General features: G+C 37.9%; 4 protein-coding genes across 4 annotated transcripts; 1 reads left to right on the forward strand and 3 right to left on the reverse strand.

The window, feature by feature from the left end:
- Positions 1-11452: 11452 nt before the first annotated feature.
- LOC306875192 (ribosomal RNA processing protein 36 homolog) lies at positions 11453-14588 on the reverse strand. Its single transcript, XM_079425649.1, has 7 exons — positions 13797-14588; positions 13544-13679; positions 12745-12811; positions 12529-12633; positions 12369-12443; positions 12115-12232; positions 11453-11887 (listed from the first exon to the last, which is right to left on the reverse strand). Exons 2-7 carry the CDS (start codon positions 13666-13668, stop codon positions 11709-11711), a joined length of 669 nt encoding a protein of 222 aa, XP_079281775.1. The 5' UTR covers positions 13669-13679; positions 13797-14588; the 3' UTR covers positions 11453-11708.
- A 635-nt stretch (positions 14589-15223) lies between these two features.
- On the reverse strand, positions 15224-21518 carry LOC306875258 (amine sulfotransferase-like; the record flags this gene model as incomplete). Its single annotated transcript, XM_079425736.1, has 5 exons — positions 15224-15345; positions 15669-15852; positions 15946-16040; positions 17897-18023; positions 21480-21518. 5 exons carry the CDS (start codon positions 21516-21518, stop codon positions 15224-15226), a joined length of 567 nt encoding a protein of 188 aa, XP_079281862.1.
- Positions 21519-28988: 7470 nt separating this feature from the next.
- Positions 28989-46709, reverse strand: LOC306875259 (uncharacterized protein; the record flags this gene model as incomplete). Its single annotated transcript, XM_079425737.1, has 12 exons — positions 28989-30424; positions 31948-32128; positions 32415-32509; positions 33131-33257; positions 33329-33531; positions 33697-33946; positions 39819-39916; positions 40320-40500; positions 40613-40707; positions 45923-46049; positions 46130-46332; positions 46544-46709. 12 exons carry the CDS (start codon positions 46707-46709, stop codon positions 30297-30299), a joined length of 1854 nt encoding a protein of 617 aa, XP_079281863.1. The 3' UTR covers positions 28989-30296.
- Positions 46710-52776: 6067 nt separating this feature from the next.
- On the forward strand, positions 52777-70918 carry LOC306874539 (beta-1,3-N-acetylglucosaminyltransferase manic fringe-like). The gene is made up of 8 exons (XM_079424666.1): positions 52777-53367; positions 60177-60222; positions 60303-60405; positions 60754-60907; positions 65932-66017; positions 66187-66352; positions 67560-67645; positions 68781-70918. The coding sequence occupies exons 1-8, from the start codon at positions 53035-53037 to the stop codon at positions 68875-68877; spliced, it is 1071 nt and encodes a 356-aa protein (XP_079280792.1). The 5' UTR covers positions 52777-53034; the 3' UTR covers positions 68878-70918.
- Positions 70919-144179: the final 73261 nt, after the last annotated feature.

Raw genomic sequence — 144179 nt, forward strand, 5'->3', positions numbered from 1 at the left:
GGGCTGCATGAGAATACAGCCCTCACGCCACGATGATAATAGCCCAATTTCTGAAGCAAAATTGTGTGAGTTGTTATTTTGGACAGAGGGTGGTATTAAACTCGCTGCTATTTGCCAAGAAAATGGAGGCCATTGCTGCACCAAGGGATTATGTGTCAGTCAGTCCTAATGTGGGTAAAAATGAAAAAAATGGACTGTAAAGACATGGGGCAGCTGCCGGCAGTGCTCTAGCTCAGCTAACTACTAACCCGCAGCTGATAAATGCATCCGGAGGGAGCCATGAAAGTCAAATCAGAAATAGAGGACAGCATTAAAAAATATATATATATATTCTCTTTGGGTATTCTGGATATGCACATATTAGTGTGATTCTGTGTGGATATAAGACGTCTCAAGGCAGTGGAGTTCAGGATGAGAAAAGCTATCGGAATGTAGATAGATCGCTTGTAGGAGTGTGTGATATTGACAAATCTCAATATTTTTGGAGATTTTTTTCCAACAACAATAATTATTAAGAGATATGTTGGTTAGTGTGTTTTTATGCTGGTACCTTGGCTGGATTAGGCCTGTCATGGATAAATATTCCACTAAAACACTCATTCACTCATTCAAATCAGTACAGCCAATTCATTTAGAAACAAAGCAAATAGATGTCTTTATGAATGGATTATTGAACAACCGACTCATTAAAAAACAGATTAATTCAGGAATGAAACAATGCTGTGTGTTGCTCTGAGACATTCAAATGTTCTGCTCTGCCTTTGTTTGGAACTATTTTCGTTGGCAAAACAAAAAAAAACAGACGGTATTATTTAAAAAAAAATTTAAACACTCAATATTTTCTTGTTTTTTTAACTGTTGTATAAAATTTATATCACATTCACTCACACACACACACACACTAATATTCAGAAAAACGCCACACTTGTGTGATATTACTTAACTATATCATATGATATCCTACAAATATAAAAAACAAAAGCCCATAAAGGGATATTTTTTTGCTTTCATAACTTGAATTATGGGTACGTTTTAACGGCATTCTAAAAAGATTCATCATGCAGTGAATGCTTTTGAACTCTCAAGACATGTTTGTTTTTATAGTCATACACACTCGATCATGTCAGCTTGTAGTTAAAACAAAAATTACAATATATTTGTTGATGATAAATATTGCATACTCCTAGTCAGCTAGGTAGATAGATTAAAAAAATGCTCTGAAATTACTTTACTTTTCAATGACATCACCAAGCCCCCATATTTTTAGCCCCTCCCCTTGTCATAAACACATTTCATAATTTGATTAATTCCCAATTGATATGTTTGAATCTCATCTGTGTGCACGGCTGATGAGAATTCACTCATAATCAGCGATGGAAACAGAAAAGCTTTAACACACTCCCCCCATTATGATTCAGAGCCGTTGGCACCTGTTGACAGAACCAGTGGGTGGCAATTAAGCTGCATTTGGAAGAACATGGCATTTCAACACATTGCGGCTGCAGTCACATACTGGAACAGCTTCAGCGGCATTTAATTGGACACATCATTATCTGTCGACACAGCATTTGGATTCTTGAATTATACAATTGTGTAATTTTGTTCCCACCACTGAACCTATAGGGGGTCTCAGTCCTCTTGTTTCTACTTCAATTAGTCTAACAATGCATTCAGCTGGCCCACCCCATTGCCCAGACCGCCACACAAGACCAAAACAAAATGTGTCATCCAGACACTCAGCTTGTTTACTCAAGGATGCCGTTAATCTGTTACTCTGCTTAATTTACCATGGCAATTTGGTAATTACATTCATTTTTAATTCATTTTTGGTAACTAACAATTTTCATCTCTTAAAGTTTCTTATTATCTCTTCTTAGCTGAGATTGTTTACTTCTTTGGGAATAACGTGGTGCACCCAAGTGGGTGAATAGTAGGCATACATAACTGAAATAAACATTTCCAATATTTCAAAATAAATTTTGAACAATTCTGCTGTTATACTGGTGTTGATAATGTGAGATTTAAGGAGTCAACAATTCATAGTAGCCTACAATTCATAGTAAGAGAAAGTCCGAATCATTTTAGCGAATCGACTCTTTTGAACAAACCAGCAATTCTGTGAGGGATAATTAGGCCTACACATTTGCATCATGTCGTAATGCTCAAAACGTTAATATACTTCACCCTATTTCGGTTGAAAGAGTCGGTTGGTTGTTTACTCGAGAACCGCTCGCATCGATTTAGTTCGATTCGCATCCTCAGAACTCAAAGGAACGATTAATTAATGAAGCCGACAATGTTATTGTATAGTATATTAACCAGACACAAAAGGATAAAGCACTTCATCAAACTAATATATTTAATTTTAATTAAAGTTTTAACCTTGTTTAATCGCTTGCGACGTCAAGACAGCAGCTCCGCCCACTAAACATCATATTTGGATAAGGATTTTGTTAAAGTAGGCCTATCGAATATTATATCCTTCAATCCTCCAAATTACACAATGAAAATTATAAAAAGCTTACCTTCTGGAGAACCATCATGGAAATCGTGAAAATACAAAGGAATGTGTTTTTGTTTAAGCTCTTCAGCTTTAGTACAAAAGTGTCCTGATTGGCTGAGAAGTTTTCTGAGGTGTTTTGTGATTGGTTGGCGCCGCATCACGTCCCATTTTGCATGTTCAATGTGGTATGACAAATTGCTTGTCACTGCAATCTTGTTGCATCGGTGCTTTGTTATTATTTGAATAACGCTCAAGATCTTATTTTCTTTTATTTACAATTACACAATGCACCAAAATAATATTTGAACATGTTACACAGGCAACCTGGTTGAAATGAATTTCCGTCCCCTCATCTATCTCTGAAATAACATATAGCTAGTAAAAACATCTCTTACATATAGGCCTACACATCAGGAAAGTGATCAAACCATCAGAATTTATGACAAATTACATAAAATAGTTGGTATCTTAAAATGTGAGCTGATTAACCAATGATACTTCTCATAGAGAAACATCACCATCGCAACATTCAGATGCAGTTGTCATTGCTGCCTCACACCTGAGGGAGTTCCTATGGCAACATGAGCCTCAGGTGATACCGTTGCTGTTCTGATGCTCAAAAAAGAAATGCAAAAAGACTTTAAGAGTCAACAATGAATCATGCTCTATGAGTACAGTCATATTCAAGGCTGCTTCTGTACCTCTGACAGATGGTGTAATAATGAACCAGTTTTTGTCTGGTATACTGCCATGAAGGTTGTAAAAGCAACGTCTGTTTAAAATCAACTTTATGCCACATTTGTAACCTCTTTTACTTCTATAAAGTGATGTTTTTCTGGGTGGCACATATGGCTGACTTCAATTAAGATGGATTGCAGGTTAATGTAAGGATGTCATAATACCATTCGCCTTTGTTTTTCCATCATTTTTTGCTATATTATCACAGTTGTCAGTGATTGCATTGTTTTATGGGTTGAAAGGCAATTTATTGCACCATTATCAGTTATTATTTGATTAAAGTGTAATTAAGACACTTGAAGGCATATGTTCAGTTAATCAGTCTTTGGCTTTGTTCATTCTTTTTTTAAATTAATTTAGAATATAATTAAGCATCTTAATATTCCACACACATTCATCCCATTGTTAACAACTCCATATGGGGCATGTTTTATACAGGGTATGAAATTAATATATCAGTGTCAAGACACAAAGCGGTCTGCCTTTGAATATTAAACACTACGAAAAAATGAATTTCACACTTTTGATAGTGTATATTCAAAAGCCAAATAAATAATTACTTTCCACTAGGTATAAAAGTCTAGATAAAAATTCAATAAGAGTGATAGTTTCAGTTAAAACTGATTTGTTCAGTCCAGTGAGTGAAAGATGAATCAGTCACTCGTTTTTGCTTAAGAAAATGTGAGAAAGCCAGAGCCGCTGTGAAAAAAAAATAAAAAATGTCACAGACTTGTTTACATTGTCAGAAGTACTTCTCTTGAGGAGTCTTTCAAATTCCTTTGTCTTTCTGCATAGGATGTTTTGTACACATATCTGTCATATTAAACCCTGACACGTTGCTGCCTGATATGAAAAAAAAACAAAAAACAAAAACAAGGCCGAGGCATTGTGGGACAGCTTAGTTTGTTTTATGTAACCAAACACCATTATGTGCAGCTCATGAATTTACATGCTCCACACAGAATCTGTAAGATGTTTAGTTCAAAGATAGATAGATAGATAGATAGATAGATAGATAGATAGATAGATAGATAGATAGATAGATAGATAGATAGATAGATAGATAGATAGATAGATAGATAGATAGATAGTGACATGTGAATTGTGTGCTTCTAATTTTATAGCAACAGTTTGGACAGGACCCTTTTCTATTCTAACCTGACAATGCCTCTGTGTATAAGGCACGGTTCAAAAAGAAATGACTGATTCAGACAATGTGGAAGAACTTGACTGGTCTGCAGAAAGCAAAGTCCTAATCCCAGCTGAACACCTCTAGTGTGACCTTAAATGCAGACCTTGAGCCAAAAACTCATCAGCAAACACCAATGACTTGTACATATGGGTACAGACATTTTAGACTCTTCCAAAACTGTTGCAACAGAGATGGAAATAGAATTTTTAAATACATGAATTATGTTTCCATCTTTGTAGCCACAGTCCGAAAACCAGTCAGTATCTGGTGTGACCACCATTTTCCTCACGCAGTGCAACACATCTCCTTCGCATAGAGTTGATCAGGTTATCCACTCCACTTCAATGGCTGTGAGAAGTTGCTGGATATTGGCAGGAACTGGAACACGCTGTCGTATACGCCAATCCAGAGCATCCCAAACATGCTCAGTGGGTGACATGTACAGTGAGTATGCTGGCCATGCAAGAACTGGGATGTTTTCAGCTTCCAGGAATTGTGTACAGATCCTTGCAACATGGGACCGTGCATTATCATGCTGCAACATGAGGTGATGGTTGTGGATAAATGGCACAACAATGGGATCTCGTCACGGTATCTCTGTGCATTTAAAATGGCATGAACAAAATGCACCTGTGTTCATTGTCCATAACATACGCCTGCCCATACCATAACCCCACCGCCACCATGGGCCACTCGATCCACAATGTTGACATCAGCAAACCGCTCACCCACACAATGCCATACACACTGTCTGCCATCTGCCCTGTACAGTGAAAATGGGATTCATCCGTGAAGAGAACACCTCTCCAAAGTGCCAGACGCCATCAAATGTGAGTATTTGCCCACTCAAGTCGGTTATGACGACGAACTGCAGTCAGGTCGAGACCCCGATGAGGACGAGGAGCATGCAGATGAGCTTCCCTGAGATGGTTTCTGACAGTTTGTGCAGAAATTCTTTGGTTATGCAAACCGATTGTTGCAGCAGCTGTCTGGGTGGCTGGTCTCAGACGATCTTAGAGGTGAAGATGCTGGATATGGAAGTCCTGGGCTGGCGTGGTTAAATGTGGTCTGCGGTTGTGAGGCCGGTTGGATGTACTGCCAAATTCTTTGAAACGCCTTTGTAGACGCCTTATGGTAGAGAAATGAACATTCAATTCATGGGCAACAGCTCTGGTGGACATTTCTGCAGTCAGCATGCCAATTGCACGCTCCCTCAAAACTTGCAACATCTGTGGCACTGTGCTTTGTGATAAAACTGCACATTATAGAGCCTTTTATTGTGGCCAGCCTAAGGCACACCTGTGCAATAATCTTGCTCTCTGTCTTGATATGCCACACCTTTGAGGTGGATGGATTATCTCGGCAAAGGAGAAGTGCTCACTAACACAGATTTAGACAGATTTGTGAACAATATTTGAGAGAAATAGGCTTTTTGTGTACAGAGAAAAAGTGTTAGATCTTTGAGTTCAGCTCTTGAAAAATGGGGGCAAAAACAAAAGTGTTGCGTTTATAATTTTGGTCAGTGTAGATAGATAGATAGATAGATAGATAGATAGATAGATAGATAAGCCAGACTTTCTTTACTTTTTATGGATTTTTCATGATGGCCAAGGACTGTTGAGGTGACTGAATCAGCTTTGCGGTAAATATGTCTGTTTGAAGTAGCAGAGGAGCTATGTTTTATTCAAAGTAAAAGGAGAATTAAATCATACACTTTGAATGGAAAGAGTCCAGACAGAAAGAAAATGAATCATGGATCTGTCAAACGTACTGTAATTACATATCCCAATATTCACATAATATGCTGACACTGCTGTGAATTTTTCTGTGGTTTGATTGATGCAGGAAATTAATCTACATCAAATGCCAAAGAACACCAAGGCAACAGGTCTTTGTTTAAACCTTGTAACTATAAAATTAAATTTCACACAATTTCTTTATTCATTGTAATAGCCAGACAATGATATAAAACAATGACAATACAACACATTCGTTAATCTTTATAAGTTAATCTTTATATTTTCCACATTTAATGCAGAGACAATTATAAGTAATTTGTAGGTTGACTACACAAAATAAATAACAACAACAACAACAACAACAGCAACAACAACATTAATAATAATAATAATAATTCTTAAGCCTGTAATATACACTATGTGGTTTTTGCCCTGATTTTCGAGTCCTTATTACAGAACACAAGATCCAGGGGAGAGGATGGATCCAGATCCAACTCCTCCCACCTTACATATCCCTAAAAATACCCGTCTCTACCCCATGATCACTAAACCCACCAATCTCCACCCCCTAGATGTGGATCCAACATCATCTCCTGGATCTTGTGTTCTGCACTGAGAGGTTAGCCTACTGTGGTTTTCTGCCGTTGTAGTTTGGAGAAGTTGGAGCTAGTTGCCAAAGTCAAAGCCTGCAGATTAGAGATGATAGATTCCAAAATCACATTGTGTAAAATGGTCACAGAATTCAATTTTTTAGCTTCATATGATTCCATACAGTCGGAGGATATCAAACATGTTTGATATTTTCTGCTGATTTTAGAACACACGTTGTCATTTGTCACGCATCTCCTACATTTCTGCTCGAGTTTGTTGTGATCGGAATGACTTGAAAGTCTGGTAGTACATAATCCTCAGTCGTGTATTGTATGCTGTAAGCAGCCACTCATAACAAACTCAAAACATAGCAATGTCCTAGAAACCACCTGAAATACATCAGCTATCACCTAGAGACCATCCAGAATATGCTAAAAACCACATGGAAACACCCCAAGTACTAGCAAACACCCAGAACATTCGAGAAGCTGTACAAAATACCTCAGCAGCCACTCAGCAACAACCCAGAACTATCTACAACCACGTATAAACAACTCAAAGTGCCATAGCAACCACCTAAAAACACACAAAGTACCCTACCAACCCTGAAGATCCATAAAAACCCATACAAAATAGCCCTGCAACCATGCACTACATTCTAAGATTTTGCGAGGTTTTCCTGGCAAGAACAAGCTTCATTTTCTCCAAATCTAGTTTTAGCAAGTCTGTTTTATGCTGCTAGTGATGCAGAAATTACACAGACCTTCACCTTTAAATAAATTAGTTGTTTAGTTGTTCTTTGGCCCTTTTGGAAATCTAAACTCAAAGGAGAAATGTTAGGAAAGTCTGTTTCATGAACCTACAAGAGGTCTGCCTGAATAAGGAAATATTTGATGTATTTATATTTATGTCGTTTCTGTGCCCATATTGAATGCAACGTCTAAATATTTAATTTCTTTTGTCTTGTGTTTCGCACTCTAGGCTTAGTTGCTATGCAAATACAGACCTTTGTGAGTCCGCTGCCAATGGCATTGGGCTGATTAAACCAAATGCAATTTAACCTTCAAGTGTTTCAGCTTGAAATAACCATTTTACATTCAAGCAATATGGCTTTGCTTGGAACAATGTTAAAAGTTTGCCTGCTTTTGCGATGTCCTTTTGTCACACATCCAAGCTCAAATCCTCGATTATCAATGCAGTTAACGCTAACCTGACACAACATAAATCGCATCCGCACCATGTTGCATCCCTAAACGTGTCCATGATTCCCCTCCACCACCTCATTTGTAAAATCCAAATATCCATGGTCATAAACAAATCTTTAGCCTTGGAAAACAGACATGTGAGATTTGGGCAGCATCTCGAAAATCCACTTTCCCTCCGACGGTCATCAAATGGATAATCTGACGGGCGAGAGAAACTGCGGGGTGTGGTAATTCAATCCAGACGGCAGTTTGCTTCTCAGCACTCAGTCGGCTAATGTCATTACGGACAGGACTGTCGTAATGTGTCAGGGGACGAGGCGGAGGTGTCGCAGAGTCAGCGTCTGTAAGGCACACAGCTCCCTCCTCATTTAGCAGGAGATTTCCCAGCAGGCCACCCCTGAAATGGATTGTTGGCTCTTGGCAAGGCAAACCACTCTATCTTAGAAATCTTTCAGGGGAGAACTAAGAAAATGAGAAGACGCTCTCTTTTGATTGTTAAGGTGTTAAAATGATCGTCTACTTGATGAAGACGTTTGAAGTCAGAGTGATCCTACTTGTGAGTTGAGTGTGCACAAATTCCACTTTAAAGTCCTAATTACCAGTGTAAACTTTGGCCTTTATGAGTTTAAGTCATTAATTAAACACTTGTGGTGGAAAGAAATTTGGTATTGATCATTTGAATTCGTAATGCAAATCCTAAATTTGCATTACGAATTCAAATGATCAATACCAATTTCTTTCCACACAATCCCATTTCTACCCCTTAGCCCTTGCCCTTAGGGGTGTCTCGATTCTCTTTTGGTTGGAGGCATAGGGGTAGGGGAAGGGCCAGATAGCCCTTCAAACGAAGACCACACCTCAAGCGAAGGGGTATGAATTATCTCAGCGTAAACCGGCTACAGTAGCAACATGGCTGCTCGAGCGAACAAAAAGACACATAAATGTAAGCTTTATTGGCATTAATAAAGAATTTAATGAAAAGTAACCATTTGTTTTATGTTACATTCACTTGTGTGTTCATATTTACGGTCATGTTATTCAAAGAAATGTTTGCAAAAAATTGCTAAAGTTCACTAGCGTCATATCATTACAGACTGAATGATAGTGCCACAACATATTTTCATGTCTGATAAGGGCGATAACTACCGTAGAGGGGGGCTAGTCCCCCAATAATTAGAATTTGCTCAACTTTTTTCTCAAATATTTCCAATTCGAGAAAGAGAGGGAGAGAGAGCTTCTTTGTGTTTCTTTAACTGGCCTGTGGTCCCCACGAGGGGAAAAAAATATAAAAAATAGTAAATGATGTTTATCTGAAAGTGTAAGAATGCAAACAGGTTTTCTGTAAGGGGTACATATAGGGTTAGGGGATAGAAAATATTGTTTGGTCAGTATAAATGTAATAGAAGTCTATGGAAAGTCCCCACAATTCACAGAATGTATGAGTGTGTGTGTAAGCAGTGGATTAATATAGAACGGTAAGGTTCTAATGCACACCAGTATAGATGTGTTTATTGTAGGAGCTAGATGACGTATGATCACGTCACGTGTAACGGTATAGTAGTGGTGTCCCAATTCTTGGAATATGTTCACTCCTACCCCTTGACACTCTTTCAACGGACAAGGGGCAGGAGTAGGTGAAGGGGTATAATATAGAATTGGGATTGGGCCTTAGACTGGACAACTTAGTTTGTAGGCCTACATGTTTTATGAACCATTGGTGAAAAAAGTGAAAAAGCAAAGCTTGTCTGAAAATGCTTATGACCAAACTACATTTCCCATGAGCCAACATTTTCCTATGTTTTACTGTGAATAAATAAATATATATATATATATATATATATATATATTAATTTAAACAATTTTACTGTCATTACATGAGTTGCATCCATAGAATCAGTCATGTTTTGTCACTGAAGACACAACTCGAGTTTCGAGACACAACTCGAGTAAATTCGAGTTTCATAATTATGACCTTGTGGTGATGTTCATGTGCGTTTAACTGTTGATGTTAACATGTTGGTCACAGTATTAGTGATAGGGAAAAAGATTAGATTTAGGTGCACGTACGCCATTCTTATCAATCCATATTTCAAGGTTGAGGACCAAGATTGGTTTAGGACTGTTTCTTTGATAGGAATGTAATTCCTGGAATAACAAAAGTTGAAAGGAGCATGTCCTAAAAATCACGTATCAACACTTTCTTTGTTTTGATGGCCTTTGGTGAGGTTTGAGTCTGGTCCGTTTCATTTCCCAATCCCACTCCACTCATTCCACTGTTGTATCCATAAATATGAAGACATCAGCGAAGTGACAAGTTGGTAATAAAATGCAAATCTGCCCTCTGTGCCTATTGCAAAAGAGTCTCGGGTTGCCTTGGGTTACTTTCCTGTGCACGAAGGAGTAGCAATATCCTAACTCATGGATTAAGAATGATGGATCTCAGTTAAGGATTCTCTGATCCCTGCTTGTGTTTCAGCAATCACTCCTTTGGGTAGCCCAGTGGCCATAGAGCGTATGACAAATGCTACAATCTTCTGTTTAGCTGAAGCATCAGATTCTTTCTCATTAATACCAGAAATACGACTGCATCTTTAACAAGACAGATTTAGGATGAAAGGGAAGGGATTGTGTTCTTTAGATTCCGGAGACAAGATTTCTAAAAGCCTCCGGTGACCCAAAGAAAGGAATTAACTGCAGAGGAATGACTCCGACATAAAACCGAAGGTTAAGGAAGGCCACTAATCCACCGTTCTGTATTCAAGCAAGGATGGTTTCAAACACGAAAGTCTTAGCTGGAGTGTCCTGCTTTAAAATCGAGCCCTTCTTTAAATTTCCAGACTGCATTAAATCCACCCCCTTAAGGGACGTGATGGACTGTAGTTGCACATGGTCCAGCAGGTTAGGAAGATATATAGCCATGAAAGTCCCATCCATTACTCAACGATGCAAATTAAATGATTAAGTGAAGTCTTTACCCTTGTGCGGCTTGAACCAAGGGGTATTTGCTCCAGGATTGCAAGGCTTGCTACAAAGTGGGTTAATCCAGAAGAAACTGAAAATCAAAGGTTTAAACTATGACGCGGTTGAAAACTGTGATTTCTCGAACAGGGTACTTGCTGCTCGTGTCTTAATCAAAGCAATTTCAAGATATGCCCATCTTCGAAACCCTGTGGATTCACCACAAACAACCTCGGTCTAAACAGGCCGTGTTTAAATGGGTCATGGGATCTAGACGAAAGTGAAATATTTTTGGATATTGAGAGGGCAGATACGAATGCGAGCTGACTCATCCTGTTGACGGATGTCTGTATAAAGGGTTTATGTCTAGTGCCCTTGAGGTCAAAAAATTGGATTAACGTCATATGGTGGCAGTTCAGTTTCAGATTTTTCTGCATATAAACTTCTGCTGGTTTGGAACTGAAAATGCTGAGGCAAAAAATTAGGTGGCTTATGCAGATTCTTTAAAGAATCAGTAGCTCCATCTAGTGATAAAATAAGAATTTTATTTCAAGAAAATGTTCAAAACAATTAAACAACAAAAGATAATGGCTATTGAAGATAAACACAATGTCAAACCTGTTAGCAAAACACATCTTAATCCATATCTGTGCAAGTGTATCTGTCAAATAATATCTATTTGTGAAATCATACCAAGCCCGCTTTTAACAACATAGTCCAGCTGGATTTACTGTTTAGCAGACGTCCTTCTGCATTATGTCACAATCAGACAAATAATCAACTCAAGGTGCCACAGATGAGCCATGATTGCTCCATATTTGGCGTTTCTCATGCTGACTGGGCAACTTTTTGCGATCTTTGGTGGCATTACGCTTCCTCTTCTTACTCAAGAAGTTCTCCAGTTTCCCGCTCTTTTTCAGCTCGCTGTACTTCTCAGCTAATTCCAGCTTCTTCTTGTCAGCTGTAGAAGGGTTTTAAAGATGTAATAAACTAAACATTTGCATAATACGTATATATTATTTGATGTTTCTTTTCTAAATAACACAGTTATAAACACTGGTGCTCAAAAAACTGACTAGTATGACATTCACCAGCAAATGTTCTTCAAAATAACTTCTAAACGTACTTCAAATATATGTGAACAAGGTCAAAAGTAACGGAACCGGATAAGAACAAAAATAGATTTACATTTCTTTAAGTAGAAAGGTTTGTGTCCCTGGCCAGCCAGCTCTCTCTGTTTCTGCTTGAACTGAAGTTCCTTTTCTCTTTCCTGCTCTTGCCGCTGTCGGGCCCTCTGCTGGTTTTCCTGTTGTACACACACACACAGAGATCAGACATAAAGCACCTCATAAACAGTAATATTTAGGTTATCACAACTGTAATGATGTTTTATATAGCTTTCTTTGAGTTAAATTTAAATTGTCAGTATATTTTAAACGCACCATTCTCTTAAGCAAGGCTTTCAGTTCTTCCTTTTTAGAGTCTGATTTTGCTTTCTTGAGTTTCTTCCTCACTATCTGAAACAAACAGCAGTGGGCATAAAAATAATGCATATAATGAAAACAAACAAGAATCAGTAAGGCATTTTAGAATTTCACAGACTTTTGTTTCCTTTTCTCGGATGTCACTGATGAATTTGTACGTCTGACAGAAAATTTGCGGCTTGTATTCCCCTGAGAGGTCATCAAAGCGAGGGTCCCTTGAAATCTGAGAAAGTAATGTTTAAAAAGTGAAAAATCAGGTCTTCACAGTTTGTTGCGGAGAATACCGATGCGCAAATATGAGCAATCATTAATTAAATAAACTCCTGAAACACACCCTTTTCTTGACGGGAACCACTTTGCGGAGGAAAGGAACATGTTTCTTTGCAGAAATCTCTTGAGGTCTAAGAAACAGTTTTTAGACAAAACATACACATAATAACTTTAACTCACATAAATTATTATTGTTTAGTTCAATGCACTACTAAAAACTGTGATCAAAGGTGGTTAAAAATGTAAAAAGCCTAGCTGAGCAGGGCAGTGTTGTTATTGGTAACTAAAACTATTAAAAATAATTTTCATTAACTGAAATAAAACAAATCTGATAGAATATCAATATAATGAATATGAAAACTTCAAAAAATGGACATGCTGCTTTGACATCTAACTGAAATAATTTGAAGAAGTAAAATGATTAGTATTAATAGTAATACTAATAATTAGTAAATAGTAATAAATAGTAAAAACTAAAACTGAACTAAAGCTACACAAAAAATAACAAATGAAAAAAGCACATCAAAATGACTAAAATTTAAACTGAAAATAAAAATGTAAAAAAAACTTAAAACATTTTTTTTCATTAATTCAAGTGGAGCTGAAATTAAATAAAATATAAATATTACATTAAAAAAAGCCTTACAAAAATAAAATTACAACAAATAAATAAAAGTAATAATAAAAAGGACAAAGGCACATGACAAAATTACTAAAACTGTTTAAATATATTGGTTTACTTAACAGTAATTTAGTCATTTTAATTCAACATGTAAAATAAGTATATGAAAGCAAAATCAAAATATGAATAAATACTATAATAATAATTAATCTATAGAAATAGTACTAAACACTGCAGGTACCTGTGTTTACTTAATCGTTTCATGGGCACGTTTTTCTTCTGAGGCTTTGTGGCACTATAAGCGATTTTATTGTATGCTTTTGTTCCAACTTTATTCTGTAGCTTCATGATTTCCTCAAAGGACATGGTTGACAATTCTACACAAAAACAACGACATAAAAGTAAATATAAAACAGCCTCAGCAAACAAATATTCATAAATAATAACTGAAATGATAAAACGATTGCCAGGGTTACATAATGATCTGATCTTACCTTTTTTAAGGTTTCCCTCTGTGTGTGATGGGTCATTGCTGACTCCTTCATCTTCAGGGTTACTATCTGCTTCATCACTCCCTGACCCATCTTCATCATCCACACCATTGTCTTCATCCTCTTCAGGTTCAGCTTCCTCTGCAGATGCATCTTCATCCTCTGCTGGAGTTTACTCTAGGCTCCTTTTACGAAGTAAAGCAAAGTTTCTCTCCATATCTAAAACGTCCTCTTCATCATCTGAACTCTGATGTTCCAGTTTGGTCAGACTCTGCCGATTTAGGCATTATGTTTTGGTTTTTGTCCTTACTTTTATTTAGCTTGTTTATGAGCTGTAGAAATTAGGCATCATTACGTTATTAAAAGGACGAAATTTGAGAACATATAACATGAAATATACACGTTTCTTGTTAATAATTACTTATGATCAATTAAATTAATTCTGAATAACTTGCATTAAATGCATTAAAAATGGTCTGAATAAGGTTGTGTCATGTACACAAGTGTAATATTAAATTATAGATTTCTACATTACAATATGAATGCCCTATTATCATTCAATAAGCAATATATGAAACGCTAACTTTACATTTGTTTATTAGTATTTTGCTGTTTTTATCCAGACATCTGTTCTTAGGTAACATATAAAATTAGGAAAATCTTAACAAGACATGCTTATTGAAGATGTAACGTAGTTCCCCTTGACTGAAAGAACAATAACTATATCAGAATTAGCGAAGATTAATATTTGCGAAAAATGCGCTTCCCATTCGCACGTGGAAGTGGGAGAACAGCGCATGCGCGCCACAACACGCCTATCAAAATAAAAGTCTCATTATATTTATCATTTTTGTCAAAATAATTATGATTGAAAAACTTTGATATTAGTGTTTATTGCATTTAATACGATAGTTTCGTAAATTCATTATAGCCAAATAATAATAATAATAAAAAGGTAATAATATTAATAGTTTCTTGAAATTAAATGTGAATATTAAGATAGATTTAATTCTAATTTTAGTTTCCGTAATAACTTTCTAAATTAAAAATATATATATTTCTTAGACTTTCAAAACATAGAGGCAATTAATTTTGAGATTTAGATTGACCAACATTTAATGTAACTACCAGGATTTCATTTTTTTGTTTGTTTATTTAACATTTACAACTTAAATATAAAAATGATTATACTGATCAAATATAAAACTGGTTCAAAAATACAGACTGTAAATTCATATTGTTTCTACATTTTACATAATGTTCATTGTTCACAATAACCATTTAACCTCCATCAAGACTAGTCATCTGGTATCTGTTTTGATATGGTTGTGTAGCCAACACGTCCAATTACATAGTATGCCTTCATTTTATGATCATGATAGTGTTTTATCTTTTATTAGTTTGTAAAATTTATTTCACATCTTGAGTTTTCATCCCTGCAATTCTGAGATGTCCCAGACCATGTTAAGAGGTACGTCCTTCATTCTTTCCTGGTAGACGCGGTCAAAACATTCACTCTGAGCCACAGTTAAACAGTTCTTCCAGTCCCCAACTGTTCACAGCAGGTTGAAAACGTTAATATAACATTTTCCCACTGCCACTGATTTGTCACACATCATAATAAGTAATACACTTTTAAATAATGAACTATTTCAAAAGTCTTCTATGACTCCTAGAAGAAATGTTGCATTAATAATGACTGGATTGTCCACAGGCCTGAATGAGACAGGCAGGGAAAATTAACATAAATGAGTTTTATTATATTATCATGAAGGTGATCGGAAAAAAAAAAGGTCTTTGAATTTTACATCTTTATATTTTGACACTTTATTTGGCACTGCGAAAATAACTCTTGATTTTTCACTTTGGTCTGACCTTTGCGCAAAAAAAAAAATCCTTTTGGACGCTCTGTGATATTCTGAGGAAGGGATTCATAGTTGGCCAAGGGGTCTTTCTTCATGTGCTTGAATGTGGCTGTTTCCACCACTTTATCTATCGCCGCGTCTGACAGATTCTTTCCCACAAACTCACAGATTTTCACAACCACGGATCTTAGGTCCTGATAAAAGATTTGTACATTTCATGTAGGCTACAATAACTCAAAATAAGTTTGATGGAAAGGTCAAAAGGTCATGAGCCAAACCAGTCTCACCTTGATCATTTCTTCATAAGTAAGCATCAGGATGTTGTATTTGTCTTTATTTGTGATCCATCCTTTAACATGGTCAAACCAACAGCCACCAATCACTACAAACCAGACACAACATTAGTGTTTTTCAAATTTATGCAGATGTAACACACACACACAGACAGAGAGGGAGAGAGAGAGACACATATAATGAATAACTGTTATAATGAATATATAAGACATATAATGAATAACTAAGTGTTTGATATGCAGAAAATGCAGTATGTTGGTTTTGGCTCGCAAAGGTTTTGGCTCTTACTGCATCCTGTGAAAAACTATTTCCAACATCCAATCAAAGCTCTCAGTGGAATCCAGGTTTTTCATGTTCCTGGAAAAATGGAAATATGACACCATGATGTCTTTAGGGTTTCTCATGACATAGATGACCTGACAGCAAAGACAGATGTTAGAAAACCTTTTCATGACATCAAGCCAGTTTGTTAATTGATTGATAAACACATACACACTTTTCCTTTTTTTTCCATTTACTCCAGCATCAGCGGCTGGAGTAAATGGAAACAAAAGATGGATGTGTGTTGTAATCTTTCTCCATTGCTCGATACCAGGGCATCTAATCGGGCGTGATTTGGTTGGCTTTGTCTGGGAAATCTTCTACGTAATATTAAGGTCATGATCTGTTGGGTTTACACTGTACCTGAGACAGTGATCTAGAGTCGAACATAATATTTTAGGGGCTCAATTGGTATAACTTTAAACATTTACATGGTAATGCAAAGTTCACTGTTCCGCTACACTGGCAAAGTCAAAATATTTTAAAGAGGTCATTTTAAATAGACAACTCATGAACATGAGTTAAACATGAAAAGGTTCTTCACAGCTATGCTAATGTCAAGTCAAGTCAATTCTTCCACATGTACGGCACATACCTACAGAGAATTGAAATTGCGTTACTCTCAGACCCTTGGTGCATACAGTTAACATTTAAAACACTGACAGTAGACGTTCAAATACAGATACAGTTTAAACATATGTACATACAAGGGGTCTTTCTTCATGTGCTTGAACGTGGATGCCTCCACCACTTTATCAATCGCTGCATCTGACAGATTCTTTCCCACAAACTCACAGATTTTTACAATGGCAGATCTGAGATCCCAATTAAAGATTTATTCATTTCACTGGTGAGATTCGTATATATCCAAAGAGAAGTACAATAACTTAAAATAAGTTTGATGGAAAGGTCAAAGGGACATAAGCCCAACCAGTCTCACCTTGATCATTTCTTCATAAGTAAGCATCAGGATGTTGTATTTGTCTGTATTTGTGATCAATCCTTTAACATGGTCAAACCAACAGCCACCAATCACTACAAACCAGACACAGACAGCAAGGCCACAAAAATTGATCAAGAAGAAAAGGTAGTTAACTGCAAAGAATTTAAGATTCAAGGTGAGGAATTAGGTGTTAAAATAAAAATTAAACCATCAGGAACACTTTAGTTCCGTGCCACTATTTTTCCGACCTGCAAACTACTTGGAGTCTTCAGAAGGTTCTCAGAGACTTTGCTAAGGTAAAGAATCTTGAAACATGACCGCCATCCAAAAAGAACCACAAGCTGAAGTGTTGTGAAATACATTAAGACTAATTTTTTAAAAGATTAATAGACAGATTGAGGTTGAGAGTGACTGTTAAGGGACCAGGACCACTTCCTCTTGCACCACAGAAATTATTTTCCAAAATCTGGCAGTAAGTCCATCTACTACTTGCTCATTGTTAGCAGCTCACACCACAACTCCCTTACACCATGGTGTTGTCGGACTTAAACTTTAAATTCTCAATCATATTGTCCTTAATGTCAACTATCTGTCCATAAAACCTTTTTAAAAAATTAGTCTTCATGTATTTCTTCTGTTGTGCAAAAAATTATATAGGGCTATAATGTTTTGGCTCTTACTGCATCCAGTGAAGAATTTTTCCAGCATCTCATCAAAGCTCTCAGAAGAATCCAGGTTTTTAATAATGTTGTAAAAATGGAAATATGACACCATGAAGTCTTTAGGGTTTCTCGTGACATAGATGACCTGACATGGCGGTTACATCCGCAGGGCTGTTGGGTCGGTAATAAAAAATGCATTCTGATTATTTGCGGGTGCCGGGTGGATAAGACCAGTGTTGGGTGTAACGCGTTACTAAGTAACGCGTTACTGTAATTAAATTACTTATCCACTGAAAAAGTAAAGTAAGGGATTACTGTTCATTTTTAGGTAATTTAATTACAGTTACTTATAAAGTACTTGCGTTACATACAGTAAATAATTTCAACAGTTCTAAAAGCAATATTGAATTTGAAATCTAAATTTACCGTCTAAAGATATTGAATGCAACGGCTTTAACCCTCCGCGTGCGGGTGCGTTCACTTTCAGATTTTCCTGATTCACAGAGAAACCTTAAATACTCAAATCAGGGCCGGCACCAAGAGGGGGCATTCGCGGGCAGAGTTACGGTGCCCCCCACTTTCCATCCTCTCCCCTTCTTGCTGAACGTGATCGTTTCGAAAGCGAAAGTGAAACCGGTAAAACAGCGCACACAAGAAAGCAATTGCACGCTTTAGCGAGCGTCAGAAACTGCACGTCACAGATTGCACGATTCCCCCCCCCCCCCCACCCCACCACACACACACAAAACGTGATTTGTGCCCCCCCCCCCCCCAGAAATTCAAATGCCCCTCTGATGGAGGTGCCCTGGCGCCGGCTATGACTCAGATACATATAAGACTAAAATCAATAGAATCTAAAAATCTTGAAGTGTCTACTTGACACTTGAACGAATTCAAATTAAAAACTAATGTTTCTGATTATGCAATCCGTATGAAACTAGAGCAAGGTACAGTCTTTCCCGTGTCTGAGCTCATTATATGCAGTCACCTGCGCGCATATGCCCTCACCTAGATACGAAAAAAATGTAAAATATTAAGAAAAAAAAAAAATCATCTAATATTCATCATTTTTGAAAGAAGACCTGCTATGAGAAATTTACCTCATAAGAACAGCGCGATCTGACATTATTCAGCAGAGAAGATAATTTCTGTAATTTATTCTTTCCTACATTAGTTAACGTGTTATTTTGACATAAACCTGTACAGATTTTACTAGTTGGGCTTTTCCTGAACCTCTTGCCAAACTGAAATGTATTGTTTAACTTTTAAGCCTTTTTGTTATTCAGATATTTTGCAGAGTATTTCTATTTGTTAACCAAAGGTGGTTACATTTTTTTCATAATTTTTTTTAAGTATTACAGTTGTTTTAAAGCTAAAAGGCTAAACTATTCTATGTTTGACTCGAATTGAAAGAATATAGAGTTTAATTTATATTAAGGTTTATAGGGATTTTAAGATGTAGCCTAATTAGCGATTTGAATAATTAAGTTACTTATTGAGTAACTAAGTTACTTTTCAGATAGAGTAATTAGTAAAGTAATTTAAATACAATATTGATGAAGTAATTAGTAACTGTAATTAATTACTTTTTGAAAGTAACTTACCCAACACTGGATAAGACAAACCATTAATGATGCAAATATTAACCAAATTTTCTAAATACGCTAAAGAAATTGAATAAAGTGTAACTTAACATATTAAAGTAATTCAACAAAACATTATTTAGTCAAGAGCAGTGAGGGATTTCCTCTGTCTTTTGTTGTTTGATTCACATTAATGACAGGCCGCACAGCTTTATTAGGCTGCTGTCACAAGACCTATTTCACGGATCCAATGCTTATACACATGCGTTTTCTTTCGCAACTGTTTGCATTAACTTAAGACAAAACCATGCTTATGAGTGTACTCGCCAGGACGACCATTTTGACATAATTTTGTTTGTATTTGGCCACTTAAGCGCAACAAGATTTGCTTGCAAACTCAATTTAGTACTTGCAGAGCGCGCTTTGGATGTAACTGTGAGTGCACAGGAGTACCCAATGGCTTAAAAAGACATGAAAATAATAAATTTTTGTGACGATGCAACAATGACCGATTAGGCAATTGACAATTCTGTCAACTGCACCGAAACGCGAGCTAAAGTCTTGTATCGCAGCGAGCTGCTAGATGCGCCGATGTGAAGAGAAGGTCAAGACTCGGTACACCCTGTTTTCAATGACTGATTTGATCTGACGGTTTGTGTGGATTTATTTACTCATCGAACCTATACGCTATATTGAATAAATGTTTTGCAGTAATTTCCCTCATTTTAAAGCTGAAAGCTGCGGGAATGAGTAATGCGATATAGCCTGTGCAATCCCTCACCGAAATTCAGGATCTAATTAAACATAATTCTATTACACAGAGGATTGTGAAATAGATTTCCATGAATTTTCTGGGTTTTTCATGGCTGTATGAACCCTGAATGTGACAATCGGGTGCGGTTATCAAAATCAGACAAAAATATAGGTGCGGGTGTAGTGGTAGTACAAATAAGAAAGAGAAAAGAAAAAAAAGTTTTTTTTCCTCAATATATTTTAGTTATCATATAAAAAAAAAGAGATTAAATGTCATTAATGTGTGACCTATGTTGTGTATTAACTAAGTCTGATCTTTGTGGATAACGATTAATATTTCCTGCCAAGATTGGTATGGACAATCGATTACTTCTGTCTTTGGGATTCGTTCACCTGCTGGGGGAGGGGGCGCGCTGCTCAAACAATACAGACTCAGAAGATGAAGCAGCAGCTCCGTGTCCTGTGACTTTATTGATTGTAATATCTTCCCTCACCAGGCGGTGAGGGTGCTACATTTTGGAGGCCCCAGCGAGGATTGAATGCAGTGCGAGTTGGCTTCAAGTGACGACAGCCCGCTTCCAGTGCCATTCAGCCTACTACTCAGCCCAGGTGACCAGTGGAGTGAAGACGTTCTGTGTCCGTGTCGAGCCGGGAAAGAAAGTGCAAGCAATCTGAGGTTGATCTTCAATACCAGGAGTGCTGCAGGTTTCCAGCCAGCTAAGGACATTTCCTCTATCACTTTGCACACATCAAGAGACTGAGTAATTCATGGATCACATTGAGGATTTGAAGCTTGAGGTGATTGGAGCAGTATATGCTCTCTCACAAGAAAAATTTACTGAACTTTGTACATTCCTAGGGATCGAGTGTGAACATGCCAGTAGCAAAAGCCGGTCATTTCTTGTTTCTGTAATTGTGAGATATGTAGAATGAGAGGCATTGAGGGAATTGGAAGATGCCGGTATCTCTGAGCTTTTGTGTCTAAAACACTAAATCTGTGAAATTCAGAAGGTTAATGAAAACAGTGATTCAGAACAACACATAACACAGACCACTAAGAGAGTGAATGTAAATCCAGTAGTAGAAACTACAGAACAGGATAAACTACAAGAAGAAATTGATGCTTTACAGTTAACTTTGCAGAAGTTAATAGAGCAAAAACAGAGAGCAATTAATCACACACCATCACACGTAGGTACACAACAGAACCTAAGCACTATACACAGTCCTTCCCCTTTGCAAAGTCTAAATGTACTGCCAGATACAAGTTCCCAGTTGCAGTTAGTGACACACAGACCAGTCATGCCCCCCTGGAACAGAGAATTCAAGATATCAGGACAGATAGGTGAACCTGGACAAAGAGATAAGCTCACCTTCTCAAGTTTGGCGCATCAGATCGAACATGGATTGAGTAGGGGAGTTTCAGAGCTTGAAATAGTGGATGCAGTGATAAGAGCAATCGCACCTGGCATGCAACTGCGTAGTTACTTGGAGGGGAAACCAAATCTGACCCTGCCTGTGCTGAGACGAATATTGAGAGTGCATTACCAAGAAAGAGGTGCAACTGAATTGTACAAACAGCTTACTTCTGAGGCTCAAAGTAGTAAAGAGACCCCACAAAGTTTCCTCGTTCGGTGTCTTGACTTGCAGCGAAAGATTCTCTTTGCATCCCAGGAGGTGGAATCCAACTTGAAGTACGACCCAGTTTTAGTCCAGAGCATGTTTCTTCACACTGTCCTCACTGGCCTACAGAACGACAACATCAGAAGTGATCTGCAACCGTACTTGACTAAAATCGATGTGAGTGATGAACTTCTCTTTGATAAATTTAATATTGCTTGTGCCAATGAAACGGAGCGTCAAAACAAGAAGAAGCTTCAGGCTCAACAGCAACATCCCAAGCTGCATTCAGTACAGGTCAGTGAAGTCGCTGTTGAAAAGAAGGAAAAGATGTCTTGCCATAAAAGCACACAGAAACGTGAGCCTGACATTTTGAGTGAGTTAAAGGAAATGCGAACAGAAATGGCCTTACTGAAGGATCTTAGTGTAGAGGTTTCTCAAATTAAGGAGTCCATTAGACAACCACAGATACTGCCTACACAGTGCTCTACTCATGTGAGAGATCAGACCGTCATGTCACCACCCCAATCTGCATACCCACCTCAAAGTTATGTGCAGCCGTATGGCAGAAGAGGGGAAGCATTCCAGCGGCAACAATGGTTTCCGGCGCAGCGCTACCATCCACCATCAACGCGTGTGAGGAAATGTTTGGCATGTCAGCAAAGTGGGTTGGATGTGTACTGTACTCACTGTTATAAGTGTGGCAGTAGCAACCATTTTCTGGCTGGCTGTAGAGCACGAGGTCCAGCTATGTACAGGGAGCAGTCGTTAAACGAGACAGGGTCACGACTGCGGGACGAGGAGTGACCAGTTATGCCATGATGTCCCCACCCAGCTGCGCACAGTGTGGTATCACAGGTTCCGGCCGTAGACTACGACAATGTGCCGCCTGTAAACAAAAACTCTATTGTTCGAAAGCATGTCAAGCTAATCACTGGACAGTCCATAAGAAACAATGTAACCAGACAGCAAGACACAGAGAGAAATGGGAATCAGATAATTCTGCACGCGCTGCCTTTGTAGGAAAACAGTGTCTTGTGCCGTGTTACATCCATGGGCTCCTAGTCCATGCATTATGGGATACAGGATCTCAGGTTTGTATAGTGGATGAAATGTGGAAGAAGGAGCACTTACCGAATATCAGACTGAGAAATGTGGCTGATGTAATTGATGCGCCTGAAGGACTCCGTTTAGTGGCAGCAAACGGACAGGATATACCTTATACGGGGTGGATGGAAGTGAGTTTCGGTTTGGCATTAGAAGAAAAGGAAATGAAAGAACTTGTCATACCTGTGTTGGTGATGAAGGGCAGGCAGCTTTGTCATCCTATTATCGGATACAATGTGATTGAGCGAATGCTAAATGTCAATGAATCATCTCGGCCAGTCACCAGTGAATTTCTGAGAACAGTTCTCCCTAGTGAGGAACGAGAGAAGGTGCATGCTTTTATTGATCGAATTCATGCAGAAACCCCATGTGAATATCTGGTCAAAACGACAAAGGAAAATGTCCAAGTGCTGAAACACACATCGGTACAAATTGAATGCAGAGTGCAGTCTCGCCGACCAAAGGAAGATATATTGCTTATCTTTGAGCCTGATGTTAACCCACAATGGACAGAGGGGTTGGAGTTTTGTGAGACAATAGTGACCCTGCAGAAGCATACTTCTCCACACATAATTGTCAGTGTACAAAATCCCACAGATCATGACCTAATGTTAGTGGGCAAGACGGTCATAGGGACAGTACAACCAGTACAGTCTGTGTATCCAACAGCTGCTTTTGAGAATCATGGCTTACCTTCTCTGAGGATCAGTCAAATAAAAGCTGAAGCCAACCATACCTCTGATACTACATGGGTTCCGCCAGTCAACTTGAGCCATCTCAGTGAGCCTGAGAGACAAATTGTTCAACAAATGTTAAAAGAGGAAGCAGCTTCATTTTCCAAATCTGAGACTGACATCGGTTGCATTGAAAGGCTGCAACTAGCTATCTCACTGAAAGACACTACTCCTGTTGCACGCACTTACCAGTCAGTACCTAAACCCCTCTACCAAGAAATGAAAGATTATTTGCACGATCTCATTGCACAAGGATGGATACAAAAGTCAAACTCACCATACGCCTCACCTGTAGTATGTGTCAGGAAGAAGGATGGCACCTTACGCCTGTGTGTTGATTACAGAGAATTGAATCGGAAAACACATCCTGACAGACAACCCATCCCCCGTGTACAAGACATAATGGACAGTCTGGGAGGGAACTCCTGGTTTTCACTTCTTGACCAAGGAAAAGCGTATCATCAGGGCTTCATGACCAAGGAAAGTAGACCATTAACAGCCTTTGTAACACCATGGGGTTTGTACGAGTGGATCCGGGTACCTTTCGGCCTGATGAATGCTCCTTCAGCTTTTCAGCGCTGCATGGAAGAATGCCTGGGTGAGCTAAGGGATACTATCTGCGTTCCCTATCTAGATGACACATTAGTTTTCAGCAAAACCTTTGAAAGTCATGTAGAGGATGTGAGAAAAGTTTTGCAAAGATTAAGGCAGTATGGGATAAAGTTAAAGCCTAGTAGTCGTGACGTATTGTATTGACGTATTGTCAAGTATGGTGACCCATACTCGAAATTGGCGCTCTGCGTTTAACCCATCCAAGTGCACACACACAGCAGTGAGTAGTGAACAAATGCACACACACACACACACACACACACACCGTGAACACACACCCGGAGCAGTGGGCAGCCATGCTGCGGCGCCCGGGGAGCAATTGGGGGTTCGGTGCCTTGCTCAAGGGCACCTCAGTCGTGGTATTGAGGGTGGAGAGAGCGCTGTACATTCACTCCCCCCACCTACAATTCCTGCCGGCCGGGGACTCGAACCCGCAACCTTTCGATTACGAGTCCGACTCTCTAACCATTAGGCCACGACTGTAAATGTGAGATGTTTAAGTGTGAAGTGCGGTACCTTGGAAGGATTGTGTCTGAGGAAGGAAGTAAGATGGATCCAGCCGACACAGCTGCTGTGAGAGACCTGAAAGAGAAAAAACCTAGTACAGTCGGGCAACTGAGATCAGTCATGGGCCTGCTGAGCTACTATCGACAGTATATAAAAGATTTCTCAAAAATCGCAGGACCTTTGTACAACCTGCTGAAACAAACTGAGACTAACAAAGAGGAGTGCAAAGAAACAAGGAATCAAAAGTGGAAGGGAAAAAATAGGGGATTGCCCTCTCAAACGCCAATTGTGTGGACAGACAAGCACCAAGAGATACTGGAGGGTCTGATCGACTGTCTGGTTGAGCCTCCTGTTCTCGCATTTCCCGATTTCTTACAGCCATTCGTACTTCATACTGATGCATCCAATCAGGGACTTGGAGCTGTTTTGTATCAAAAACAAGACGGAAAGCTTAGAGTCATCGCTTATGGGTCCCGAACTTTGACAGCTGCAGAAAAGAAGTACCACTTCCACTCAGGCAAGCTGGAGTTCCTGGCCCTAAAGTGGGCTGTCACTGAAAAGTTCAAGGATTATTTGTATTATGCACCCACATTTACTGTGTATAGTGATAATAATCCGCTCACCTACGTCTTGACTAGTGCAAAGCTAAATGCAACAGGATATAGATGGGTGGCAGAACTTGCGGATTTCCATTTTAACATCAAATACAGGCCAGGCAAAGAAAATGTGGATGCAGACAGCCTATCTAGAATGCCCCTGGATATTGAGACAATAATGAAAGAATGCACAGAAGAATTACCATCTGATTGTGTCGAGGCAGCCATCCAATCGGTAGAAGCACCACATGCCAACCTCTCCTGGATTGCAATGATTTCTCTTGATGACACTTTGACATCCGAGCATGTATGTGAGCCAATGCCTGTGGATGAGATCAGACAAGCACAGCGCAATGATGACCACATTGGACCCGTTTTACAGTTTAAATTGTCCAACAACAAGCCAACGGGACATCTGCTTAAGACCTTGAGTGAACAAAGTAAATGCTTACTGCGCAGTTGGGACAAACTTATCCTGGGAAATGATGATATCCTCCGTAGAAAGACGAACACCCAGACACAGCTGGTATTACCTGCGAAGTACAAGCAACAAGTGCTAAAAGAATTGCATGACAACATGGGACACCAAGGCCTAGATCGGACAATGTCTTTGATCAGAGAAAGGTTCTATTGGCCAAAAATGCACCATGATGTTGATCATTACGTGACCAAAAGTTGTGCTTGCCTGAAACAAAAAAAACCATGTAAAGAGACCAGAGCACCACTTCAAAATATTGTCACTACTCATCTATTCGAACTGGTTTCCATTGACTTCTTACATTTGGACAAATGTAAGGGGGGGGTATGAATATATATTGATCATAGTTGATCACTTCACAAGATTCTCGCAAGCATATGCCACCACTTCTAAATCTGCCAAAACAGTTGTTGATCGGTTATTTAATGACTATGCTCTCAAATTTGGGTTTCCTCAAAGAATCCATCATGATCAGGGAGCAGAGTTTGAAAACCAACTGGTTGCTCAGTTGAACAAGAGCTGTGGTGTTGTGGGATCGAGGACCACCCCGTTTCACCCCCAAGGAAATGGTCAGGTTGAACGTTTCAACCGAACGTTACTCCAGATGTTGAAGACCTTGACCGAAAAGCAGAAAACCAACTGGAAAGAGCCACTAAGCAAACTTATCTTTGCGTACAACAGCACACGATGTGAAGTAACTGGATTTTCACCATTTTACTTGCTGTTTGGAAGGTCCCCAAGGTTACCTGTGGATCTGCTGTTTGGCTTGACCTCAGAGACAGAAACTGTGGACTACAAGGAGTACGTAAAGAGATGGAGACAAGAAATGCAAGAAGCCTTTGAAATTACCAGACAGACAGCGAAAAAGTCAGCAGAAAGGAATAAGAAGAATTATGATGGGAAGGTGAGGAGTTCCATATTGTGTCCTGGAGGTCGTGTACTAGTGCGAAATTTGACACCAAGAGGTGGGACTGGGAAACTTTGCAACCACTGGGAGGATGTTGTACACACAGTAGTGCGTCAAGTGGGAAAAGAAGGTCCGATTTACGAAGTGAAACCGGAACAAGGAAAGGGACGATCCCGCGTTCTTCACCGTAATCTCTTATTGCCGTGTGATTACCTACCGTTGGAGGTTGAACTCAGGAAGGAATCAAAAACAAAGAAAACGTTGAACGAACCAAGGCTAGAAGACCAAGATGAATTTAACCCAGAAGAAGGAGAGGATGAAGAGGATGATTACTACTACATACCTACGGTTCAGCATCAGCAACTTGTGGAAGAAAACAACGAGTTAGATAACTCATACCTACCTGATGTCCAGTCCAGCGAACCTAAAAAGGAAAGAAGAGAAGTTGATCAAGAGAAGACAAATGAATATGAAACAACAGTACAAATCGAAAATGAAGACTTAACTCGACAGGAAGTAGATGCGATGAATGCACAACAACCTGAAGTAGGACCTGATGATGTAACAGATGCTCATACAGCTCCAAACGAAAGGAACAGTGAAGGAGAACAGGGGTACCGATGGCCTAGAAGAGAAAGGAGACCACCAAAAACATTTACATATGACTACTTAGGTACTCCAGCATGCTATAGTGTAGGGCATCCAAACACAATATCATTTCACCCCACACCATATGAAATGCAGAACCTCACACCATGAACTTACCCCGTGTCATGGTATCAGCCAGTATATTTAAGTGCATACTGAAAAGACTCTTGAGATAGGGAAAAAAGGGGGTCACAGTTGTAAGAAAACAAAAAAACTATGCAATATCCAGTATGTTCCTTTATTGAAGCACTGTAAATACAGCTAACATGCAGGGCATACATAAATTAGAATTAGAATTTACATATTACACAGCTTCAACTTGAACAAGTAAGAAAAAAAATTAAAGAGTAATGTCGGGACGACATTTATTTTGACGGGGAGAGTGTAGTGGTAGTACAAATAAGAAAGAGAAAAGAAAAATTTTTTTTTTTTTCCTCAATATATTTTAGTTATCATATATAAAAAAAAAAGATTAAATGTCATTAATGTGTGACCTATGTTGTGTATTAACTAAGTCTGATCTTTGTGGATAACGATTAATATTTCCTGCCAAGATTGGTATGGACAATCGATTACTTCTGTCTTTGGGATTCGTTCACCTGCTGGGGGAGGGGGCGAGCTGCTCAAACAATACAGACTCAGAAGATGAAGCAGCAGCTTCGTGCCCTGTGTCTTTATTAATTGTAATATCTTCCCTCACCAGACGGTGAGGGTGCTACACGGGTGGATCATTTATTTGATGCGGCGGATTCGGGTGGCGTTTTAGCTCATCACTATTACACACATTTTAGTCTTACCTAGAATCAGCATACATAGATACATTTTAATGAGTGTGTGTGTGTGATACACACCTAGATCTAGTCTTACATAAGATACAGATTTACAATTCTTTCCGAAAATAGCCGAGCTCCTGCAGGTGCCGTGGGCGGAGCTAAAGTGACAAGCACTTGAGCACCTATTGAAAACAAAACACAGACATTTGATGCCGTTTCAGTTACCGTCTGCATTTCCGAATTCATGGTCGGGATCTATTATAGCTGGGATGTTATTATAGCATCTTTCAGTATCAAACGATGTGCAAATCCAGCGTGGAACTGGGCTTTGTTTGTAAAACGTTAATCAACAAATACACTTGCAAAACTCCGTTGCTGCCCCGGGAAAACAAAATGCATCCACTGTTTACGTAACGCTGGGTTCAAAAACACACTTCTTTAGAGACATTCTTCCCGAGCGAGTCCCGAGCAGTGCTTTCAAATGAAGTGCGTTAATGGGCGCGCTCTTGCTCGCTTCGGTCAAAGAGTGCGTTAATTCGGTGCGCTCTTCCGGGAGAAATGCCTCATGAAGAGCCATGATCCAAAAAAAAAAAAATATATATATATATATTTCGAAACTTGTAAGAATCCCGGAAGTGTGTATTTGGCACAGAAATACTCAGTTATATGTCCAAATCGTGTTGTGAAACTTTGGCCATGTTTAGCAAAATAATCCAACTCTTTAACGGTGTAAATAACTCAACATACATAAAACAGCATAGCCCCCCCCCCCCCCCCTTTAATCTGAGTGTGAAAAGTCACAGTTCATGTCATAAATTATTTTCAGATTTATTTTGGTGAAAAGATTTACAAAGAGAAAAGATTGCTCTTTGTAAATAAGCTGAATGAATGAATCACTCACAGGAAGTAAACGAATAAACTTGGGATGCTTATTCTTTTTTTTACACCACATGACAGTGGGGGAACTATGACGTCACTCTGTAGGCGGATCGGCTGTTAGCATGAAACTGGTTCCCTCGACAAAAACCCTATAGGATTTTCCCATAGGCTTTTGGATAATCGCAAAAAATAAGCTCTGTGTTCAATCATAGTTCATGAAACTTACACGTTTTGACCATCGAGATAATCTTTACAAAGTAATACAAATTTTATTAATTTTGAAGCCTAAATACAAGCGCCAGAACTAAAAAGCTAACATTAGGCTATAAACGAACTACAGCACCACGGTCGCTCTCCTTCAACCTCACCACCATAATGTTTCCGACCACTTTTAAACTTATTTTTTAGAAACATTTTCCATGATAATTATTTACTCTGGATGAACTTTAATCCAAAAGAGCACGAGACTGTAAAAGCGGGTTAGAATGAGTTCCTGTTCGGCGTGATGACGTTGAATGTCTCCGGCAGCGCCTGTAGTCCCATTTAGCAACTTGTTAGCAACAGTCTTTTTAAAGAAACGTAACAGCTTTAAAAAAATCACGAGTGGGGTAACTGGTGTGTTTTATGTCGTAGAATAAAACGTGAAAGTATATTGAGCCTGTGTAAACCACGGACCTTATTTAAGGGATTTAACCAAAATCCCATTCAAAAAACCCATTGACTCAAATTTGCCTACAAAGTGACATCATAGTTCCACCACTCTATTGAAGTGAATCTAAAAATAAAAAAATTAAAGAAAAAGACAAGGGCCAAATGAAAAAAAAACCCCTCATTAGAATATTTGAAGAGTTCCAATGCAAAAGCTTCAAAAAGCTATCTTGATCAAAAATTAGATGAATAGTATATGCTCATAAAGTAGCCTATATTTGACTTCAAATACGCTAAATCCCAGCTTTAAACCATTCAGAAATATCAGTACTTACATAGAAACCTATACATAGTAGCCAGAAAAAAAATGCAAATTTTAAAGACAAACGTCAGGCGTATTTAGAGGCTTTTGCATCTGAATTCTTCATTTGGACTTTTAAAATTCATTTTTCACACCACAAAGTTGATATGGTCATGTAACCAACACACCCATTCAAATTATGCCTTCCTTTTATGATCATGATTGTGTTTTATCTTTATTAGTTAGCAAAATGGATGCCACGTCTTGAGTTTTCATCCCTGCAATTCTGAGATGTCCCAGACCATGTTAAGAGGTACGTCCTTCATTCTTTCCTGGTAGACGCGGTCAAAACATTCACTCTGAGCCACAGTTAAACAGTTCTTCCAGTCCCCAACTGTTCCTGTAACACAGCAGGTTGAAAACATTAAAGGGATAGTTCTGTTATTAATTACCCTCATGTGGTTCAAAACCCATTACACCTTCATTCATTTTCAGAACACAAAGATATTCTTGATGAAATCTGAGAGCTTTCAGACCCTCCATAGACAGCAACACTCCACATTCAAGACCCAGAAAGGTAGTGAGGACATTGATAAAATAGTCCATGTGACATCAGCTATGAGAATACATAGCAAAAAATCCAGAGTGAAATTAACTCTCCTGGGAGTACACGTGAGACCACACTCGAGCGTAAAAGTATTAAAATAAGAGTGTTAAAATAACACTGAAGCAGAGTTAAAGTTAAAGAGGTAATTAAGAGATCCATTGAATGATGATTGACCATTACTGAAGACACATAACAATCATTTGACCTGAACCACCAAACTCATTTAGGCAAAAGCTTACAAAAGTCAGATTTACCTTGTTGATTATAGCAGTCCTGTGATTCAACAGTATCCACTAATGAAAAGGATTCCTTGAAAGTTGTTTTGATAATTAAAAAAAAAAAAAAAAAACTTGTCTTAGGCATACACAGACATCAAGAATCAGAATCTCAACAACGGTGACAAACATATTCAGAAAACAGATCAACTCTAAACATTAGAAAACAAACAAAAATAAAATAGTAAGAATATTACTAAGAAATATTACTAAGTAAGGAAATTACTAAGACAATTCAGCTAATAATTTATTCATGCCGCAATGCATCATGGGAGCCATGGATGAAATTGATTGTTGGCACCCAGAATGCACTGCACCATGATTTTTTTTAATTGTCACCGTTGTTGAGATTCACAGGTTGATTCTTGATGTTTTTTGTCTAAATAAAAGATTCTTTTCAAAGATTTTTGAACAAACCTGTTATAACTCGGTTACAGTAGCCAAGCAAAATCTAACTTTAAAAATGTAAGGGTCAAGAGCCCAACTAAAGCAAACACGGACCGCTAAAATTGTGATTTTCTTCTTAGGTAATTCTGCTCGTTAACATCAGGTGTCTTCAAAAATGGTCAATCATCACTCAATGAATCTCTTAATTACCTCATTAACTTAAACTCTGCTTCAGTGTTAATTTAACACTTTCACACTCTTCAGTGTGGTCACACATGTACTTCCAGGAGAGTTAATTTCACTGAATTTTTTGCTGTGTACTTTTTGTGTGCAAAGAAAACAAAAATAATGACTTTATTAAATGATTTCTTCTCTTCCAGGTCATTCTCCGCTGTCATTCATGAGAGTACCACGATTTGTGTTCTGAAGATGAACAAAGGTCTTACGGGTTTGGAACGAAAGAATGACAGAATTTTTATTTTTGGGTGAACCCTTTAATATAACATTTCCCCATTGCTATTGATATCAGACTTTTTACATTTAATAATTAACGTTTAAATAATGGTGAGAATACATGTACAATTTTTATTAACATAAAGGTGATACATTTATATATTTTTATCTTGATGCGTTATTTGACACTGCTTGTCTTACCTTTGCGCAAAAAAAGTCCTTTTGGATGCTCCGTGACAGACAGAGAAAGGGATTCGTAGTTGGCCAGGGGGTCTTTCTTCATGTGCTTGAACGTGGTTGCCTCCACCACTTTATCAATTGCTGCATCTGACAGATTCTTTCCCACAAACTCACAGATTTTCACAACCACGGATCTTAGGTCCTGATAAAGGAATTGTGCATCTCATTATATATATAAGACAGATGACACCAAACTGTAATACACATGATAATGACACACAAACATAATGACCAATAAGGAAAGACAGTGCAAGCTAAAAAAAACCCCCAGCTAACTAGTATATGCAGCCCATGTAATTATTAGAAAATAATGCACACCTGAGGTGTAATCACCACCATTCAACAGCCCCCCCCCCCACACACACACACACACAAGTGAAGTACAATAACTCCAAAGAAAGTTTGATGGAAAAGTCAAAGAGTCTCACCTTGATCATTTCTTCATAAGTAAGCATCAGGATGTTGTATTTGTCTTTATTTGTGATCCATCCTTTAACATGGTCAAACCAACAGCCACCAATCACTACAAACCAGACACACCATTAGTGTTTTTCAAACTTCACAACAGGTTCAAGACCCTTTATTTTTGTATTAAGTTAACCTACACTGAGAAGTATATATAAAAATTATAGCACATTTTACTAATTCCAAATCACATTAATCTTAACTATCATTCATTATATATCATTTATAAGATATATATATATATATATATATATATATATATATATATATATATAATGAGGGATGAAAATTAAAACACTTTATATTAAATGTGCATAGTAATTAAACCGGTTTTGTTTTACAGGTAAAATTGAGAGATTTAGATTATAGAAATTGGTCAGTGAGGCAACAGGGTCACAAGTTGAGAAGAAAAGGTATCAGCTGCAAAAGACTTGAAGGTGTTAAATCAAGAATTAAATAATCAGGAACACTTCAGTCCTGTGCCACTGTTTTTCAGAACTGCATACTACTTCAGAGTACTGCATAGTCTTCAGAAATACCTTCAGAAGGTTCTCACTGTCAACCATCTGTCCACAAAACTTAAAAAAAACAACAACAACAAAAAACCAGTCTTCATGTATTTCATCTGTTTTGCAAAGAATTGATATATAGACTTAGGCTATAATGTTTTGGCTCTTACTCCATCCGGTGAAGAATTTTTCCAGCGTCTCATCGAAGTTCTCGGAAGAATCCAGGTGCTTCATGTTGTTGGAAAAATGGAAATATGACACCATGACGTCTTTAGGGTTTCTCATGACATAGATGACCTGACAGCAAAGACAGACGTATAAACACCTGTTCATAACATCAAGCCATCATCTGATGAACGCATACACACTTTTCCTTTTCTTTGCAGCATTTTGGGCATCAGCGGCTGGAGTAAATGGGAGCAGAAGAGTCTTGGAGATGGACGTGTGTTGTAATCTTTCCCTGTTATCCGATATTCTATCCAGGGCATCTGCTCGTATGTGATTTGGTTGGCTTTGTCCGGGAAATCTTCTGCGTATATTAACGTCATGATCCGTTGGGTCCACACCGTACCTGAGAGAGCGGCGTAGAGTCAGTTATAAAATACACTGGGTTCGACTGAATAATGTTAAATATTTATGTTATTACCTTGAACATTCATGTGCTAATGATAAGTCAAAGTCAAAGTATGCAGAAAGTTTGACTACAGAGGAAATTTATCTTATACATACATCTTACCAGATTTGGGGAAGGTAACAACAAAAACATCATCATCCTTTGTTTCAAAATCCTCTAAACTGTCAATATATTCTGGAGTAAGATCGTGATTGTCTGCCAAAGTTATGACAGTTCCTTTGTAGGTGAACATTTTGTCACCAAGCATTTTGTATTCCTGCTGAGCCATGTTTGAGATCTTACCGAGGCAAACCAACAATACTAGTAAAGAGTGTAATTGTGGAGAAGACCTTGATATATCCAAGACCGGATTTCACTGGGAAAATAGCTTATCTTTGCTGTTACACAACAGTCAAAGCATGATTAAATTTGCACACTTCATGGCCAATCTTTGGACTTGTTGCTTTATCGTAAATCTGTGTTATCAGTCTGTGTTCATAAACGTAAAGGAGTGTCTATTTACACTTGCCAAAATGTAATAGTAAAGTTCATAAGGCCAACAAGATCACAAATATAAATGCAAAGACTGCTGTAATGCACAGATTTTCATTGCATTTGTTCCATATTTATACTTTCAGTAATATTCTAGATCAGTGGTTCTCAACCTTTTTGATGTAAAAGGTCCCTGTTGTCCAAAACAATATTTAGAGGCCTCCCATATACTGCAGGATAAGATATTTCTGCTGTAATTATTGCAAAGCTTCTTGTTTTAACATTTTATTTACAGAAACTGGTAGTGCTGGTTTATTGAATTAATAAGCTGTGATTCGCAGAAGTTTCAAGAACATGAGCAGCTTGTTGACTTAGTTTTAGGTTTGAAAAGATTTATCGCAATATTAAAATAAGAGATGAGGGCAGTTTAAGAAAGTTTATTCTCTAGGGCTTTGTCTTAGGTTACCCCCATCATAAAAACACTTGTTTGCAGTTTTGAATGTAGATAAGACTATGAAGCAGTTATAGAGATGATGCACACTGCCATACCTCCATTAAAACACAAACAAACAGGAGTTTTAAGGTTTGAAATGATCTGTCACTATTATGTTTATGGACTTGCGACTTGGACTTGACGGTGTTTGCTGACACCTACTGGTCATTTTGGGGAACTGGAGGATCTTAGAAATATCAGAAGGGTCTACAACCAGTTTTATTTAAATAATAATAAAAAAAATATTATTCAATTAATTATAAATTAAAGCCCTCAACTTACTGCATAGGGTTTTGTTTACTTATATGTATACACACACACACACACACACACACACACACACACACACACACACACAGATATATATATATATTTTGTTTTTTTTGTTTTTTTATGAAACTTACCTACATTCAAGTGTTGAAAAAAAAATATTTTTATACAAAATTTTAAACAAAAAGTGATTGTTTGTGTTTAAAAGTAGAGGCTCTGTTCTTTATGTAAGGAATAATTGATTTATTGAATTATTGTTAACAGACACCAAAAACCCAGGTTGTCTCCAGAAAACAGGAACATCTGGTCACCCTATAGCCTTACTTGGAGCCTGGGTTTTTTAATGGGGATCGTTAGGTTTGATAGACAAGCCAGAGTCGAGGAAGTATTTCACTTCAATTAATTGCTAAAGAATAGATCACCCAAAAATGAAAATTTGCTTAAATGTACTCACCCTCAGGCCACCCAAAACACAGATGCATTTGTTTCTTCATCGGAACATTTGGAAAATTTTACGGCTAAAATACAAGTTCATACTTTCTGAAAAGTCTTCTCATCTGAATCAGGAGAGAAATATATAGGCCTATACAGATCAAGTACCTTTTACATGTGAAAATAGTCCAAAATGGCTCTAGACAAATATGTTGGTGTATTTTAATGTGAGAGGACAAAAGGATAGACTTTTTCTCTGGAGGAGCGATATTATGGATCATGGACTAAAGAAACAAACTCATATACATCTTAGATAGTTTGAGGGTGAGTAAATGTTTAGCAAATTTTCATTTTGGGGGGGAACTATTTCTTTAACTTAATCCAGAGATCTTTAACCCTGCTCCCGGGGACACCCATTTTTATTCAATTATATGCTGTTTGATTGTGAAAAGCCACAGTTCATTTCAGAAGTTATTTAGTTCAATTTAATGAAAAAGACTTAGAAAGAGAAAAGGTTTTTCTTTGTTAATAAGGTGAATGAATGAAATACTCGCAGAAAGTACACAAACAGCAATAGTAACCAGGAGGCTTATTTTTACACCACATGACCATTAAAGAAACCCTACAAATGTGGTAAAGTTCAGTAGGCCATAAATATCCTCGTTACTCCCTGATTTTTATCTGTTTTGATATTGTTGTGTAACTAACAATGATGTTCCTTTTATGATCATGATAGTGTTTTCTCTTTAAATGGATGCCACGTCTTGAGTTTTCAGCCATGTAATTCTGAGATGTCCCAGACCATGTTAAATAATGAACTATTGAAGGTGATACGTTTATATAGTTATATCTTGATGCTTTATTTTCACTTTTGTCTGACCTTTGCACAAAAAGAGTCCTTTTGGACGGTCTGTGACATTCAGAGAAAGGGATTCATAGTTGGCCAAGGGGTCTTTCATCATGTGTTTGAATGTGGCTGTTTCCACCACTTTATCAATCGTCGTGTCTGACAAATTCCTTCCCATAAACTCACAGATTTTGACAACCACGGATCTGAGGTCCTTATAAAAGATTTGTGAATTTCATCAGTCAGTCATATATACCCAAACAGAAGTACAATAAGAAAGAAAGAGAAAAAAATAAAGCTTTATGGAAAGACCAGAGGTTCATGAGCCAAACCAGTCTCACCTTGATCATTTCTTCATAAGTAAGGATCAGGATGTTGTATTTGTCTTTATTTGTGATCCATCCTTTAACATGATCAAACCAACAGCCACCAATCACTACAAACCACCCAACATAATATTCAGAGCCCCACCCCCATTTACTCTAGACTAAGATATTTCTGCTGTAATTATTGGGAATGAGCAAATCATTGACTTAGATAGGTTTGAAATTATATGTTACTGAAATTATTATAAGTTTATGAACTTGCGACTTGAACTCGACAGTGTTTGCCATCATCTACTGGTCATTTTTGGGAATTGAAGCATCTAGAAATATCAGAAGGGTCTACAACCAGTTATAAAAAATATGGAACTACACCCTCCCCCTCCCCCAACACACTTTTAATAAAACAAATTAGTTCCCCACACTTTTTCTGGACAAGTGTGTTCATGTAGAGGTTTTCAGTGGCCAGTGTGATTAAATCTAGATTTAACTGCAAACAGACAAGATAGTCTATGCATGGCCTGACATTTTATTTTGAAAACTTTCTATTAAAATCATAATTTGTACAATGCCCTGTTGTAAGAAACTGTATTAAAACTGCATAACTGAATTGCAAGCTTGTGAATTAAAATCAAATTGAATTATGGATAGCTGTTTGTTTGGAGAGAAAATCATGTAAGAAAGACGCAGACCGAAAACAGCAAATCTTTCTAAAAGGACCAAAATTCCTACCACATTCATGAGATTCTTCTGTGATTTCTGTCATTAGGGTAATCAGAACAGAATAGTTGTCGACTGCAGCAGTGCGTAGAGTCCATCTCATTGGACAGAGGGATCTCAGATTCTGAGTGTTGGGTTTCATTTCATTTTTTAATGCTTCAAAATGCATGGGTTTCTTTATGGAGACTGTTTGATCAATTGAGTCACTTCTTGCAATGCATCTCTTTTCATTTTACATTTTTTTTTCCCAGTGTCTTGAAGGAATAAGTTTAAGCAATGTGCTAAACAATGCACATGTACAGCTGCGGTATTGCACTCTTTAAATTGAGCAGCAACACTTCTTAAGTGACCGGTGTTGTGCCAAAATCTGCACCCCTGCACCCCTGATTGCCTAATCCCAACCCCACCCCTAATCCTAACCCCTCCCCCACACCTACCAATATTAGGGGATGCATAATCTGGCAGGGTGCAGAATTCAGCACGACACCTGGACATGTTCGCTGTGCCATTGTATGCCTGTCCTCTGGACAATTCAGACGATATATTACAATGGGTCAAAACGTCTGTTTTTGGCTAATCAAAAATCTTCAAGAATTTTTCCTGAGTCGTCCACCCAGTGAAGCAAAGTTACAAGTTGTTCTTTGTTGGAAATATCTTTGGTTTCATCCGAGAGTAGCCTATTGCATAAAAAAAGCCATCACGAATGGGAGACAAAAACCGTTTGCAGTACATTGAGCCAAATTATAGGCCTATTCGTCATTTTGTTGATTATGTCATGAGACATATAATTCTTGTCATTAAGCCCAGTGTTTGATGTCTGAGCAGTCATCAGACCTTAGTAACATTAACTTGTGAAGGCTGACACCTTCCTGACCATAGCGATGCCTTGTCACATCAGAAACCTAAGAGTAGTTGTTTCATTAGAATCTCTTGACAGTATTTTTGCTTCGCTTTTATCTGGGAGTCTAGCTGTACTGCCACACTAGGTTGAAAAAAATCTGAAACTGAGCCAGATTCTCTTTGATTATTCCGTTTTCTAATTTAGTGCCAGTCCGCTGATTATGCAAAAGTGACTCTGCTTGCAGAAATGTTTTCCCCGTGTTTCACAAGTCAATCTGGGAAAGTCGTTGGACCGCTGTGGTTGAACTGACCTCTTTTTTTGTGATGAACTCGTTCCTTGTATTTGTACTTAGTAGTGCAGCAGGATTTATACGTTGATTCTATTTTGTAAGATCCCTGCAGCAGGTTTCAGCTGTGCTGGATGCAGGAACAGGAGTGATATAAAAGACAATTGATGGAGATCAATCGGGTTAGATGTTGCATCCAGTTGAACAGCATCATCAGAAGATGAAGCAGAGTTGTCATTTGTAGGACTGGTGTCCCTGGTCTGCTTGCTTATAAAGTAATCAGAAACTGGGCAATGTCTTTTCATATTGCAGTGCAATTATCATTTTATACCATGGTGAAAACTGAAATAGTGCTACAATGGCTTACAGACTCTAGTAATTCTCATAAAAATATTTGTATAAATATTAAGAAATATAGTTTGTTAAATACTGTATATAGTACTTTTATTTTTTTAATAATTAGAAATTGGTGGTTTTTAAATGATCACATGCTGAATGAACCACGTATTACTTAAAATGTTTGATATTTGCTAACACATTTCATAATATTAAAAATACTTTTAATTTGTTCGATGCAAGATACAGTATGTTATATGCTTCATTTGTGATATAGCCTAGGTTCACTTTTCATACGCCATTTTTGTACCAGAATTCAAAACTAGCAGCTTTTGCAATCCACGGGTCTATATATTTAACTTACTCTCTGGTCTCGGCAATTCACGTGTCCTGTATTTTCTGTCAGCTGGTTATAATCAGAGCTACAGAGGATCGCTCTTTTGAGTTGGTTCTTTTCAATCGATCACTTCCATTAATTACTCCTGAATCGGTTCGTGATTCCATCTGAACAGTTCGCTGGTGAACTGAATCATTTGGACCATGTTGCTTTTATAGGCATTTTCAAATAAGCACGTACCTTAGCTTAAACTAGCCAACTATTTATGGTAGTTACATATGAGTAGTCCAACATGATAGTAACATTCTTAATGTGTGTGGTTGAGTGTGTGATACACATCTAGATTTAGTCTTACATGGAACCTAAGTTTGAAACGCAGATTGTCAGGTTTGTCAAGCGTGGCTCTCCTCTTTCTTTTCGAGCCACTTTTCTTTTCCCACACATGGCTCACCTAATCCTTCCTCTGGAGAGCCTATCATGCAAAGTGACTGGGATTAGCAAACTTCACTGAGACGATCCGAGTTCAGATTGTGATCTATATTCTAGGCCTAATATAACAAATCCTACACCACCGAGAAGTAAATTTGTAGAGAAATTGGTTGAGAGTTTCAAGACAAGTATTTTACTTAATTGCTGTTTTCATTTTTGAGTGAACTTACTTGCATGCTCATGAACATTGAAATACTAACCTTTTCTGTCAGTGAAAAGATGAACCCTGGATGAAAAGGTTCAGTTTTAGCAATAAAAAGCAAACAAATATATATATATTTTTCACAATTTCCTTTATTATTGTAATAGTGTTTTATCTTTATTAGACTGTATAATGGATGGGATATCACAGCTTGAGTTTTCAGCCATACAAAGGTACAAAGTTAAGAGGTACGTCCTTCATTCTTTCATGGTAGACGCGGTCAAAACATTCACTCTGAGCCACAGTTAAAGAGCCCTTCCATTCACCAACTGTTCCTGTAACACAGCAGATTGAAAACATTAATATAACATTTTCCTATTACAGCTTATGTCTCACAATTATCACATTTAAAGGGATAGTTCACTCAAAAATGCAAATTCTGTCGTTATTTACTCACCCTCATGTTGTTCCAAACCCGTAAGAACTTTGTTCATCTTCTCAACACAAATTAAGATACCTTTGATGAAATCCTAGAGCTTTCTGGACCTAGGAACATAGCAGCTACATTGCTGTCTACGGAGGGTCAGAGAACTCTCAGATTTGATCAAAAATATTGTAATTTGTGTTCTGAAGATGAACAAAGGTCTTATGGGTTTGGAAGGAGATGAGGGGGGAGTAATTAATGACAATTCTCATTTTGGGGTGAACTAACCCTTTAATTTTTCAATTTGGTCTGACCTTTGCGCAAAAAGAGTCCTTTTGGATGGTCAGTCATATTCTGAGGAAGGAATTCATAGTTGGCCAAGGGGTCATTCTTCATGTGCTTGAATGTGGCTGTTTCCACCACTTTATCTATCGCTGCATCTGACAGATTCTTTCCCACAAACTCACAGATTTTCACAACCACGGATCTGAGGTCCTTATAAAAGATTTGTACATTTCATATAGATATTCATATATGGTATATCCAAAGAGAAATACAATAACTTTTGATGGAAAGGTCAAAGGGTCATAAACCAAACCAGTCTCACCTTGATCATTTCTTCATAAGTAAGGATCAGGATGTCGTATTTGTCTTTATTTGTGATCCATCCTTTAACATGGTCAAACCAACAGCCACCAATCACTACAAACCAGACACAACATTAGTGTTTTTTATACTTTGTTGCAGTTTTAAGGCCCTTTTTTCTTTTACCATAACCTACACTGATTGATATATCAGTGTCTATTTACACTAAGTGCAAATAGCCCACCTTGTTGGCAGAGGCAATTTACACTAACTCCACCCACCAATATGTAATTGGTCTATTCAACACTATAAAGATGACTGTCAAACATTAGCTTCGGCTGTATTAAAGTCATATAGGTAACTGTGTAGAGCTACAATTGTAATTAGTAAATATTGCAATGTAATTACATTATTTATTTATTTACTTTTATATTTTATTAAAGTTATACTTTGCTATTTTTTTTTTTTTTTTACTTCCATAAAATTTGGGGGAGGGGCGCAACAATACAATTCTGCTTTGGGGACCCATTTGGCCAGCAGTGGCCCTGTTTGAAACAGGCTTCTAGGGGCAGGGCTGAAGTTTTGCAAATCTAGAAAAAAGCCCTTCATCAATGAGAAGCAAAGAAAAGCCAGGCTGAGGTTTGCAAAAGGCCATAAGTGTTGGACTGTAGAGGACTGGAGTAAGGCCATCTTCTCTAATGAGACTAATTTTAAGCTTTGCATAACATCTGGTCATCTAATAGTTAGACGGAATCCTGGAGGTGCCTACAAGAACTGTGAAATTTGGTGGAGGATTGGTGATAATCTGGGGGTGCTTCAACAAGGCACATTCATTTTAGTAAAGGGTGCATGAATCAAAAAACGTACAATTGTTGTCCTTGAAGAAAAGACTATAGCGCTGGGTATCGATTCAGATGTCCCGATTCGATAGCTCTCGATTCTCAATTTTTTTTGCTTACATTCAGTTAATATGGTTTTAATACAAATGCTATTGATATTTCTTAAAAAAAGATAAATAAAAAAAAGATTTGTAAACATCGGTTTACAAATGGTGAATTAATAAAAAGAAATTAAAAGCCACAGGCCTGTATTTTAAACCAATTCTTTTTTTTTTAAAGGGTCCTATTTTTAAACAATAATAGGGCCTAATAAAACGTTCTTAATTTTTTCTGGTAATCAGATGAAGTTATAAAACATTTAATTTACCCTAATCAAATGAAAGCGAAACCATTTTATTTTTTGGCAAACAAAGTGCTGCACAACATAGGGTAAAATAAAAAAAAGAAAACAAATGTGATTATTCCTTTAAAAATAAAGATTTATTAATATTTATAAGTAGTAGTAGCACTTAAGACCACTAAATAGTAATATATTTCTGACAGTTTCTACACGTTAAAAAGCAAACTTATTTTGACGGGTTGCCGTGAAGAACTTGCAGCTGCTGTGTATGTGATATGATGGTAGTTTTCTCAAATTAAACGGTAAAATGTTATCTCTCAGAGGCAGAGCAGCTGGAGAGTATTCGTGTGTTCATATCGTCATATAGATAGACGGCAGAAGCTGAAAACCCTGCAAGCGTCGCCCACGCTTTAAATAAAACTGCGTTGCGCCATCCGCCATTGATTCATTCATTCATTGCAGAAATCATGGCGCCTTTACGTGTGATGTCAAATGCTTCCACATATTTATAGTATTACTATAGAATTTTAGCTGAGCATTGCAAATCACGCATATTGCTTTGTTCTTGGTTCTTGTCAACACCATATCCGCCATGATAAGCACTGAATGAATGACAGGCTTTCTGTTGTAACATCATGCAAGGTAAGTGGGTGACATCTAGTGGAAAAGACTAATGCTAAGATTCACATTAGTCAGATCCTGTTTTAAATGTTTGCTGAAATAAATACCGGAAAAGATTTATTCGTGGCTTTTGAGAATCGATATCGAAAGTTTGATCAGCCTGAATTTCAGATTTTCCTTTGATTTTCAGTCCTCAGTGCGTTGTTGATATTGGTTTCAGTTGGACAGTCACGCCATTTTGTTCTTAACGATTTACTCAATAGCTAGGTTTCCATCCAAATATTGAAATTAAACTTGTGCGCGAAACTGGAATATGGCATAAAACATTCGCAAATAAAGCGCAAATAAAGTTTGCATCCAATGGGTCAACGAGAACAAAATAGTCACTTCCTGGTAAACTGGCACTAATTATCACCAAGAAAACTAGTAGAAGCTACTGAAAATAATAATTTTCATATATGATACATTACTTGAGCCTTAGAGTGAGCAGACGAAACAATAAATGCTGTCATTGCTTTCGGGGGCGAGTGCCAGCTGTTTGGGAACGCAGACGTGTAAAACAGTAATTACACAGAAATACTTTGACGACAGACTTTGCTCAGGCATTTCAGAATGACCATAACAACATATAGATGCTGTGAACGAGATCGTTCCGCTGCTAGTCAAATTATCCTGTCTCATAGCGCAAAGTCACATGTCTTTTCCGATGTGCAGAGGAATTTATATGATGTTTTATTAACAAGGTTCGGGAGGAGCACGATCAGGTAATCAACTAATTTGGCGCAGGTGCAACTCGTTTGGCTAACTATCCTAATGAGCACAATACGTGTGTGTATATATATATGCAGCCTGCCTACCTCTGTCCATTGACAGTTTCCCGGCATCCCTCCTCCACCCCAACTCCTCACCCCTAATCTGTCTTTATCCCATATTAAGGATAGGGGGAGTTTTCTGGGTTCGGGCCATATTCCGGGCTCGGAGCCCTCCCCCAGGACAGCACACCAAAATATGCTTACTATTTGCTATCAGATTAGATGTAAGGGTGAACTCGTGAACCTGTATGTTTCCATCATAGTTTCCATCATTCCATCGCATTTTTCTTATCGGATAAAACGTTTATCCTACTCAAATGTGTGCATAAGTTTTTTTATATGCATTTTTAGAATTTATGCGCATAAAAATAGGTGGATGGAAACATGACTAATGTATGCAAGTAAAGATTTTCAACTTGAATATTAGGGCTGTCGATTTAACGCAATTAACGCCCCCACGGGAGTGCTGTTTTTGTCCCAAATGTGATATTTTATACAACGGTTTAATAAATGAGAACTTAATATTGTGTTATATTAAGACACTATACTGTTTATTTTTGTTCAGTTTTGCCAATGTGAATATTACCTTTAAAGCCATGGCAGAACTGTTTTGCATCTCCAAGTAAGTCCCTGTCCCACATTGCATCCTAAACCCTTGTGGGCTTCCTCCAAGTCCACGTGACATAATTGCACTTTGACTGTCAGGTAGAAGTCTGCCGCAGAGCTCGCCCCTTTGTGGGCTCAGCAGAAGTGCCCATTGAGGGCGCATGGTGGCCATAAAGGGGGTGCTTGCGAGCATCCTTCTGAAAGTTAAAATGACAAATGGGATACCCTACGGTCTCATGGACATGCACACCAGCGGCCATTGTAAGTCCACAAGACCGTAAGTGCACACGAAGTGTGTAATTTGGGCCACTTCATTTTTGAATGAATCGAATGAATGCATGACTCAATGTCTTATTCATAAAGATATTTATTGCCACCTACTGGCAGTTTTAGTTTCCTATTTAGAGTATTATATATTTAAAGGGGTCATATGATGAGATTTCAAGTTTTCCTTTCTCTTTGGAGTGTTACAAGCTGATTGCGCATAGATAAGATCCCTGAAGTTGCAAAGACTAAAGTCTCAAAACCAAAGAGATATTCAAAGTTAAGACTCTGAATGGCTCTCCCCTCCTAAAACGGCTCATACAAACACGCCCCCACGTCTACATCACGATGTGGAAATATTTGCGTAATGCCGCCCAAATGTTCATGCAAAGAAAGGCGGCGTGGTTTCAGTAACTGCAGTAGAGTTGATGCAGCCATGTCAGGGAGACACTATGCGAAAGCAAAAGCACTTTATTTGGTCTTCTGAAAGTAGATGCAATTAGAAATTATTAAGATTGCTTACAACAGAAGAGCAACGCAGTTTTTAACTGTCTACACCCCAAGGCGTAATCTTCGCTCATCTGATTCAGGCTTTTTAACCATTCCTGTAACTCGTTTACCCTCTATGGGTGACCGGGCCTTCTCTTCTGTGGCACCACAACTCTGGAATTCTCTCCCTACTGAAATTAGACAGGCTGAATCCCTTAGTGTTTTTAAATCTTCTCTTAAAACTTATTTTTTCTGGTTAGCATATATGTGATATGTTTCTCTGATTGTCAATCTCAATGTATTTTTTCTGTATGCCTTGGTAAAGCACTTTGAGATGTAACTTTTAAAGGTGCTATACAAAATAAAGTTTATTATGCACAACAGTTTCGTGAACCTAGGAAATGAGGTAATTCTGACTTTGCTATGACAATCTGGTGCTTCTGAATCAGTGACTGCAAGTATGTTTTGTTATTAGCTTAAGTATTTGCTATTGACTGTTCAAATGCAGAGTTTTGCACGTCGTGTGTGTGTGTGTGAGAGAGAGAGAGAGAGATCACATCACAGTGGAGTTAGCTGTCTTAACCGCGTCTTGTGTACAAACACGTACCAGCTTCATCACTGTGTCTGTCACGCGACTCTGTTCCCCTTTCGGGCTTGAACTGATGGTAAAACTAAGGACATTATTAACTGTCTTTACATGTATTTTGAAAGCTGAAGCTCGCGATTATGGAAAGGGGCGTTACATTTCCAACGAGTGCTTGTGGTGTTCGGCCAATCACAATGGACTGGGTCAGTTGGTCAATCAGAACAGACTGCACTTGTTGGAAAGAGGAGCTTTGTAGTAAACGACACGTTTGAGAGAGGCGGGGCATAGAGGACCTACAATAATGTACAGTATTTGAAAAATAATGTGTTTTTTGAACATTAAAGCAAGTCAACATATTCTGTTACACCAAATACACAAAATAATGATCTTTAAAAAAAAAGCAGCATATGACCCCTTTAAAAATTAAATTTATTTGTACATATTAATAACAAATGTAAAAACAAAAAAAATCTATATTAATAAAAAAGCTAATTAAAGAGATGTTTCACCCAAAAATTATGAAAAAACCCCCCACTAATTTTTGGAATATCGCTTTAATGTAATAATAGCTTTAAATTATATTGGGTGGGTAATTTGTCAATTGTGTGCGATTAATATGTGATTAAGCATATATATATATATATACACATACACGCACACTGTTTTAAACTTTTTTGTATTTATATTAAGCATCAAATTTCCACCAAAAAAAAAATATATATATATATATATATATATATATATATATATATAGTCTATTAGTTTTGGCTCTTACTCCATCCGGTGAAGAATTTTTCCAGCATCTCATCGAAGTTCTTGGAAGAATCCAGGTTTTTCATGTTGTTGGAAAAATGGAAATATGACACCATGATGTCTTTAGGGTTTCTCATGACATAGATGACCTGACAGCAAAGACAGACTTATTAAAAAAGTTTCATGACATCATGAGAGTTCATTAAACGATTGATAAATGCATACACACTTTTCCTTTTCTTTGCAGCATTTTGGGCATCAGCGGCTGGAGTAAATGGGAGCAGAAGAGTCTTGGAGATGGACGTGTGTTGTAATTTTTCTCCATTGCTCGATACTCTAGCCACGGCATCTGGTCATGGGTGATTTGGTTGGCTTTGTCTGGGAAATCTTCAGCATATATTAAGGTCATGATCCGTTGGGTCCATATCGTACCTGAGAGAGTGATGTTGAGTCAAAAATAAAATACTAGGGGCTAGATTGAATAATGTTAAACATTTTGTCATTACCTTAAACATTTATATGCTAATGCATACACACTTTTCCGCTAGTTCAAACAGTGGTAAAGTCAGAGTAAACTAAAAGTTTAACTACAGAGGTAATTTTAAATAGACATTTCATAAACATAGACTAACATCTCACTCACCAGATTTGGGGAAGGTAACAACAAAAACATCATCATCCTTTGTTTCAAAATCCTCTAAACTGTCAATATATTCTGGAGTAAGATCATGATTGTCTGCCAAAGTTATGACAGTTCCTTTGTAGGTGAACATTTTGTCACCAAGCATTTTGTATTCCTGCTGAGCCATGTTTGAGATCTTACCGACCCAAATGAAGTCAACACTGGTAAAGAGTGTAAATAGCTGAGAACACCTTGATTTATCCAAGACATGATGTCAGTGAGAAAAGAGCTGTTACACAACAGTCGGTTAAAATGTTATTTCCTTTTGCATAGTTCATTGCTAACCTTTGGATTTGTTACTTTAACCTAATTCTTAATTATCTGCCTTTGTAGATCAATGTAATAGTGATGGTCAGAAGGCCAACAATATCACAAATATAAATGTAAAGTTCAGTACCCTGCTTTTATCATTTAATTAGAAGCACCACAAATTAAATTGTGTCATGTTATAGGGACTACTGAACAGACATTTAGAAGTTGATTTTAAAATGCAAAGTATTTAAAATAAAACTGTGTAAACTTGCATTTTTACAACACCATAAGTGTGTCCCATCAGGTAATGAAAAGTTCAACACACACTTGTGGTCTTCATCCTCACTTGAACACTTGGGCCAAACACAGGAAATACGTCATTTAAGTAGTCAAGTGGTCAAGTGCAAAGACTGCAAGTGTGGGTATTTGGACAAAGCCATACACTCGTTTCGAACTGGAATCATGGTGGAATATCCTGTCATGTCCACTTCGCAGGGCTACAGTCGAATAGAACAAATGTTGTACGTGATAAGAGATACATACGAAATATGCAGAACGGGGAGGCGCGAGGACTGGAATTGGGAACCGCTGTACTAAGAGAATTATCTAAAAGTTACACAATAGTTAAATAAGAGATGAAGGCAGTTTAAGAAAGTTTGCCTCTGGGCTTTGTCCCAGGTTAACCCCATCATAAGAACACTTTGTAGTGTTGAACTTAAGACTATGAAGCAATCATACGGAGATTGATGCACAAACATGAACTTAATAAAATAAAATCGGGAACATAAGCAACTAATTGACTTTTAGGGTTGAAATGATTTGACACTGACATTATTCTAGACCAGGGGTGTCAAACTCAGTTCCTGGATGGCCGCAGTGTGGGAGAAAAAAAAAAATACTATGAAAGTCAATGGCTACCAGCAACTGTCTGGTTAACAAAATTCTCCAAAATATCTTCTTTTGTGTTCAACAGAAGAAAGGAACTCATACAGGTTTGGATTAACTTGAGAGATGAGTAAGATGGTAGTAAATGACGACAGGATTTTCTTCAAAACATATTTGACACTGCTTATATCACACACAGGTCTACAACCCGAATTCCGGAAATGTTAGGACATTTTCTTTTAAAAATTTGAATAAAATGAAAACTAAAAGACTTTCAAATCACATGAGCCAATATTTTAGTCACAATAGAACATAGATGACATAAATGTTTAAACTGAGAAATTTTACAATTTTATGCACAAAATGAGCTCATTTTAAATTTGATGCCAGCTACAAGTCTCAAAACTGTTGGAACAGGGGCATGTTTACCATAGTCTAGCATCTCCTCTTCTTTCCAAAACAGTTTGAAGACGTCTGGGCATCGAGGTTATGAGTTTCTGGAGTTTTGGTGTTGGAATTTGCATGTCCTAATATTTCCGAGTTAATGTTGTTCTAGGGTCAACAAAGATGTTGACCCAGGAACATGTCGCACTCAGCAATATCAGGTTGTGCTTGGAATTTGGTCCCATTCGTTCCAGTTTCTGAAGAGTTTGTGGTCGTCTTTGACATTTTTCATTTAATGATGCACCAAATGTTCTCTATAGGTGAAAGATGTGGACTGCAGGCAGGCCAGTTCAGCACCCAGACTCTTCTACTACGAAGCCATGCTGTTGTAATAGCTGCAATATGTGGTTTTGCATTGTCCTGCTGACATAAAGAAGGCCTTCCCTGAAATAGACATCATCTGGAGAGGAGCATATGTTGCTCTAAATCCTTTATACACCTTTCAGCATTCATAGTGCCTTCCAAAACATGGAAGCTGCCCATACCGTGTGCATTTATGCATCCAAATACCATCAGAGATGCTGGCTTTTGGACTGAACGCTGATAACACGCTGGAAGATCTTCCTCCTCTTTAGCCCGGAGGAAACGGTGTCCATAATTTCCAACAAGAATGTCAAATTTGGACTCGTCTGACCAAGAACCCTTTTGGCCCACAGGACACGACGGCGCTTCTGGACCATGTTCACATATGGCTTCCTTTTTGCATGATAGAGCTTTAGTTGGCATCTGCAGATGGCACGGCGGATTGTGTTTACCGACAGTGGTTTCTGGAAGTATTCCTGGGCCCATTTAGTAATGTCTATGACAGAATCATGCCGATGAGTAATGCAGTGTTGTCTGAAGGCCCGAAGACCACAGCAATCCAACAAAGGATGTCCATTATGCAGAGATTTCTCCAGTTTCTCTGAATCTTTTGGTGATGTTATAGATGATGAGATTTGCAAAGCCTTTGATATTTGACGTTGAGGATCATTGTTTTTAAAGTATTCCACAATCTCTATATGCACTCTTTCACAGATTGGAGAGCCTATGCCCATCTTTACCTCTGACAGACTCTGCCTCTCTAAGACATCCCTTTTTATAGCTAATCATGTTACAGACCTGATGTAAATTAACCTAATTAGTTGCTAGATGTTTTCCCAGCTGAATCTTTTCAAAATGTCTTGCTTTTTCAGCCCGTTGTTGTCCCGTGACAACTTTTTTGAGACCTGTAGCAGGCATCAAATTTGAAATGAGCTCATTTAGTGGACAAAAATGTAAACTTTCTCCGTTTAAACATTTGTTATGTTCTCTATGCTTTATTGTGAATAAAATACTGGCTCGTGTGATTTTAAAGTCTTTTAGTTTTCATTTTATTAAAAAAAAAAACAAAAAAAAAAAACATCCCAACATTTCCGGTTGTGCTCAATAACACAGATTTAGACAGATTTGTGAACAATATTTGAGTGAAATAGGCCTTTTGTGTACATAGAAAAAGTCTTAGATCTTTGAGTTCATCTCATGAAAAATGGGGGCAAAAACAAAAGTGTTGCGTTAATCATTTTGTTCAGTGTAACTATTTAGTAATACACGAGTATTCCAACACCGATAATATATATATATTTTTTTACTGTTGTCAAATGTGTGATACACATTTAGATTTAGTCTTATATGGAGCCTGGGTTTGAAACAACAATCATTCACGCCTCTTTTCTCACACACGGGTCATCCTAATCCTTCCTCTGGAAAGTTTAACATGAATAAGGACTGGGAATAGCAAACTTCTCTGAGACTACCTGAAGATCTGAGTTTAGATAATGATCTACAATTTGATATAACTAATCCTACACTTCTGAGAACAAAATTATAAATGTAGACTAATTGGTTGAGAGTTTCAAGAAAGCAAATTCAGCAAATTTGAATTTTGGTGAAAATGTAATTACCCTCTGGCCATCCAAATTGTAGATGAGTTTGTTTATTTATAGATATGGAGAAATTTATAGATCTGGATTGAATAGCTAAGGTTAAAATATGAGTTCTCTATCCATAGAATTACTTTCTCCAGTAAAAAAATTGTCTTGTCTGAATCAGGAGAGAAATATGCTCCAGCACAGTTTACAAGTGAAAACAGTCCGAAACCATTCTAAACAAATATGTAGGTGGACTTTGATGTGAGAGGACAACAGGGGGATGGACTTTTCAGTGGAACAAGACTTGTTACAGATTATGGAATCATATTTTGATGTGTTGTATGTTGTTTTTATCACCTTTTTGGACATTCTGACGGCACCCATTCACTGCAGAGGATCCATTGGTGAGCAAGTGATGTAATGCTAAAATTCTGCTAATCTGTTTTGATAAAGATGGCCTGAGAGTGAGTCCATTCTCAGGAAACTATTCCTTTAATTTATTACTTGCATACTCGTATTGAAATACCGATTGGAATATTTGTGACAAAATCCAAACGTAAGAGAATGTAAAGACTTTCCCTTATAGATGTCCTTCATTAAAAAAAGTTTAAAATAATAGAATAAATTAATGTTATTCATTTTGTTCAGTGTAACTATTTAGTTAAATTTAAACTTAAATTTAAATTAAAATTTAAAATTTAGACTTTTCTCACATAAACTCCATTTTTTTTTCTTTAAACAAAATTAAGGGTAATTAAACTTAAAAAGTGTATTTATTTATTTATTTGTCTGTTTATTTTTATGAATCTGTTTTCAGGTGGAGTATATAATGTTCAGTCTTTTTGACTGTTGATGCGTCTCATAAACAACCAGATTATAAAAGAGGCCTCACATAAACAGAGTAGTTAATTCAATTCTACAATCAGAAAATTGATTGGTTTCTTCAGATTGTTGATGGTCCCCCACACACCTGACGTCTGCAGACACTGGTATTTGTTTGTAAACTTGAGTTTGAAGGATCCAAGGCTTTTGTGCTGTTTTTGAAGGATCTGAGGCATTTATGCAGCCTGTTTTGTCTGCTCTGTCTAACACACTGTTGTCTACACAAAATACTGTATATCTACAATGAATCTTGCATTCAGAACAGTCAAGTCAAGAGGCATGTAAAGGGCTTTTCAATGCATAAAGAGTCTGAAAAGGTCTGCCATTGTTCAAACTAGGGAGCAATGTACTTGCCGTTTTAAAAGGATCTTTTCAGGTAGGCCGTAAACCGATCCTGGATCTTTCCTGGCCAGGGTGTGCCTGGGCATCTCTGATTTACCTAAGGGACCAGACGCCCGTCCATGGGGCCGCCGAGGGAGGGGGGACGGAGAAAAGGAGGCAGCTGGTTATTGGTTGCAATGGATGAATGGATGAAAGAGGAGAAGGCTGAGAAATTACAAACAAAGGTGCTGATGAAGGTTACTGCGAGGTTTGTGATGATCATGTCATCCTAAATCCTCTTGACCTGAGGAAAAGTTTAAGCCACAATATAACAAAAAAGTGTTTAAACACAATAAAGGTTTAAACTACATGTACACTTGAATACTTGACAATAGGTGCTTGGGATAACAGTAAGGATAATGCAGTTCTCTAGCACAAGTTAAAAGTGAAATGATAAAGTAGTGCAGGACAGATGCCAGAAAGCCTGCAGTGTCATACACTGAACCAGCAGAAATAAAACAGGACATCATTCATTGACTATATATATATATATATGAGAGAGAGTGAACAATATTATATTATATTATTATAATAATATTTTTATTTAATTTTTAAGGATACTTATTAAAGGTATAAGTATATATTTACATTATGTATATCATGCAATTACTATTTTATTATTAATAATATAATTTTATTTTGTATTATACTATTTTAATTTGACAAAATTACAACTTGATTGAAATGATGAAAAATCATAATCTGTTTAATTTATGTTTATCTTGATTATTTGGAAAAATATTGGTTGTGATAGAAATTATGTGACAACTGATATAACAAATTTATCACAATAAACAGTGAAATAGGCTAGTTTTGCTCTTTACTCGTTATAGGTGCAATTTTATATTTTTATGTAGACATACATTTTATTTATTTGTAAGATATTTTAAGAGTATAATATAAAATGATATATTTAAGTACATTATTTGTTTATATACAATTTATTTACTCTTTGATTATAGTTTAAAACTTAGAATAATTGCCTAAACAGCTATATTTAATAAAAACTACGATGAAAGCCAAACAATGTTGATTTTTCCAAATCAGTTTTAATGCGAGTCGGAAAAAATCTTTACTTCTTTGGTACTTTTCTGCTATTTGTAATTTAAAGTCAAGTCAAATTTATTTTATGTAACGTTTTTTACACGTTGTTGTTTCTTTTTACAAAGTAGCTTTACAGAAAATCGTGATATTAATGGTTATAATATTTAGGTACCTTCAGGCTTTATAGGCTAAGATTAGAGCTAGGTCTGTGATAATTTATAGTTTACATTTTGCGACGTTATTACATTTGTTTTTGTCTCATACACTCATACATACCTTCAAAAAGAAGGTTTCAACAGGAAATTTGGTTTCATTTGCAGCCATACACTTGATCTTATCATTCACAATCGGAGTGTCACTTGCAGAAAGTGGGCGGGGCGTAAAAAGTTTGCGAAGCCTGAAAGTGAATGACAGCTCATCCATCCTCCGCTTTAACAGAACACATGAGGGGCATCACGCGGGATCCGAACGCAGTTACCAGATGAAAACTTTTAGGGAATCAGAATGAATTTGAACTACACATTCCAACCCACCCAGGGACTTACTGGTTGTTGTATTTCATTACTTTTTTTTAAACAATCACGCCTTTTTGCGCTCGAGTATGCGCCCAGATGTCGCCGGTTATACTTGAACTAGTTTAAAATGCGGTCAAAAGCGAATTAAGGAATTTAGAAGATGATCGTAAGGAGGCTGTTTCATGTACTGCCTGTCTTCGCTCTGACACTTTTCATCCTGGTTTTGCTGGATTTGCAACTGCGCACCCGGAGTGACCAAAAACCCACCGCGCCTTTTGCGCACGAAAAGACTCCATCTATATCAAGAACCACGGCTGTGAACCAACTCAGAGATGACAAACAAAGGCCAAAACGTCAGAAATGGAGGGAGATGAAGCCACAAACACCTTTAGGACTCACTGACATCTTCATTGCAGTGAAAACCACTGGCCGGTTCCACAAGACCCGCCTTGCTCTTCTTCTGGAGACCTGGATCTCCACGACTAAACACCACGTGAGTGTTCCTTGACTTTTAAATACTCAAACTTAAGAGGATTTAATGTTAAAATGTAAGAAAAGCCTTACTGATCAACCACCAGTCAATGTTTAGGATGGTTCTTTGATCAGTTTATGTGTCATAATCTTGATTTGAGATGCACTCACCCAGCAACCGCTGCTGATGTCACGGGACATCTGGAAGACGTGTGCACATCCTGTGGCATCAGCTAGTTGTGTGCAAACGTATTTGTGAAAGCACAGGTGCAAAACCTCAGACTTGTGTGATGCCAAAACCAAGCAGGTTTGTTATGACTGTCTCACAAGTGGCACCAATGAAATTCTCCAACTCTCATGGAGTCAATGGTTGTATTTCATTGCTAAACATTGCAAATAAAGTAATTTTTCACAAGTACGGATGGGCCAATTTTATTAATGTTGGCACCATGCCACAAAGATTGGCCCACGAATGGGTGCATCTATATTAAAACGCAGCAATCTGCCCCATTTCCTGTTTCGTCCACACCGTGCTCGTTTATAGACTGAGCACTTCCTGTCTGTGTTCTCTAATTCAGCGCAGTAGCCTTGTGACGAAGGCTTGAGATGGACTTTTAGGTCCTCTTTTTGTCACAAGAAGCAGAACTCACAGCTGTAACCTTTGAAAGATAAACTAATGAAGATGACTGACTGAAATGCCATTTTAATGAAGTCAAGTTTTGTTCCTTCCACTGTTTATATTATAATAGAAAGGATTTGGTATGGCAGTGAATTAAAGACATTTTTAAACTCTAATAAGCTCAGGGGTTCTACCAAAGGATTCTGGGTTAAGGCTTGTAGATACTGAAACCATGTCTGATATGACAGATCTAAAAGACCAGACCAAGTGTGTGGTTACAACATAGTGGCTCAGTGAATCTCATGCAAAAGACCTGTGACATGTCATGGTCACATTTCACCGCAATACCCCCCCCCCCCCCCAAATAAAAACAAAAAAACAAAAACAAATTTGCACTTTGACATTATGACATTATTTTTTAAAACAATTAAGCACTTAAGTGTTTCCAGGTAACAAAACTAATATTAATATGGATAAATATAGTATTTACTTTTTTTTTTAAAATAATAATAATAATAATTATTATAATTATTATTATTATATGCAAATACTATTTTTTATTATAAACATTATTTTAATATTTTGATATATTAATATTAATTAAAATATCAATAAGATATTTTAAACCATAAATATTATTATTTACTTGTTTTTAAAATAACAATAATAACATTTATAATCATTATTATTATTAATTTAAATAATACAGATTTTATGTTAAATTAAATATCAATTTAGTTATTTCTTAAAGATTATTATTATTATTATTATTTATTATTATGTGATTAATAATTAACAACACAAAAACTCTTAATGATCATAAAATGGCTTCAAATTATTTAAGTAAAATAAAATTGCAATATAACATGTATTTATTTATTTTCTGAAATATGGCCCAAATATATTTTTATACTATTTGTCAAAAATCTCATTATATTTTTCATTTATGCCATTAAATTCATGCTCATATTTACTTATGCATTATTTTGCACTAAGTGCAAATCGCGATAGATGCTATTTACTCTAAGTGTAAATAGCAATTCGATTCTATTTACACTAAGTGCAAATAGCATTTTTTCTTAGTGAGAGATGCTATTTTCACTAAGTGAAAATATCAGTATTTTTTAACGATATGTTTTTTACACTAAGTGCAAATAGCTATAGATTCTATTTACACTGTTGAAATAGCAAGATGTTCTGCTATTTATACTACTTATTGCAAATAATGGCAATTATCTGCACCTTAGTGTTGTAGTACATTATAAAACAGTACGCAATAATAACGTATTGAGTGTAAATTATAGTTTTAATTCAAATTATTAAATGGATACCACCTTATTGGGACAATAAATCCCTAATTATAGGGATATTTTATTTTCAACTTTTTTATTATTTCCTTCATTTTTTTTTTTTTTTTAAATAAATGCCTTTCTGATGCGATATGAGATTTGAAAAGGGAGAAAAAAGTTTGGCAAAAGGCAGGTTCGAACTCAGGTCGATCGCATCAAAAAGCACATGATTTACCATCTGCACCACTGAAACTGATGTTTAATGAGCTTCTGTTTTAAGTGTTGACTATCCCAATCACACAATGTTGTGTGGAGTTGGTATAAATAGGCAGGCTTAGTGTAAATAGACACTCCGATTTATTTATGCCTTGAGATTTAGTGGTTTGTCAGCTGGTATCTAATATGACTTCCCACCCACTTCTGGTGTTACTTGGACCTGGTTGTTGCTTAAATCTGTGTTGCATGAGATAAAATGTTTATGAGTGAAGCCCTGGCCCCTGGCATTAATTCAGAGAAAGTAAGACATATTTAGTGCTTATTAAAAATACTTGCCAAAAAGCAAAAGCTGAAAAAAAATCTTGAACGTCTTGCCTGTGGCCTGCTGTAACATGACATTAAGCAGCAGAACAAAGCCGAACTGACGTACTAACACATGCTTTCACACATACACACTTACAGTTTGGCAGGCGCTAACAACACGAGGAGGACTTTGGGAAGATGTTAGTGATTGGACTTGCTGAGTGTTATCTCTGAGTGGCTTGTCAAAACAAATTCCCAGAGTGCAACTCAGGATGTAACACTTTCAAAGCAGCGGCCGTCACTCTAAATATAAGACGACAAGTGCGAAATAGTGGTGCTGCTGATCCAAATACTTGTACGATCAAAGAGAATGTGTGTGAAGCGCTTAAGGCTAAAATTACTCTAATATGTTTGTTTGTTTTTTTCTCTCTGTGTGTGTGCGTGGAATAAATGACTCTCAAACGTTCGGCAGTTTGCCACTCTGAAAGTCTGAAACTGGAAGGATTTGATGTTGAGAATTTGCATCAGATTTTGGCTCTCAAACATACGTTTTTTTTTTTTTTTTTAATCCCTGCTTCTGCTTTATTGCTCCTGTTTTGAATATGAGCAAATAGTGAGTGTGAGGAGGAAGTGTGTTCATCTGAAGTTTGAAGATTCAGCTTTTCCTTTTCCTTTATGTAGAGAATTAAAATTTTTAAATATGATTACTCAACATTGAAATTTTCTGATGAGTTATGCTTGAAAACATCTCTGCCATATGATTGCTAGGGTGTTTTAGGGGATTCTTACACAACAACGATTGTACTGCAAACATATTTGAAAAGTTTTGCGGTACCTTTTCAAAATGATACAATCTGCAAAAATGACTACAAACGCTGTATTATGCATGCCAGGCCAGTAGTTGGCGATGTCATTTCTATAGGCTGAATATGTAATATGTGTGCGCGTGCCATCATCATTTAGACAAATTCACGTTTTTGTAGTTTGCATGAAGAAACTCATTTTAAAATCTTTGCATTTTCAGGCCCCTAAAACACTGTTGTCGTATAAACGAATGGCCAAAACGCATAAAAAGTTTTCTGATTTTTTTTTTTATGGTGTTGTGTAAACACCCCGTTAGATTATTTCTAGGGTATTCTGGCACTGTAATAAATTACCTGTTAATTTACAGTAAATTATTGCAGTAGAGACAGCAGTCCATTAAATTAATCATACAGTATCAAAATTATAGGCTACTTGACAGCAAATTACAACAAAAACGTGCATTCAGAATTATGATACTCCATAAACTTGCAATTCTAAGAAAAAAAGTCAGATTTCTGAGATAAAACCACTAGAATTCGGAGTTTACATTTTGCAGTTGTTTTTTTCCTCCACCATGGAATAAAAAATTGCATGATTGCGACTTTTAATCTTACAATTCTGACATTTTTCTCACAATTGAACCTTCACAAAAACCCACCCTCCTTTGTTACTGTTACTATGTCCGACAGGCCATGCCACTCTCACGCCACACATCATGTTCTTACGCAGTGAAAAATACACTGTAGAGCAAAGAGGAAACTGACAAAACGGCATCAGACAAGACAAAGCAGGTTACTTCTGGTATGAAACAAAGTCTTAGCTTTAAAATTTGATAATTTTTAAGAAATTCAAACAATAATACCGTTTTGTGGCTCTTTAATGTATCGTGACAGATCACTATAGTGCCTCAGTTCAAACGCCACAAGAACCAATCATCTTTTCATATTTACTTAAAGCACGAAATAAACATGAATGAATATCGGAAGGCATCTTGTTTCAAACATGGAAAGATGCCAGTTCACACCCTTTCTCAAATTTAAGTCCACCAAAGTTAATCTACTCGCCTGACTGATTTGTTTTTAATGACAGATTCGGCGTTGTGATTGGTCAGATCGCCTGTCAATCAAGTTCCCTGCGAAGGGTCAGTGTTCTTTTTATCTTACAATTCTGACTTTTTTTCTCACAACGACGTGTTTAGGCCTATATCTCACAACTTTGACGTTTCGATTCTTTTCAAAATTGCGAGATATGAACTCAGAATTTCAGAGTTTCTAAACACATATAAACACATATAAAAAGTCATATTCAAGTTTATAAATGTGTAATTCTTATTTTTCAGGGAATTCTTAGCGTAGGTGGTTGCTAGGACATGGTTTAGTGGTTGCTAGGGGGTGTCTTTATAATATTCTAGTATGTTGATATGGCTTCAGTCTTTCGTTCGGTGTTAGTCTTTGAGTTTTTTTCCCCATTTTATTTAGTCTGCCAGGCAGAAGTCATAAATTAGATTTCTTTGGAAAGTACGACAATCCATGAGAGTTATTTCCCAATGTTTAATGCTTATGATTAGGGGTTTGTTCAAATTACATTTCAAGCTCTAACAGCGGGTTTTTAAGCACAGGATGTTGTTTGTGCTTGTCAGTTTTGGTGCTTTGGTTTGTGTGCCCTTTGCCTCCATGCCAATAAGAGGAAGCGACAGCCGCAGACTGCGCTTTGCAACAATGACAAAACGGAAGTCTATCTTAAGAGAGGAAGTCTTAAGCAGGGGAAACAGGAACAAAGTGTGAAACAACAAGTCCGGCACTTTTAACAAATGTCAGAAAAAAAACACATACCAGACATCTGAGGAAAGGCTTTTTTTCATTGTTAGATTTTGTTATTTATCACTGTTACAGACTAATATTGTTTTGTGTTTTTTTCGTGATGTAGCCTATGTCTATGAGGCTTTGATAGCATATTATAATCAGAAAAAGGTTTGGATGCATCTTATTTTACCGTCCATCACATTATTAGGCTTTTTCCGAGAGGTGTGCCTTTTTCCTATCCCATTCATCCCATTTGTGCTTATTTTAATTCTCTCTCAAGTTGAGAATACAAAAAATTATTTACATACATTATGCCGCTAATGGGCGGTTGTGCTGCTGTTTCACTCTTTGTAGCCTATCTCCAGATGGCTTTTTATAAGCCGCTGTCATCAGCCGCTTCACTTTATCTGAAATGAACGTTAAAGATCCACCCTTATGATTTATGAAGGAGCTCGGGATTTGAGTGGGCCTTTCCGCTCGCTCTACCCCATTGGCTTTAATGGTCGCTGCATTGATCTGCGTGCTTCGATTATTCCGCTTGTACTCAAGGGCAGCGGTGATATGAGCCGTCTGGAGCACCTAGGCGTCGTAATGAAGCTAAACTTTCAGAGTGACATCCCCACTGCATCATAAGGAACATTAAAGGCTCTAGCAGGGGTGAGGTGTGTGTGTGTGAGAGAGAGAAAACGGATGAGTAGAGGAATATGGTCGCGGCTGACCACAGATAGGATGTGTTGCTGTCTAGCAGGAAATGGCTCCTAAATCTGCTCATCTCAGTTGGTTGAGTGACCATTTTTTATATAGGCTAAATTCGGTTTTGTGGTTACAAACGACACTGAAAACCATCATTAATTATATTATATTATATTATATTATATAAAATCTACATTCTGAAATTGTATAGCTATTATGAATATTATTGGCTCATGACGAATTGCTTTTGTTTCTCTTTCAGTCGTTTATTGGATAAATGCCTCTGCTAAATGCATGGATGTAAATATCTACTTACACTGAATAAAATTATAAACGCAACACTTTTGTTTTTGCCCCCATTTTTCATGAGCTGAACTCAAAGATCTAAGACTTTTTCTCTGTACACAAAAAGCCTCTTTCGCTCAAATATTGTTCACAAATCTGTCTAAATCTGTGTTAGTGAGCACTTCTCCTTATATATATATATATATATATATATATATATACATACATATATACAGTATATATACACACACACATACAAACGTATGTAAAACGTTGACATAATCTGTTGAACTCATATTCAAAAAAGCCATTGTAGGAAATCAATATTATAAAAAATGAAATATACAATTAATAATAATAAAATTACTTGCACATAAACACACACAAAAAAATGTGTTAACTGCATTGTCATTGTTTAGTTGTAATTTTAATGTTCATTTGGCTATTATAAGTGGCTTCAAACATACCTCATACAGTCATTTACATAATTATTTTATAATATTCTTAATGTTTCAACATATTTTGCCAACCCATCTCAGCTGTGGTTTTTTAGACACTTTCACACAAACAACAGTTCTGTCATACCACTTTGAGATAACATTGATAATTACAAACCAGAGTTCTAATGGCAAAACCGGGAACACAGATGCTCTGAGGCCTCCTGGTGCACCAGCTGTTGTCTCGCAGAGGTGCATGATGGTAGTTTGGATGTTATTTGTCCTCATAAGACCACTGGGCTCTCATTGCACCATTTCAGAATTAATATGCAGGTTCTGACGGTTTTGCCTCATGAATTTGTGTTTATGTTTCACTTCTACAGACGTACATCTTTACAGACAGTCCAGATGAAGACATCTCCTCTGAAGGTAGATCATCTTTCTTCTGCAGGACTGATCTGAGCTTATGAATTTTGCCCTAAGCTCACTGCATGTGTCTTTGCTCACAGGGTTTAACATCATCGTCACTGACTGCCCGCCGGAGCACAGTCATCAAGCTTTATCCTGCAAGATGGCAGCTGAGTACGACCACTTCATGGCTTCTGAAAAAAAGTAAGTCGGCCACTATATATATATATATATATATATATATATATATATATATATATATATATATATATATATATATATATATATATATATATATATTTAAGGGGAAGTTGTGGCCTAATGTTTAGAGAGTTGGTTCATTGCTGTGTGCACTTAGAATGGGTTAAATGCAAAGCACAAATTCCGAGTATGGGTAACCATACTTGGCCACATGTCACGTCACTTTCACTTTTTTCACTTTCATGTCTGTCTGTCTGTCTGTCTGTCTAGATAGATAGATAGATAGATAGACAGATAGATAGACAGATAAAGCATCTTGCGATTTTATTATTTATTTACTTGTTTCCACAGGTGGTTGTGTCATGTTGATGATGATAACTTCCTGAACCCTGGAGCCCTTCTGTCTCTCCTGTCAGACTTCCCAGCGGACAGCGATATCTATGTGGGAAAACCAAGCCTGGATCGTCCAATGAGAGCTCAGGAACTGCTGGAAGGAAATAAGACGGTCAGTTGTTTTATTATTTCCTTACCAACATTTTTCTGCCATGAACTTGTAGCAAAAGAGCCTTTTCCTTCAGGGATCAATCAGTGATTAGAGCTTTATTGCTTATTGATCTGGACAATTCTGTCTGGTCTTTATAACGTAAAGCCGGAGAGAAAAACTGAATACTGTCGGGGGAATTAATCCAATCATATACAATGTGTGATGGCAGTCATTTGAGTGTGTGTGTTTGTAGTCATGCTGTCTTTGGAGCTGTTCCCTCAGTAGTGTGTGTTTGTGTGAGGTCTGCAGGAACAGACAACCCATTCAGTTCAGCTTTCCCCATCCCTTCTTTCCCTCTGTTTCTCTGCTCTACTGATCTCTTGGGTCACAAAGGCACCTGGGTAATAAAAATGAAACCTGTCTTTTCATTTCTGCCGCCCTGCCAGACTCTACCTCTGTTCGTTGGAAAGAAAGACCCAAAAAAAAAAAACCTTTAGTTATACCTGCCATACCCATTTCTGTAGTTCTGTATATTTGTTTGTTCTTTGTCTGATGATTAGGACACAAAATCTGCCAAAAACTATATGTCTGCTTCATATTTACAGTTGAGGTCAAAAGTTTACATCCCCCTTTCAGAATCTGCAAAATGTTAATTATTTTACCAAAATAAGAGGGATTATGCGTTATTGTCTATTTAGTACTGACCTGAATAATATATTTCACATAAAATATGTTTACATATAGTCTACAAGAGAAAATGACCCCGTCCACAAGTTTACATCCCCTTGATTCTTAATACTGTGTTCTTACCTGAATGAGCCACAGCTGTTTTTGTTGTTGTTTTGTTTAGTGATAGTTGTTCATGTTTGTCCTGAACAGTTAAACTGCATGCTGTTCTTCAGAAAAATCCTTCAGGTCCCACAAATTCTTAAGTTTTATATTATATATATATATATATATATATATGTTGCGAAGGACCAGACGGAGTTAGATCCATTTGCAGCTCTTTATTCTACGACGGTAGAAGTTAGCAAATCCTAGGAAGCGTTGAAGTTCCTTCACCGTTTGCGGTAGAGGCCACTCTAGCACAGCACTAACCTTTTTGTCTTCCATGGCAACCCCCTGCTGACTGATCATGTATCCCAGGAATGCGATGCTGGTCTGATGAAATTTCGCACTTCTCAGCTTTTGCATAAAGTTGATGTTGGATCAGACGATTGAGCACAGATCGGACATGACGGACATGATCTTCCATGGTGTTGGAATAGATTAAAATATCATCAATGTAGACTATCACCCACTTGTTCAGCATGTCTCGGAAAATGTCATTGACGAAGGATTGGAAGACGGATGGACTGTTGGCTAGGCCGAAGGGCATAACTAGACATTCGTAGTGCCCACTAGTGGTCGAGAAGGCAGTCTTTGGCATTGCGCAGATCTAATTTTGTGTAAAATCTTGCTCGATTGAGTTGTTCTAGAGCGGCTGGTACCAGGGGCAGTGGGTAACGAAATTTCACTTTGATCTTATTTAGGCCACGATAGTCAATGCAAGGCCTTAAACCCCCATCTTTTTCTTTACGAAAAAAAATCCTGCTGAAGCTGGTGAAGATGAGGGCCTAATGAAGCCCTTGGTTAATTCTTCCTCGATGTAGATTTTCATCGCTTCAGACTCAGGCTGTGAGAGAGGAAAATTCTTCCCTTAGGGGGCGTGGTACCAGGCAAAAGATCAATCGCACAGTCTACAGAGCGGTGCTCGGGCAATTGAGAGGCTTTTTTCTTACTAAAGGCCTCGGAGAGATCAGAGTACTCGGTTGGCAGGTTCAGGTTAACATTATCTGAAGTAGGTGAGTCGGAAACCTTACTTTGGATCCTTGTGACCTTGGACAAGCAGCGATCTTGACAGGATGGATCCCACTGAATGATCTGATTCTCTCTCCATGAGATGTGAGGGTTATGGGTGCGCAGCCAGGGAAGTCCTAAGATGATGGAATGTGTGGATGAATTGATGACGTAGAAGCGGATGGTTTCAGTATGCAAGGTTCCAATGAGCAGTTTAGCCTCCTCTGTGATTTGAAGGATCCTTCCCTCGCCGATTGGTCGTCCGTCTAGCACTTCCACTGCCAAGGGTGAGTTACAGGGGGTTAGTTTCAAATGGCACTGAGTGGCAAACTCGCTTGAAATAAAATTTCCGGCTGCCCCAGAATCTATGAGTGCTGATGTACTAAATACTCCGTTCGGGGTAATTAACTGAGCTGGCAGATTAAAACAAGATGAGGAATGGGTATTTTGGAAGGGTTGACTCACCGGCTGAGATCTTGAAGGACGTACAGGACAGGAATTCCTCATGTGTCCAGGGTGACCACAGTAAAGGCAGAGGTGGTTTTGCATACGACGTTCACGTTCCTCTGGCGTGAGGTGAGTAGCTCCGATCTGCATTGGTTCATGATCTATGACCGCCTCATGTGAGACTCGGACTTGAGCTCGTGTAGAGCGTCGTGAGCGAAGCAAATTATCTACTCGTATGGCGAGTTCGATGAATTTGTTCAGGTTCTTACCCTCGTCACGACAAGCCAGTTCGGACTGCAATTTGTTCCTTAATCCTTTCCTGAATAGCAGTTTAAGGGTGTCCTCTACCCAGGTGGTTTGGGCTGCGAGTGTGCGGAAGGAGAGGGCGTATTCTGCTGCCAAGTTACTTCCCTGGGTTAATGTCAGTAATTGTTCACCAGCATCTCCTCTCTCCGTGACATGTTCAAACACTTCCTTAAACTGTTGCAGAAAAGCCTCGAAGATAGGAAAAGTGGAACCATCCGTTCTCCAAACTGCTGTTGCCCATTCTAACGCTCTCCCAGATAAGAGCGAACACACAAAAGCTATGCGACTTGATTCAGTGGGATATAATAACGGTTGCTGGTTAACAAATAGAGTGCATTGTAGTAGAAAGCCCTTACACATAGTTGGTGTCCCATCAAACCGTTCCGGGAAGGCGAGGCATGGGCTGACCGGAGAAGGCGGCGTCGGTGTGGGATTGCTGTGTGTTGATGGCTGGGCTGTCATGTTGCTGGTTGTTGACTGACGAATGCTTTGTAATGCTTGAACTAGTTCCTCAGTCAAGGTGGTCAAACGATTCAGCTGGTATTGTTGTGACGCCAGCTGAGATGCTTGAGCTGATAATTCATTGGAGATCTGTGCGAGGGCCGCTGGATCATTTATCGGCGAAGTCTTCTGTTGCGAAGGACCAGACGGAGTTAGATCCATTTGTAGCTCTTTATTCGGGATAGTCAAACAAGCAGGGTCAATCAACAGCAAACTGAGCAATGTAGGCGAGGCAGAGACAGAGTTGTGAATACAGGCAGAAGATTGGGGCAGGCAGCAAGAATCAGAATCCGAATTACAATCCAGGTCAGGGCAGGCAGCAAACAATCAATAACGGTAAACAGTCCAAGGTCAAAACACACAGAAAACAAACACGGGAAATAACGCTCAGAAATGACAGCCGGGGCAAATCAAGACTTTGCGGAGTGTCTATGTGATGTGGCAGCTTATATGTGTGTGTGTTAATGAGATGCAGATGTGTGAGTGCAATTAGTCCCAGGTATGAGGCATTATGGGAAATGGAGTCCGAATCAAAACTAATACTCAGGCGATGGCTCCCTCTGGTGGTGCGAGGGAGGCGGCACAGGAACCTCCTCTGTAACAATATATATATATATATTATTTTAAAACATTTTAAGTTAAAGAAAAAATTATGAAAAAACAATGTTTTTTCCCACGCTTTTTAGTTTAGTTTTAGTGTTAAGTCTCTACAAAATTATTTTGTCTGCTTCATTTTTCTCAGTTGGACACTCAAAGCCCTGCTGAATCTAAACTGCTGTTTCGTTCTGGTGAACACATCCTGATCCATCCTGTCTGCCTCTCTGTGTCTCTCTGTTGTTTATGTCCACATTTATATGTCTGGCTGGACAGGCCACAACTCCCTACAGGGGAGGAATACGATCGAAAGGATGAGAGGACAGAAGGGCTGCGTGTTACCTTGAGGGTACCAGCCACATGGAGGAATGAAGGGAAGAATAAACGGATGAGGGGACGAGTAGATGGACACGGTCAGATTTATGCCCTGTTGCTTATGATGCTCCACAGAATCCCACAGAAAAACAAGCCTGCTCAGCATTTCAGGAAAGCCAAGAAATGAAGAGCAGTGAAAAGCTTACAGAGGGAGAGAAATTCATGGTTTAAAAAGTGATTTAAATTTGAATTGAAGGAAATAGAAAATTAAAATGGAATGAAATTTGAAGTTTTGGCATTAGTAGTGGGTATTTGACTCTTTTTATATGTTACATTATGCCAGTGGGTGGCAACAAATGTCAATGAATCAATCGATTCATTCAAAAGCATAGATTCATTCAGGAATGAAGACAAGCGTCTTTATAATAGAATCGTTGAATCATTCACGTAACACATTCATTTAAAACTATGAATAATTAAGAAACAATACAGTGACCGTTTTTTATGAATGAGCCAATGAATCATTAATTAAACCGATTCATTCATGAAACTAAATCATTCAGGAACAAAATAAGTGACACTTTACATTATATATTAATATTATAAATGAATATTTTAGTTCAAATATATGAAATTACGTAATTATTATACATCATATAATTTTCCCATAAGTATTTTTTTGTTTCAAATGTATGAAATATAAGAATTACTGTATATGTTTTACCCTTTGCTCAAAGTTTTCTGAGAAACCTGCTTTGAGGTTCATCTGCAAGTTTTTTTGCTTAAATACCTTCTTTAGGTGAGGCTTTTTACTCAAAACCTCAGCGAGTCTCCACATGTTCTGCTGTACAACTATCACACACTGACCGATTGCACCACTAGGACTTCAGATTGTTTTAGAGGCTTAATTCTTTAATCATAAGGAACTGTAGTGTTAAGACATGAAAATGCAAGATATTTTCTTGAAATTGTCATGTATGTGCAGAATTTATAGAGCTGATGTGGAAACTGACTGGTTGATTTTTTCCTCTGTTTTGTTTCAGAGGGACGTCCATTTCTGGTTCGCTACAGGAGGGGCTGGTTTCTGTCTGAGCAGGAAGCTGGCAGAGAAGATGGCACCCTGGGCAAGGTGAGGCCTGATTCAGTATGTGTGTGTTTGACTTTGATTCTGAAGCCATTTCATGCGTATGCTGGTACTTGTGCTTGATCACAAAAGGTACCTCAATTGTTTCTCCTAGACAGCAATGAGTCTAAACTGAGAGTACAGGTCTGTGTTAGTCACATGTCTCTATTTGCAGTGGTCCCAGGTTCGAGCAGACCTCTGCTGTGATCATGTTACCTGATGACTGTACGGTGGGCTTTATAGTTGAGAGGCGTCTGGGAATCTCAATGGTCCACAGCAACATGTTCCACTCTCATCTGGAAAACCTACTTCTTCTCGCCCCTAGCGATATCCCAAAACAAGTGAGATTTTGAAGTGGTGGCTGTTATTATTGCTTATTTAAGTATTAAAGTGTTGGCATGGAAATTAATGATAGTATCTTTTGACTTTTGACAAAAGTATCTTTTGACTTAGGCTAGTAAGCAACCTCCTAGCAATACTTTAGCAAGCACTCAGACAAGCATTCACAACACCGTAGCACCGTAACTTTACCACAGCTCGAATATGCTGAATGTTGAAAAGAAAAGATCAGAATCATTTTCAAGTATGTTTTGAACCACCTAGAACACCATAGCAATCACTTAAGGCCCCGATATACTTCAAACGAAATCAAAGAACGAAGTGATATGACGTCATTTCGAACAAAATCAGGCCGAAATTAAGTTTGTTTTGAGTTCGTTTTGGCAGTTGGAAACAGCTGACCAAAGCGAACTTTCTGGGGGAGTTCGTTTTGGCTCCTAAACACCTTTGAGCTACCAGTGGTCCGTGGCGATTACGCAATCGGTGGGTGGGTTTGGGAACTCTGCCTTCTTTGACATGCAATTTTTTCTCATTCAACGTTGGTCAGGCAGGAGAACAACATCTCCAAGTCACTAGCAACATAAATACACTGTGTCGAATAGCTGAGCTGCCACAAATATATCCACACCTGTACAATCGCTTGCGGAGAGACTTTAAAGAATCAGAGAAAGCATTTAATTCCTAGAAACCAATTGCAAAGAAACTTGGTGTCCAAAGCCATGAAAAGAATGAAACGAAAGAGTAAATATATAAGGTAGCAAGTACCCAATACATGTGTTTAAAATAAATGTTACACTATACTGCTGCTGCTGCTGCTGTTGTTGTTCTTTCAATAAGCAAATTTAAAAGGTATACAATAAATGATATTACCACAAAAATCTCGATGCTAATATTTTACCACCAAAAAAACTGGATGCTAATATTTTACAGAGAACTGAAGGCTAATATTTTACCTCAAAGAACTGTATGCTGATATTTTAACAAAAACAACTAGATTCTAATAATTTACCTAAAGAACTGAAGGCTCATTTTTTTACCACAAAGAACTGGAAGCTAATAATTTACTTCATAGAACTGAATGCTAATATTTTAGCTGTCAAAACACATTTTGGGCCAAAATGAGATGGTTAGTTAAAATCAGACTACTTTTCAATTCTAACAGCATGTTATTTATTCTTCCTCTTTGTTTCTCGATCTCTAACACTGAAGGTGACTCTCAGCTACGGATGGTTCGAGAATAAAATGAACAGTGTTGAGCTAAAAGGAGTTTTTACCAAAGATGAAGATCCGTCCAGGTTAGTCATACACACCTTCACACACCCACAGGCCCTGTGGATACAGATTTGTTATTTATGACTAAAAGATGACGCATACTGCCGCTAACTCCACTTTCCCTTGTTCATTCAAGACAAATGATCAGACAAATTTAAGTTAAAGTAAGATACGGCCACTTTAACTGATGTAAAAGCATGTTATCTTTCTACTAAAGTTCCTGAAATCTAATTTCATGCAAATATTTGTATGTTTATCTGTAAAATATGCTTACCACAGTGAATTCAGTATCTTCTCACACATCTTTCTGCCTGGGCTAGCATTAAACATCCAAGCTTTTTCTGTTATCACCACAAATCCATGCTTACACATTTCGTGAGCAGACATCTCTTACGGGCAGTTTAAAAGCACTTCCTCATACATCTTAATCTGCTTAAAGTACATTTGTCTGTATGTATTGCCAAACTCTTCACAGGCTAAAAGGTTTTGTGTTTTCCTCAAGAGATAATGCATATATGTGACCCAGTAATGTTCAGTTCTTGCTTAAGATTTCTCAAACTTCAACCATGGCTTGAAGCCAAACCCATAAAACAAACTAATCCTTTTCTTTTTTTTAGACATTTGTTTTAATCTATGACTCATAAAAACTCACCATAGAGTGTGAATATTATGCATTTAAAGGGTTAGTTCCCCCCAAAATTAAAATTCTGTCATTAATTACTCACCATGTCCTTCCAAACCTGTAAGACCTTCGTTCATCTTCGGAACACAAATTAAGATATTTTTAATCAAATCTGAGAGCTTTCTGACCCTGCATAGACAGCAAGGGTCCTACCATGACCAAGGCACAGAAACATTGTAAGGATGTCATTAAAATGGTTCATGTGACATCAATGGTTCAACTGTAATTTTTACGAATTTTACTAATTTGTCCTTAAGTTTCTGTGCCTTCATCATGGTAGGACCCTTGCTGTTTATGGAGGGGCAGAGAGCTCTCGGATTTCATCAAAAATATCTTAAATTGTGTTCTTAAGATGGACAAAATGACTTATGGGTTTATATCAACACAAGAGTGAGCAATTAATGACAGAATTTTCATTTTTGGGGGAACTATACCTTTAAGATGTTTTTAGATAATGTTGTTCTGTTTTTTTTCAGGTTCAGGACAGTCCATTGTCTTCTGTACCCTACGACAATTTGGTGCCCTGCAGCCCTCAAAAGTGGCTTGTCAAGGAATCAACATGTTCTCCCATGATGCAATAGGCTAAATGGACAATAATCATGTATAATGTGAGAATTTATACATGAGGTGCCAACAAAAGCCGAAAGCACTGCATGTTGGTCAAACGAGGAAACTGAGAAAACTTAGCCTTTAACAGAGCCATCATTGTTATTACAATTTGAAGTGTAACTTCTGTCTACACACTGCACATTTTAGTTATTATATGATCATCTGATTCCTTGAATACTTAATATATCTGTGATTATTACAAAACACATCTCTGTCAATGCACTGTATATTTGTTTGTAAGTGTAAAAATGCTTTAAAATTAGTTAACTTGAAATCGTTTTGAAAAATTTCAAATCAAAAGATTTTGAAACAGGGTAAACATCAAATTAGTTTCTTTCTATTATCTCGTATTCTTGTATTTGCACTGTACGCATTTTGATTACTGTAATATATTTGTACTCTATGAATTATATGAAGCGCTTAAGTGGATATCCACTAAAATATGTTTCAAAATACATTTTAATTCAGTTTTATATACATAAAGATTGTTTTCCTGTATAAAGAATCCAAATTATTTCCTAACTCAAATATATGTATTGCGATGTATTTGTGTGTGTTTCTACATTAGACAGACTTATGGGGCTGAAAGAAATAATCATGCACTGTCCCTTTAAGATAGGCTCTTGACAGACTGTGCTACTGGCCCTTTAAGACCATCTGCCAATCAAATGAATCAAGCAATCGAGTGGGCGGTGGTCATTGTGAACAATTTGAGAGTCTGGTACACCAAACAAACTAGCATAATTCCAGTGTGGATTATACAATGTAAGGCCTAATCACAACATCTTCTCCTGAGTGAATTTGATTCTTTGTGTTATGTCTGCTGGTGGCTGATTACCCTTTGAAGTGTTTATGTTTGGGCTGGAGAAGCTGAAACCTTTGAAACATTGGCCTGTATTTGTTTATATGTTGGATTAGTTGAGTATTTTCTTGGCTTGACTTAATTAGTGTTGAAAAGCCTTTGATGAACTTTTGATTGCACTTTGATCATGTGGATGGAACTTTGGAAAACTGATTTAATGTTATTTATTTAGCATTTTAATAAGTTTTATATTTGATGATTGATTGGGTGCTTGACTGGTGACTTACTTTCTTGCCATCGTAACGTTTTCTTTAGCAGGTGGATAGTACGAATCTACTTGTGCAAATACTTTGTGGTATTTATTTATTTTTCATTACATGTGATGTTATCAGCAGCCTAATCTGAGTAAAGTTAACATAACATAACATTGCTTCAATGACAGAAGCACTGACATGAACCCCACAAGTGTTTTTCTTAACTCATAATCATGCTTAATATGTTTTTATTTAAATATAAAACAAATTAGAATGATATTACAAATATATTACTACCAATTTGCCTTATGTTTTATGTAAATTAATATTTTGTATTTTCTTTTTTTCATTTTATATCTGCTATTTTATTGGCAACATTGCGATCAAACTTGTGACCCTTATTGAGATCAGTTGATTGGCAGCCTATGTTGACTGTGTACTATGTAGAACTATAACTATTACTATAGACCTCTGTGAATGAGTGCATGCTAATGATGTGTTAAGCACATGTGTACATATAAATGAGAAATGCCGTATTTGTTTTCCCCCCAAGTGAATGGCCCTTTACTTGTTTTACAACACAAATTTGAGAAGTTTTCTTTCAGCCCCATAAGTCTTTATGTCCACCTGTGACATTCAGTAGACCAAATCAAACCAACCAGAGAAGACGTTTCACAGTCTCATTTTCTGCCGTCTGCTCACTGCCTGATCTGTGTGGCCGTAAAAGCAGCTGGAGATAATAAAAGCCCCCAGATACCCGTATTTATCTTGTAGTCGGACACAGGGAGGTTTATAATGCCACCACAGTACCACAAGAATGTCACACATTTACATGACCTTTTAAATAGTTTATTGTAACTATTATATTACATTATGGCCTGGCTTCACAGATAGGCCTTAGACTAATTAGGAGATTTTAGAAATTAGTAATTTTATAAACATACCTTAGAAAAAAAAAACATTACTGGTGTGCATCTTGAGACAAAACAAGGCCACTGATATATTTTAAGATAAGTCAGTGCAAGTTTCTTACATTTTAAATAGCTCAGACTTACATTTTATTCTGGGATTAGATTTAAGCCTTGTCTTTGAAACCGGGGGTATGTGTATTGCAGAATATATTTAAGTGTCAATTTTTTTTTCCAAAATAAAATATTTATTTAATATACAATTATAATAAAATATAAATTAAATTGTTATTTATTTGAGATAAGGCAATCAAATATATGTATTTATGTATATTTATGTGTGCTGCTTTGGGACCAATAACAATTTTTTTTTTTTTTTTAAAGAAGTCTGCAAATAATAACTGCTCCCTCTCTCTCCCTCACTAATAAATTTTGTAATCATATTTTAGTATATGTTTTAATATTTTAATTTACATTTTAAATGTTTTTTTGGTGGTAGATGACATTATATTATAGCATACCAAAATATATTTAAGGGTCACTTATTGATATAGAATTTTATATTTTATATCACACATTTTATATATAAAATGTTTAAGTGTAGGGCTGTGCAATTCGATTATCATGCGCATCTAGTCAGTAAAGCTGGTTTCGTGATTAGTAGTAAATCACCATCATCTGTTTACAGAGGTCTATAGTAATAGTTATAGTGGTATTTACTACACAGAGCTGTAGTTCACTGACAAGCTAGGCAATATCGCGCTCATAATCAAAGGTGATTCATCTGTGATTATGAACGTGATATTGCGTAGCTTGCCAGTGAACTACAGCTCTGTGTAGTAAATACCACTCCATCTGAAAGCAGGTGATGGCGATTTACTACTAATCACAAAACCGGCTTTACTGACGAGATGCGCATGATAATTGAATTGATCAATTGCACAGCCCTATTTAAGTGTGTAATATTTATTATACAAGTTACACACACACACACACACACTTACATACAAACATAGATACATACAGGGCCGTCCTTAGCTGATGTGGGGCCCAGTGCGAATTAGGGAGCGGGGCTAACTTCAGTCCGTTCACGATCGTGTGCCGGGTAGCTAATCTGTGCGCAATTGCATTCCTTTGCTCCCCCTCGGTCTGTTTACCATGGGGGCCCCCTCAGGTGCGGGGCCCAGTGTGACTGATCGCACCATTTGCATTTCCCTAAGGACGGCCCTGCATATATTAGTGCTGTCAAACGATTAATTCTAATTAATCGCATCATAACTAAAAGTTTTTGTTTACATAATATATGTGTGTGTACTGTGTATATTTATTATGAATATATATAAATATGCATGCATATATTTAAGAACAATTTTATGTTTATATAATAAATGTATTTCTATATAATATAAATTATATGAATATAAATATATACATGTAAATGTAAATATTTTCAAATTATATACTGTATGTGTTTCTTTAAATATGCATAATAAATCTACAATTACACTTTTTTACAGGCAGATTATGTTATATGAAATATATTTAAATGTCACTAAATTATTTTTAAAATAAATATTTAAATAAATAATGTATAATATTTATAAGCATATTAATTTATTAAATATTATTGTATATACAGGTATATTCAAATAAAATCTGTTATGGTGTAGTTACGACTTTTACCAGCAGGGGCAAACGTGACTATGCGAACCAGGTTAACATTAACCCAACTCCCAGAAGTCTCTGAGTAAGGAAAATCAGTTATTTACAACCCAAGTAAATGGAAAGAAAAGACACCTTTTCAAAGACCGCTGTGTAAAGACGTCCAGCAGTAGGGAATTGCTCATTCCGAGTGGATCTATCAGGCTGAGGAGAGAAAGCAGAGGTGGCAGAGGGAAAGAGGATGAGGGTGATTGTGTAATTATACTCCACGGGTTTGCTCGCTCCACGTCTGTCTCTTTCCTTTCAGTTTAGCGCCTCGGATTAATGGCTCTGCACTGACAGGCCTGTGTATGTGGACAGGTGGGTTCAGTGCGTGTAGCGTTTTGATGTCGTGTGTGTTGGTCAATGAACGCCCTGCAGCTTAATAACAGTATTTATGTGTGTTTGTGTACTTGGCCCTGAAAGCATGAGCTCTCAGTACATCGTGTGCACGTTTATTTGAGAATGAAACTCAAGGAGACTGCCAAAAGATGTCTGGGCCTTAACTGAAGTTTAAAAAAAAGACATCAAATTCACATAAGTACCATCCATTAATATAATTAATATAGCCTAGTCTGTATGATATTATGAAGCACACCTTTCATTTTAACCCATGCTGTCATTCCCATTAATGTGCTTGTAAATATTTATTCAATAATTTGACAACATTAATAATAATAGCAATAATAGTAATAATTGTAAATTTGTACATTTTCAATATTCATGAAAATGTACAATGATACAATCAAATAATTTAATGGTTTTAAAAATAAACTTCAATTATTTAATCATTTCCAATAATAATCCAATAATGTTTTTAATAATGTCACAATTACACACATTATTATTATTATAATACCTATTATTATTTTTTTGTTTTAAAATATATTTTGCATTTGTATTAATAATCATAATAACAATACATATTCACGAAAATGTACAATCAAAATAATTTAATGGTTTTAAAAATAAACTTATTATTTCAAAATGTCCAATAATTTTAATAATTTTCACATTGTTATTATCATTATTATTATTAAAATTGTGAAGTACATTGTCAGCATTAATTAACATTTATATATTATAATTTATTATTATTATTTAGGTTGACCCCCCCCCCCCCCCCCCCCCCCCAGATTTTCAATATTCATGAAAAAGTTACTGTCCAAATAATTGAATGGTCCTAAAAATAGACTATATGATAATAATTTCATAATATTAAAATAATTAAGTGTGTTTTTAGCATTCATAAAATATTATAATACAAATTATTTCCATTTTTTTCTTAAAAAAAAATATATTCGCAATTATTTTATAATAATAATAATAATAGTTTATGATTTGGGGTTGAAATGAATTTCTTCTTGAGATTCAACATGAGTAGACTGCTGTTGCCATGACAACAGACATTTGATGAACATGTTGACATACCAGTATATTCATGATATCTGAGTTTTATTGCTCTTCCGCTCATGAGATTTCAATAATGTTTCATTGAAGTATCAAGTTTATCTAAATTTGAAAGTCCTTAGGAGAAATCTAATTATGTTTATAACAAAGTCTCTGATTTTTGCAGACTTTGGTGTTTTGAGAGATTTTTGAGATTCTTCCGAAACTCTAGAAGAGGTACATTAGATTTCTAAGTTCTGTTTCTAAAGAGAAAGATCAGGTATATCTAATTTGTCACTGTCTTGGAGAAAGAGTTGAGATATTAAAGCGATCACATTGGTCATTTGTTGTTTAAACTTGCTTTAAAAAGCCTGGTATCTCTTTCTGAGGCTGGATGTATTGAAAGCACCTTAGCAATGGCACAGTTGACATGGACAAGCTGTGTGGTGCTGCAGCTCTTGGGAATCAATAGCCATCGTGCCATGAACCCATATGAACCCCAGCAGCCCCCTACAAAACAATCAATAGGTAAATCAATACGATCTCAATGAAGACACAAGCTCTCGCAGCAGGTATTTTCTCTCACTGTATTTTCTCCTTTTTCTGAGGGGCCGTTTGTGGCGAAGCAGTCATCAATAGATGTTGATAATGAAGGGGGCAGTGAGAGGCAGAGTAGAGAGCGGTGGAGTGGCCCTCACTCTGAGAGCCCGCTGAGGGTTCATCTCCATGGAACTGCCCTCCTCTCAACGGCACTCACAGACGCAGAGACACACGCTGACTTCTAACCAGACCTTTCTATGAGAGTGCAAGAAAACCGCCTCGGCTCACTGTGTTTCTGTTTACAACCAGCTAATGTTGAACTTTTTTGCAATGTGAGAGCATATCTTAAAAATCTACACCTCCTCAGGACATTTGTGTTGGGTTTAGGTGAGTCATTCGTGAGACTTTGTGCCGTGTTAAGATTTTTCATTAATAGAAAAAAAAATAAAAATAAAATAATTTATTAATAATATTTATAAATGAAGATTTATATATTTTAATGTATATTTAATTTATAAATAATATTTCCCCAGTTAATTGATAAAACAAGTTGATTTATAAATATTTATAGATTTTGTTTGATATGTAAAAACAAAAAAGGATATAAATTAAATATTAAATGAAATAGGTTATCATTTATTACAATTATTTTTATTTGGTTTATAAATATTTAAATTCACATTAAATGTATAAAATATATGTTAAGTTTAGATATTCAATTAACGAGAATAAATGGAATTAAAAATATTTGAAAATTAAATTGGGAATTATTTCTTAAATAAAAACAGAATTTATTGCATATTTTTTTATTTAAGTTTTAAATATTTTAATTCATATTTCATTTCCAAAATCTTTATAGGGCTAGCTTTTTAATTAGTGAATTTTCTTAAATGTAATATTTTCTTTGTATTTAATTTATAAATATTGTTTAAATTCATATTAATGCAGTTGCAATTAATTAAATTGAGTTATAAATGTTTATAAATATGAAATAATATGATTTGTAATATTTAATAATATTTATAGAAATACTATATCGCATGTATTTAATACATACATGTTGTCTATCTATCTATCTATCTATCTATCTATCTATCTATCTATCTATCTATCTATCTATCTATCTAGCTATCTATCTATCTACCTATCTACCTATCTATCTATCTATTTGTTTAAATATAAATATTTACATTTTAATTAATTTATAAATATTGAACAATGTATAAAACACATTTTAATAGTTTATATCCAAATCAATAAAGCAACAACACAAAAAATTGTGTTAACATGAAATTGTGAAATTATCATTTGTATTGATGCCAAAACCATTAGATATGCGCTCATTGCACCTCATTCGTGAAACATGCTAAACAGATTTCTGTGTAATTCATAAAACTAATTTTACGTAAAATGTAATTAAATTTAATTGCGTCAATTTACAACCGATTTACGCAAATTTGTTCTGCTCATGCTTAACAGATGAGGCCCAATAAATAAAATGACAAACTGCAGATGGATTTAAAACCAAGTTTTTTTTTTTACCTATTAATGACATTTCCTTTATTAAAGAACACAGTTTAAGGTGTACTTCCGCCTACCTCAACCGTGACCTTTTCCACGTAATTGCGTATTACGTGACGTCACGAACGCGCATCACAGAACAGAGCAAGGCGAGCATTTGTGCTTATAAAACTTTTTTATTTATTTTTGAAATGACCGATCGTTTCCCTAGATAACACCCTTATTCATCGTCTGGTATCGTTTAAAGCCCTTTGAAGCTGCACTGAAACTATCATTTTGACCTTGAACCGTTTGGGTCCCAATGAAGTCCATTATATGGAGAAATGTTTTCATCAAAAACCTTAATTTCTTTTCGACTGAAGAAAGAAAGACATGGACATCTTGGATGACATGGGGGTGAGTAAATTATCAGCAAAAGTTTTTTTAAAAGTGAACTAATCCTTTAATGATTACATTTTCAGTTAAAAGCAACATGACCCAAAAACCTGATCTGTGTAAAAGTGCAGCTGTATAACCCTCCACTGAGACTTTGTAGTGCTTTTCTCAAAGGAAAGCTCACATGGGGACCTTGTGCAACAAAAAAAGCCTGACCGTATTGCCTCTATAAACCCATCCAGAGGCTTTTTGTGCTCTTCTAGAGAACAGAATAGCTCCTATTCCATCTGATAGCCCTCCACAGAGAGATAGCAAGTGCAGGGCTGCCAATCACCTTCTCTCTGAAACTCTTTCAGATGCCTGAAATGGGACTTTTCCTGTTTTCTCAAGCTAGACAGAAGAAGCAGAGGTCATTTCTTCAGCACTGACCCTCTAACCCTTGTTCCAATTAATTCTGGACCAACCGTGATGTAGAAGTTTTCCCTCAAACTGGAAATCTTAGGCCTCAGAAAAAAATAAAATAAATAAAATACAGCTCAGTGAGACCAAAAGGACAGATTTTTTATTTTTTTTTGGCATGGACGTCACACAAACACACGGCTGTCAGAGTATATGTTCTTCTGTCTTTTCAAGGGGACTCACAGTGACTCAGTTCATGTCATGTTGTCTTTGTCCCTGTCCCTGTAGGGTCAATGCTGTGTATTTAACCCTGAAGCTCAGCATTTGACGCTCACACCTTAACTTGCATGTTAAGGGCAAATAGCTCGGGTCAGATCGAGATGACCTTGTGAGGAGAGAGGGAACAAAATAATCAAATATTACTGTTTTAGGACCATGAAAAAGATGCAATGTTTTGTAATAACCCTCATTTTTTGTTCCAGTCATTTTGACCCAGAAAGGATGTTCTTTGCCCTAAATATGCTAGTTTTTATTGCATTGGATATATGATTTTAAATGTATTTTAAATTTTATGTATGTGTACACACACACACACACACACACACACACTGCCATTTAAAAGTTTGGCATCAGTAAGATTTTTAATATTTCTTTTTTAATGGTGTCTCTTATGCTCATCAAGGCTGTATTTATTTGATTAAAAATACAGAAAAATGTAATTTTGTGAAATTATTGTTGCTATTTCTAATATTGGTTTCCTATTACTTTAAAATATAATTTGTTTCTTATTGTGCTGAATTTATTACTATAGTCTTCTTTTCTAATATGCTGATTTATTAGCAGTGTATGTGCGTATGTGTAATTGTATACACAAAATGAGCTAATTTCAAATTTTTGATGCCTGCTACATATATACATATATATATATAAAAGTCACCCATCAACACGTCTGTCAACGACAGTATTTATATATATATATATATATATATATATATATATACTGTCGTTGACTGTTGTGTTGATGGGTGACTTTTTTCCCCCCCTAAGTAGTATAGTGTAGTAGGGCACAATTTAATAGTGGACTTTAACACTATCAGCTACATGAGTTTTATCTATTTGATAGCCATTCATTTGCTGTAGACTAATAGTGAAAGTTACCAACAATTGCAGCTAAAGGAGAAGATGAGGCTGTGGGGGAAAGGAGGGAGGGAAGCTGTTTAGGTGAATTTCAGGAAGGGAGAATTCCCAGACAGATGGTGAGAGGGGAGGAAGGGTAGATCCCATAGTCATAAAACAAAAAAGTGAGTCACCGTCACAGTACAGAGCCTGCAGTACCTCTCCTAACCACCAGGGTGCAGCACATCATCATTGAAAATGTAATGATTATCTTACAATCCATGTGTTTGTTAAAAATGAAACAATATGCAGATGGATTTCAATTGCTGGAGAAACCAAACTAAACCACTTGGAATGTACAATCAACAAGAGGATCCACATCTCAAGTCCTTGCTTCCCACTAATGGACCATGACACTAAAAGTAATGTGTTTACAGACCTGTCAGTAACATTTTGCCCTAGTGTCAAGAATCTGCTCTTTGCTTTCGGCCTTCTCCTGAAAAATGTGACGGCTTGATTCAAAGGTACGTTTGGGATGGCCGGTTAGCACGCCGTAATTCCCTTAGTTGACAAAGCTTTTAACCTCGATGACCGGTTGACATAAAACATCAGTAATAAATCTGACCTCCAACACATTGAATCACCATCAGCACCTCGTCAAAACACATGCTGCTTGTGATGGATGGCCTTGCTTGGATGAAAGACATTTAAAGAGACACAAAACAGCATTTGCAGTCCATTTTACTGCTATAATTGGAGATATTTTAAAGCTTTCATACTTAAAGATCGAAAAAACCCAGCTGTTGTTTAGTTATGATAATCTGTGCTTATGAATTGTGTATGATAAGAATTGGAGCACATATTTACAAAGTAAGTTATTTTTGGGCTACATTCTGACTTATGAAGAAGTGTCTGCTTCGTGGTTTAGGTTAAAACAAAAGCTAATGCTAATATTGCTATTCTTGTGAAACAGATTGTTCAGAACCGTGTGTGTGCTGAGTTATTTGCCGTAGCATGTGGCTCATTCTTCAAGGGCCTGTTGCTAGAATTGTTTTCTCTCAGATTAGTGGTTTGTGTTATTTGCACAACCGTTTGTTAGCATAGCACTACTTTCCCTGTTGGTCCTCCCTGTCAGATATTGAGTCTGTTTCAATTAACAAATCATTTAAGTGTGAATAATTACACACTGCTCTCAGGCCAATGACTAAGTGGGGATCTGTGCAAGAAGATTTCAAGGGGCTGCATTATGAACTAGAACTTCTTTGTTTGTGTTTGCACAATATAATGTTCGTAATGTGTGAGTTCTGTGAGCCCCTTTAACAGAATAGTTTAACACAAAAAGAAAATTCTGTCACCTCTGTGTTGTTACAAACCTATATGCTGTTGTTTGTTATGTGGAACACAAATTCAGATATTTTACATATACATATTTTTTTCCCCTTAACCCATGAGAGTCCACAGTGACCAATACTAGCAAGTTTCAGTGGCACTAAAATGACAAATGATTCCTTGCCATGGCTTTTTGTGAGGAAGACACATTTACAACAAAAAATCTGTGACACAGAGGACTAACAGGTATCAGATGCTAAGCTAACAAATCCTTACGCTTAAATCACGAACCACTCATCTTGGAGAAAACTTTATGAAAAAAAGTTAGACCCCCAAAGATTGATCCATACCCTTTGGCAATTAGTATTATTAGGTTTTCTTTTAAGCACCGGTTTCACAAACTCAGCGTTTTAGCTTTAGCTTTATACTAGCATATTAAAATTAAATTAAAACACCAGCACCCAGGTTTGGATTGGCGTGAGATTGACTGACCAAATAATGACAATTAACCCTTTGCATGGGAGTTTGATTTACAAGCTATCAGACCAATCATAATGCCAAATCTGCCCTTTTTGTCCGACAAACAAACCAGACTGGAGAGTAGATTAGGTGGACTTGAACTTGAAAAATTGTGTATTCCTGCAGTTGAAACAAGATACTTTTGATGTTCATTCACGTTTATTTCATGCTATAACTAGTATAGAGGAAGAGATGATCAGTTCACGTGCCGTTCGAACTGAGGAGCTACAGCGATTTGTCACGACACATTAATGAGCCACAAAATGGTATTTATTGTTTTAATTTCTTACAAAATGACAAAATTTGAAAGCTGACACTTTGTTTCATACTAAAAGTAACCTGTTCTGTCTGGTCTTTGCAAAGAGTCAATTGTCATTTTTAGTTTTAACTTCACAAAGCTGATCTGAGGTCCTCATTTTGAACCCAAATTCCATTGATAAACAGAGACCTAAAAACTGGTTTTATCCTACTTTGCAAGAACAGCTTCACTAGGCAACCTCTAAATGTTCTAGAGCAGAAGCAATATACAACCATAAAAGATAAAAAAAAATGTGTGCATTAACCTGAATGCCACCCAGTTTCTTTAGGTCTCGGAACCTCACAGCACACAATATGGATGAATGTCAAGCTCGTTCATTGCTATTCCAGATCTTTCTTGCTCTTCACCCCAGAATCCCCTCATTTCTCTTCCTCTCATGGTGTGAAGATTAATCACACTTGACATCTCATTTTCCGACTGTGGCTTTTCGCAGAATCTGTTCGGTCAGCCGGAGAGATTGTGAATGTTTCAATATACTTTAGAACTTCCAAATACTACCTACCTGCATCATCCTCCTCTGATCATGATCTCATTTGGATCATGTCAATACCTGGTACAGCTTGGGAAAATAGATTCTGATACGGTAACACTTTAGAATAAGGTTCCATTTATTAACATTAGTTAATGTATTAATAAACAATGAACAATGCATTTATTACACTATTTATTAAACTTAGTTAGTTAATGAAAATACAGTTGTTCATTGTTTACTCATGTTGGTTCACACTAAATTAACTAATGTTAACAAACACAACTTGTGAATTTAATAATCCATCAGTAAATGCTGAAATTAACATTAACTAAGATTAATAAATGCTGTAGAAGTACTGTTCATGTTTACTAATGTTGTTAACTAATGTTAATAAATGGAACCTTATTCTAAAGTGTTACCTCTGATACTCTATTTTATAGCATACAAATGCAAAACTATGCTAGTTTTCACAATTTTGAAGTCCTGAATACATTTACGTTTCCAGGGTTTGCATGCATAATTTCAGTTATTTGCAGTGTTTATCTGTCACACTCAATATATGACCGAGGTGTTCACGCGAGACATAAATGGACATGTTGGATAGATAGAAAGACCGATAGAGACAGTGAGAGAATTTGAATTTGGTGTCTATCTCATTCAGTTTTGGCATGCGACTCGCCTTGCATCGCTGCTGTGCTCCGTTACCATGGGAACATGCAGGAGCGCAAACGTAAGTGAAGAATGAAAGCAAGCGAGAGGGAGAGAGAGAAAGCATACCCGCCTTTTGGTGATTTCTCCCGCATGCGAGTTATAGACAGGCCCTCTAGTGCTTTGCAAATTAAAACATATTTCATCTGCCACAAAAACCTACAATGAGCCATTAAAACTCAGGACTCCTTCTGTCATTTTCTCTCTCCACCTCAAATCACTGAACCATACTGCCTTGGCCAGTTTGGAAGGTAAAAAATGCCACTGACAGTAAAAAAAAAGTGCTTTGCATTTCAGATCCTCCCATTTCATGTTTTTCTTTTTTTTTTCTAGGAACTTCTGCAACTGATGACTCAAGTTTTTTCCAAGGTGTGTGGCAGAGACCAAGTTAGAGTCACTTTAAGCTATAGAGGGTTTCTCGCCCACTGGTTTCAATCTGGCAGTTTTCTTTAGCCAATGTCACGGTCCAGTCTACAGGAGCCAGTGTACGTGTTGACCTGGACTACTTCTGTTGGTTGCGGTAACTAAACCTGTATCAATTTTTCCTCAGTGGTTCTGTCCTCGGCCCAAATACTGAGAACTAGCTGTAGGACCTGAAGTGTGGTGACGGTAAGACTCCTTTTTAAGAACTTGGGTTATTAATTATTCTCAAGGAATGTCAGGAAGGGAAAATGCCAGGCTGGTAATCCGAAACTAATTAGTTTAAACCCCAAAGTGATGATTCATGATTTACAGCCATTGCACCCTTGAGAAAGTGCCCCAGGTTGGTCATCTGTTACTTTTGTAGAACTGTATTGTAAGTTGTTTCTGATAATTAATGTTTAACAAAGAAAAATAGTCCCGTTGCACTACATTGAAGGTCCAACGTGAATTTGTGGCAGCCATTTTTTCCACAGCTTTTTCTAGCCATTTCTACTGCCCGTAAGCTAATTCCCATCAGGCAAACCCCCTTCTTCAAAAAAATTAGGTCTTTCTTTCTACGAGGAGCCTTTGTCCAGGTGTAGAGATTCATTACTGCCTGCTGTAAATTCAGGTGCCTTGCCATTGTTTTTTTGACTAAAGGCTATTACGTTGTCCCAAACTACACACTTGATGCAATGCTGTAGCCTTCGTTTGCTCAAGTCCTCAAGTTTGGAGGGTATCCCATTTGTCATTTTCTGATTCAGAAAGGTGCTCACAAGTGCTCGTGCTGTGCTCCCTTAGTGTAGAACTTTTGGTGGAATATTTCCCAACCATCCATGCAGTATTGCATCACCTAAGTGTGAATGCAGAGGAAGACTGGTGTTGAGAGCGATATCTTGGATAGGGCCTTATTTAAACAGTTGAGTGATGGGGCATTTGGTTTGTTGAATCAATAGTAAATGTATTTGTGTCTCCGCGCATATGTGTTTGCAATGGCTCATTTGGCAAACCTGGGTCTCATCTGGCATATTCCAGATTACCTGCGACTCCTGAGATAACCGAGAGATTCTTGCAATCCATCACCTGTTGACAAAGCCTTGTCTGAAAGTTGGAGGCAATGAAGGAGAGGGGAAAACTGACAAATGAGAAAAGGGAAATGGCATTGAGGAACATGCAATAGTGGAATAAAATTATTTTTCTCGTTTTCTCACAGGAAATGGGTCTTTAACTCTAAAATACTGGCGTAAAAATGACACTGCTGTAATGATGATGATAATCGTGAAGCCGGGATAATTGAGGACAGTCCCTCGCTGGATAGCTATTGATGACATTAGTGCTTGAAGTGGAGATGAACTTTAATTAGACTCAATTAATCCCCATTTGGTCTCAGAGGATGGAGGCAAATAGCAATTTTCAGAGCACAAGTTCCTTTACCTGCTCATAGCTCAATAGTCGATATACCCTGTTCAGTGGCTTGTCCAGTGATGCTGAGCGAATGTGAAAATTACAAGACCATAATCCTTCGAATGGAGCTCTCTGAGTCTTTGATTACTAGTGGCGACATTGTCAGTGTGTGTGAGACTTACAACACTGGAGGGCCTGTAACTTCAATAAGAACTATGAGTTCACACACTTTAACTGCATTTTGGAGGTAAAACTTTTTCCCTGAAGGACAATGCTTCTCCTCTGCTGTTTTAATTTTTATCAGAGAGCCATACATGCCATAACACTTTAACACAATGTAAAACTAATGTCCTCATACATCAGAGTGGTTGTTTTTAGTAAGGTTGGTATGTATTTATCCCCTGATACTCATTATTATTGTGAGCTGGTGCATCTAGGAACAGTATTATTTGAGTGTTTTTGCATCATGACTTTATCAACTGTCTCACTAGTCTCAAATTCAGACTTCTGGGAGGTAAGGCGCATAGGTTTTGTTGAGTCCCCCAGGATTGTAAATTCATTTTTATAAGTTCTCAAGACCCTCAATGTGGACTTCTGAAGAACAATTACTAGTTGGTGGATTTGCCAATCTTTGCAAGTGACTCGGCTCACTTGGTGACCTAGATGAGATAAGATGTGACCAAAACAGAAATCCCTTTAGTAATTCTTTATGCATAAGACCTATGTGTGTAGTCATATTGTATTAATTTAGTATGCAAGAAAACCAGGTTTCAAATCCCAACTTTATGGAACTGAAAGATAAGATTTGATTGGATCCACTTGACTCAGAAATCTAAGGGGGCACAAGCATCTCGCCATTACTGAAAATGGAAGGTCTTGTCTGCAGATATGCAAATTGCTGCAGCATAAGTGTCTTCACAAACATATGTCCATTTTGGTCAGTGTTGGGATTAACGCGTTAAAAAAGTAATGCATTACAGTAACGTATTACTTTTTGATGTAAAGCAGTAGTGTAAGGCATTACTAATCAATTTTCAGTAATATTTCACTCGGTGCATGTTCAATAACGCTTGCGTTACAACACACTTTTAGCCCCCAATTTTATTTTTTTATTTAATTTAAAGTCGGGCTCCGACTTTTTTATGTCCCTAGGGCCGGGCTTCGGGCCAATATTCACGTCATAGTTCAGACAGGGGCCGGGCCTCGGGCCTGTTTTAGGCTTCTCCTTATCTTTATATTTTAGACATCCATCAATTATTGATGAAAAAAATTGCAGCGCTCGTGGAAACAACACGAGTCCGTGCTACCGCGACTGTCAAGAGCGACTCGACGGTGTTTAGTGTCCCGCAGCAGCAGCGAGCCATTCTGCACGAGTTCTGCATTCAAATACATGCAATAAAGCAAAAGCCCCAGCAAAAGTAATTACCATGAATGTGCCCAGGGGGAAATAGTAAGGATTTGCCATCTCCTCGTAAGACGCGCCTTTAGAGAGAAGTTCGATCTTCACGAATAACGATTGTATTAAATAGTTTTTGTTTTTATTTCGTTAAGTAGTAATTTAAATCTTTCTATAGATATATTTATTATGTCTGTGAGGCATGTATTCGCTGTCTTTCGGTTCATTTTTGTGGAGCGCTCCTGTTCAAGATAAAAGCACAACGTTTTGTTGATATTGTGAGTGCACACAAATAAAAGTAGACCCTTTACAGTTCAGAATGATGCATTACTCTTACCTTTATGAGCAAAAATGATGGCGTAAGTTGTTTCCATTGAAAAATAATTTCAATTGATTGCGCTGGTGCCTCCATGTCCTGCGCTTTAGTTTCCACTCTCCCCACAAACTACTGGATGCAGTGCATATTTATCTAGGTTTAACGTTTAAACATTGTTATATGCTTGAACTGTTTTAGTATATCTATAGATTTTATTTTAGGCAAGTCATGATGATTTGAGAAGGCTAAATTGATCAAACATAAGCTATGATCAGCCTGCCGGTCTGCCGCTGGCCGCTTGGTCGTTACTTTAAGAAAGAAAAACTTTATTTAATGAACAAAAGATGCTCCAAACGTTTTTTCTAAATGAACTTAATAAAAATCCGGAACGAAATATAAACACTTTGCCATTAGGGCAGGACTCTAGTACATTTTGTCATTTAAGAATGTTTAGTTCTACTTCTGTAGTTATTTTGGTGAACGTAACTCAAAAGTAATACAGGAGTCATGTAACGCATTACAATTCTGAGACAGTAATATTGTAAGGTAAGGAATTACTTTTAAATAACAGTAACAAGTAATATGTAATGTATTAGTTTGGAAGTAACTTGCACAACACTGATTTTGGTGGATCTGTTTATTTGCTGCCAATATCTAATGGACATCCATAAGTGATATCCTCCTTAATCCGGAGTGCTAGACACATGCAGAATTCTCCAAGGCTGTTATTTTATCTTAAGTCTTATCAGTCTTTTAGACAAAGCAGAAATAATACTTGGCCTGTCTCCTCTCTGCCTGCCCTTATTCTCAACAATTTATAGAAGTATTTTGGTCTTTTTATGCAAACGAATAGTTAAATGGTAAACAGATCAGGCTCAGAACAGAGCCTGACTTCAGACCTCCGTTATGTGGGTAGATTTTTGTGGCTGCAAGCATTTCCGTGTGAGCGTGAGGGTGTGTGTTAGAGAGAATGGGAGAGAGAAACAAAGGAAAGGGTGCAATGCACACCGCCTGTCTTTCTCGCTCTTTATGTAAATTAGGACATTTAAAATGGAAAAATATTTCTGCAAATGTTGTATTGCTTTGGTTATTTGGGTTTTCTCAGTCTGTTTAGTGCATGCTAGCTTCTGGGTTTGTGTAGGCTTTCAGAAATAGTCTGATTAGTATGAATTCTGTTAACTGTATTTAGACTACTAAAATTGACAATTATTAAAATATAGCCTATATAATGATATGTGATAATACTTGTTTTAATTAATGTCTGCATGTATGTGTCACGGTGCACACACGAGGGAGGACACAGGAACACGCAGATGAGGATATAACTTCAAATAATAGTCTTTACTGATGACATCAGGGCAGGGCAAGACACAGACAGGAACACCGGGGAGTAACGAGTGGACCAGACCAAATCAAACTGAACAGGCAGGAGGCAGGACTATAAATACACAGGTAAATCATAGATAACGAGACGAACACAGCTGGACAAGAATTAACTAATGATTACATTTAACAAGGACAGGAAACAAACCAAATATGGACACACGAGGTGGGAACACGACACACAAGACAGAGGACTGACAGTATGTTACTAATTCACTACTGGTAAATTAGTAAACGTACATGCTACTCGATTAGGTCAAAGTAGGAGGTTATTTAATTATATGTATATTTCAAAATTAAGTGTAAAGGTCTTCATATCCTGAAGCGATCTGAAGAGTTGCAATGCCCACATGTTCCACTCCAGCCACCATTCATCTCTTGACAAGAAGAACATCCATTCCTTTAAATGACTATCTTTTCCTTCATGCTGACACTTCATTTGTCACTCATGCTGAGCAGCATGACCATGTCTGCAAAGGTCACCAAAGGCTTTAAACATTCTCATTGGCCCACGAGAGAGCCTGCTGCCCTCTGTGAGAGAGCAAAGGCCGAGGCTGCGTTTTAAGTGGTAGATAAATTATATCAATGACTGACCATGCATCTTTAGATAATCAAGTTCGAACGGATCCCTGACGGAGGGATAAAAATAGATCCTGGTCCATTACATTGTGCAGTAATAGCACAACTGCAGCCAATACATCAAGACCTGGGGAGATTCAAAACGAAGGTCAGGGGTTTATTAACAAGAAACAATTACAAGGAAACAAATGTCCAATATTCTTAATTTAGACTCTTGTTGCTATGGTATATGATTAATGTAAGACAAAGGCAAGACAAATGCATGAATTTGATGATTCAGTGTGTACAAAGTGCACATAATTTCAGTTTATTACAGAGAATTAATATTACTGTTAAATATATCTCTTGCTAGATCTAACCACACCTGAGGATCCAATTCGGGCTTTTAGATGTGTTTTTAATTTCTTAAATAGCATTGTGTATCATGTGAAATATTACTTAACATACCCTCCCCAAATATCTTTTTCTTTTAGAAGGAATCATTAGTTACTAGACTATAAAGGAAAAGGGAGGGAGATCGTTTAAAGGAGATTTTAACAAACAATTTTCCCAAGCAAGTGAGGGAGAAAGCTATCCTTTCATCTCAATGGCAGTTGCTTGGCAGGTGGAGAACCCCTCGGAAGGACCCGCCAAATATACAGTCCAATTATCTACAACTCTTAAGATCTGACAGGTTGTACAAGCTTTATTATAATTAAGCGCCTAACTAAGTTCCTACCAAGAAGCAGTGGGTTTTTACCAACAACAAGTTTCTTCCCTGCATACTAGTGGTGCAATTTGGATAAATGACTGTTGAGCCATGGGGCAAGGTGCAGCTCGCCCAACCCGGATTGACCCGGATCGACTTAAACTGGGGTCGATGCTATGAAGTTTATGGATGGGACTCTCCTTCCTCCACACTATTGGTCTTAAAAGAGGGGCTATTTGTCTTAAATAGGGGATCATTTGTTTGTACTTGGCCCTATTGTGTGGACCAGGGTAGTGAGGCAATAACTGAGGAGATTGGTATGGGGATTAACATGGTAAAACAAAAACAAAATCGAGGCTGATGGGGATCTCTATAACAGAAAAAAAACAAAAACATGCAGTAACAGCTTAAAAATGCTTTTGCATGAATAGAGTCTTGTCAGACTGGTTAAAATGGCTGCAGATAGAGGCAAGTTGAAGTAAAACAAGCTTCTAGACCTAAAGGTTTGTAAGGTTGAGTATGAGGAGTATATTTAGTAGTTTAAGTAAGATGTAACTGGAAGAAATTTTGACGGTTGTTTTGAAGTGAATGCTGGTATATGTTTTTTTTTAAGGAAGAGACTGGAGTTGGTTTGGGTGGGATTGTCAGATTTAAAGCCAATGAATGAAGATGCTTTCAGATTGATATTTTTTGATTTTCTTGATGTCCTTAGAGCTGTGGAGCCCCTATGTCTTTAACTCTTTATGTCAATCAATACATGTCCTTAAGCATTACTTATGTGGAGCTGTCCATGGTGCTGAAATAAATAGAAATCGAATAGAAGATATTTTGAATGAACGAGAGGTTCTCGTTAAACTTTCTCAATCCTGCTGTCTAGGATGTTTTTCTTACCCTTTAAAAGACACATTTTGACCTTTAATAGGGATGGATTACTCAAAGAAAATTCTGTGATTACTATTCACCGTCATTTCATTCCAAACTTGTATGTTCTATACACTAAAGGGAGCCACATTTCTTTTATACTTCAGAATATCTCCTTTTGTGTTTAGTACAGATTTGAATTGACATGGGGGTGAGCAATGATGACAGTTTTCATTTTTAGGTGAACTATCCCTTTAAACTCCATCTCCAACAGAATCTCAAATCTAACACAAGTTGCAGTGATGCAAAATAAATCTCAGTTCTGGTTCCTACAGCTGCACATCATTCTCCTAAAAGCTTATGTTGCTGATCTTGAGGGAGCTTCCATCTTTATAGTAGCTATCCTGTGAGTCCCTGCATCAGTAGCATTGATCCTGCAGAAAGTGTGTAAGTCCATCAAGCCAGATATGTCAAAGCTCCTCTGCTATCTGTGATATGTAATGTGTGTTTGAAGGTAGGTGCTGTACTATTTTTCTACTTTTGCATCCAAGGTGAAAAAAGGACAAGTGTAACGGATGTGGAAGGACACACTCACACATGGGATTTCATCAGCTTTGATTTATCTTTTTGATAGAAAAATGGGTACAAATCAGGTTGGCTGAAGACAATATACTGCAGATAAACGTGACCACAGCAGCGAGACTCAAATCTGCTGCTATAAAACATAGCAATAAGATTCAACGTGAAAACTGTAACAGTACATCTGTAAATGTAACAGTGTAGTAGTACTGGCCAATAAACCGTAGATGATAACGAGAAAACTTCATGAATTTCTAAACACCATTTGTTAACATTTAGAACGTCATGAACATGAAAGCAACATACCTTTTTGATAGAAAAATGGGTACAAATCAGGTTGGCTGAAGACAATATACTGCAGATAAACATGTGACTAGAAAAATAGAAATGACACTTTCACTCGACTCATTTTACAATTAATTATCAGAAATTTTAAGACAGACACAATGACCACATGAAATACACTCCTTCCCACTCGTGAATGCACGAGGAAATTCAATACATTTATAATGACCTCAACAACCGTGTTAAAATGTCAAATGCATTATACTTGTGTTCAAATACTTCAATTCAATCAATTGCGTCGAAAATATTCACATAAGACATTATTTCCACAATTAATACGTTAATGAGTTAGAGCGTGAAAAATCGTACATACCCACAGCAGCGAGACTCAAATCTGCTGCGGTACGGAGAAAGAAGAGGGACAAAATACTATATCTGCAATACCATTAACAGCCACAGGAGGGGAGCCTTCGAACACCAATACAACTAATTCCTTATTTTATGAAATTCACACAGCTTTACTCTTTAAATGAAGTGTTCCTTTTAACCCTGTTACATCCACCCCCACTGAATTACATAAAATAAATACATGTCGAGTGGAGTATCATCAACAGATTGTCTCTTTAGTTCACAGTAAAGAACTACACAATACGAAAGGATTTCCCGGTAAAGGGGAGTCAAAAATACAATTATCCCATTAAGATGAAGTGATGGGAGAGTAGCGCTAAGCTCTCCCACCAGCTACTGACTGTAGAACATCTACATACATTCCACAATATCCTTCCATTCTCAACTTCGCGTCACAATGTCAAAGCAAAAAGAAATAAAGAGAAAGGGTGTAGAATCTCAAGAGTTTGCGAAGGCACACCTGTCATCAGGTATGTGCTTTCGGATGAGTTGTTTTCAGATTGGAAACTAACATTTCTAACTAATATACAAAGGGACATGAACTCAAATATAACTTTTAAGCAGAGAAGGCCTTAACCACTGACTTACAAACAGCCTGAACATTGTGTTTTGTGTCCCTAACCACAGCCTGTGCTGACATAACATGTATTAATCTGTCAACTGGTCTAATGATGCGACCAAAACGTGACCTGACCTGTGTGACTGAGCTAGAACTTTGTGGTACATTCACAGTGTCAGTTGCATGTGTGTTGGCTGGAGCCTGCGAGTGAGGCCGGGCAGACAGGGCTGTCTCAGAATCTGAATCATGTAAATCAGAACTGCCACTTGCACTGTCACCGGAAACAGACATTTGTGCATCCTTGGACAATTCAGATTTGTGACTTTCAGGTGCGACAGGAGTGACGCTATTCGAGGGATCTGTTAGAGTTACATATGGGGTTGGATCAGACTCGCTTTGGACGCATTTTTCAGGCAGGTCCGTAACCCAACAAAAGGTTCTGTCCCTGGCACCAAATTCTTGAACCGACATAGAATCAATCTCACAGTCATTGCCAGCATCGTCACATGTGGATAACGCCCTGTCTCTCATCATCGCTGATCCATCCATTGTAACCCTACTGCAACTACCCTGCTCAAGCTCAGACACTTCTGCATCCCTATCCAAAGATTCCTCCTCCACCACACTCAAGGAAAGGACTGAAGGTGACCCCTGACATGAGTTGGATATGACAGAAAGCTGATCAGATAGGGGGTTCTCCACATTCACTGGTAGGAAATTTACCAACATCAACAGGTTCCGATGAACCACTTTTTCCTGACCAGTAGATGGATCACGGATCCTGTAAGTGTGAGTGTCTGGTTTATGATCCACAACAGTATAAACTGTCGACTCCCATTTGTCGGCGACTTTCTTTTTGCCCCTTTCTGTTTTGTTAGCCAGGAGCACTAGATCACCTATTTCAATGACCAATCCTTTCACTCTCCGGTTGTACAACTCTGCATGTCTTTTTTGCTCTTTTGTAGCGTGCTCGTGTGCGATCAGGGATGCTTCCTTCAAATCTTTGACCAGAGTGGTCACAAACGTATCACAGCTCGTCACAGCAGGATCATTCAAAACTGAACGAAAAAGAATATCAATGGGCAGACGAGGCACACGGCCAAACATCAGATAAAAGGGAGCATAACCCGTCGTTTCAGTGATAGTGCAGTTGTACAGAAATGAGAGCGTCTGTAACCGTCTAGGCCAATCTCTTTTCACATCTGGTGACAAAACTCAGATCATATTTCCAAGGGTTCGGTTAAAGCGTTCTACGCTCCCGTTACCCATCGGGTGGTACGGCGTTGTGCGTGACTTGTTCACCCCTGAAACCCTTAAAAGCTCACGAATCAACTTGCTTTCAAAACATGGGCCTTGGTCACTATGAATCCGTTCTGGAAGGCCATAGACGCAAAAGTACCTGTCCCACAAGACCCTGGCAACTTGTTTGGCGGACTGGTCTCTACACACAAAAGCTTGTGCCAGTCTTGTGAAATGATCAGTCACTACCAAGATGTCAACAGACTTGTTTCTGGAGTCTTCTGCTGACCAGAAGTCCATGCAGACAAGCTCTAATGGTCTACTTGTTGAAATGTTTTCCAAGGGGGCTCTCCCAGAAGAATCAGTAGTTTTGCTCACAGTGCAGCGGTAACATCTATGCACATATTCTCTTACGTTTCGATCCATGTTCAGCCAAAAGAAACGCTGCCTTGCAAGGCTAACGGTCCGAGACTGACCTTGATGGCCACAGTCGTCGTGAATTCCTTTGAGAATCACGTTTTCCAGAGACTCTGGGACAACAAACTGATAGCGTCTGATTTTTGATAGTTGGTCACGTGACACTCTGTACAGCACACCATTTCTGACAACGAGTTTCTCCCAGTGCTTCAGATATCGAATGACAACCATTGATTCCTTTATCCTTTCTCTTCTTGAAGGTCTACGTTGGCGTTCGACATAATACAAAACTCTTGACAGGTGTTTATCGCCGAGTTGTTTGTCACGCAGCTCTTGTTCCGTATATGCCGGCAGCGTGTCCTGTCCTCCAGATATCACTTGAGGTAGGTGATCAATGAGAGCCATTGCTCGAGCCCTGGCACCGATATTCCACTGGACATGCGAATCCAATGTGGCAGAGACCTCCACATTCGGGATCATCATAGATTCGCCAATATGTTGGAGGTTGTGTTTGTATGACTGACTCGTGTTAAGGATACTCTGCCTTCTATCCAAATCACTTGAAAGTCTGAAGGCATCCCGCACTGAATCTGTTGACATTCCGTTGGAATCAGCTAGAAGTGTTCCATATGGCTCTTTGAGCAGTCTCTGCATGACATCAGTTCTGACAAAAAGAACCCGGCTTAGGGCATCCGCGATGGTGTTTTGGGGACCAGGCACATACTTGATGTTAAAATTGTAGCTCGCCAGTTTTGCCACCCAGCGTTGTTCGCAGCAATCAAGTTTTGGTTTTGTAAGTATATGGGCCAAGGGATTATTGTCAGTCAAGACAGTGAATTCATGGCCTTTAAGCCAATGACTGAACTTTTCACATATTGACCATTTCAAGGCCAAAAACTCCAACCGATGTGCTGGATAATTTTGCTGCGACCGAGAAAGGGACTTGCTGGCGAAAGCTACAGGCCTGGCTTTTGTCTCCCCCTCCGGGACCTGTGAGAGCACAGCTCCAATACCATCTAAGGATGCGTCCGTTGCCAGTACAAAAGGGCGATTAAAATCTGGATGGGCAAGGACAACGCTCTCGACCAACAATCTGTTCAACCTCTCAACAGCCTTGTCCTGCACTTCTGTCCAGTCACTGGGCTTCAGCTTTCTATTCAGGTGAACATGACCCTGCTTCCCCAGATTTTTTGCTCTTGCCTTCTGGCCCTTCAGAAGACTAAAAAGAGGCTTTGCTACAGCTGAATAGTTTGGAATGAAGTGCTGGTAGTAATTCACCATTCCCAGGAATGATCTTATTTTCTTCTGAGAAGGAGTAACTCCATCTAGCTCCATCAAATCTGAACTGCTCATCCTAGAGATGCTGTCAACTTTGCTTGGATCCGTTGAAACACCTGTCTGATCAATTATATGCCCAAGGAACTTCACCGATTTTCTCATAATGTGACATTTTTTTGGAGCCAGCTTAAGATTGTAAGTGCGGAGCCTGCCAAACACCATTTCCAAACGATCAAGTGTGGTTTTTTTCATCTGGACCAAAGACAATCAAGTCATCCATATAACACAGGAGACTGAGAAAATTTTCGTCACCGAATATGCTGGTCATCATACGCATGAAACTGCCAGGACTGTTGCAGAGGCCCTGAGGTAAACGATTGTACTCAAAAAGACCCATAGGCGTCGTAAAAGCGGTAAACTTGCGGTCGTCTTCATGCAGCGGCATGTTATAGAATCCAGACGTCAGATCCATTGTGCTGAATAAAGCGTTTCCGCCCAGTGCTGCTAAATCCGCCTGATGTGGAAGAGGATGCGCGTCCTTCAGTGTTCTCCTGTTCAACCAGCGGAAGTCTGTACATACACGTAAGTCCCCATTCTTCTTCCAGACCAAAACGAGAGGAGAAGCATACTCACTGATAGATCGCCTAATTATCTCCTTCTCCATTTCGGTCAGTACCTGCCGCAGTTATTGATACTGACTGGGTGCTACTCGCCTGAATGGAAGCCTGAATGGTCTGGTGTCTGAGAGGTGTATCCTGTGTGCGAAGCCCTTAGCTTGCCCACAATCAAGATGGCTACGTGAAAAGACATCTTTGTAACTCAGAATTAGGTTTACCAACCGCTGCTTACATGCATCTGAGATGTCACATGAGTCAATGTCAAGACTGTCCAGACCAACTGACTTAAGTCGCTCGCTCACAGGTAACGCATCAGCTGCTTCATCAGACAAACTTGCAGAGCAGTTTACCAGCGGAGGACTGACAGTATCAGTGTGATCGAAATCTTCGAGTGCAATGCATGGATAGAGGTCTGCAATTTTTGCATTCCTTCTCAATAGCACAGGCCTGCCTGAAGTGTTGATAAGTTTCAAGAGGACCCATCCATCACCCCACAGAGACGTGATTAGTCTTGCCACCATGACAGCTCTGGGAGCAGAGTGAGATGATGTCGGTTCAGTCATTACTGCACTCCCTGGAGACACCATAGCAGAGTTGGGCAACTTCCCCCATACCAAGTACTCACTGCCTGGTTCGAGAAGGATAGCCGAGTTGCATCTTACTGTCCCGATCTTCTCAGGAATCTCCTCCCCTCTCCAACGGTTCAATCCCGCAAGCATTGACAAGAAGCTTTCGCACTCAGGGTCTGAAGATGTTGGTTTAGACACTGCTTGCCAAAATCCATCACTCATTTTGAAGTATCTGAGAACGTGCTTAATAACATTCGTCCCAAGGATCAGCTCATCATGTTGTCCGGGCACTACAAGGGTAGGTACTATCATCTTTATACCATACACTTCCATGGTAAGACTGAATGATGATCTTGGTTTCACACGCAGCCCTCCACAGCCTACTAGAGTCACATCAGCAGCGAACTCATCACATTCATCCACTGCACCGGCTGATCTCAATGTCATCTCAGCAGATTCATTTATAGTGCAGGCCATCAAACCGCTGTCCAACATTGCATTCAGCATAACCACCTCGCCAATCCTCACTGGCGTGTAAAAGAGGCTGTCACGTCCACCCACAACATTTATGTTCTGAAAAATGACTTCTGAATGATCACAATTTACCTTGGCTGAAAGGTAAACATTCTGAGACTCACAATCATCAACAGCTTGGGAGTTATAATGGTGATGACCCGCACTGCCTCCCTTCAAATACGGGTCAGTTAGTTTCCCTCATGTTGTGACTGGGCAGAAGACTGTTTAGGACATTCCGTTTTTCTGTGCCCTGGCGAGAAACAACCAAAACACAGTTTGTCTGCCATTCAGTGCGTCACCGTGGTATGCTTGTTGTCATTACAGACTCTACAGGCACTTTTGACAAAGTCGCGCCACTGTCTAGCGTCACGTCTGGGGATGGAAACATCACGAAATTGCACCCTGTCCATGAGCTGCTCCATCATCTCCATCATACGAGTGAGCAACTGACTCTCAGCCTGTTGAGTGTATTGGGACATTACTGGGGCCGGAGTTGAGAAGGAGGAGGGCTGATGCTGTGCCTGACTGGGCACTGATGCAGGCTCTGGCTGGTGGCCTACTGGAGCATCTGGTAAAGAGCCTAATGATTGGATCGGAACAGCAGGCGACCTGGTATTGGAGCGATCATACATGTCATGTGTCCACTGCTAAACACTGCAGTTGTATGGCTCTGTAAATTCACACCAGTATTTCCCCGGCTCCTGAATTCCCTCTGGTAATCATCAATCCCGCTCTGTATTTCTTTCGCACTCAATTCTTGAATAGGCTTGCACCTGAATATGTTTGCTAAACTGGGGTCAGGACAGAACTTGATAAACATTCGTGCTACCTCCTCTCCGATGCCGTCCAAACGTTTGCCTTGCCTTTGCAGTCCCTCATTCGCCAGATCAGCCGCTTTGTTCAGTCGGATCCAGTAGTCCACAGGATTTTCTTTAACGCTGGGGAGAGTGGCATAAAATTCAGCAAGTGGCAGGCAAGAGGGCGCGTCACTGAAATACTGCAAGAGGATACCATAAATTAACTCAGGGTTCTGTCTGACGTTAAGCATAGCATCACTGCGCAGGCTGACTTTGACAACGTCCTTTGCTTTTCCAGCAAGTCTACTCATGATCTCCTCAGCTTGATCTTGAACAGGGCACATCTGTTTTCTTAACCAAGCTTTTGTCCTGTCTACCCACTCTTCAATGCCATACTTCTCAGAGCCATCGCCTCGGAATGTGTCATGCTCTGACTTCATGTGCACTGTTACTTGTGGTGCCATCACTGTATGTGTACACTGTTCTGTGTGTGCAGATGTCTGAGTGTAACTGGGTGCGTTAGTTTGACATTCAGAGTTTACATTGACTAAGCCAGCAGACATTAGTTTCGCAACTATTGACTCACCAATCTGCGAACCTAACTGGCCTACCATGTCCGTGAGGTGGTCAAAAGCGACCCTATCAACGCCAGGTGTCGAAGCGTATGGACCCCCAACACAAACCCGCCCAACAGGAGTACCACCCAGGGTCTGACTAAACCCGATACCCCTACCATTGTCAGCATGTAACTGTGGTTGTTCAACCCCCCGGCTGACACGGTCACTAAAAATACCACCCTCTGAACCATCATTTAACCATGTACCTCTTCCTCTAGACAAACCCATGTTACTGTAACATGTTGCATCCAGATCACCATCCCACTCGTGTTTTTCAGCCATTAAGCACTCAAAGAAATGTGCATGAAAATAGTAAAAGAACAGGTAAAACAAATACAATATCAATGATGAGGTATTTCACTACTCAAAATTAAATCTTGAACACAATGAGAATCAAAAAACAACAACGAAGAGAAAAAAAAAAAAACCTATGTTCCAAGTGTCCATGCGTTGTGTAGGCTGAATGCGAAAAATTAAATGTACAATCCCAAGAACGATGTGCGAGTATGCATACTGTCCTCATCCGAAGTATCGAAGACTTGATCCACTGAGGAACCTCACACAACAACCACGGTCGATCTGCGTCGAGCTGATCGAGGGATCCAAAGAGTCACGGCACCAGTGTAACGGATGTGGAAGGACACACTCACACATGGGATTTCATCAGCTTTGATTTATCTTTTTGATAGAAAAATGGGTACAAATCAGGTTGGCTGAAGACAATATACTGCAGATAAACATGTGACCACAGCAGCGAGACTCAAATCTGCTGCTATAAAACATAGCAATAAGATTCAACGTGAAAACCGTAACAGTACATCTGTAAATGTAACAGTGTAGTAGTACTGGCCAATAAACCGTAGATGATAACGAGAAAACTTCATGAATTTCTAAACACCATTTGTTAACATTTAGAACGTCATGAACATGAAAGCAACATACCTTTTTGATAGAAAAATGGGTACAAATCAGGTTGGCTGAAGACAATATACTGCAGATAAACATGTGACTAGAAAAATAGAAATGACACTTTCACTCGACTCATTTTACAATTAATTATCAGAAATTTTAAGACAGACGCAATGACCACATGAAATACACTCCTTCCCACTCGTGAATGCACGAGGAAATTCAATACATTTATAATGACCTCAACAACCGTGTTAAAATGTCAAATGCATTATACTTGTGTTCAAATACTTCAATTCAATCAATTGCGTCGAAAATATTCACATAAGACAAATTATTTCCACAATTAATACGTTAATGAGTTAGAGCATGAAAAATCGTACATACCCACAGCAGCGAGACTCAAATCTGCTGCGGTACGGAGAAAGAAGAGGGACAAAATACTATATCTGCAATACCATTAACAGCCACAGGAGGGGAGCCTTCGAACACCAATACAACTAATTCCTTATTTTATGAAATTCACACAGCTTTACTCTTTAAATTAAGTGTTCTTTTTAACCCTGTTACATAAGCAATCACTAAAGTCAAAAAAAAAAATTGTAATTTGTTACAGTATGTTTGATGTTTCCTAGAATTTGTAAATGTGACATTTATGGTGTCTTGGAAGTCGTATAGAAGGTTCCTATATAGTAGTTACCTTCATTTACAAAACAGCACCTGCTTAGTGATTGACTTACTACTGTGAGGCAGCAAGATATAATATAATAAGCTTCCTATGTTTACCATGCCTTTTGGACTTAATATACACTCCCCATTATTTGTATACCCACTTAAGATGGTCGGTTATCATATATAGTTAACTTCTCAGGGCTACTAAACAAATTCTAACTGGTCAAAACCTCACACAGGTCCAGTGTCCAGGTCCAGGTCCAAACATAGGCAAGATTATTATTATTTTTTTTGTGAATGAGCCTCTCGCACCCTCCATTCACCTAAATTCAGTGCCTGGAATCTCTCTGAGGATGTTTCAGGAAGAAGGGGAAGTTGCAGAGTCATTTACGTAAAAGATTGATTTAACACAGCTGCCCGAGATCTGGCGGAGTGCCTCTCTATGACGTCAAAGGCTCCCGCCTGCTCGTGTGGGCGCGCGCTCGCTCGCGCGGGGATAGACACGCGCTGACAGAGGCGAGCTACGTGCACAGAGTGAGAAAACAGATGTGCTTGGTGGCCGATGGAAAAGACAACGGCTAAAAACCTGAAGCTATATGAAAAATGCATTTATGCGCATTAAGACATGCGCGTCTCGTGCATCTCCGCTTTAGATGCCGTTGCAGTAAATCCAATAATAACGTGTTGGTAACATATTTTCATCATTATCTGAGATGGATTCTTATGATCCTGTGCACCATCTGTGCTTTTATTCGGTATGTTTTTGATGATTCTTGTTCCAATTCCTTAAAGATTCCATTTAAGATTTGTTTAGTTATTTTGATGGATAAATATTAAGAAAGGATAAATTATTAGCAGTCGGTTGCCACATGTGAGATCAGTAAATCAGAAATGTAAATTAAATGGTTTATAATAAATGTCAATTTCTTTGCACACTTTTGAGGTAGAATAAATGCAATTCAATAATTTGACCTATAATTAAAATTATATACTAAATAAAATCTACATGAAAAAATGAACATTTCTTAACTTTTTTTTTCATATAAGTAAATATTAGGCTACTTATTGCAACAAGTCATTGTGTATATTTAGATAGACTTACAGGTTGTCATGAGAACAGTAAGTAACTATAGTTACACTAATTTAAGTCTCAGGAACCTTACAACACAAGGCATTAGGTCCTTGGTTTATTTGGAGTTGCATGGCCAGGTATTAACTGAGGTTCAAAAAGTGAGTTAGATTAATTCAGTAACCAATTAAAGTGTTTTCTAAATGGAATCCGGCCCATTTGTTAATCGGAGTACTCTGGATTGGATTCACTAAAAAGAACAGACTCTGAAGAGTCCTTTGCTGCATCTGAAATAGGTTACTTCCCTGTGATATCTACTAGGCAAAAACATGTGAAGAGAGAAAAACAGCAGGTTAAAAGTCACCAGATAGCCTACCATTTCCAGTGAGATTCTTAGCATCCAGTGGACATTACTATCCAGAAGCCACGGGAGAGGATTTATGAATTGCAGTGATGTGGTTAGGTCACATCACATGACAAATGTAATAGGCTTTGTCCGAATTACATTCATACTACGCACATTAATACTAGGCCTATATAGAACATATTTTTAAGAAATGATGTCATCTGTGCAAGATGACAGGAACCATACCCGATATACTTTTTGAATAATAACTTGCATGGATGTAATCTGCGTCAGCTGAAGGTTTTAGATTCAGTCACTGTGTTCCATCAAAGGTGCTGCTTCAGAAATAGGAATCGTCCTATTGCTTAAATGTGATCACTTTATACGGCTGTGATTTAATTAAACATGAGCATGGCATGTTTCAAAATAAAAATGCAGTTAGGAATCACCCAACAGCCCACATTTATGACAACATGCCGTGCTTTTCGATCTACTGATGATGAATAATGAATATTGTGTGTGATTTATGGTGTTTAAATCACATGTAAACTCACATTTCAGCCAGGAAAGTTTTGATTGTATTTTCTTTTCATATAACCTCCGTATAATTCTTGTAATTATGTATCAGTTTACTTTATGTAATGACTATAATTCTGATGTTCCATAAGCGCCACCTTGTGGCAAAGAGTGAATTTGCATATTCACTTATATTCACATTTTACGCAGAACCAGTGTTGTGAATGTTAACTGGCATATTAACAAGAAAAAAGCATAACATAAATAATTGTCAGGAAGCGAGATTTTATGGGGTAGGGGGGGCTACCATAATGCTGTAGCCCAGTGGGCTCTGGTTATCTTGGTGCCCCTGTTAAACAACCGTTTCAGGTTTTGAAGGGAAAAGTGTCAAATGGAAAACAAATGAATTGGAGTGAAGAAGATTCTGTTTTGTTCTTACCTTTTTAGTCCGAAAAATTTGATTCAGGAAAACTTCGTAGCCTAGCAATGCTAGAACCTTTATGTAAAGGGATCACGCTCATCCAGTCGGTGGCAAAGAACTTTAACCTGGGGTTTATGTAGCCTACGGTGTGAAAAGTAATCTTATAAATACAAAGGTTTATTTCTTAACCCCGGGAAAATTATGAGTAGTGATAAACGAACAGGATTACCCAGAGTTTAGAAAGCCAGAGAGAGAGTGCACTGCTGAAAAAAACAATAGAACCCTGCTCAAAACACAATAGAAAATGTAATGGATTTAATGGTTATAATGGGAATTGTATTGATTTTAATGGAAACTATAATGGTGTCTACTGGTATGTGATGGATTCTATTGGTGGGATGTTGAATCCTATTGGAAAAATGCCCAAAACACATTATACAAAAAGGAATTTTGTAATGGTTTTACCGGAAAAAGCTAATGGTTTATTATGGTATTTTAATGGAAACCATTGGAATTTATGTGATGGTTTCTATTGGGCTTCTATTGTTTTTTTTTTTGTTTTTTTAGCAGGGTGGGCTATGCGATTTTGGTTACAAACATTATTTATTTCGCGAATTAAACCGCTGTATGTTTAAAGTGATTAATTAAAAGAACCAACTCATGAGAATCATGTACCTGGAAACAGGACTTGCACTGGTACCCATATAGGATTCACAGAATGCGTTCAGTTGCGTTTGACTGACTAAAGGAACCAGAAGAGTCATTCGTTGAGGAATCGGGCTACACTGATCCAGTTGTTTCCCCACTCTCTCTCTCTCTCTTTCTCCCTCTCTCTATCTCTCTCGCGCCAGCTCAGTCCGTATCTCCGTCGGTCTGAGTCCTCAGCGCTGGCAAGGGATAATAAACTGCCTTTCCGCAGCAATACGTGGTCAACGGAACAGCCCACAACACAGGTAGGAATGCAGGCTCCGAATTCAATCATTTATGTGTAAAACTGCTAAAGAAACCAAGCCCGTGAGATGTTTTATTTTATTTGATCAATATCATCTCCATTGATGAAAAGCGATTCATTTGGAAAGCCACCTGCATGCTGATCTGTGCGCGCATGGGTTTGGTGAGATGTGTTGCATCCTTCAGCTGAAGATAACGCGGCTTTATCAGATCTTCTCTGGCACTATCAGAGTTTCAGAAGATGCTTAGGTTTTAAAACGCATCCCAAACCAGATTCAGGGCATTTATAAAACCCTTACGAGGACCGTACTAACAAAAACAGGTATTCTATATAGACTTTAGATTGTGTTATCTAGCTTTTTCTCTGAAGATTATTGTAATTTACATTCATTTTAATAACTGGGTGTTTTTGTTTTGTTGGCTGTAGCAGGCTTGAAGAAGTAGTGCAAAATGAGATTCCCTATACTTGTCTACTTTTTGTACAATATTTCATTCGAGTTTTCAATAAAAGAGCGAACGATTTAGGGAATCGTCTCTTCTTGGCATGCGTTCACCAGAGCATCGTTTTGTCTTTGGAAATGAAACGTACTGATGGATATAAACGAGAGAGAGTGGGTGCTGGGAGAGATACGGGACGGGGGAGAGCGCCATCGTTTGATTTATAACCTCACAAATACGCAGCGACTGCCGAAGCCTGGGGTCCCCGCTTTGACTCGCTGTCATTTTAACAGCAGACGCCGATTACACCGGGATACTGATAAAAGACAGAATAGCTCCCTCTGCAAGGGCTTCAGAAAGCTCTTTACCACAGCATGGAGAGAAATCAATGTGATTAGGGAGCTACACTACAACCACACCTGTTTCATTACAGCACCCAGCAGCGGGAGTATCTGCGAGCTACCAGCATTAAAACCACATGAAATCGAAATTAGAGTTTTGTGGCTTTTAGTCCATGTTTTTTTTTTTTTTTTTTTTCAGCTTTGAAGCTATTTGGATGATGGTATACTACAAAAGTTGACAATCTGTGCTTTAACTTTTTGTTTATCAAATGGTGTATTCATTTTGTATTTGGCTATATCAAATTTCATATTATATCAAAGTTCATATCAATATTTTTTATACTTAGACATCTAAATGTATGTCTAATTATAAAATATAAAAAAATAGTATAAAGTATAATGTCTAAGATGTAATCTATAGGAATATTTACAATAAAATGCAATACATTTTCTATTACAGTTTAAAAACATAGATATTTATAATTGCTTTCGTTCTGTTGTAAAATAATTGGTTGGAACGGCCTCATTTTGCTTTGATCTGATATTGCTGTTAAGTGAAATTGCCCCCGACTTAGCCTACTGTTTTTTAAGAATACTTCAGCATGGAAACGACTGTCATTAGGTCTTTAAAGTGAACATGAAACACCAATTTTGCTTCTGTAAAGCAATTCAATGATAAACAGGATAAACTGTAACTGTAATGTTGGTACTCTAAACCCTGTGAAAGGCTGTAATAAATCTAATAGACATGGACAGTAGATCTTATTATTTACAGTGAAAAAACGTAAATTGATTTCCCAGAATTCTCTGTGACTATTCACATTAGATTTTTATTTTATTTTTTATCTTACTTTTATTGAAATAACTCTTTCTACTTACTTTTATTTCAGTTAGATTTTATGTCTTATATTTATTTTTTATTTTTTTTATGTCACGTGTGACACTGCACTTTTTTCAAATTAATTTTTACCTCAGCTTGCGGAAAAACTGCGTGTGAACTGTATTTTTGCAATTTTAATATATTAATATTATTCCCTTTGTTTAAACCATAATTGTAAATTCAATCTGTAAAACCTCAAAGCTGCTACTGTATTTTTACTGTAAAGTTGACAACCACATCTGGCTTTTTTACTGTAAATGTAAGCTTTTGTGTGTGTGTATTGGGCAAGACTTCATTTTGTCCATTCAAATTGACTGAATTGTAAAAAGGGGCGGAGTTGAGTAATGCTAGTTCTTAGTGATGTCACTCAGAAGGGAAAGTTATTCTAGGGGTGGAGCAAGTTTTTTTGATTAGCCTATTGTGTGGGAAAAAAACAAAAACAAACATGCATTAAATCTTGCGCAATTAGACAGGGAATGTGTACTAAAAGTAAACTGGGTCTATTTCAAATTCACACTGGCTTTACACTGCGCTTACAGCAGATTTAATGACATCTTGGGTTAAACCACAGTGGATGAATTTAAAGATGATGAATTGACCCCTCACTGCCAAAGCCTATTTGCCCCATATGGCAATGCTGAGTATGTGACTTCATTATTTGCAGCCTGGTTTGCAGGCTTTTGATTTATCTGCGGCCTTTTTTAGACACATCCACAGGTGCCAGGAGTGAGTCACGTGGCTGCTTGGTTAAAGGCAAACCTTCACGTGAGCCAGTAAAAAAAAGTAATGATTTTAGAAAATAATTTAAGTTTTAAAATAAAAAAAATATAATACAAATTGTCAACTTTATGTAGAATAATTTAGATCGCCTCAATTTTATTATTTAATGGTAATATGAATTAAATAACTTGTTTGTTTATTTGTTATATAATACATAATCTAAAAACTGCTGAATTACTAAATTACTAAAATTGCTGAGTGTGCTGAGTATGTGACTTCATTATTTGCAGCCTGGTTTGCATGGTTTTGATTTATCTTCAGCCTTTTTTTAGACACATCCACAGGTGCCAGGAGTGAGTCACATGGCTCCTCGTTTAAAGGCACAACTTTACGAGAGCCGGTGTGTTTAAATAAAACGAGAATGTATGCCTGCGCATCCACCCCAGCACGTTTGCTTGCGGGACTCTTTCTGTGCTGTTTTACTGAACGCACACAATCCAATTTTGCCAGCAGGTGCGTAGCGACAGCTATAGGTGCATGGTAAGCTAGTCAATGGTATATCCATTTCATATCGAGATCAGATAGAGAGTGGCAGGTACAAAGCATGAAAGAGCAAGCGAGATGACCTTGAGCAACCTTGAGCAATGGAAAGGCGCTATATAAATAAAACTTCTTCTTCTTCTTCTTCAGATGTAGAGGGGAAGGGTTTTGCGATACAGGAAAAGCGCACACACAATTCGTACTTTGATATTCATATGTCTGTGACCCAAGCATGCCCACTAATAAAGACAGACTGACCCTCTCTAATTCATAATACAATCACTACAGCCTCTTGAATGCGAAATCTGAATGAACATCCTGAATATTCATGACTGTGTTTCCATTAGACATTTTGTGGGGTTTGATTAATATCTGTGATATTACAATTCTGTGTGTTAAGGGTTTTGGTGTGTTATCATTCCATCCTTGTCTTTTCAAGAACCATGTTTATGGTTTAGGGTTCTTGAGTTATTGGCATTGATGGTTCCATGAAGAACCTTTGACATCCATGGAAACTTTCCATTGCACAAAAAGGCTCTTTAAAGTGGAAATGGTTCTTGAGATGATTAAAATGTTCTAAAGCGTTCTTCTAAAAACTGTTCATTTGGAGACCTTTTTAAGAGAAAAGTTCTATAAAAAATATTTAGTTATTTTCTCTATGGTAATCGTTTTTTAAGAAGGTATATTGAGCCAAAAACATTAGAACTTGGTCTGGTTGAAGTTAATTAGATTTTCTTTTCTAAAAATGACTATACAGAAGTTTCTGTAATGGTTCGTCTTGGTACCTTAGGTTCAGTAAAGAACCATCTTATCTAGAACAATATTTGAATGTGGTTTTTGAGTTGATTGTAGACCTAGTTCTTTGAAGCTTAAAGATGTCCTCAATGTTGCATTGATAATTGGAGCTTGAGCCTTTTTAACAGAGAAATGCATAGGGTTCCTGATGTGGATGTAAGTTTCTTTAAAGATTACACAAGTTATTGACATTACATTTATGCACCATATAAAAACTCATATTGGAACACTAAGGTTCTGAATTGAATCTAGCTTCCTTTAGAGGCAGTATTTGGCATTTTGTATTAATTTCCTTTCAGAATGTTATTTGTTGCAAATTTTCACCAAATGGCTGTTCTTTGAAATGTTCTTGATGTTACATTGTAGGTACCTCAGGTTGGCATCATTCACTAACAGAGAAGCTCCTTGTTTGCTTTACCAGATTTTCTTTACCTAGTTCTCCTATAGCATCATAAATTTAAATTTATGTGTCCTGCCATGGAATCAAGCTGTAAGACCGTCTTGGTTCTAATCAGAACCATTATTTTTAAGACTTTAGTCTGGACCATTTAAGACAGCTGGCATCTGTGCTAATAGTGATAGACTGAGGGAAGGGAGAGCAGGTGAGATGATGCAATTAATGGCTTTTAATCTAAAGTGAAAATAATCAATGAGGTGTTCACTGTTCTTAGGGCCAGTGGGGATTCTGGACCTCTGAGTGGAGCTATCCAGTTCAGAGGACGAAATATGTTGTCGCTGATTAGGTATGTGTGTGGGACCAGTATCTGCGCATATGCTTAGCATTAAGTAAATCAGGTGTGACTGAGTGCCGATTTGGGCCGAGGGTGGTCTGGAGCCTGCAGTGAGATGTTTACACATGCAGCTGTGTAGATGCACATTCGCTTTTGGACGTCAGTTTATCTGAGACTAGATCTGTCCCAGTGCATTTCCATTCTGCCTACTTACTCTCCTCCCACATACTACAGGGAAAACTGTTAAAAGCCCAGTCCCCTATCTTGTATAACAAAGGTTGCAACATTATTTTAGCCAGTTCTGCAGCAGTTAGTTTCCTTCTTTACCTTCTTCTGACTATTTTTTTATCTGATTTTGTTTTTTTTTTTAAGGCTGAGAGGTTCTGACTGGTCTTTTGGAGCATAAGAAGTTTGGCCAATTACCACAATCTTATGGCAATATTTAGCAATGATGTCGTGGTCACTGACCATTAATGACACTGAAATCTGGATACTATTGGTACTTGCGAATGAGTTCAGAACTGTTCACACTCATTTATTCTTCCTCACTTAGCACTAGAGATGAAGAAACTCAGACAGTCTTTTCAAGGCGTATGCATAGAGCAGTACTTCCCAACCATGTATTTTTCTATTATCTTTCCGCAGAGTGACTAAACTTGCTAAGTATTACTAAAAATGTTTATAAACTGCAAATATATATATACAGTATATATTATTTTTTGATGCTTAAAGGAGAAGTTCACCCAAAGGTTTTAGTTTGCTGAACATTTACTTGCCTGCAGGCTTATAAAATGTAGATGAGCTTGTTTCTTCATGGAAACAGATTTGAAGAAATTTAGCATTACATCACTTGCTCACCAATGGATCCTCTGCAGTGAATGGATGCTGTCAGAATGAGAGTCCAAACAGCTTATAAAAACACCACAACAATCCACATAACTCCAGTCCATCACTTAGCATCTTATGAGTCTTAGCATCTTATAAGAATATGAGTCATTTATCCATAATATTCCTTTCTCAAGTGAGAAACTAATCATCTGAAGCATTTTCCAATCATTTTTCCAAATTTGTTCTGATGATGAAACAACTCACTTAAAGGGTTAATATAATTTTGCCAGAAAAAGCTTTAGAATTTTAGAATCATATGTTAATGTAAAAAATATTGTGTAATATAACTTGTGTTTGTTTGTTTGCTGGTTTTTATTGCATTTGTTATAAATCATTTATACTGTATTTTTATATTGTTTTGCCATGAAAATAGCCTAAGATGCCGACATGGCATATATATATATATATATATATATATATATATATATATATATATATATATATTATATTATAAATCAGCATTTGTGAGTGCAGTGCTGCTTTGTGTACAGCTTTACCGGGGAAACCGCTATTTTACCGCTCAAAGTGGCACCTAGTAGCATAGAATGAATTGCATTTTCATTCAGACCAATGCGAAAAAGTGGGCGGGCAATATGATATTGTTTCATGTTGACATCAACATGAAACGGCTTAGGATTCGTTTTAAAAATGACTCGTTTCAATGATTCAGAGTAGACTCTTTCTTTAGAAAGACAGTAACTTTATACACGGTGCACTTTTAGATTTAAAACTTTGCAGGATGTTTTCATTCACTTAGTGTTACACACTGCATGAAAGGTAATTTTTAAAAATCCATAATAAGGCACTTCAGTCTTATGTTTTTGATGTTGTTGCATTTTATTTTGCATCTTGCAACATGAACATTTTGTATTTGTGTTGAGTTAAAAATTGTTTGTCATGTAATGTTTCACATCCTTTACATAGAGACACAAAAAAGTATAGCATTACTGACCACGAACACTATTCTGTAATAACCAGTACCATTCAGTAGACATGAATTTCTGAGGCTTAGCGTGCATTTAGCTCCAAATTATGTCCAATAGAGTCATACTGTCAGACTATTTCAGTAGGACCCAAGACACGGCCCTGAGGAACCCCAGAGGCCAGTTACCACTCTTCAGTTTCTGTTAGCTAATTAATATTGCACATAGCACTGTCCTTTCGGTTAGCAAACTTAAAATTACTTGCTATGGATAAAGTCTGTCTATTAAGCTAATAGCCTGTGGTTAAAAAGCGATTTACTGTTTATTCAAGAAATGAGAGTTCTCTCAGAAAGAAAAAAAAAAAATCTGTCAAGTCACATTTAGCTTTTAATTTATTCTGACTGAATAGCCATTTGGCTTTGAATGTGGCATGTTAAGGCAATCTGAATACAGAATTTAATGCTATTGTCCCTTAAATCAAAATGAAGCTTTTTTCTTTTTTTTTGTAGAATACAATTGATTTTGAAGTGGAATATGTCTGTAAACCACAATTTGAAGCACAGTGACTTGAATTTCACCAGAAAACAAAGTGAAACTTTCAACACCTCATGTTTTTGACAATCTTAAATAGATTGCTTGGGGCAAGGAGGTTTCTATGTTACACAGGTACATGCTTACAGTTCCATCTAAGCAGCGCTACATTTGCTTCTCTGAGAAGTTAAAAAAGTTTCACAACTGCGAACCTTCAGATTGCTTTTTAAAGAACAGAAAACCGCCAAACTGAACCATTTGCTTCTGCTCTCTCTCCTCTGTTTCAGTTTCCCCCAATTTAATTTTCTTATAAACAGTTTAAACAAGGCCACAATTACCAACGTGATTTTAAATATGCAAGGTTGGAGAGGTTTGGGAAAAAGGGACCAAGTCCAATCAATGCATGTTTTTTTTTTCTTCTTTTCTTCCCCGAGGCGAGAAGATTGTGCCAACCAGCAACCACCTCAAATAGGAGTCATAAATGCATAAAAAAATTTATTCACTCTGCATCAATTCATTTTCATTAAATAGTTTTTTTTTTTAAATTGAATCTGAAGCAGCATTTGTTTCCATCTCACAGCTGATCAAATTTGTGTCTTTAAATTTTGCTGTAATGATAATTATAGGTAATGGATGCACTGGAGAAGCCCTTTTTAATTTCATACCTGATAGCTTGTATGGCCCACTAAGCATATGTTCTAGTTGTTACGGGGTTGACAAGACGTGAGACGTGCGGATCCATTCGCAAGGCTTTATTATAAAACATGGTCAAGACAGGCAGGGTCAATAAACAGCAGACAGGTATGGCAGAGGCAAGACACAAGAGCAATCCTAGAGCAAGCGCGGGTCGACGATCGGCGTACAAAATCCAGACAGGGCAAGGCAGAGAGAATAATCCAAGAACTCGGGCGGAACACAATCAAAACACAGGAAAACTGGCTAGAAAACAGGGAAACGCTTGGTATGCAGACTAGGCTAACAATACTCGGCAGTGAGCAATAGCAAGTCCCAGACTTAAATAGTGTGATGGTGATTGTGAAATGGTGATCAGGTGTGGGCGAAATAGTGAACAGCTGTGCAAGTCGTCAGTGCAATGGATTGTGGGAAATTGAGTCCAGTGTGCTGTCCATGTGGTGAGCGGGTGACCTCTGGTGGTGAGTAAACTGAAGTGCATGGCCAGGATTCGTAACACTAGTTATTTTATTGATGAATAGATTCAAACTCTAGAGCGCTATTGAAATGATGGCTGATGTCTTTAATTCCATGTCAGCGCTCTATCTTTTCATTGTGGAGTTCAAATTTTTAATGGTAGAAATATTTTCTGCATATAGTGAAAATTCACAAAAATAATTGATTTATTTCTGTTCTGTTTCTGCCTTTCATTTTTTCATCACTATAACTAGTGAAGTTGAATGGCCTGCTTCATGTGAATTATAAATTTAATTGTCTTAACCTGTATGAGCTGTGTTTTTTATTTCCAGTTTAAGGCAAATTATGCATTGGGTCTGATTTTTAAAGGGGTCATCGGATGCCACTTTTCCACAACTTGATATGATTCTTTAGGGTCTTAATGAAAACAATATAACATTCTTTGGTTAAAATTTCTCAATGGTAGTGTCAAAAACAACCTTTTTACCCTGTCAAAATAAACTCTATGTTCAGCACACTGTTTTAGTCCATGTCGCTTTAAATGCTAATGAGCTCTGCTGACCCCACCCCATGGAAGAGAGAAACTGACTAACTAGCGCATTATTAGGAGAGGCAATTTGCAAAGATTCATAAGAAACCCTTAAACTCACTTCTACTGTAGATAAATTTGGATCACAAATGGTTCGCGTAAACAGACGCATTTAGGCAGATCGGGGATCGGCGCATTCCTTTCAAAAATGAAAGAAACTTTAATCTTCTGTGTCTTCAGCGTCTCAGATGTAGGGAGTAAATGACGACTGCTATATTCATTATTACATCCAACAACAAAACACCTCAGTCTCTTAATCTGAGACATTCTTGTCTTACCCTGCACCGGAGTCGACACAATGTCGGACAGCTCTCAGCTCACTCAGGGTGGATCTAAGGTAAGATGGCCTTGTCAATCAACTATCGTGGGAACGGCCTGTGCAGAACTATGTCATTCTGACAGGACTCTCAGAACAGCCAGATTTGAGAAAGGGGATTTTAAAATAGGAATTTAAAAAAAAAAACACTGGGTGGATTTTTTTATCATTATAGGATGGATGTGTACACACACTTCCAACACACATTTGTGTTCAAACAACTTATAAAGTGAATTTTGCATCCAAAGACCCCTTCAAAGATTTAGACCAGAGGTCACCTTTTTTCAGTAAACTTAACATTTAAGTGAATATCTACAAAAAATTTGGTTTCAAGCAGTGTTATTTTATGCAGAAGAGGATTAGGGCCAAACAAGTGTTATTTTATACGGAATAATAAAGGAAGCAATAATAAAAATAAAACCATCTCGAGGTTAAAGTCCTTATTTGGTGTAACAGAATATGTTGACATGCTTTTCAAAAAAACACATTATTTTTCAAATGCTGTACATTATTGTAGTTCCTCTATGCCCCGCCTCTCTCAAACGTTGTCGTTTTCTACAAAGTCCCTCTTTCCAACAAGCGCAGTCTGCTCTGATTGGCCAACTGGCACAGTGCATTGTGATTGGCCGAACACCACAAGCACGCATCGGAATTGTAATGCCCCTTTCCATAATCGCGAGCTTCAGCTTTCAAAATAAATGTAAAGGCAGTTAATAATATCCTTAGTTTTACCATCAGATCAAGCCCGAAAGGGGAAAAGAGTCGCGAGACAGACACAGTGATGAAGCTCGTTTGTGTTTGTACACAAGACGCGGTTAAGACAGCTAACTCCACTGTGATGTGATCTCTCTCTCTCTCTCTCTCTCTCTCTCTCTCTCTTTCTTTCTCTCACACACATGACGCGCAAAACTTCGCATTTGAACAGTCAATAGCAAATATTAAACTAAGTCAAAACATATTGTCGCTGATTCAGAAGCGCCAGATTGTCAGAGCAAAGTCAGAATTACCTCCTCTCCTAGGTTCACGAAACAGTCGTCCATAAAATGTGTTGCTGTTCTGTTGTAAGCAATCTTAATGATTCCTAATTGCATCTACTTTCAGAAGGCCAAATAAAGTGGTTTTGCTTTTCGCATAGAAACACACAGTGTCTCCCTGACATGGCTGCATCAACACTACTGCAGTGCAGTTACTGAAACCACGCCGCCTTTCTTTGCATGAACATTTGGGCGGCATTACGCAAATATTTCCACATCGTGACGTAGACATGTGGAGGCGTGCTTGAATGAGCCGTTTTAGGGAGGCGTGGCAGTCTTAACTTTGATAAAGACTATCTCTTTGGTTTTGAGACTTTAGTCCTTGCAACTTCAGGGATCTTATCTATGCGCAATCAGCTTGTAACACTCCAAAGAGAAAGGAAAACTTGAAATCGCATCATCTGACCCCTTTAAAGGCAGGTGAAACCGTTGATGCCATTCTCAACAACACTGACGTGGAAAACAGGAGAAACACTCTGTGACAACAATGCAGTTAGAATAATTTTCAATTTACAAATTTATATTTACAATGGATTTACTGTAGTAACACTAAACCTACCTAATTAATACATTATTATTAAACACTCGTTAAGCAATTGATTTTCACTTTTCCGATGTGATATGTGATGAGAAAAGGAAGAAAAGCGAGTTTGGTAAAAGACGGACTCAACCCAGTCGATCGTAACATACGCTATTCCCCAGTGCATTACTCTCCAAGCTCCAGCACTGCAGACGCTGCATAACACTGTTCAACGAGAGGAAATTAACATGACACGAGTGTGTTTATTCTCGACTTTTTTCTCGAAATTTAATTCTCAACATTTTATTTGGACTTTTTTCTCGAAATCTAACGCTTTTTTTTTTCTCGAAACATAACGACTTTATTCTTGAAATTGAATGAGTTTAATCTCAACATTTTGTCTAGACTTTGTTTCTCAAAATTTAATGACTTTAGTCTCAAGATGGTTTAATTTTTTTATTATTGCTTGGCCCTAATCCTCTTTTGTAATTTTAGTATTATGTATATACAGAATGAATAAATATTACTTATAATTATTATTTATTATTATTATTATTTTGCTTTTATTTTTATATTTTCAGTTTACATTTTCATTTTAGTGCTTTTGGCATTTTTTATTTTAATTTTTCCATTTAGCATTCATTAATTTTATTTCATTTTAGTACCTAAACTTAAACTTTTATTTTTGTGATTTTTCATCTATTACTTGTTTTTCTTATTTTATTGTAGCCTCGTTTCAGTCTGAAATAAAATAAAATAAAATAAGGTTTTAGTTAACAAATAACAATCATATTCTCGCCATTTGAGGATTTCAATATTGATAACCATATCAGTTTGGCTGATTGACAGGTTTTTTAAACTCCACACTTGTAAAATAAAAACTCTACAGAGAGCTTTCAATTCATAGTGAAGAAATTCCTGTTTTAATTTCTTATTATTTTGTGTAAATGTGTTTTTTTGGCAAGTTAGTGTACATCTCATTTGCAATCATTGAATTTTATTGTATATATCAGCTTTCAATTTCCCACTTTTTTCCTATATCGATCGAAATTAAGTCACAAGATGCAAAAACAAATGCTATTTAGTGTCTTTGGCATCAGTCTTGATTTAAGAGTTAGGACATAACAGATGAATTTCAGGAAATAACATCTTAAATCTCAGTCTGTAATGAAGCTTAGGTAAATAATTGGTTTGGAATGACATGAGAGCATCTGTGTATTTGTCCACATGCTTCTGTGTGTGTGTGTGTGTGTGTGTCCTCAAGAGTATGTAAACAGTTCCTCCCTATGTTCCTCTGAGCGCATGTAATGACTGCGTGCGTTGATGTCCACCCTCCAGTCGAGATGCATGATATGATAATACACACATCCCTGAGTGGGGGTATTTAATTATCGTCATCTCCATAATTAGTCATCAGAGGGCAGAAATATCCTCCCCCCTTCGTTAAGGCCACCCCACCCTCATTAAATCACATCTTAACGAGTCAGGATGTGACCCACGCGTGACTGATTTATTTATTTAAGCCATTTAAAGTCTCTTCCCATCATTGCGGCTGCATTTGAGGTGGTAATGGTATTTGAGCTCGCTAATTAGCTCTTGAGGTTAATTCATGGGTGGGTGGAAGTGCTTTCATCAGGTGTTGTAATTGGTGGGACTGGGAAAGAGAGATGATTGTGATCTCCTAATTGGAATTTCCTTACTTTTAAGTACACTTGAAGGTGCAATATTGCGTTGAGTGTTTGTTAGTAGGTTGCTAGGGTGTTTTGGTTGGTTGCTAGGTGGCCATTTATTGGACTAAATAAAAAAGGCAATGTTTTTGATGTTCTAATACCTAAATATGGTTTGATTGAAAATTTGGGTTACAGTGAGGCTCTTCTAATGGAAGTAAAATTGCAACCTTTTCTGTGTAAAGTTAGAGCCAATTTAACAACTGTTGCCATGAGAATGCTGTAAACTCTAATGCGACTATAAAAATGGTGACTTAAAACAGCTTTATGGCTCAAATATGAGTTTTAACAGAAGAATCAATTTAAGTACTTTCATAAAATTATAAGCTTCACATTTCCACATTTAAGTCTTTAAAAAAATTGCCCCCGTTCACTTCCATTGTAAATGATTCACTGTAACTTAAAAAAAATCAAAATAATTATGTGAATGGGGCCAATTTATAAACATTAAAAATCTGTTTAAATAAGATGTTAATTATGAGTGTTAGCATGATTATAGAGTGGAAAAATAGCTTCCTAACTGTAAAGTTAATCCAACTTTACAAAACCGTATGCCATAAAACAACTGTAAAAACTGATTTAGTTTTGTGACTCAAATTAAACAAGTTTTAAATGCTCTCAAAAAATTAGCCCCATTCTCTCCCATTGTAAGAGCCTCACTGTAACCTTATAAAAATAATTATGCCACGTTAATTAGTTAACGTTATGCCAAAAATGCTTTTGATTGAGCTTAACTAAAGAATATTTCTTTAAAGGGATAGTTCACCCAAAAATGAAAATTCTGTCATTAATTACTCACCCTGATGTCGTTCCAAACCCTTAAGACCTTCATTCATCAGCGGAACACAAATGAGATTTTTGATGAAATCCGAGAGCTTTCTGCTTTTCCTGCATAGATAGCAACACAACTGACACGTTCAAGGTCCAAAAAGGTAGTAAGGACATCGTTAAAATGGTCCAACCGTAATTTTATGAAACTATGAGAATACTTTTTGTGTACAAAGAAAACAAAAACGTTGTGGTACTCTCATGAACGTGCGTCGAAGACTGACACAGCAGAGAAAAAATTCTTGAATAAAGTTGTGCAAAAATATTTTTGTATATAGCTTCATAAAATTACAGTTGAACTACTGAACCACTTGGACTATTTTACTGATGTCCTTACTATCTTTCTTGGCCTTGCACATTTCAGTTGCATTGCTGTCTATGCAGAGTCAGAAAGCTCTCGGATTTCATATCTTAAAAAATCTTAATTTGTGTTCTGAAGATGAACAACGGTCTTATGGGTTTGCAACGACACAAGGGTGAGCAATTAATGACAGAATTTTAACTTTTTGGTGAACTATCCCTTTAAGTATGGTTAATAGTAATAGTAACGACAATCCGTGCACAGCAGTCAACTCTCTATTGTCTTCATGTCTCGTTTACCGTCTTTTTCACTAAACCTGTCACTGGTCACTTATGGCTGATTCCTCTGCCAAGAGTCTCCTCCACTTCGCCCTCTCACCTGTCAATCACAAGTGTCTGCAGGGAGCGAGCCGTCTTGGCAGGGCCAATTGGAGAATCTGTCTGTCCAGAGATGTTGCCATGGAGACACACTTGGATGACCACCTGGTTTCTGTATATTTTGAAATCATGTTTTGATATGCACCACCATGGCAGCTGTCAATCAATAATGTAAGATGTTAGTGATCGTGAGATTAAAATTAAGAGTTACAAAACACATGCGTTACGGTAATTTTTCATGGGTAATGATATTGTACATTGTGTATTTGTGTGTGTTGGTTCTGTGAGTTTGGAGGAGAGTAAAGGAGAGTGTTGGTTTGCGGGACAACACTTTTCTCATTTCATCACTTTTCACCTGCTATCACGCCTGTCCTGACAGTCATTTCTGCAACATCACTTGTCAAAAATATGTGTGTGTGTGTGTGTGTGTGATGAGGGTTTGAGGGATTGAGGAATGTCCAAAAAGAGGGCTAAATGGTTAGCAAAGTACTGTGCTTTGTCTGCTATCATAGGTAGCCGTCATATATGGCAGAGACGTTGTTATTTATACCCATAACTACTGAGTGATATGCTTAATATTGTGAAGATCTGCTGTATGCCACTGGTCCATGATTTTGTACATGTATTTAACTACATCTGTAATATTTATGTTCATGTAGAGTATTTCTTTTAAGTGGATTTAAATAAATTGTTAAAATGTATATGTGTGCTTGTTTGTCAAAATGATACTGTTTAATGCAATGTTTTAATATACTAATAATTAATTTTTTTTTTTTACAATATTACATTTTTATAATTTGACTTATTTTATCATTTTGAATGTATAACTTATTTTTATTATTAATTTTACAATTTATAAAACAATAACAATGTAAAAGAAGTTCATTGGTATGAACCACCCAAATGAACTGATTCATTAAAATGAATCAAGCTTCCCACTGCTACCACACAGCTGGCTTTATGCAATATCGTTTGCAGCCAAATGAGGCAGTATTTTGCTATTCAGAAGGCATACTCATTACACCTGCGACTCATCAGAAAAAAATAGTTTGGTCCTGGAGAATCTACATTGTTTTTGAAACGTCCAAGCTTCTGAGAGTTAGTAGTTCTAGTAGTTATTCCTCAACATAATTGTGTAGGTTGCAAATTGGCACCTGATTTCTGATCTGGAGGTTCAGACCAGTGATCCATGGCTTTCTTATATTTACAATTCTTATTTTTCTTTTCAAAAACTTGTTTATGGATTTGCAAAGAGGCAAGATGTGGCACAAGCTGATGTTGGCTGGAAGCTCAGGGGGAGTTGAATCATCACGTCTTTCTGTCTGCCTGTCTCTTTGACTCTTTACTGGCGGCGTGTCTTGAGGTTTGGGAACAGCAGATGGTCCCCCAGTGCAGGAATGAGAGTGGGCGGCAGGGGAGAATGAGGTGTGGATTATCTCACCCAGAGAGAGAGAGAGAGAGAGAGAGAGAGAGAGATCGAGCTACAGCATCTTAATAATTTCAAACCTTTTTGAAACCGAGACTCCACCTCCTGCCTCATTAGAGCTACTGATTTGAATTTAAAATTCTCCTGTTGTGAGATTTGAATATGAATATTATTTGAATAATCCTGAATTCATATTTCAGTTAATACTTGAATTCCTTAATAAATATTTAACTTTGAAAATTGATATTAAATAATTAATATTAATGAGATGTTTAACATAAATCATTTAAACTCCTTTTTTATGCTGAAATGTAAGCACTGGAGTTCAAGACATAAGGAAATGTATATTGTAATATTAAGTTTAGAGAATGTACACGATCTCACAGTCTGAAGCGCATGTCATAGCAAATCAACACATGCTGTTGTGAATAATTAAGCGAAGCGTCTTCTCAAAGGATAAGAACACGCAGTCTCATGAATAATTTAATACACACCAGCGCGTCATCGATGTACTATAGATTGTTTCAATGGCAACAACATAAACTAGCATTACTACGCATGTGCGCTTTTGTAGCACAAACTTAACTTCCAGTAGGCTTCCACATAGAATTAATAACAGCAAAGTCCTTCTTGAGTAGATTATTTCTGATAACAAGCTAAATATGTTTGCTGCATAAATCAGATGGGCTTTTTGAAAATGCAAATTCATTCTCTGCCAGCAGGAGGCACTTTGGAGCGCGAGAAATATAGGTTTTCCCAGCTGTACACAAAGCAGCGCTGAGCTCACAAATGCTGCATTATCAGGCATTAAATGCAAGTTGAAATGAAACCTGCATTATACGTGATCGGACCAAGTCAACATGAAATGGCATTTGCAAACACATTTTTATCTCTGTAATGTGACATTTCTGCAGGATATTCTGTTTTTGTGTTCAATATTGTACAAACCTTGTATTCATTGTGAAATTAATTCATGGTATTGACCAATGCAGTGCCCTCCATCTCACCCAGAAACACAAATATCATTCAAAATATTTGCATATTACCTTTTCTTTTTTGTGGGAATTTGACTCCAAGCTCCGAAAAGTGTGAAAATCTGACACATTTGCAAATGAGGCTGTGACTAATAGTGGTTGTAGCCGAAAGGTTAAATGTCTAAAGTGTGGAAGTTCTGTGGTTTAAATCTCACAGCTGCTAGAGAATGAACATGCCTAAAGAACTGAAGGGTAATGAGTTTAACTTTGCTCCAAAACCTAGTGGAAATGATTAAGAATCCTATCTATCTATCTATCTATCTATCTATCTATCTATCTATCTATCTATCTATCTATCTATCTATCTATCTGTCTGTCTGTCTGTCTGTCTGTCTGTCTGTCTGTCTGTCTGTCATCTGCACTTGAATATAAGTTATCAAAATATTTTATTCTGTCTAATGAAATTTCAAATACTTTTTTGAGATTTGTCATTTAGTGCTCTCGTGTTCTTTGATGATTCCGATATGTTTTGACAGTAGAGGACACTAGACACAAGGCCCGGTGTCATAATCTCACAAACACATTCATGAACTGGTAAACTGTCAACATCATCCCTGAAATTTCATTAACGAATGCAAACTCCTTGGCCAGCTTTAACCACACACACACACACACACACACACACACACACACACACACACACACACAGACAAACACTCGCCATCTCTCGCAAGGCTTACACACAGATCCTGGTCTGTTCACTATGGAGGGCACGCAGTGGCTGGATGAACTGCTGAGGTTTGTGTGTGTGTGTGTGTGTGTGTGTGTGTGGGTTTAAGGTCCAGCCCCGGTGCAGGCTGACTCATGGCAATCAGAGAGAAGGCTTAGTCCAGCCAGAGACTCCAGACATCTGTGTGTGTGTGTTTGTGTTGCTTCACACTTTTCCTCCAGATCACTGATTGTCTCTCTGTTCTGTACTTACCAGCTTGTTAATTTTGCTCGGTATAATAGTTAGTTATTTTTTCAGTATAGCATTTTTGGGGCATAATGAGCAAACAAAATGTTTGTGGCTGACCAGAAAAAAGAGATGAATATTGTAATTGACATCTGTCAAACGTCACTCTGTAAGCATGCAGATGTCCTGATTCCTTCAGTTGGCTGGCAATGAAGTTGGCCCACATGAGTCACTACAGTTTCTAAAAATGAATTTGCCCATTAATGATGCAGCAGTATGCTTATATATCAAGCTTAGAAATGGTATTTGGCTTATGTTGAGATATGGGGAGATTTTTTTTTTGTAAATATCTTTTTTTTTTCTATTTATTTTCTTACTAATTAATTAAGTAAACAACAACGAAGATGTGGATAATAATAATAAATTATTTATATCCATATATCAATTATTATTATTATAATTATTATTATTACTTATAATTCCTGTTGCTTGTCACTTTATGTATCTGAAGCAACAAATTTAAAACAAAGAATATACACACACACACACACACACACATATATATATATATATATATATATATATTGGATAATTTCATTGGATAATAAGAATTTAAAATGGGGGGAAATATCATTATGAAATAAATGTTTTTCTCTAATACACATTTGCCACAATTAAAGGCACCCTTTTATTCAATATTTTTTGAAACCTCCATTCGCCAGTTTAACAGCTCTAAATTTTCTCCAGTAATGACTGATAAAGTTAGAGAACACCTGACAAGAGATCAGAGACCATTCCTTCATCCAGAATCTCTCCAGATCCTTCAGATTCACAGCTCCATGACGGTGCTTCTTCTCTTCAGTTCACCTCACTCATTTTCTACAGGGTTCAGGTCAGAGGACTGGAATGGCCAGCAGAAGCTTGGTTTTGTGCTCAGTGACCCATTTTTGTGTTGTTTTTGAGGTTTGTGTTTGGATTATTGTACGGTTGGAAGATCTAAACGTGACCCAAGATTTCTAACAGAATCAGTCACTTATTGATTTTTTTCATCTGTTGGTATTTGATATAATCCATGATGCCATATGTCTAAACAAAATGTCCAGGACCTCCAGCAGAAATATAGACCTACAACATCAAAAATACAGCAGTATATTTCATTGTACACATGGGGTACTTTTTATCCCTGTGTTCACCAAACCCATCTTGAGTGTTTTGCTGTTAAAAAGCTAATTTTTTAGTTTCATCTGACCATAGAAGCCAGTCCCATTTGAAGTGCCAGTCCTGTCTGATAACTGAATGTGCTGGAGTTTGTTTTTGGATGAGCTAGGATAATTTTTCTTGAAACCCTCCCAAACAACGTGGTGATGTAGGGGCTGTTTGACAATTTTTTTTTAAAGGTTTTCTGACCTGGAGACTCAACTATTTTCTGCAATTCTCCAGCTGTGATCCTTGGAGAGTCTTTAGCCACTCAAACTCTCCTTCTCACCGTGCATTAGGACGATATAGACACACATCCTCTTCCAGGCAGTTTCATAACATTTTCTGTTGATTGGAAATTCTTAATTATTGCCCTGATGGTGGAAATGAGAATTTTCACTGCTCTAGCTCTTTTCTTAAAGCCACTTCACTAATTTGTGAAGCTCAATTATATTTTGCTGCACATCAGAAATATATTCTTTGGTTTTTCTCATTGTGATGGATGATTAAGGGAATTTGGGCTTTGCTTTCCCTCCTGTTTATATCCTATTCCCTCTGTGAAATAGGAAGCCATGGCTGGATAATTTCATGTTCATAATCACCCTGGAGTGCTCAGAATTGTGAATATGAATGGGAATATACTTCAGAGATGTTTTACTCATAAGAATTTCTAGGGGTGCCAATAATTGTGTCCAATGTGTATTTGAGAAAAACATTTATTTCATAATGAGATTTTCCCCCATTATCAATTGTTTTGTTCAATGAAAGGTTAGATTTTTTGTGATTTTTTAAAAATAAATAAAAGATCAAAAGGATTAATAATGCGGGTTTACAACTGTATATATATATATATATATAACAACAACAACAATAATATTAATTCCCATTGCATATCACATGATGTACCACATGGTGTAAGTTGAACATTTCTCTATTATACAGAAAAATGTTTATCTATTATTATATCCATGCTTAGAAATGTCTTTTTTTTTACTTTAATTTGAGATCATGAGAACATAAACGAACATAAACATAAAAAGAAAGAAAAGAAACACATTTATTTTAATAATAGTTATTTATTGTATATCACGTATACCTGAAGTGAGAGCTTAAAAATCTCTTTTTTTTTATTTCCAGTTTGCTAAGGTAGTAATACGTAGCCATAGCAAACCTTTTGATATTGTTCTCATTGTACTGTCCTTATTTTAAAATAACCCAACTACTATGAAATAGCTATGAAATAAACTTTGTTTTCTCACTTCCTGTGTCTGAATGTTTCGAGCTTCTAAAATGTGCAACCAGTGGAACTGTTACATTTACAAAGTTGAAAACGATGACGGAGAAGTATCATTGCTAGGGTTGCAAAGGGGTGGAAAATTTCCGGTAAATTTCGGACCTTTCCAAAAATTCCTGGAAGATTAAAAAAAATTCTGGAAAGTTTACAAAATTTCTGTAATGTTTACGAAATTTACTGAAAAATGTCCACCTTTTTGCAACCTTAATGTAATTTTAAAGGTTTGAATGAAAGACATTGGATGGAGTGTTTCGATAAAATCTTTGTAAATGTGATCATTGTCACAGAATGGCCCGTCTCCACCTTCACTGATCACGTTCACCTGCACTTCATCACTAATCATGCGCACCTGATCCTTGTCACCATCATTCAGAACTGGATATAAGCACTCACCTCAGTCACCACGATCGTCCGTTCTTGACGTAACACTGCTGCAACGACGTCGATCCAACAAGGACCCACGCTTCACAGAAGCTGCTAGCTGAGTATACTTACCTGAATTCCTTACCAGATTATACTTACCTTCTGTTTTGCTCCTCTTCATCTTCCTCGCTTCCAGATTGCCATCATAGCGTTGAACTCTTGGATTACACTGGCCTTCCGGGATTCCTGTTCGTCACGAACCTGCAAGGAACAGAAGCTCAGTTAGAATCCCAGCTCACTCCCTTCATTCCTACCAAGAATAACCACTTACCTCACTCGAAGACTTTCACCTTTGTTGTTCTTGAGAATACCTGTAATAAACTCACTCGCTTCAACACTTACCTGTGTCTGACAGTTCCGTTACAATCATTCATACAGATAGTCCCACCCCAAACTCCCACTACTGGCTGAGCAGGGTGCCGGAACCATCAGAGCAATGATTTGAATGCACCATCGAGCCAAATTGCTGTATGAGAAAGTATTTGAACATAAATTACATGCATCAGCTACACCATTTCCTGTCATGACTTCCTGTGGACGCTGCAGTTAGCAGATCCATCATTCCTCAAGCTACGTTGTTCCCCCTCAACGAAGCTCCGAGCCTCTGTGTTTCTCTTATTGACTTTCAAAGCACACATGAGGAGAGGTAATTTCATGACAGTGCACTGCAATCTCCTCTCAGCCTCCAGGCATAGCATGTGCCATTAATTAAAACTGTGCTAATGTCTAGTAGAAGGGGGAAAAAAACACAATGAATCTTAATTTATTTTTTTCAGACAGTCATAATTTCACCTTTTATGTGCAGAGATGCATATGCTCAATTATTACCTAGGCTTATCGCAGTTGTCCCGGAAAAAGGAAAAGCGTGTCGGCGTTTCATGGTTTATGCATGGGTGTGCATATTCGTACTGTCAGCAAAGGGGTTTCTAGGTTTTTGTGTCAAACAGATGAGTCTTTTTAAATCCCTGCAGTTTTATGCTTTTAAACAATAGCTCTCTCTCTCTCTATACACACACACACAAATACATATACATATACAGTGCCCTCCAAAAGTATTGGAACAGTAAAGACAAAATTGCTCTGTTGGCTGTGGAGTCAAGACATCCTGCTGCATTAATTCTTCAGATATTAAAAGCAGGGTATGTGTCGTACCAGTTATATCCATTACTTCTGCATTCTGAATCTTGCATTCGATGATGACACACACAAACCAGGATGAAGATGAGGGAGCTGACTTTGAGAGAAAAGCAAGCAATTTGGATGCTAAAATAAAAGAGGAAGTCAGTTAGAGCTCTAGAAAAAACAAAGGGCATGGATAAATCAAGAGTTTGGAAACCACCAGCGACACCAGCAACCAACAACGACCTGATTGGCTGATAAAACAACAGTAGTTGATAACAGACAAATCATAAAAGCTGTGAAAATGAACCCTAAAAGAAGTGTCTGTAAAATCACCAACAACTTCCAGAAAGCTGGGGTGATGCTCTGACAATCTACTGTCCTCAGGAGACTTTGACACAGAATTACAGATGCTACACAGCAAGATGCAAACCTCTGACCAGCACCAAAAATAGAAAGGCAAGATAGAGTTTGCAAAAAAGAAAATAGGTGAGTCAGAAGAGTTTTGGAACTGTGTTTATGGACCGATGAGATAAAGATGAACCTTTATCTAAGTGATGGGAAAGCAAAAATGTGGAGAAAAAAAGGGAACTGCAATGATCCCAAGCATACAGCCTCATCTGTAAAGCATGGTGGAGGTGGTGTCATGGCATGGGCATGCATGGCGGTCTCTGGAACAGGCCCTCTCAACTTTACTGATGACTTAATGTATGATGACAGTAGCAGAATGAATTTGGAAGGATACAAAACCATCTTGCCTCCAATATTCAAGAAAATGCCACCAGATTCATTGGGAAGTGCTTCATATTGCATCAGGACAATGACCCAAAACACCCTGCCAGTTCAGTCAAGGAATTTATAAGGGCAAAGAAATGCAAAGTCTTAGATTGCCCAAGTCAATCTCCAGATTTAAATCTGATTGAACATGAATTTCACCAGCTGAAGAGGAGAGTAAAGGCAGAAACTACCCAAAACAAACAACAATTGGGATTGGCTGCATTAAAGGCTGGGAAAAGTATTTCAAAGGATGAGACCAAGAGTCTGGTGATGTCTATGGGTCACAGACTCACTGCTGTGATTGTGCGCAAGGGATCTGCAACTAAATAATAGCTTTTAATCTTTTATATCTGCCTTATGTTCAACTGTCCCAATACTTATGCTCACATCAATGAGTGGGATGAACCCTAAAAGTGCTGTTTTTTTTTTTTTTTGGTTAAACATCTATGTGTTGAACCATCCAATAATAAAATGTGACATTCTGTAGTTTTGTCTCATATTCATCTTTTAATCATATTTGCAAATGTCTTGACTCCACAGCCAACAGCGCAATTTTGCCTTTACTGTTCCAACACTTATGGAGGGGACTGTACACACACACACACACGTTTGTTTTTGTGAAAAGTGGGGACATCCCATAGGCGTAATGGTTTTTATACTTTACAAACTGTATGTGCTCTACACCTACCCTACACCTAAACTTAGCCCTCACAGGAGACTGTGCATTTCAAATTTTCCCCCAAAAAACTCACTCTGTATGATTTATAAGTGTTTTGAAAAGTGGGGACATGGGTCAATGTCCTGAAAAGTCACCTCCACCTTGCAATACCTGTGTCATACCTGTGTCGTTATACAATTTTATGCCCTCAGTTGTCACAGAAACTCGCGCACACACACACACACGCACGTATATGTGTATATGTATATGTATAAGTGTATGTGTATATATATATATATATATATATATATATATGTGTGTGTGTGTATGGATGGATAGATAGGCCTGTATTAAATAACCGGTAACACTTTACAGTAAGGTGTCATTTGTTAATGTATTAACTAATATGAACAAACACTGATCGATACATGTATTACACTATTTATTCATCTTTGTTAACTTTAATTAATAAAAATATGGTCGTTCATTGTTAGTTCATGTTAGTTTATAGTGCATTAACTAATGTTAACAAACACAACTTGAGATTTTAATAATGCATTAGTAAATGCTGAAATTAACTAAGATGTATAATGTTAACTAATGAAACTTATTGTAAAGTGTTAACAAATAACTTGCGATTATAAAGTTCAATATGGTTTACTATGGTGTGTGTGTGTGTATATATACTTTAGTGTGATTTAAAAAAAAAAAATCTTTAAGATTAAATATTTACCAAAACTCAAAATTCAATTATATACAATTAAATAAATTAAATCAAATATAATGTATATGTTGTATATGATTATGCATATTAATTATACATTTTATGTGGTCTGTCTTTCTCTAGTTTAATAAATATTCAGCAAAAAATATAATTTTCTGCTCATATAGATACTTTAGTTTTTGTTTGATGTTTAATTCTACATTTTTTAAAATTATTAATCAACATCTATAATTTAATAAATTGCAAATTTATTAAATATATTATACAAATATTATACATTTTATGTAATATCAAATATTATGTGCAATATCAAATATAATATTATGTAAATATTAATTTATATAAAAATAAATAAATAAATACATTATTTTTTTTATTTATCTATGAAATTAAGTAATTAATTATTAAGTTTTTTAGGTGAACTTTTTCCAAGTTGTGCGTCTCATTCAGATTATTTTTCTTTCTTTCTTTCTTTATTTCATTTAATTTTTATTTATTTATTTATTACGTTTTACAATTTATAAGTATTTTTACAACAGTGTCATTTCAGACAAGCCCCATTGATGCTAATAAGTTGTGGGTCTTGGCAGGAAATGTCCATGGTGCTGAATTCAATGGCTCACCCTTTTCCTCATAGCAGAATTCACTGGCGCTCTCCGTGGTGCTGAAACGACTCTGTAACCCAGACCAAATAATTTTTGTGTGGGTGACCATGATCAAGACTCCTTCAGATCCTACATTACACATTATTCAGTATGTTTGTGTTACAGCCTGAGTTGGCATGCATGCCTTTACCGCTGTGTTGGTTTTCCTACGTATGTTCGTGTAGGTGGACGTCCATGAGCGGATGTGGACGTGGCTTTCTCTGTGTGTGTGGGTAGGCAATCAACCATAATTGGCTACATTCTCCTCACCATCTGGTCCAATTAGAAGCTGTGATTTCCATCATGGTGTGGGCACAGAAAGCGGCCAGAAGGCCCTCTGCCCAAAATGCCAACGTTCTTCTGCATTCCAAGGTTACTGAATCATAGGCGTTATTGGATTGAGATGATGTCATTTAGAATGCCTTCTTAAAGGAATAGCTCACTCAAAAATTTAAATTTACCCATCCTCAGGCCATTCAAGATGTGGATGAGTTTGGTTCTTCATTTTAACAGATTTGGAGAAAAACATCACATCAGTTGCTCATAAATGGATCCTTTGTAGTGAAAGGGTGCCGTCAGAATGCCAAACAGCTGTTAAAAACATCACAGTGATCCTCAGATAATCCACATGACCCCAGCACGTCAATCATTAAAACAAATCTATCATTAAGAGCTCTCTATCCACATCACCTGTTGAGTGAATCAGGAGAGAAATATGCAAGCACCGTTTACAAGCAAAAACAGTCGTAAACAAATACGTTGGTGGATTTTGATGTGTGATGGACTTTTTCACTGTAGGAAGCCATATTATGGATTATGGATCCATATTTTGGCCAGAAGTAATGGTTTAAAATTAAAATACCTTGATGGGTTTGTTTTTTACAAACACAGCTTTTCACTTCACAAGACAATAATTGATGGATTGGAGACGTGTGGATTATTGTGATGTTTTGGACAGCAGTTTGGACCCATTCACTACAGAGTTCTGTATTTGTCAGCACTGCTTTCTGGTCATACACTTCTAATATACAATTTTGTATAGCCATTGATGGTTCAATGAAGAACTTACAACATCCATGGAACCTTTTCATTGCACAGAAGGTTCTTTATACTGGAAAACCCTTCTTTAGATTATTGAAATGTTCTTCACACTGAGAAAAAATGGTTCTTTTAAGAACTTGGGAACCAAAATGGTTCTTCAGTGTGAAAACCTGCTTTTGGAGCGTTTATTTTTAAGACTGTAGTTGTTCTTCTCTGAGTTGTTCAGTCATCCTCCAGTGGTCCAGGCCTCTCTCACAGGTCATTGGTCCCGAGTGGCTCTTCCATTCTCAGTGTAACCGAGTCCGAAGCCTCTAACTGTCATGGCTGGCTGAAGAGATGAGGAAACAGTATGCAAGTGAAACAGAGTTTATTGTACAGATGAAGTGAGACACCGACAGGATTGAGGAATGGAGTGACACAGTACTGGATGGGCACACGGTGAAGTGGAGTGGTGGTGAAGACAGGAACCGACAGTGACAGCAAACCTCCAGACACGGGATGAGGACACGACAACACCAACACGAACTCCGATCCACAACACCAAACAGATCCACCGACGACGACGACGACGACGACGAGATGAAGACGTGGAGACGGAAACACTGTAGCAGGGAGACATCCAGGAACGATCTGACAGCGGAGAGGAGAAAGAGGTGAGTATTTAAGGCCACGGGAAATGAGCAACAGCTGGCGCGATTGACGAGGCACAGCTGAGGGAAGTGAGCGGATGATGGCTCGGCCACGCCCCCACACGTACAGCACGCACACACACATGACAAACCACGGGACAAAGAGAGACCGCGGATGGGTGAACCGTGACAGTACCCCTCCCCTAAGAACGCCTCCTGGCGTTCCCAGGTTCTCCTACCTGTCGATTATAGTCATCGATCAGAGAGTGATCCAGTATGTCTCTCGCAGGTACCCAACTTCTCTCCTCCGGACCGTAACCCTCCCAGTCCACCAAGTATTGAAATCCGCGTCCCCTCCGCCTAGAGTCCAGTATGCGATTGACCGAATAAGTGGGTTCCCCGTCTACGAGTCGCGGCGGGGGGGGAACCGGGGCTGGCGGGTTAATCGGGGAATGAAATACGGGTTTAATTTTGGAAACATGAAAGACGGGGTGAATCCTCCTGTACACTGGAGGGAGGTTAAGGCGGACTGCCACCGGACTAATGATTTTGGTGACAGTGAACGGGCCAATGAATTTGGGAGCAAGTTTATTAGAAACGGAGCGGAGTGGAATGTTCCTAGTAGAAAGCCACACTTTTTGACCAACGACGTAAACGGGAGGCTTAGACCGGTGGCGATCGGCTTTGGCCTTGGTGCGCGCCCCCACTTGGAGTAGAGTCTCACGGGCTCTAGTCCAAGTGCGGTGACACCTCTGGACGAAGGCGTGAGCAGAGGGGACCGCGACTTCGGATTCCATACTGGGAAAAATGGGTGGCTGGTAACCTAAACTACATTCAAACGGAGATAGGCCCGTGGATGACACTGGTAATGCATTGTGGGCGTACTCCACCATAGAGAGTTGCTGGCTCCAAGAGGAAGGATTCTTGGAGACCAAACATCGCAACACTCTCTCCAAATCTTGGTTGGCTCTCTCCGTTTGGCCATTGCTCTGGGGATGAAACCCGGAGGACAGACTAACAGTCGCTCCCAGTAATCTACAAAACTCTTGCCAAAATTTGGACACAAACTGGGGACCCCTGTCGGAAACCACGTCCATCGGGAGGCCATGTAAGCGAAAGACATGGTCTACGACAGTTACCGCTGTCTCCTTGGCTGACGGTAATTTGGGCAAGGGAATGAAATGAGCTGCCTTCGAGAATCGGTCCACCACGGTCAAAACAACCGTGTTGCCCTGAGAGGGCGGGAGGGCGGTGACAAAATCTAGTGCGATGTGGGACCAGGGTCTCGAAGGCACCGGCAGCGGTTGGAGTAACCCATCTGGGGGTCGATTGGAAGTCTTACCAGTGGCACAAACCGAGCAAGCCAAAACAAAACTGTGAATGTCACGAGCCATGCGCGGCCACCAGAATCGTTGCTTGACCAGAAAGCCGGTGCGATTTACTCCTGGATGACAAGCCACGTTGGAACAATGCCCCCACTGGATAACGTCAGACCTTAATTCCTCCGGCACAAATAATCGATTCGGTGGGCAAGCGGGCGGAGGCATTACCCCTTCTAGGGCCGTCTTGACCCTCGATTCGACCTCCCATGTGAGTGAGGAGACGAAAAGCGTCTCGGGTAAAATGCACTCGGGAGTGGACGGGCGTTCGGAACTGTCAAAAATACGAGATAAGGAATCGGGTTTGATGTTTTTGGAACCCGGGCGGTACGAGAGAGAAAAATCAAAACGACCGAAAAAAAGTGCCCACCGAGCCTGCCTGGAGTTCAATCTTTTGGCAGTTCTGATATACTCAAGATTCTTATGGTCGGTCCAGACGATAAAGGGTACCCCTGACCCTTCCAACCAGTGACGCCATTCTTCCAACGCTAGCTTGACGGCCAACAACTCCCTGTTACCAATGTCGTAATTGCGTTCGGCTGGCGATAAACGATGGGATAAAAACGCGCAAGGATGCATCCTGTCGTCCGCGGAAGAGCGCTGGGAGAGAACTGCACCTACCCCCACCTCTGACGCATCGACCTCCACCACAAACTGACGTGAGGACTCAGGGGCTATGAGGATGGGAGCCGAAACAAAGCGGCCTTTGAGTTTGGTAAACGCAGCCTCAGCTGTGTTAGACCACCTGAACGTAGTTCTGGGGGAGGTCAAGGCGGTCAGAGGTGCGGCTAGTTGGCTGAAATTGCGAATGAAACGCCGGTAGAAATTAGCGAAACCCAGAAACCTCTGTAGGGCCTTACGGGAATCTGGGCTTGGCCACTCCACCACAGCCTTGACCTTGTCAGGATCCATGCGCACTCCCTCGGACGACACAATGTACCCTAAAAATGGAACAGACTGTGTATGAAACGCGCATTTCTCCGCCTTGACAAAAAGCCCATTCTCTAGCAACCTCTGAAGCACTCGTCGGACGTGCTGCACATGTTCCTGGAGAGATGAAGAAAAAATCAATATGTCATCCAGGTAAACATATATGAACTGATCGACCATATCTCGCAGCACGTCGTTGACGAGTGCCTGGAAGACTGCTGGGGAGTTGGACAGCCCGAAGGGCATGACCAAGTATTCAAAGTGCCCCCTAGGGGTGTTAAAGGCAGTCTTCCACTCATCCCCCTTCCTGATGCGGACCAAATGATAAGCATTACGTAAGTCCAATTTCGTGAAGATGGCCGCTCCCTGCAACCTCTCGAAGGCTGAAGACATCAATGGCAACGGATAGGTATTCTTTACCGTGATGTTGTTCAGCCCTCGGTAATCAATGCAAGGCCGCAGGGATCCGTCCTTCTTCCCCACAAAAAAGAACCCCGCCCCCGCTGGAGAGGAGGAAGGGCGAATGAACCCAGAAGCTAGAGAATCAGAAATATATTTCTCCATAGCCTCCCTTTCTGGGACAGAAAGCGAATATAATTTGCCCTTAGGCGGAGACATACCTGGTAGTAAATCTATTGCACAGTCGTAAGGACGATGCGGAGGAAGAGAAGCTGCTCGAGACTTACTGAACACCTCTCTCAGGTCCTGGTACTCTGCGGGCACGTTAGACAGATCCACAGCCTCCTCCTGAAACATAGAAGCAGAGACTAACGGACAAGCAGACACAAGACATGACTTATGACAACGGTCGCTCCAGGCAGTGATAGTTCTATGATGCCAGTCAATCTTGGGGTTATGGGACATGAGCCAGGGGTGGCCGAGCACTACGGGTGTCAGGGGAGAGTCCATGATAAAGAAGGGGATGGTTTCAGAATGGTTGCCAGAGGTGACGAGTGTGACGGGTTCCGTGATCAATGAAATGGTGGGTAGTTCTTGGCCATTGAGGGCATGCACGGCGATCTTGTGAGTGAGGGGTCTTGTGGGAATGTGAAGTCTCTTGGCAAGTGCAAAGTCTAGAAAATTACCCTCAGCTCCTGAGTCCAGTAAGGCCTGACAGTGGTGAGTGTGTGTGTGCCATCTCAGCCTCACCGGAAGGAGAGTAGATGATGTGGATGAGGTCTTCCTGGCAGAGATCCCACCCGACAGTAGCCTCATACTTACTGTCGGGCTTGGTCTTTTACTGGGCATCTATCCCGACGGTGTCCTGCTCCTCCACAATACAGGCAAAGCCCCAGGGATCTCCGCCTTTCCTTCTCCTCCCGGGAGAGCCGAGCCCGCCCTACCTGCATGGGCTCGGGATCGTAGTTGGTGCTGACCGCGTCCCTGTCGTTGGTATGGCGACTCTCAAACCCACCAGGGACTCGATTGGCCGGAACGCGTAGCTCCGCTCTAGTGAGCCGTGCGTCCACCCGGATGGCCAAGTCAATAAGCTTGTCGAGTGTGGTGGGGAGGTCCATGACGTAGATCTCCTTGTGGATGCGGTCAGCCAGCCCATGCAGGAACATGTCCCACTGCGCCTCCTCATTCCAGCGACACTCCGCCGCCAGGGTGCGGAATTCGATGGAGTAGTCAGAGACTGACCTCGCACCCTGACGGAGATCCGCGAGTATTCTGGCCGCCTCTCTTCCGGCGGCTGCGCGGTCGAATACCCGTTTCATCTCCTCTGAGAGCGCTTGGAACGAGGCACAGCATGGGTCTTGATTCTCCCACACCGCCGTTCCCCAAAGTGCCGCTCTCCCAGTGAGCAGGGTGAGAACGAACGCCACCTTGCCTTGTTCGTTCTGGAAGGTTCGGGGCTGGAGCGCAAAATGCATAGAGCATCTAGTAAGGAAGGGTCTGCAAAAATTTGGCTCACCGGCGTATGACTCGGGGACAGGCAAGCGGGGTTCCACCTGGGAGAGGGGTCCCGATGGCGTGGGTGGGGTTGGCGGCGTGGGTGGCGCGGTGGGAGCTCGTAGCTGTTGAAACTGTTGGGTGAGCTCGGACACCTGTGTCACTAGAGCCTGAATAACACAACTCGTGTTATTCAGGCTCGCCTCCTGGCTGTTCATCCTGTCGATGCTCTGGGCGATGAAATCCTCCAGAGTTGTAACTGGGACACTCGCTGCTTCCATAGCTTGGTCAGATCGTTCTGTCATGGCTGGCTGAAGAGATGAGGAAACAGTATGCAAGTGAAACAGAGTTTATTGTACAGATGAAGTGAGACACCGACAGGATTGAGGAATGGAGTGACACAGTACTGGATGGGCACACGGTGAAGTGGAGTGGTGGTGAAGACAGGAACCGACAGTGACAGCAAACCTCCAGACACGGGATGAGGACACGACAACACCAACACGAACTCCGATCCACAACACCAAACAGATCCACCGACGACGACGACGACGAGATGAAGACGTGGAGACGGAAACACTGTAGCAGGGAGACATCCAGGAACGATCTGACAGCGGAGAGGAGAAAGAGGTGAGTATTTAAGGCCACGGGAAATGAGCAACAGCTGGCGCGATTGACGAGGCACAGCTGAGGGAAGTGAGCGGATGATGGCTCGGCCACGCCCCCACACGTACAGCACGCACACACACATGACAAACCACGGGACAAAGAGAGACCGCGGATGGGTGAACCGTGACACTAACCCAACTGAAATTTCCTCACCATGGTGATAATGACTGTACTGCCCTTTTCCCACCTTTTGATCCGTGTCAACGGGGCTGGACTGCATTGCTGCTGGTTCAGGCACCGACTCTGACATTTAAAAGAGTAAACGTTGGAGAGGATGCCGAGCAGCCCTATTAATGCCAACAGTTGTGTTGGGTAACGGTTGCTATGTTCCTCCTCGTAAAGCACAGTGACCGTGAGAATGTCGCAACATTGTTTGATGTGTTTATTATAGCTGGAGTTATACTATAGATTGTGTTGCTGAGGAAGTCAACGTCTCTAAGAATAGATTAGGTGGGCCTGCGTTCTATTTAACTTATGTCATTTTTTAATTGGAGCACAGCAGAAGTTTCTTTTTTTATGATATAAAGAGAAACACAAGGTTAGTGTTTGAATCTAAATTTGTAATTTATGCCTTTTTGTCAGGTGTCTTGGAATTAAATTTGGCTGCTTCTAAAGCTGTGACAAATAGAGCGCTGATATAGTTATCCATTTAATAATGTTTGAATTCTTGCCTGTCCGTGACAAAAGGCATGACAAAACTATACTCTCAAAGAAATGGCAATTATTAAAAATAGAAAGGAGTAGTCGAAGACCTTGAGCTGAAATTTAATTGATGTTTTTGTGGTTTTATTCCAAAACATTTAATACAAACTCGGTGGATTCAAACAGTTCTTTAGCCTATTTTTGAATATGATCCAGTCGAAAATAAGATACTAAATGTGACATAAAAATTAAATAATAAAAAAATGTAATCTTTTATTTTAAGATCATTTATTTATTTTAATTTGACAGTTTATTCTCAGACCTTTAATCAAATTGATGTATTTATTCCTAGCCTTGACCCAGACCTTCAATCAGAACCTAATTATAAAACATTTTTTTTTTAAATCTTAATTTGACCCAAGCCTAAAAATAATAAAATTAAATTAAAAACTTCATATACCAAAGTTAAAATTTGTTCCTTTTAATAAAATATAGAAACATAAGTGCCCATACAAAACTACACATGTAGCATGTTGTTTAGTGGCTTACTAAGAACAAATCAAAGCATCAAAGCAGTTCATTGCAGGAAGAAATTTATTTGTAAATCAACACTATGCAAGTTATAGCCTACATGTATCTGTAGCTAATTGCATTGCCTTTATAATTTCTAAAATTTATGCAATTATCATGAACGGTAATTACGCTGCTCAGCTTGAAACAAGAGGCAATTAGCATAACTAAAACTGTGAGTCAGATTTGTGCTTCGTGACCTATTTTTTTCTTGTCAGTGCAGTTATCACTTTAGTTTTTGCATAGTCTTTTATTTTATTTTTTTGTTTTATTTTATTGCCATTTCATTATTTTTGCATGTTTACACATAGACATGGGGTGTTAGAAAATAAGTGTCAGCTCCTGGCATTTCATTGTACAAAACTCATGCCAACAAATGTCATGAATTCCCAGAGTCTGCGAATGTTGGACTTTGAATATAGAGCCAAGGTCATCGGACCACAGTCCAAATCCAGACAATCAAGATTTTTTTTCCTCCCCAGACCATGAACCATTTATTAAAATTAAATTAACATAAACAGCATTTTTCTCTCCACCCATGAGCATCTGAAGCAGCATATATAGAACGAAAAGGTCAGTTTTCCAATTTCTTCACTGAGAAATGATTATCAGCTTTTCAAAGACGTTATAAGGAACATTGTGATAAATGTCATATGTGGACTTTTAGGATAGTATTTTGCAAATATGATTTGAATGATACTAAAGTAATGGTCCTCAGCCTTAATTTCTTCCTATAACACATACAAGTGTAATTTTTGATCCATGACTGGTTTAATTTTGTGCGACTGTCTCTTTAAGTGCTAATTCAGGCCGCAGTGATGCAGCGTAATAATAATGATATATATGGGGCTCCCCTGCTCCTTATAGTCATTTTGAGATATTCTGAGAAGACAAAAAAATCTGTGCTTAATTTCCTTTTTTTTTTTTTTTTTAAGCATCCTGCCTAATCATCATTCACAAAGAAAATCTCTTGGTTTTTCTTGAGCTTCTTCTCTCTCCCTGGTTACTGCTGGTGGTTTTCTGTAAGGATTTTCTCACAGACTTCTCCTTTAATTTAATTTTATGCTCCATTAATAAGAAGCAAAGGTGTTAGCAGGGTGATTTGCGGACTTCTCGGCAGGAAGTGGAAGAGGAAACCGAGAGGTTTATTTTAATTCCTCCAACAAAATGGAAATGAGAGTTTGTAGCGTTACTTTCAACCTTGCTGACAGTCTAGAAAATTCATTGCATTAATTGCAGTTTTTACTGTATATTTTGTTGATTTTATAACTAAGATTTCAGATAATTTATTTTAATAGTTGAACTTTTCAGAATCACTCTAGTGATTAATTAATTAATCGTGTATAATTTGCTTAAAAATTTTAACTATTTTTTTTAAAATTCATTTTTTATTGTTTTTTTTTATTGCAAGGCAAAATGCAAACTTGATGTTTTCAAAGATGTGCTAAGTTTGTGTCATTTATCTGAATTTTTAAACTTATTTTATTCATTTATTTATTTTATTGGCAGTGGAAGATTGAAATATTTAAACTTGTTCATTTAAAAAATAAATTGTAATATTGTTTAATTACATTTTTTATTTTTATTTTATTTTATTTTATGCAATGCAAAATGCAACCTAGAAATTTCACAAACAACATCAACTTCAGCTAAAATATTTATTTTATTAAATATGCAATGCAAACTCCAACATGTCAAAGAATTGTATTTGCACACATTAGGTAACACAACGTTTAGAGCCAGTCTCTCCGGGTGCATCTCCACGGTCAACAACCTGTTTAATAGTTTTGCCTTTTTTCTAACCACACGCATGTTTTCACTCCCCTGCTGATTATAAACTGACGGGTCTCAGATTTTCACAAGGTTATGTTGTTTACTTCATCTGTCCAAAACAGCAGGTCGACAAATAGCTTTGACTACCTAGCTCTTGTTCGGGACTCTAGCCAAAATGGTGGGTGACTGCGGCCCCCTAGTCTTTCTGCTGTTAAAACTGGAAAACAGCATCTGGCACCCTCACCCTTTTCCTGTTTCTGTTCGCCATGTACAATTATTGAATATGCACTTTCGTACAAGCTGGTTAAATAAACCAAGGCTCTAAGTGCATGTTGTTGTCGTCTGTATTTGTGAGTGCGTTGTTCCCTGGTTGTTTACAGTGGTTCCCGTCATGCTTCTACATTAGGTCCAGAGCAAATTGCTACTCTCTGTATTTTTCTGTTTGAGTGGTGGGGGTTACAGACTCGCATCATCCCTGTTGACAGTGTTTGGTCATGTTCCTCGGGCTTGTTGCCGGTGCGGTTCAGATGCTAGTTCAATAATGTGACAACCAGCTGGATAACTCACCCGAGAGGGTGTTTTATCATGGATGAGATCATTTGCAGAAATCAATGGAATATGCTACTGTGATTTTCCAAATGACCACGCAGGAAGGCTGGCTGTTGCATCAGCCATTTGGCTCATAATGGATCAGAAAACTTGTGGTACAGCAAAAGCATGGACATGTTTGTAATTTATTTTAGATCAATGACTGTAGCTGAAAATATAAAAAGCAAGTCAAGCCTTAGAGGCTTATTAATGAATATATGATTATATAATTATGGTCATTGAAGTCAGTATTAATTATAAAGATTACCTGGACACACTTGAAGATAATGGCATTAGAATTGTATTTTAGTTTTCTTATTTTCTTTCAGTAAGACACTTTGAAGGGATAGCTCACCCAAAAATGGTCACTTGCTCATCATTATGTTCTTTCAAATCAAGTTTAAAATGACGTTTTTTTTTTTTAACAATAAAGAAATATGTTGGCATATTCAAGCTTGGTGCATGTTCGTTTTTGGTTGTGAGAGCAATAGTGTTTGGTCTCAATAGCTTCATATCCATTACCCTTCAAGTTGCGCAAATTGAAACTGCGAAAAATACCCAGCAGGCACACAACATCATAAGACGCTGATATTTGGTTAAATTACGGTTGCAAATTTTTTTTGCGATTTTTGGTCGCGTGACCAAAATTCAATGTCAATTCAATGTTTAATGTCAATGTTAATTTAATGTCCAATACTGACATCAGCTGACGTTGATATTTGTCGTTTTAAGGTTGTGTAACCAAAATCAACATCAAATTGTCGTCAAATACTGATGTCAACCCAATTTTCATTCTCAACCAAAATGAATCTTTACGACGTCATGTCCAATGTCAACCTGACGTATTATTAACGTCAGTTAATAATACTAATATTAACATCCTGTGCCTGCTGGGAATGGAAACTTGACAATTTTGCGAAAAAGTTTTTAATGCTCACCTGAGGTGATTTTTCACGCAGTTCAAGAAAATGAATATTTCGAAAAACTGCAATGGAAACATTTTTTACTTTTGCATTTACAGGTCAGCTGGCATACGTAAATGTCACATTATCATTCTTTAATTTACTATAACCTTCAAGAAACACCTCATACTTGGTCGCTCTCAAGTATAAAGGGCTTTTATTGACATTAATGCTTGGATAACCCCTTGTTTACATTGCACACGGCTGCGATATATGTAAACCTACCAACATCTGTCACTACGACTTATTGCAAGAGAAAAAAAAAATTTTTTAGTAGCATAACATCTGTCAATAGAAACAGCGTCATTTTGCAATAGTTTTTTTATCGACATTTATAAAATATCGCAAAGGTTTTGCCCAAATCTGTAATGAATATGCAGCAATTCTTGCTCCACCATGTTTGAATTTGCGCATGAACAAATAAGATGTTTTATTTTATTGTCTTGTATTGTTTCCCCTGGGCCATTATGCTTTTGTTGTATAGAAAATAGCAGCAGAAATGATCTTATCTTAATTTCTCTTTTTGTGTTCCACTGAAGAAATGAAGTCATACAGGTTTGGAGTGACATTACAGTGAGTAAATATATATATATATATATATATATATATATATATATATATATATATATATATACAGTATATATATTTCTTCCATATTTTGGTTAACTATCCCTGTAAAATAAATAAATAAATAAATAAATATACTTTTGAGCATAGCAACTCTGTAATGGTATTCCTCCTCCCAAGTGAAGTAGCTATAAAAGAGCAGAAAAAGACAGATGGTAAAGTGGAAAAATAGAAAAGAGATGAAAATAAAGGAAAAGTGCTCCTAATCACAGCTACACTCTAAATCAGTTGTTCAGAAAAATCAGGGGGAAAATGTCTCTCGTCTAATCTGTCATTCCCTTAGTTGCTGGTATCCAATGGATTTTGAGTGTTTCGTATTGATCTACAACAGCCAATGCTCTGTATCAGGATAATTGGACTTGAATATTTTAAACTGAACCTGGTTCCATGTTGAAAACAGTGTGAATGCCTCTTTTTGGGAGTATGCGAGAAAAGGTTAGAAAGCAAGAGAGTGTGATAAAAAGAGAAGTGAAACATGTGACATGAGGTAATTCAGCGCTAATAATGATTGACGTGAAGGTGCAGATTGGAGATGAGATGGCTCTCAGTGTTAAGAGCTCTGGGTACGTCTTTTTAAAGCACTGATAAAACAACTCTTCTGATAGGAGAGACACCTCCATAACATATCTGACAAGCTTGGCAAGATCCAGAGATGTTAACAGCAATGTGGGACACACATGTGAGAGAGAGAATAGGCAGGAAGAAAAGAGAAAGACAAAAACACATTATGTCATGGCAAAAGTCCTCCTTTCAAGTTTTGTCGTTGAGGAACATGCTGCATGAAGTCATTATTAAAGACTATATTGGTTAAATATTTGACGCAAATTGTACATTATGGTGGTTTTTAATCTTATTCTGATTTAGTCTCAGGACCATGGAGAAGTATCATTCTAGAAACTACAAGAACCACAATCATTGTTTTCAGAGCTAAGAACTAAATAAACTCTAGAAACTGTTAGATCAAAGATTCTCCTTTCTCTCATTGTGATGGTCTTGTAACTTAAAGGAACACACCCTAATTTTGAAAATAGGCTCATTTTCCAACTCCCCAAGAGCTAAACAGTTGAGTTTTACCATTTTCATATACATTCAGTCGAACTCAGAGTTCTTCTACAACCAGAGAAGGTCTTCTACTCCAGATTCTTATGATTTACTAGTTTCTGTTAACTCATAAGAACCTTCTAGTGGAAGACTCTTCCATGCCTAATTCTAATTGTCTTGTAGAGTGTATATAGATTGGTGGGTAAGGAAGTCGTGACCTAATGGTTAGAGAGTTGGACTCGTAATCCAAAGGTTGCGGGTTCGAGTCTCCGGCCGGCAGGAATTGTAGGTGGGGGGAGTGAATGTCCAGCACTCTCTTCACCCTCAATACCACGACTGAGGTGCCCTTGAGCAAGGCACCGAACCCACAACTGCTCCCCGGGCGCCGCAGCAATGGCTGCCCACTGCTCCGGGTGTGTGTTCACGGTGTGTGTGTGCACGTTGGATGGGTTAAATGCAGAGCACGAATTCCGAGTATGGGTCACCATACTTGGCAGTGTGTCACTTCACTTCTGATTCCAATGGGTTTGTAGTTTCTAGAGTGATGGTTTTCTGTGGTTTAGAAACTACACACAGTATATAGTTATACAGCTATTTATAGTAATATAGGTGCTTTATAGTTATTGTTTGTGCTCATCATCTGTAAATTGCTTTGGATAAACACATATGCTAAATGTAAATATCTTAAAGATATGTCTGTCCCTGATTCTGATGGTTTTATAGTGTCTAGATTAGTGGTTCTATTTCTGATTGTTGGCTACTCTATGTTGTATTAATACAAATTCTAATTTAATCTAATCTGTTTTTTAATTTAATCTAATTTGTTTTTAATGTCTTTGAAAATTAGCCATGTTTTTTTGTAGTAAAAGTGTAGTAACCGTGGTTAATTTGTATTTACCATGGTTCAACTATAGTAACCATGATTTTTTTGGTTTAATTTGTAGTAGAACCATGGTTAATTTTCGTAAGGGTAATGTGTACATTGATGGTTCTACCTTTGATTGTTACGGTCTTGGATTTTCTTGGAAGCACTTCTGCACCTAATTCTGATGGTCCTTGTAGTTTCTACAAAGGCTTGCACAAAACATTCACTTAAACACTTGTGCAACTTGTGGTGCTACATTTAGATTAAAATTTAGAAGTCTACTCACAATGATTCAGTATATTTCCTGTTTTGTGTTTTCTTGTGGTATCCTGATGGTGTGACGGTTTCTAGAGTCTTATTTTGTGATGCCGCCTGCATGTTTTTTCAACTAAATGTCCCTGTTATTGTAATGCTGTGTATATAAAAGGGAGCAGACAGAGGGATTGTGCATATAAAGACTGTAAGAGCCCAAGAGGGAGAACGAGGGGTGGGAAAGGGGAGGGATAAATTAAATCAAGGCAGTGGTAATGCTCTTAAGTACTGAGATAGTGGCATCTAACTTCTGCCCACTTGGACTGCACACTGAGGGGACCCCGCTGGGCATATTAGTTTAGGACTGGATAATGTATAAAGGGATTAAACTGGGATTAAGCTATACATCTCCAATGCAAGAAATTGCTCGGGAGGAAGAACAAGAACCAAGAAGATAGGCCTACCTGGTAAATATGATATGCATACAAGTATTACGTGGAGAATGTTCATGGGGATTTTAGAAGTCTTTCAGCTTCTGGATACAGCCTTAGACCCTTGGGCACGACACTTGTATTTACGCATTTGGCGGAAGTGTTTATCCAAAGTAGCTTTATGCATTACATTACATTTTTATCAGTTCGTATGTTCCCTGGGAATCAAACCTATTAACTTGGTGCACTCAAGAGTAACACACACTTAACTCTAGGTTGTTCAAGTGTTACTGTTTCTGTAGTACTGTAAATAACTTTGGATAAAACAGAGACAGTGTAAGGTGGAGCAGACAACCCAATGGTGTTTTACCATTATTTGAGCTAAATCTGATACCATTTCTGTCAGATTTTTTTGCGTATTTAAAATATCTTATTGAAACTTGATAAGGGGATTACGTTCTTTTCCCATTCAAGTAGATAAGAGCTATAGATGTTTATTGCATTCACAGAAAATAGGTTTCAGGAAGTGTTTCCAAGATGGCTGCTAAGTCTCTGACTTGCCTTAGAGGGACTTTGGATAAAAGCATTAGCTAAATGCTAGTTTCCTATTTAATTATACATTAAAATGTGCTTCCTAATGTATAGTGGTATAAAATGGGCTGTAGAGAAGCAGGAGGTCTTTGTTGCTAACCAGTAAGGAATGCACAAACTAGCAGATGCAGAGATATCAGCCATACACAAATATTCATGCACACAAGCATGGCTTACAGAGTAAGACACCGCCTGTCACAACACAATAAAGCGAGCAGAGGAAGGCCACAACACAAGCCATGAGAGAGCAAGAGAAAGGGCAGCAGAGGTCATGTCTTAGGAAAAAAGCGGTTGCTCATGGAGGAATTGATTTCACATTCTTGTATGGCTGCCAAGCAGAAAACAAAGAATACGCCTTTTTCCTCAGGTCCCTGTTGGAACAGGACAGCACAGAGACTATGACATAAACACACACACATGCTGAAGCCTCAAACTTGTATTATGTATGGGATTTATTTTAGGGAAATGAGTCATAAGCGGTACTTGCTAAGACAAGCACTACTATTACTATTACTCATGGAGTATTTAACTGACTGCATGTACTTGGCACATAACTCGTCCCACACCATTTGTGCTCTGAGCATCAATGGTACCTCAAAATATGTGGAAAATTATTAATTAAATGAAAATTTGCCAAAATTTTGGGAGTTAAGGCATAATTTAATTTAGACTTGCAATGGCTTTTTTCAACACCCTAGAGGCTGCATACATTGCTGTAATATGCAAACAATGAGCAACCACCCAGAACACAATAGCAGCATGCTAACAACTGAAAATAGACTCAAAACACAAGTGCATCACAACATGCTAACAAATGAGAAACCATCCAGAGTACAATCGTAACTGCATAGAAACGTGCTAACAACCAAAAAACCACCCAAAATGCAATTACATTCTGAAATGAGAATTCACCTACAACACAATAACAAAATGCAAACAACCGAGCAACCACCCAGAACACACCAGTCACTGCATAGCAACATGCTAACAATGAGAATCTACCCAAAACACAATAGCATCATGCTAAAAACCAAGAAAGCACCCAGAAAACCACAACAACTGCATAACATCATGCTAACAACTAAACAACTAACCATCATTCTAGAAAAATTTGTTTGCATATGTAACCGGGCTACTGTACTTACTACAGGAGTAAATCAAATATCACCATACATCTATAACGAAAAGGGGTTCTTTATTTGTGATCACGTATGCAAAGACCGTGGCATTAATGACAGAGATTTCCACTTGTAGGCAAGATCAAGAAATTAAACATACTAAAGGAAAACAATAAAATTATCCCAAATGTCCACCAAGGAGTTAGCGGGGTTTCCCCCCTCTTTTACATGGTAGGGAGTTCAAAGTTAACAATATATAGCGTATCAAATCAAAATAAATAATACAGGCGACTCAATGTTGTTCCCCTTCCCAGTAACTCTGTCTCTTCTCTTACAAGAATTTAGTCAGGATCACTTTTGTGACAGTCTCCCCTTACAATTCAAACGACCGTAAATAGATGTAAATAAAATACACAAGTACGAGTTTCCTTGTCAATACCCTGATAAACAACAGTAGTGGCTGATGATGCTTTTGGTTGAGTGTTGAACCGCACTATGAGATCCGCAGAGCCATCGCTCACATGTGTCCTCAAGTGTCCTCGCTCTCCCCTGCTCAATCTCCGTCACTACGGACTACCTGGTCCCGCCCCGTGAACCTTCCCCGCACTCGGAGAACCGAGAAATCCAACCAATCACTAACCAATCCAAACAGTTGAACAGCGGCGCTCTGAAACTGCACCGGGGATTCCCTTTTTTCCTAACGGGCAAACCACAATGCCTTCCTGCTCGCGCAGGTTCACGGATCAGCAAGGCTGCACTCTCAGGATAAAAACACCGCTTTTTCTCCTCTCCCTACGACACTGCACACAGCACGCAAGGGCATCCCAAGTGGCAGGGAGGTGTTATCACAAACACTTTTTTCCCTTGGTCACACATATGTTTGAATGTGTTTGCTGGCTTGTAGATGTCTTAGTTCTGTTGTGCTGAGGTTATGTTGTGACCAACTTTCTTTTTGAAATTTTACATTACTGTAAATTTAACATTATGTACAGCCATACCTATGATTAAAAAAACAAAAAAAACAAACATTTGGCTAGAGAACTGCTTAGGTGAGTCATTCTATATTTAGGTGTACATTTCAGGTCAGCCAAGAAGTCAGAAAATGAGTATTCTTTTTTGATAAATAAATTAGGTGGTTGAATAATATATCCCCTTTATGTGCTAAATTAATTATTTGGCAAGCTTAAGCTCTAATGACTTTTTAAATATGTTAATGAAATTTAACGTTTGATTCATTATTTTGTCAACTGTGTTACGGACAAATTCTGTGTCAAATGAAACATGAATGAAGTACCACATGTTTGATGAGGTTTTTGAGTCTATTCACCAAAGTTTTTGATGTTATCTGTCTAACTGATTTGAAAATATGAATTTGGGTCATCATAATGGGCGTTCTGTGAGATGCTATCATGGAGGATGAAACTTTCTTCAACTTAAATCCAAAGTCCTGAAGTTAGTGTTATTCACCAACCTTACCAAAGACATCCATCTCCAGAGATATCCCTATCTTTTTGTCTGACGGTTTAGTTCACATTTAAAAGATTTATAACATAAAAACCACACATAACACAGTTGACAAAGTAACACAGTTGACAGGTATGAACTTAGTATCCATAAAGCAATTTAAACACACACACATTATAATAACATACATTATACAGTTAATGACTATATTACATTATTATAAAGTTAAATGAAGTTTTATAATGCATCATGACACTTCAAGTTGTAAGGACTTGTTCAATAACATCAACACTTTATCAGTCATGACTATGCGGAAATTAGGGTGACCATACATGCCATTCTTCCCGGATATGTCCTGGCCAGGATTTCTATATTGCTTTGATTCAAAGAACCTCGAGAGCTTTTCGAAAACATAAGGAAACGATGTCATACACCACACGCAAACAAAGCCAAAACCTAGATATTTTAGGCAATGTCTGGGAAAAATGGCATGTATGGTCACCCTACAGAAACAGATATATGCCAAATCTATAATATTATATAGGTTTAAGTCAATCATGAGGAATTCTGAATCCTTTATAACCCTTGACAAATATGAATATAATGTGCATATAATATTATGGATAGGCCTACAGAGTTCATAGAAAGTGTGGCCGTGATTAGATCAGTTAAGTTTATCCGTTGTAATGCAAATCATGGTATTTAGGCAATTCCTATGCAATTTCCGTGTAATGACAATAGTTTGTGAATATTTTTTTTATCAACAGCACTCAGTGGGAGCATAAATTGACCAACAAAAGTTGTTTGCACCGCACTCTTTCATCGCTTGATCTTTCGTTTAGGCGCATTGATCCATTAAATTACTTATTATACAAAACCATGATCCGCACTCACAAGAAATAGTCTTTTCTTTTCATTTTATTCTACATTTTATCACCAATAGGACAAGCACACATATGTTTCGGCTCAAAGTCCTTCTTCGGTGTGTATACATTGCATAAATTGACCCTGAATTGCCAACAATGTCAACCGTGTTAATCCTTATCAACTGTGTTACAGCTGATGGGTAACACAGTTGACAGATAACACAGTTGACATTTCGGCCATTTTAGGGCCTTGTGCAAACTGCTGACCTTGGACTAGTTAGTAAGGAGCCTTGATTAACTTATGTTTTTATATTCTTTCTCTACATAATTATAAATATAACGTGACGCAAGTTCACCAGAATATGTTGATAACACATTTGACGGTCAATTAATCTACTCTACGTGTAGACAATAACATAGATAAAATATTGAAGAGGAGCTGTTATGACTTTCCATACTGTCTTCAAACTTCCCTCCAAAAAAGGAAAATACATCAAGTGATGTTGGACATGTGACTTTGGAACAAACCATTGCTGATTTATAGGGGGCTTTATAGTGAGTAACACAGTTGACACTGATTTCTCGGACGTACACAAAATGGATGATTTAATGTAGATGTATGAGCAAAATATTTTTTAAAACACCTTTCTCATAATTTAATGATAATTTTTCACAAGTAATTATAAGAAATATATGCAGAAAAAAAAAATAATTTAGAGCTAATCTGAAGAGCAAAACCTCATATTTACCAAATCGGACACCACAAACTTCCAGTATAGAATAAGACATTTTTGCAAGATAAAAGATGGATATTTGTTGTATTTTTGTATTAAATTAATTAGAAATGTCCTCTGATATAAAAGTGATTATTGTTTGAAGTGAAAAGTTAATGAAAAATTAGTAAAATTGATAATAGAGTCCATGGACATGACATGTACCCCTAATTATAGAATCACTAAGGTATACTTTG

This window comes from Barbus barbus (genome assembly GCF_936440315.1).
Source record: "Barbus barbus genome assembly, chromosome: 9".
Lineage (NCBI taxonomy): Eukaryota > Metazoa > Chordata > Actinopteri > Cypriniformes > Cyprinidae > Barbus > Barbus barbus.

What these genes read in the sequence shown, in the direction of transcription:
- LOC306875192 (XM_079425649.1), bottom strand. Translation starts at nt 13,668, where the DNA reads ATGTCCTTTGAGGAAATCATGAAGCTACAGAATAAAGTTGGAACAAAA. An exon ending in TCCGAGAAAAGGAAACAAAA is followed by an intron (nt 12,444 to 12,528) that starts GTCTGTGAAATT and finishes TGTTTGTTTCAG; the next exon opens with ATAGTGAGGAAGAAACTCAA. An exon ending in ACCTTTCTACTTAAAGAAAT is followed by an intron (nt 11,888 to 12,114) that starts GTAAATCTATTT and finishes ACCCTTCTACAG; the next exon opens with CTGACAAGAAGAAGCTGGAA.
- LOC306874539 (XM_079424666.1), top strand. Translation starts at nt 53,035, where the DNA reads ATGATCGTAAGGAGGCTGTTTCATGTACTGCCTGTCTTCGCTCTGACA. An exon ending in AAGATGGCACCCTGGGCAAG is followed by an intron (nt 66,018 to 66,186) that starts GTGAGGCCTGAT and finishes CTCTATTTGCAG; the next exon opens with TGGTCCCAGGTTCGAGCAGA. An exon ending in CTAGCGATATCCCAAAACAA is followed by an intron (nt 66,353 to 67,559) that starts GTGAGATTTTGA and finishes CTAACACTGAAG; the next exon opens with GTGACTCTCAGCTACGGATG.